Source organism: Sus scrofa, chromosome 2, assembly GCF_000003025.6.
Source record: "Sus scrofa isolate TJ Tabasco breed Duroc chromosome 2, Sscrofa11.1, whole genome shotgun sequence".
Classification (NCBI taxonomy): Eukaryota; Metazoa; Chordata; class Mammalia; order Artiodactyla; family Suidae; genus Sus; species Sus scrofa.
The window spans coordinates 13,437,543-13,575,644 of NC_010444.4; the positions used below are offsets into that span (position 1 = coordinate 13,437,543).

Genomic DNA, 138,102 nt, shown 5'->3' on the forward strand with positions numbered 1-138,102 from the left:
CCCCCTGCTCAGCTGTGGCCTGGGACCCGTTGGGAGATGCTAGCAGAGATCTCGGACTCCTGGGGGAGGGATGTCTCCCCTCTCCCCGTTCTGGGATGGGGAATTGGGGAGGGGGGCTGGGCAGGGGAGGAAGCGAGCTGGAGCCGTGTTTGTCGCGGCGCTGCCGAGTGGAACAGATGGCTGGGGAGGGGAGAGGGTACGTGGCGGGGAGGAGGAGGGGTGCGGGGGCCGGAGGAAGAGGAACGTGGAATTTCGACGCCCCGAGTCTCCCAGGAGAAGCCCCCCTCCCGGTCTCTTCCCAGAAAGAGGGGCGGGCTAGCGCCTGCCTTTTACGGGGAGAACCCTGGCCTCGGGCCCGCAGCAGACCCCGCCGTCCCCCGCAGGCGCGCCCCTCACCCCTTAAACTCACCCCAGCCGGTGGGGTCAAGGCCGCAGGGAGCGGCCTGGGTCGTAAGGGTTAATGGGGCCACGCTCCGGGGGAGGGGCGAGGGGGCGGCGGGAAGTGGGCTCCGGAGCTGGGAGCGAGTTCAGGGATCGAGTTCAGGGATTGTAAATAGCTGAGGGAAAACGTGTTAATTGGAACGTTATGCAGATGAGCTGGGACGGGGGGTTGGGGAGGGCAGAGGGAGGGAGAAGGTCAGACGGTGCCGACCTGAGGCAGGCCTGAAGGTCTCCTGCCAGAGGAGTGAGGGGGAGCTGTCCACCGGTTTACCTGCGCTTTGAACCTCGGGGGAGGACCGCTGGTCTCTGGAGGTGAGGCCTCCTCCCTGACCCTAGGGCTCCAGATGCGGGACTTCTAGTCTCCACATCTGGGGACCAGAGGGTCACGATCTCAGATCGACCGGGAAGGTGGGGCAACATGCAAGTGACTGTGGCTGCTTACCTTGGGTCACATTTACTGCTCCCCCCGCCTCCCGCATTTGTCTCCATCCTCCTCTCACTCTGTCCTTTTTTCCCCATCCCTGCCATCATTCTCTCCATGCAAGGGTGTAGTCTGTAACTCCCACCAGGCGTGTGTGTGTGTGTGTGTGTGTGTGTGTGTGTTGGTGGGGAATCTAACTTTGCTCCTATTGCTTTCTCCTGTCTGTCCCCCCAGGACCACCCCACCTTTGAGGAGCTGCTTCTTGGTCTTTAGAGAGCTTCATAACCCACCCCCATGTGCTAAAATGCAGGTTCCAGGGCTCCCTTCGGGATCTGGTTCAGTAGGTCTGAAGCACTCAGGCAGGAATTTGCATCTTAGCATTTTCTCACCTACATCAGATAGAAAAGACCTTCCTTTTGGAAACGCTCTGCAGGGAATTGTGGGCTGGAAAGACTGGACAAGCCTCCGTCAACAGCTCCCCACTCCCTCCTCCATGCTCCTGACCTCACCTCTGCTCAGTATGGCCATTTCTGCTTCCGGTGTGAGAGTACCAGGGCATGGAGAAGGTGCCAGGAAGGGGGAAAGGGAGGGAGGAAGGAGGGAGAAAGAAAGATAGAGTCTGCACCTGACTTTTCCAGCTGAGCGGGATTTACCCTTCTCCCTCCACTGCCTGCTTCCCTCCTCTCTCAACCACCAGCCTTGCCTCATCTTCTTGCTTCACTCCCCCCCCCATCTGAAGAAGGCCAAAGAATCTTGGGGTAGGCAGTTTGGATCTTAGGGGGTAATGGCAGAGCCAAAACCCCCACCTCTAAAGAAAGAGGCAAAGGCACCCCGAGGGTTGGAAGACAGCAGGAGGAGGGAGGCAGGGCTTGAGGAAAGATAATAATAACTACAAAGATGTAGGTCACCTTTCCATGGGCTATTGCACTTACTCCCTACAAGGACTCAATTTAGGCAGACGCTAGTGCCCCCAGGTTATAAATGCAAACCAAAACACAACAAAACAAGGGGTGTTCAGAGAAGTTAAGTGACTTGATCAAGGTCACACAGTAAGTGGGAAAATAACTAGGTCAGGCACCCTTCTGCTTCCCCCAAATCATTGCTCAAGAGGCAACTGGGTAGCTGACCCAGGCCTACCCTCCTTGCGCCACCCCCAGGGGGACTGGCACCATGAACACGGATGAAAGGACATGCTCAGGTTTCGGAACATCTGACAAGTCTGGAAGCATTAAAAATTCATGTAGAAACCTGACCCCCGCTGGACCTTGGGCCTGCCACCTGGCCTGTCCCTGGCCCGGGGGGCAAATTTCCCTTCAGCAGGGTCCTGGGAGCCCCCAGTCTTTGTCTTTACAGGAGAGGGGTTCTCGCACGGATCAGGAAGTTAAAGGCAGGAGCCAGCAGCTCAGAAAGCAGGGTTGAGGCCGTCCCCCCACCTAGAGGGTAAGAACCTTAGAGGTTTAAGGGCTTATAAACCTTGTCATCTGGCGTCCTTCTATCCCTCTCCCCAAGCAGATAGCTGCTCACTCTCAGTTGAGGGTGACTGAGCTTGGCTATGATACCCAAGGTGGCCAGCGGGGGGCTGCCATCTGCTAGGAGGGAACCCTAGCCTGAGCCTCTAGAGGCAGCTTTGAAGGACAAGAACTTGGCCTCCCCCCCACCCCCACTGACAACGTCAGCAAGACACAGTTTTGGCCTTGGGGAAGGGCCCAGGAGTCTGTCATCTGAGGACAGGGGAGAGGGTCCTCATTTGGGGGAGAGACTGAGGAATTTTAGAGAGGGTTCAAAATAGGTTTGTGGGTTTCAAGTGCATGCTAACCGATGGCCAGCATGATATAGTCATTCTAGCTGGAGGGAAGGTTTTTGGGACAAGGCCACAGAGAGAAAAAGCTGGAGAGGCAGTTGGGACCAGCCTCTGAAGGAATCTTTGAAGCTTTGCTGAGGTGTTTTCTCTTTAACCTGTAGGCAATAGGGAGCCGGTGTAGGTTCCTGAGTAAAAACAAAATGACATAATGCAAATTTGGATGAATCTGGCCAACATGGGCCAGCTGAGTAGGAGGGAGAGAGAGATTGAATGGAGGAAAACCAGCGAGGAGGTTATTGCTATTTTCTCCTACATTCTAGGCATGAGGTAATGAGGAGATGCAGCAGGGAGGTAGCAGGAGGATGGAAAGGAAGGGCTGGATTGGGGCTAGAGGGAGACGGGGTAAACCGGGAGAGAGATTAGAGAAAAGGCAGGCTTAATTCGGCTAGGTGTCAGGCAGAGGAAAAGAACACAGATACGGAGAGGTGAATGAGTTTTGTTTCCTTCAGGGCTGAGGCATCATGGACAAATCCTTTCCCCTCTCTGGGCCTCCACTGCTCCCTCAGAGCATCCTTGGAGGTTGGCCTGGATGCCTTTGAAAATCCCCCTCATGTCAGGGTGTGTGGCTCAGGCTTGTAAACTTGCATGGTTTGGGGAGGCTGGGGTTGTGTGTGAGCTTTCTGGGGGTGGTCTCTGTGGGGGGACCCTTGTGAGCCACTGCACATGCCCGTCAGTATTTGGGGTGCATCTGCCCGCCTGTGGGACCCGTGGGTGTTGGCATGCCTGCACGTGCTCCCCGGCTCCGCTCTGTGTGAGTGTGTGAGAGAGCGTGGGTGGGCACGTGATGGGCGTCCGTGGGTCTGTCTGGGCGGGTGGGGGTGGGGTGGGGGAAAGTGCCATTGCTGTAGGCTTCTTCCTGAGACTCGCACACTCCTCCTGCTTTCACTCTTCTGAAATAGCATCTGGACCAAAGGCCCATGAATATTTCACAATGATAATTCTGTGACCTGGACAGCCTGCTTCTGATTTACCAGCATCCTTCCTTCTCCCCCCGCCCAGGCCTCTCCTCCTTCAGAGCTCTTGCCTGCCTGGCCCCCCAAGTCCCACCTCCTAGCCTCCTCAAAACCAGCCGATGCAGGCCCCCAGGAACCCCAGATTTGGCGCTCTCCCCCTCACCTCCAACCCCACAGCTTTATCCAAAGTCCACCTGCCTCAGGCTTTGGGTGTTTACTCTCCTGTTCAACCACCTCGTCCCACCTTCTTCCTACTTGTCTGGCTGGGGCCACAGAATCTCAGCATCCTCGAGCTCTAGCACCCAGGTCCCCTCTCTTGCATTCCAAACTCACAAGTTAGATCCCCCCCGCTTTTTTTTTCCTCTTTGGAAGTTCCTGGGCTAGGGGTCAAATTGGAGTTACAGCTTCCAGTCTATGCCACAGCCACGGTGGTGCAGGATCCCAGCTGCACCTGCAAACTATGCCACAGCTCACAGCAATGCTGGATCCTTAACCCACTGATCAAGCCCAGGGTTCAAACCTGCATCCTCATGGAGACTAGTCGGGTTCTTAACCTGCTGAGCCACAATGAGAACTCCCCAAGTTAGATCTTTAACCCTAAATTTAAACCATCAAACCTTTCCCCAATTGCTTCTATCAGATGAGACTCATTCAAGTCCTTCTTAGCCAGGGCTCTTTCCTGTCCCCATCCTCTCCTCCACACACAAGATGAAACTTCTGATCATACCTCAAGCCAACAAAACATTCCAGCGTGGATTTCCTGTCCCTCTGATCACCCTGGCCCCTTGGTTTCTCTTCTAACCTGCCTAGAGAACTGCTTCTCTGACCTGACTCCTCCCTGCTGCCTTCTACCTCATAGGAGCCAAAGGAAAGAGATCATTTGTCTACAGGATTGCTGTGTACAGCTATGTAGGCTGTACACTGCACAAGGGTAGTCAGCTGAGGGGGGCAGTTGTGAGCTGAAATGCAGCCTTAGGCTCTGTTTGCTAAAGTGTTTGCTCTAGTATGGGGCTGGCTTCCCCTGGGGAAAAGGTAGCTTTTTCAGATTTACCCAAAGCCATGTTTGGGCTGGCTGTGACCATGCCTGTCCATGCTACTCCTCCTTGTAGGGAAAAGTGGTCACTGCTCTTCTTTCCTAAAGGAACAGGGCCTGGAAGAGAACCATTAGCCAGGATGGAGACTGTCTCCAGGCTTAGCTCCTCTGGCACAGACAACTCAGGGTCGGCTGTAGCTGCTGCTTCTGGACAAATGGGGAGGGGAGGTGCCATCAGCATCCACTCCTGGCTGTCAGATTTCACCCCGCCTGCCTGAGATTCCAGAGTCACACCCCCCCTTCCTCCGGCTTCAGCTCCTCATCACGGGGTGAAGAGCAAGAAGCACTGTGATGGTGCAGAATGGCTCCCCTTTTTCTAACCCTCCTGGTCCTGAAAGCCTGATGGTTCTAACCCCACCCCCTGCCACGTTGGAGGTCCTGAGCCAACAAATCTTAACAGAACATAAAATAATAGAATTTTTTAATAAATTTTTTTTTTTCCCCAAACAACTTCTGTTGATCTTCACCACACAGGGGCCGTGGTGGAGACGAAAGTTCTCTCCAGGCACCCTAAAAAGTGTCCAGGGTAGACTTAGGAGAAAAGTATTTCTCCAGTGTCGGGAGGCTGAGATGGCTAGGATAAGCGGGGGCCTAGTGTTGGCCTGGCCCCGGCTGAAGCATCCCTTCAAAGGGCTCCTGGGGGTGGGGGTGGGGGGCTCCCGCCCCGGGAGCTTCCAAAGGCTCTGCTGGTGGAAGATGCTCTGCAGACAAAGCCCCTCCCGAGTCCACGGTGGGCGCTGGGAAAAGGGGTCAGCGGCTGCCTGGGGCGCCCACCCCAGCCTTGGGATGGGATCGGTTAATGGCCAGAGATGGGCCGAACAGGGCTGAGCCGCCAGACAGGTCCTCCTGGGGCTGCCGTAAGCCAGCAGCCCAGGAGGCGGGGAGCGGTGGCCTGGTCCTGGGGAAGAGAGGACCTGGGCGAGGAAAGAAGGCAGCAAGGCCACAAGGCCGGGGCGGGGATTGGGCCAGAGCCGCATGGGGGATGAGGGAAGGGGGCAGGAGGGGAACACACTGGCCTCTTCAGTCACAGCACCGCAGTCAGAGGTGGTGGGGCGCCAGCAGCAAGAGGCAAAGCAGAGGGGTGGGGAGCCGCGCCGAGAGCGCGGGGCCGCGGGAGTCCGGGGGCGCCTGGCAGGCAGCGCCGGGGCACGTCTGCTCGCCCCGCTGGTCCTCGCCCCCGTAGCCCCCCCAGTAGTCGTCCTCGGTGGGAGCGTCCCCGCCCTGGCGCCCCCGCGGGTCTTCGGCCGGCAGGTCTCGGTAGAGGGTGGAGGGGTCGGCGGGGGGCGCCCCGGCCTCGGCCACCCCGTACAGGTGGTTGGACGAGCTGTTGCCGCGGGCGCGACTGCCCGGCCGCGTGGGCGCGGCGGGCGGGCAGGCCTGGAAGTCGGCCTCGCGGAGGGTGCGCAGGTCGCGGCCCTGGCGCTCCGGAGGGGTGGCGCAGGTCACGTCGGAGCTGGACACGCGCGCGCGCTGGAACCAGGCCCAGAGCGGCCGCGCGCGGCAGTCGCACGCCCAGGGGTTGGCGTTGAGCCGTAGGAACTCGAGCGCCGGCAGGTCGGCGAGCGCCTCGCCGGGCAGCGAGGCCAGGCTGTTGTTGAACAGGTAGAGGATGGTGAGGCGGCTGAGGCCGCGGAAGGCCGCGCGGTGCACGCCCTGCAGCCGGTTCCCGTGCAGCAGCAGCCGGTCTAGGCTGCCCAGGCCGCGGAACACGTGCTCCGTGAGCAGCCGCAGGCGGTTCCCGTGGAGGAAGAGGTGGCTCAGGTTGGCCAGGTCCGCGAACAGGTCATCCTTTGGGGGTTAGGGAGGCGAGAAGAATAGAGTGGTCTTGAGACAGGGAAAGAAGAAATCCAGGAAAGAAGGGGAGCGTTATGATAGATGATAGACTACAAAGAGTTTGACCTGATTCTTAGAGTCCTGGGTTCGAATCCTGCCTCCTCTAAACTATTTTTTAGGAGGGCCGACCCTGCAGCACACGGGAGTTCCCCGGGCCAGCGTTCGAACCTGCGCCATAGCAGCGACCTGAGCCGCCGCAGTAACAGCACCAGGTCCTTAACCCACTGAGCCACAGGGGAGCTCCTCCTCTAACCTGTTTATTTATTTATATATTTTTGCCTTTTTTTTTTTTTTTTTTAAGGGCCGTGTCCGTGGCATATGAAGGTTCCCAGGCTAGGGGTCTTATCGGAGCTGTAGCTGCTGGCCTATGCCACAGCCACAGCAACTTGGGATCCAAGCCACATCTGCGACCTACACCACAGCTCATGGCAATGCCGGATCACTAACCCCCGGAGCAAGGCCAGGGATCGAACCTGCAACCTCATGGTTCCTAGTCGGGTTTGTTAACCACGGAGCCACAACAGGAACTCCCTCTAACCTGCTTAGAAGTTAATGTTGAGACAGGCAATATAGTTCTTAAAACTCGGGGGTGCGTCAGAGTCCCCTGCTGTTCCCTGAGCCCTGCCCCTGGAGTTTGATTCAGCAGGTCTGGGGAGGTGGGGAAAGATTCTGTTTGTCTCTACAAGATCCCAGGTGCTGCTGCTACTACTGGTGGGAGGACCACACCTGGAGAATAAGAACCCCTGGTTTGCCTAAGCCTGCAGACTTCCTGACTTCAAATCCTGGCCCTATCATTAGCTGTCACTTGAGCGAGTCACTCCACATCCCCGTGACTCAGTTTCTTCATCTGTAAGGTGTGGCGATTAAATGAAGCAACATGTTTTCTTTTTTTTTGTCTGTTTTTAGGGCTGCATCCACCGCACATGGAAGTTCCCAGGCTAGGGATCGAATCAGAGCTGAAGCTGCTGGCCTATACCACAGCCATGGCAACGCCAGATCTTAACCCATTGAATGAGGCCAGGGATCGAACCTGCATCCTTATGGATACTAGTCGGGTTCGTTACTGCTGAGCCACCACGGGAACTCTGAAGCAACATATATCAATATGTTGGGCATTCTATGAGTTAGCCATTACTGTGAACTTGGCCAAGCCAGCAATCTCTTTCTTCATCTATAAAATGCGGGTAAGTGTATCTCTTCCTGGGTTTGTTCTGAGGATTAAAGAAGACAATCCACATAGAGATCAGATAGGTGAGATGCTGGGCACAGGGCCTGGCACATTGGGATTTGGTCCAAAGGTGAAGCCCATAGGCTTGCGAGTCAGCAAAGTCTGGGTTCAAATCTAGCTTGCCTTCTTCCCAGCCATGTTACTTTGGGCAAGTTATTTAGCCTCACTGAGCCTAAGTTTCCCCATTATGTATACTTCAGAAAACAACCCTCTCAGCAGGCTGAGGGAGGGTTATATGAGATCATGAAAGGATTCAGAACCTGGTGGGCATGTAGACACCCATCAATAAATGGTGGTTACTATGACAATAGGGACTCAGTTAGAATTAGGTCCTGTCCCTTTCTTCTAACAAAGGAGCTTCCTGGGGCCCCAAAATTTGGCTACTGGGCTGAGATATTAAGGGGACCAATTGTCAGCTCCACCACCACCACCACCACCCTGCCCAGAGGCAACTGGAGAAGGGGAGGAAGCCCGCTATTCCAGGCTCTGCATCACTGTCCCCCTGAGAGGGGCTATGCACCTGCCCAAGGCTGGGGAGTTTGAGTCAGACCATGTTAGTGCTGGAAGGACCCTGAACCATGGTTCAGCAAGTAGAGGAGCGCGTATGCTCCATGGGGGGGGGCGGTGGGGGTGGCGCTGGGCTATGCATTTTAACCAGTTCACCAAAGTATTGGTGATGGTCAACCAGATTTGGGAGTTAGCACTTCTGGGTATACCAGCCTTGTCTTTTTTTTTTTTTTTTAAGAGGAGAGCACTAAGATCCAGGGAGATGAAGGGCTTGTCAGAGAGGGGACCAGATTCTAGCACTGAGGTCCTCCCCTCTTGTGGAGGACATCACTGTGGCCGATGGGCAGACCCATGAGGTCTGGTTCTGGAGGACAGAAGCATCCTCTGTGCTCAAGCCAGCTCACCCTGGGGTCCTGTCCCCCGGCTGTGGCTCTCCCACCCTTCCCTGCCTGGGGAGATGATCCTCCCACCCCACCCAGGAGCCTGGTCGCAGGCGCTCAGGTTGGGGGAGGGCGTTGACTCCCGGCCCACACCCACAGCCTCCACCTTCCTGTGCTCCTGCGTTTTCTCGCCCCCTCCCATCTGGCTTCCGCCCTCTCCGCTACAGGAACTGAGCCTGCCAAGATCCCTCCTCTTGGCCACATTAAGATCCGTCCCCCTCCACCTTCTCGGCTCCCTCTGACACCAGCGTTCTTTACCCCCTGCTGCCACCACCCCTTGCCCAGCTCAGGTCTCCAGTGGGCTCCCGGCACCTCCGTAGCCTTAGCCTGGCCCAACTTGGCCTGGTGCCCTTGTCCTTTTCATCCTGGCCCATCCAGAGACACCTAATTAGGGCTTCACTTTTTTTTATGAGTATCAGCAAGAGTAGGATGCACCCAGGATACCTGGTCCAAGGATCAATAAGGCGGGGAGGGGGGCAGTCGGAGGAGCAGAGATAGTGGGCACTATGGGGACTCGGGGCCATCAGGAAGGGGAGACCAAAAGTCCAGAGATCCTAGGGAATGTAGGCACCTTGAACCCACAGCCCCAACTGGGGGCTACAGAATTCCTTGTGTCCAATCTCCTCTCATTCCCTTTTGTCCCTCTGCAAAAGTCCTGACTCTCCCTTCTCAGAGCCTCAGTCTGGGGGTCCACTCCCCACTCCCCCCCGTCCAAGCTGCTGCCAAATCCTACTGCAGCTTTCAAATCCGGTCCTTCCTCTCTCCACCCCATTAAAACTGTTCTCTGTGCATTAATAAGCTCTTGACTTTCACAGCCCTCACCCTCCCCACCCCACCCTCCCTATCACCCCCTCCCTCTGGGCAGAGAGCGTCTGCTAAAGTCATCCTCTTCCATTTTGAAAACCACATTTCCCTCACCTCCCTGGCCGGTTCACAGCTCTCCGCATCCATTTGGAATCTCAATGCAGCATCTCTGCCCCCTTCCCTGGACAGCATCCTGTTCTTAACCTTGCCTCCCTCCAACTTCCTAGCTCCAGTCTCCTGCACTAATCAAATCAGCGGCTGGGCTGCGTGACCTTGAGCAGCTCCAGGCACCTCTCTGAGCCTCAGTTTTTTTTTTTGTTTTTTTTTCATCTGCGAAACAAAGGAAGTGAGGTCGTTGATCATTAAGATCCATCCTCATCTGATATTAATGAGCAAGTGAGCTCTGGAATGTACCTCATTCATTCAACAAAGCTGTATCGAGTGTCTACTCTGTGCCAGGCACCCCCACTCAGTGTTCACCGATCTACGCTGGGTATCATCGCCATCAATTGCGTCAGCAGCTGACTAACTAAGCGCTCACCATGTGCCAAGCCCTGTGCTCCACAGATCCCATGTAGTAACTGAATCATCACAGCCCTAGGAAGCCGATAATACTACTCTTTTTTTGTTGTTGTTGTTTTTAGGGCCGCATCCACAGCATATGGAGGTTTGCAGGCTAGGGGTCCAATCAGAGCTATAGCGGCTGGCCTACACCACAGCCACAGCAATATTAGATCCGAGCCACGTCTGCGACCTACACCTCAGCTCATGGCAATGCCGGATCCTTAACCCACTGAGAGAGGCCAGGGATCGAACCTGTGTCCTCAGGGATACTAGTTGGGTTCACTTCCAATAAGCCACAAAAGGAACTCCCCAATGATACTATTCTTCCCTTTCAGAGTTTAGGAGAGGGAGGCTCAGAGAAGGCAAGTGACCGGCCTAGGTTCAACAGCTACTATATAGTGGAATGCAGATGTGAACTCTGGAGACAGGGCTCTGAACAGCTGTGCTCTGGAGTGAGACAGACCTGGGCTAATTCTCAGCTGTGCTCCTTTTGAGGTGGGTGACCTTGACCTTAACTTCTCTGAGCCTCAGTGTCCTCAGCTGTTGAGTGGGGGACATGATGCTTACTCTGGATTGCATATGTTTTCAAGCAGCATCTCCTTTAATCCTCACAACAAACCCTCGAGGTACAGGTCATTTTCTCCATTTCACAGATCGGGGGTCCACTGAGGCTCAGAGTGGTGAAGTAAACTGCCCAAAGCCACAGAGCAAATCAAATCTGCCTGAATGTAAAGACTATTCTTTACCGCCAGGCAGGCTGCTCTAATGATTAAAAGAGGGATGGATGTCTCTCTCTTCTGGTTCCATTCCAGTAAGAAATGTGCTCCAGAAGAGCAAGGATACTGGTTTTCCTTCACTCCTGAATCCCTGGCACCCAAAACACTGCCTGGCATGCAGTGGGTGCTCCATAGGGACCTGTGATGAATGCATGTGGCACGGTGCCTGGCATCTAGCGGACAGTCCGTGAGAACCTCTGCCGCACCCCATTTCCACCATCCTCATCCTGAAAAGCCATGGTCCTCTTCCCTCCTCCAGAGCTCCCTTCTCAGGGCAGGCCCGGCTCCATCTTGGGTCACACCTGCTCTCTGTGGATCGCACCCCAGCCCGCATGCTTCCTCACCTGCCTGTGGCATCTCCCAGCCTAGTTTCTCCCGGCAGTTCACAGGCAGGGGCTGTCTTTTTCTTTCTCTTCTATAAAGGGCCAGGTGTGAAGATGCTTCCTTCCCATGATGCTCCGTACCATTCATGCCAGGGGTGTGCAGAGCCAACACTTCCCATTTCAGAAGTCCCCAGCGTCCACTCAAGGTCCCCCTTGCCCAGGTCTTTCCTGTCCCCAACCCCTGGCTGCCATTTGTGATGAAGAATCAGATCATGATGACAAAATTTATTCAGCACTGAACTATGTGCTTCATGTATACGAACTCATTTACTCTTTACTGCTGTTCTGTATGGAAGGCATTATTTGTACTATTCCCATCTTAAGGATGAAAAAACTGAGGTTCGGAGGGGTCCTGCGACACAACTTGCCTACAGCTAAATAAGTGAGAAAATAGCACCCATATATTGACATTGCCCTGTACTAAATTTTAATTACTATAAAACTCCTTAGATGAGTATTATTTAGTAGTATTATGATTGCTTTTTTACAGATAAAGAAAAGGAGGTGTCATGACAGCTATTTTGGGAAAAGAAAAAAGAAATGGAGATGAGATGGAGAGAAATTCAGTAATTATTCCAAAGTCACATGGGAGGCGGACTTTGAACTTGGGCTTGGCAGACACTAACCGTGTGCTTTTCAAAAATCAGCCTGCACTGCTGTACTTCTGAGTGCCATTGCCCCTGCACCTGATCAGACGCCAGTGGAACGTTCTGAGTGAGGAAAATGGCCTGCAAGGTCGTCAGACCACAAAGGCTCAAGTGCCACCAGCTCTTCTTGGTTGGGTGGCCTCAGAAACTTCATTCTGTGCCCCTACTGCCCCTAACCGATCCCACGGCCGGCTGGTTGTGAGGTTTGACATGATGCTGAGAACCCATAAGCCCCCAGTCACACGGACAATGGTTTAAGAGACAAAAGCTTTGGGGGGCGTTCCCATTGTGGCTCAGGGGTAATGAACCTGACTAGTATCCATGAGGATGCGGGTTTGATCCCTGGCCCTGCTCAGTGGGTTTAAGGACCCCGTACTGCCATGAGCTGTGGTGGAGGTAGCAGACTCGGCTCCGATCTGGCGTTGCTGTGGCTGTGGTGCAGGCCATAGGCCAGCAGCTGCAGCTGCAATTCGACCCCTAGCCTGGGAACTTCTGTATGCTCTGGGTGCGGCCCTAAAAAGCAAAGGAAAAAAAAAAAAAAGAGGGAAAGAGACAAAGGCTTTGGGATCCTTGGTCTCAGTTCCCCATCTGTAAAGAGGTGTAAACAGTGTCCCACCTGGGCTGTAGAAATGAGATGAAGTGGCTTAGCACACTTTGGAAACCATGGGGTACAAAGTTAGGAAGCTGAGGAATCTAATATCCAGCACAAATGAACATGTCCACAGAAAGGAAAATCATGGACTTGGAGAATAGACTTGTGGTTCCTGGGGGGGCGGGGGGGTAGTGGGAGGGATCGGGAGTGTGGGGTTAATGGATGCAAACTATTGTTCTTGGAATGGATTTACAATGAGATCCTGCTGTGTAGCACTGAGAACTATGTCTAGATACTTATATCGCAACACAACAATGGGAGGAAAAAACATGTATACATGTATGTGTAACATGGTCCCCAGGCTGTACAGCGGAAAATATAAATAAACAAAACAAAACAAAGGAAGCTGGCCCACATCTCCAAGACAGGGTCCAACACGGGCCATTTCACTGAGACTTCATGTTAAATGAGGCGTGTTTCTCTTTTTAAAATAGCATTTTAACAAGCATGTATAGAGTTCTGCCTATACGCCAAGCAGTATTCCAAGTGCTCTACAAATTACTCGTGCACTTAATGCTTATAAAATCCCTAGAAGATGGTGCTATGGCTACCCCCATTTTATTTTATTTTTATTTATTTTTTATTTATTTTTGTCTTTTTAGCTATTTCTTGGGCCGCTCCCGCGGCATATGGAGATTCCCAGGCTAGGGGTCCAATCGGAGCTGTAGCCACCGGCCTACGCCAGAGCCACAGCAACGCGGGATCCGAGCAGTGTCTGCAACCTACACCACAGCTCACAGCAACGCCGGATCCTTAACCCACTGAGCGAGGCCAGGGACCGAACCCGCAACCTCATGGTTCCTAGTCGGATTCGTTAACCACTGCGCCACCACGGGAACTCCTACCCCCATTTTAGAGATGGAAAAACTGAGGCTTGGGGAGGTTAAAAATGTCACACACTTGTAAATGGTAGAGTTGTCACCTGTAAAGTCCTTACCCAAGCGTGCCTGCTAGGCACTAGTGGGCTATTATTATTATTATTTATGTAATAATGATAACACAAATAATACTTATGTAATAATGATAACATCCAACATATCTTCCCAACATACTATATATTTTACTTCTCGTTTCTCTCCACCACTAGACCATACTCTGTGAAGGCAGGAGTTTTGTCCGTTTTGTTCACTGCCCTTTTCTCAGCACCAAGCTCATACTGGGTGCTCAGTGAATGTTAAATTATTATTGCTATTGTTATTATTATCAGCATCAACTCCACACATTGGTGACCAGTTAGGCTGCAACCCAGGAGGGGGAGGAGGAAGCGCCTTCCAGGCTGAGTGTGGGGAGAGGGGAGACTTTGGTTGCCCAGAGCCTGCATTGCTGAGAGGGAATTTTCTCCCAGAGTGGTTTGGAGGGTGTGTTACTGCTTCCTGGGGAAACAGAACTGGACGATCTGACTGTCAAACACTGTAACAACAACAATAAACAATATTTAGATCAATAATAATAATAAATAGCAATGACTGTTATTCCTTCCGTTTTCAGAGAATCCATTTTCCAGCCACTTAACGGCTGTTTACTCTTTTTTCTTTCTGTTGCACTGAGGCAGTAATAGATTTGGGGGATGGAATCTAGAAAGGGTAGGTTTCTCCCTCTCCCACCACCCAGCAAGGTGGAGCGAGGAGGAACCTTCTATGGGATACCCATTGCAGCAGCTCTGCCCTCTGGCTCCACCTCCCCATGACGTGGGAGGGTGTGTGGGGGGTGGGTGAGAAAAGCCACCATGGGGCCTTCGGGCTGCGGCGCCTGGGGAAAGGCAGAGTCCCCCGAAGGCAAACCAGGGGGAAAGGAGAGATCCCAGAAAGAGACATACACACACACACACACCCAGACAGACATGGGGGTGTGTGTGGAGTGGGCGAGTGAAGGGAGACAGACAGAAGAGGCAGAAGGAGACAGATGGGGGAGGCAAGTTGGTGAGTGAGACAGGGAGGGACAGAAAGAGAGAGACAGACAGACAGGCAGAGGGAGTCAGATGGGGGGTTGGGGAGTTAGTGACAGAGAGAGGTGGTCGGAAGAGGCAAAAGGAAGGAGAAAGTGGGAGGGACAGAAACTTAGAAAAGGGACAGAGAAATAGAGGTGCTGAGACCCTAAGGCAGGAAGGGTGACCCCGCCTTGTACCCAGAGACAGTGGAGCCAAGAGGCCCAGGGAGAGAGGAAAGCAGAAGAGGACTCGTGTGTGTGTGTGTGTGTGTGTGTGTGTGTGTGTGTGTGTGTGTGTCCGTCGGTCCAGTGGGACTGGCTCACCTGGAGGTGGAGCAGGCTGTTCTCCTGGAGGTAGAGATACTGCAGGCTGACCAGGCCGCGGAAGATGTTGCCAGGCAGGCTGCTGAGCTGACAGCGGTACAGGTGCAGCGACTGCAGCCGCTCCAGGCCCTGGAAGGTGTCGGGCTCCAGAGAGCGCAGGTGCCGGTTGTCGCCCAGGTCCAGCTCCTCCAGCGCCTGCAGGTGGCGGAAGGTGCCCGGGTAGATGGTGGAGAGGTTGTTGGAGAAGAGCCACAGGGTGAGCAGGTTGGGCCCGAATGTGCCCGGTCGCAGTGTGCGGATGAGGTTGTTTTGCAAGAAGAGGCGCTGCGTGCTGGGCGGCAGGGACAGCGGCACCGATGAGAAGTTGTTGGCCTGGCAGCTCACGGTGGGCGGGGATGCGTAGCAGGTACAGAGCATGGGGCAGCTGGGGGCTGCTGGGGGCAGGGCCAGGAGCATCAGCAGGAGGCAGGCTGAGGCGGGACCTGTGGGGAGACAGAGGGGAAGCCTCTCTGGGCGGGCTGTGGGGGTGGGAGCGCCAGCCCCGGGAGCCCAACCACCCCCAACCCTTGTGGGGAGCCCCAAGTGGGGTGGGGGGGGGAGGTGGTTCTGGGTGCCACCTCAGACTTGCAAGATGCCCTGGCCACCTTGGCTTTTTTAGGCTCCTGGTATGTTAAAAAAAATGGAGAGATGCCAAGAGGACATTGTAGGAAGCACCGTGATAGGTTGAAAGTTATTTGGGGAAAGTTGTTCACTCCTGTTTTCACGATGGTAGGTTGGGTCATGTTGACTGGCAGGGCTTCTCAGCTTTGGTCTGGAGAGCTGGGTGGGGAGTGCTTGGTGTGGGGGGCAGTCTGAGAGTCTCCTATGGAGGATGTTCAGCAGCATCCCTGTCCTTTACCCACTGGATGTGTCGCACAGCTCCCCCACCTCCATAACAATGACCAAAATGTCTCTAGGCGTTGCAAGATAGTGCCTGGGGACCAAAATCGAGTCCATTTGAGAACTGGTGGAACTAACTTGAGACCCTCTGTGAAGCTAAGGCCCACGTAAAACGGCCCTCTGTCTGGCCCCCTGGTGACCACAGAGCCTCCTCCCTCGAGGGTCCAGACTGAAAGGGATCTTAGGGACCGGTGGGAGTTCGTCTCTAATTGGGGACACCAGCCACCTGCAACAGAATCAGCCGGGGGTCCTGGAAAGAATACCACTCCCTTGGCGGTGCAGAATCAGCATTCCTGGGGGATGGCCCAGGAATCTGCATTTTATGCCCCAGGCTCTTCTCATTCAAAGTCACTTAAGCGTTTTTTTCAAAGTAACTTTTAAAACAATAATTTTTTTTTTGGCTGCACCCGTGGCACGTGGAAGCCACAGAAGAACTCCTCAAAGTAACTTTTGAAGGGTGGCTATGATCCAATCTTCTTATGATACAGATGGAGGGACAGGCCCAGAGAGGCCCAAGGGCCTAGGGGTTAAAGAGTGCTGTCCAGGCCCCAGCATCCCCGAGCTACAGCAGGACTGTGGGGCCCTCCATCCCTCCTGGTTCCTGGATTTCTGACTCTCACTGCAGCTGATAAAGTTCTGGGCTGGGACCAGCTTGACCTTCACCCTTTATCATGACTTCCATGTGAATCTGGAGATATTCTTCTGGCAGGTTTGCCAGGGGGAAGGGAAGCCTGCGCCCCAAAGCCAGACCGTCATTCCCTGGGCCCACGTGCAATGAGCACTTCCTGCTCTGAGCAAGGTGCTAGGCCTGTAAAAGGCAGAGGAAGTTCATGCCCTTGGACCCAGGGACCCGAGATCCTGGGCTCTCAGGGGTTCAGAGACCCAGGGGGAGAGACTGAGGAGTCTGTGACTTTCAGAGACACCCATGTCAAAGGCTGCCGTGTGTAAATGTGTACGTGAGCCTGGTGCTCTCGACATGAAGCGCTGCTGAGTGCATGGTGGGCACAGGGTGCCGACAGGCCCCGCGTGTGGTGTGGGCATCACGGATGCTCGGCTGTGCCTCCTGCTGTGGGGGAACACGAAAGTGCAGGGTGGGGGACCCCATTCCCACGCCGACCTGGCCCACCCCATCACCAGCGTCCCTGGCTCCTCCCCGCGCTGCGCCGGTGCGTGCAAGTGTGTGTCGGGGTCCTCCGCGTGTGTGTGAGTGCTGGGCCCCGTGCGTGTGTAGGCTGGGTGTGATGTAATACTCAGTGACACAGCGGCTGCTGTTCCATTCGTTCACACCACCTCCGCCTTTCTCGGCCCTTCTCACCCCTCCCCCGTGCGGTGTTTCACGATTACTTTCTCCTCCCGAGTTTTTCAGAGCCACGTGGGGTGGAGGAGCATGTCTCTCACCCCTCAACCAAACCAGGCAGGGGTGGGGTGCAGCAGCCTGGTAGGGAGCCCTGGGTGGGTTTCTGGAGGGCTGAGGCTTAGGGCTCAGAATGCGAGATCTCAGAGCTGAAAAATCCTCCAGGTTTATCTGCCTGGTTCAAACTCTGGTTCCTTCCAGGTGACAGCTGGGGCTCAGAGAGGGCAAGTGACTTGCCCAAGGTCACACAGCAAAGTGGTTGGCAGAGCGAAGACCAGAAAGCAGTCTCTTGATGATTGGCCAAAGCACTTCCCTTCCTGGTGGAGTCACCCTCTGAGCTCCCTTCCCCAAGGACTTGACACCAGAGAAAGCCAAATCCCTCTCTGATCCCTTAATCCCACCCCTTATCCACAAGCTCACAGAGTGTGCATTCAGAAGGCCGCCAGCCCTCGGGAGGATTATGGAGCTCTTTCCCCAGGCTCTAGGGCTGAGTGTTCCCCCCCCACCGGGGAGGCACGGGGAAGGATGTGCAATCCCAGAGTGCTCGGGGGTCAGGAGCCAGTGCCCTGACACCAGGGTCTCTTTCAGCCTTGAGGCCGAGCTCAGCAGGGGCTGGCACGAGCCCCTCGCATCCCTCTGACATACAACTCCCGGGCCCCCTGCTTGCCTACCTTAGGAGGCTCCTCTCTTCTTTCCCCATGCCCCCTCCCCATGGCCAAGACAGTGCTTCCTGCCGGCTCTCTGAGGAGGGGCCCTGAGTAGGGGGCCCCAACATGACAGCTGCTGCGTAACAGTGACTCTGTTGCCATTTCTGGCCCTCGCGGCCGTGCAAAGCAGCTGTAACCCAAGGAGCCTCATCCATAATTCAGGCTGCGGCTCTCACTGGAAGCAAGGAGGAGGGGAAGGTGGGGGGCTCTGGATCGCTCTGCCCCCAGGCCTGGCTGGAGAGCTCCTGGGCAGAGGCGGCAGGGCCTGGTGAGCTGTGCCTTTCTCTCCTTCCTCCGCCCTCCGCCCCTGCCCAGTGTGTGCCCTTTTCCTTCTCGCCACCATCCGCTCCCCACCCCCTGCTCCTCTAGGCTTTTCACCATCACTCCTTCCCTCCAGGCCCGTGTCTTCTCTTTCTCCCCCAGGACCTCAGCTCCTCTCCCGGCCCCTTTTTTTTGTGAATCCCTGGCAAAAACTGGGGCCAGATGCTCCCTGTCAGAGCGGGAACAGGGTGTGGTGGGGAGGAGGGGGGACACCTCATTGGCCATCAGGAGCAAACCCCTTATTTCACAGGCAACACCATGGAGGGCTGGGGAAGGGGAGGGTCCATTTCTGAGCGAGCAGCCCAGGCCTCCTGACTCGAATCTCTGTCCATCTGCCTTCGACATCTTTCTCGAAGGCTTCATTTCATCCCTACTACTATCTGGGCCAAGGAAAGCCCCTGTCACAGCCTCCCCCACCCTCTCCGCTCATCCCCTCCTATCTCTTTCCTCTTCCTTTTTTTTTTTTTTTCTTTCTCTAAAGTCAGCAGGTGATGGCTAGAGTGGCAGGGGAGCATAGCGCAGGGATGGGCAGAAACCATCTGTTATTAAGCACCTACTGTGTGCCAGCCACTGTATTCACGCATGTCTTTATGCACAGAATACAACACAGTGATCCCTGTGAGATCAATACTGTGGCCTCCAGGTTGCAGAGAAGGGGAGGGAGGCTCACGAACATGAAAGGAGTTGCCTCAGGCCATGTAGCTAGGACCGGGCGGAACCCACACTGGACAAATTCAGGTCCAAAGGGACGCTCTGTCTTTGGGAGAACCTCATCATCCACAGAAACCACCCCCGAGTGTGAGCGTTGCTGCGCTCAAAGTAAAGGGAGGATGGAAATTACACCCAGGTGCACAGGGCTGGGCCAGCAATGACACCAGGCTTGTTGTGCTGTTCAGAGTCAAGGCTACGAAGGGACCCAGGCTCTCTGCAGCTTTCCCCTCTTGGGCTCCACACCGTAGAGGTTCTAAGAGACAGCCCATCTGGGAGTCAGAAAGAGATGACCAGTGTCCAGAAGAGGCGGCCAGAACTGACCCAAAGAGGGGACGGAGAGAGGCCAGAACAAGGTATTGATCCCGGAAGGCTGAGGTGCCCAGAGCCAAAAAAGATCCATTCATGCAGGGACCATTGTCGAGGACTCTGGGCTATCACCCTGGAGCACCGAGGCTCCCAAACGAAGTTCTCAGCCCTGGAACTACCCTTTTGTTCAGAGACCCCCATGAAAGAAAGAACTTGAGGAGGAAGCAGATGGACGTGGCATAGAGGCAAGAGCCAGGGTACCAACTCACAGGGCAGAACGGCCTCAGGAAAGTGTTCCCTGGAAAGGGAGTCAAGGCCTTTGGCTCTGAAGGAGGGACACAGGGTCCCAGACCAAAAGCAACAGCTCCACATCCTAAAAGCCAGGAAGGGCTGGGCCCTGCCAGGCAGATGCTGAGGGGGCAGGGGCTGAGGAGGTGGGAGCCGAGGAGCAGCACGGAGGTGGTGGCGATGCCAGTGACGCAGGGGCCTGGGGAGGCACTGACGCGGGTGACGGGGGTTTAGAGCTGCTGCAAACAGCTTCTCACTCTGCCAGAATGTAACACCCCAAAATAAGCAAGCCACCGTGGCGGTGGTGGCGGCAGGATCCGACGACAGGGCCCAGAGATATAAATGGCAGCATGGAGCCAGCCAGGGTGCCCACCCTCGGAGGCTGGCACCCCACTTGAGTGTCCTCCCCCTTTCCACTCACAGCTGCCCCCAAGGTCCTATGCTCAGAGCCCAGGGGCAGGCCCACTGGCCACTCCCTGGGAGAAGGGATGTGACAGGCAGGTGCTTTGGAAATGGAGGGCTCCCTTCCCACGTGGAAGTGGTTACCAGAAGTCTCTTTGTCTCATCCCTGGGCAGCCCCCCCGCTGGTCTCTCTTTCCCATCCCTTTCTCTTCTTTCCTTCCTTTCCAGCCCCCATCCCCAGCCTGCTCAACCCCAGCCCCTCTTCCCATCTCTGGTTTTCCCACCCCCAACCCTAGCGCTCAGCCTGATCCTCCTCCCCTGTTCCTGACACCCCAAGTCTAGCCACCATGCCCATCCTCCTCTGGCTTCTGGGTTTTGGATCGTCCCACTCCATTTTCCTTCCAACCCTAGAATCCCAGCCCTCATTCTCTTCCCCATTCTTCCCACCCCTCAGATTCTGGGTCCACGTCCCCAGTCTTCTCTCCATCCCTCCCCTAAGCTGGTCTCCCTTCTCCTTCCTTCTTCCTCCGCCCTTCCAGGGTCTCAATTTCCTCCAAGCTTTTCCCGTCTAACCTTTATTCCCCCCACCCCATCTTCCTCTCCTCACCACTCTCTCCATCTTTGACTGGCCCCTTCCTAGCCCCCTCCCTCTGACCCCTTCCCCACCCCCAATCCGTGGCCCACACCCTTGTCTGTCCGTCACTCAATCGGTCACTCAATCCGTAGAACTATCCCCCTTCTAGCGTCCTCCATCCGTTCTACCAGGGAAGGCCACTAGGCTTTCCCTCGGAGCCCCCTATGCTCCCAGCCAGCCCCCTACCCTCACCCCCATCTTCCCAGGTGACTGGAAAGTGCTGAGGCACGGGGCAGAAGTTGCTGAGTCGGCGCTTCCTCAGCCGGCCCGAGTCCTCAGCGTCCCCCGTAGCAGGTGGAGCTGGGACAGCGGAACCTGAGCTTCCCTCCCCACCCCCACCCCTACTCCTGGGCCGGTCCGCCTGCCCCTTGCTTCCCCCCTCGGTCACGAGCTCCCGGCACAGCCCGGCAGGCGAGAACGCTGGTCCAGCCGGAAGCTCCGGGGCGGGAGCGGGGCCGGGGCTAAGCTTTTCTCGCTCCAAAGCTACCCCCACCCCCACTACTGCCCCACCCTCGCGCCCTGGGGGAGGGGGCGCCCAGCTCCCCTCCCCAGGATGCTCTCCGCCCTCCCGCAGGCTGGGGTCCCTACCTTGCAGCAGGCTCCTGAGCCCGGGCAGCATCTTGTCTCGACGCTCGGGGGAGGGGGCGGCGGGGGGAGGGCGCTCCCACTCGCTCCCTGAGCCCGCCAGACGGACGGCGGGGACTCCGCGGGGCTCCGGGAGGGCCCGGGAGTCCCCGGGCTGTGTGGCCGGGCCGCGGCGCTCTACCCTGCGCCCCCTGGGTGGCGAACCTCGGGGGGAGCCATCGGCCCCGACGGGACGGGGCGGGGCGCGACGGGGCGGGGAGGGCTGGAGCTGGCCGTCGACGCCGGGTGCCCGCGCCCCCCAGCAGCGCAGGCAGCGCGCGGGTCCGTCAGTCCGTCGGTCCGTGCGCCCCGGCTGCTCGCCGAGGGAGAGTGGGGACAGCGAGGAAGCTCTTCCTAACCACCCCCCTCCTTCCCGCACTCGCTGGCTCCTCCCTCGCTTCCTAGCTTCCCGACTTAACCCTTTCCTGACCACTAGGCGGAGGGAGCGGCTTTCTAGCCCCCTCCATACCGGCCCCCTCCCTTTCTTGGGGGACCCGGAGGACTCTACGCTGCCGCCCTCGCGGAGCCACGCTTCTAGAGAAATCCCTTCCTGAGGGGGTGCGGTAGCGTAAGGGAACCCCGTGGACTTGCCCAGTTCCCTCCTCCCAACTTTCCCTGAGGAGATGGGCTCCCAGGTCCCAGGTCTCCGGCACCGAAGCCTAGGCTTCCACCCTTTCTCTCCTCTGGGAGGGCTCTAAGACTTCACTTTGCCTTCCGTTCCCAGACCCCAAAGCCGGTGTGTGCGACTATAAGAATAGTATGTGCAAGAGTTTGTGGATGCAGGATCGAGGGCATGTGAGCGTGCACGCGCGCGCAAGGACGCTTGTGCAGGTGTGACTGGGTGCTTGCACGTTATCTTTTATACAGGCCGGAGGAAGCAGGGGCACGTGAGTGTGCGAACGGATGATCCGCTGGAGTGCCCGCCAGCATGTGTGTCTGTGCTGGTGGGAAACATGCGGCTGTGACTTTGGTGCGAGTGCGCTTGGGGACGGGTGGCCAGGGTACGTGTGCTTCGGCGTGTGTATGCCCCTTAATGCACTGGCAAGCGGGTGCAAGTTGGGTACGCGTGTGTCTCATCGCCCGCGAAGAGGACAGAAGACTCAAAGGTGGGAGGAGAGCGATGGCTTCACGGGAGCTTCTACTTCCTTTTAAAGAGGGATGCATTCTGATCTTTTCGGGGCCCCTTGCGCCCCTGGTGGCCTCATTCGGGGCGATACCGGCGACCTAAGCGTTTCCTATCAAAGGTGGCGATGCAGATCACCCTGGCCTTGACCTGGTCCAGAGCTTCGGGCATCCAGACCTTGGGAACCGCCCCGGCGCGGGACAGGCGCGGGCCCCTCAGTGTAGCCGCTTCGGGAACCATGGCCAAACGGCGCAGGCCAGGTTCGGGTTGCTAGAGCGGCGCGTACGGCCGGTGCCAGGGCCATCTGCGCGAAACCCGGCCCGGCCCGAGGAAGAGCTGGAGTCCCGGGCGGCCGCTCCTGCGAGCGAAGAAAGGAAACCCTTCGCCCCTCTGCCTGCCTCTCTAGCTCCTCCTCTCCCGTCTGCGCAGAGCCCAACGCAGCGCCTGGCACACAGTCGGCGCTTTATAAATGCTAATCTCATTGTCCCATTCATTCTCTGTTCCATCCATAATGTCATTCTTCCCTCGTTCTCATTCGATTTCTCTCCTTTTCTCCCCCCCACTCTTATTCATATTTTATGGTTTCCGACTCTCTTTTCCCTCCCGTCTTTACCCTCTCCCTGCCATTTCCTTCCTTTATACATCTGCCTTTTTCTATCATTGTCTTTTCTCTCTCACTTTCTGTCCGTGTCTCTGTCGCTTCCATTCTGTCCTTATGCCTCCCTGTCTCTCCATTTCTGCGTCTCTTGTCTCTATCTCCCTTTCTACCTTGTCTCGGGAGTCGGCTCCCAGCCCTCTTGCACTTGGACGCTCGGGCGCCCCCTGCTGGTTCCAGCCTCTGCCCTTCCTGGACTCCCGGGCCCTCGCAACCCTTAAATTTCCTTTCCCTGCCCGTCTTTTGCTCAGGCAAGGCAGGAGTGGAAAGCGGGCGTCTCTGGGGCTCCTGTCCTCGTCCCCCTCCCATCTCTAGAAGGCAGCGTTTCCCGGGACCCACCCTACCGAGCGCGCCCGCTCCGGAGAGGAGTGCCTGGAGGGGGCGGTGGGGAGGGAGTGTTGGGGGTAGCAGGGTGGGATTTGGCGTGCTTCCCCGGAATGAGCCGCGGCACAATCTGTCGCTGGGTTTGTTTGCCGAGCTGCCTCCGGAGCGCAGTGGGGCTGGCTCCCGGGGAGCGAAATATCACAAGATGCGGAGACAGACGCTGAGGGGCGGGTGGGCGGCGGGCTGACTCAGGTGTGTGCTGTCATCGGCTCCCTGGGCTGGCGCTCTTCTGAGAAGGGTGCGGGGGGTGTGGGACCCCTGGGCCCCCCAACACAGGCAAGGACCCGAAGCTGGGAGGGAGCCCCCATCCTGGGGTGAGGTGCGGGAAAGGGGGTAACCCTGACAATAATTCTGAAGAACAGGCCTGGAAGCCCCAAGAGACACCCCGAACTTGAGTGTGCCCTAGACGGTCAAAAATCTCTCTGCCGGTACCCCACTCTACGGGCGTTCATTCCCTATAATCATCTGCTGATTCACCACTTTCCTCTACTAGACTGTCAGCTTTTTGAGGCCAGGAAATTCCTCTCATCCGTCTTTGTCCCCAGCAGGTGCTCAATGAACACTGCTGGATGGGTGAATGGCGCGTGGATGGCTGGTCTCAGTTTACAGGAAATACCACAATGCATTTGGTCTTCCCAGTAGAGCATCCTGACCCTCTCCCTATCCACATTTGCAGTCCTTCCACCCCACAAGCCCCCTCCAGACAGGCAGAGAATTGAAGAGTGCTCCCTGAAGACCAGAGTCCTTCTAGGTGACCCTAAGCCCATTACTCCCTTTCCTGGTGCCTGTTTCCTCATCTGTACAATGGAATGATACCACTTACTCATAAGCTTCAGCTAACACAGCAAATCTCCAGCCAGTCGAGGTATGAGAAAGTGCTTAGTAAAATGAGGTTCTCACCAGTGTCTGTGGTGGTAGCTGTTGTCATTACTGTTTTGGTGGTGATTCTTAAGGTCTTTATCTCAGTAGAATCAGACACCATGTCTGATCGAGCTCAACTTCTGCAGTTAGCCTTTTTGAGATCTAAGGGAGTACACTGATGTAACCAAGGCAGAAGTAGCAGGGTTGTGCCTTAGGGCATTTAGGTCCCTTCCTGGCTGGACACTTGGCCAGGTACAGGCGGGTACTGTGTACTCAGGACTTGCCACGGAGCTAGCCCGCCCTCTGGTGGCTACGGGTGGATCTACAGCCCCAAGGGAAGCCAGGGATCTTAGGAAAATGGGTTGAGGATGGATTTTCCCTGAGAAGGAGGATTCATTGAGTGGAGAGCTGCAAGCTTCGGTAAGGAGGTTATGTAGATGAAGCAGAACATTGACTCAAACTAGATGAATTTTAACTTCATCTATGAGTTCCCACTTATTCCCAACACCCCTACTCTCAGTGTGACACCCAGGACCCCTCTTCCTTCTGGGGGACACCGTCTACTAAGGCCACAGAACTTCCCTGGTTCTTTTCTCCACCTGTTTGGCACTTTCACTGTAGGACACTTGACAGTCAGCATATGAGGTGACTAGGTGGTCAAAGAGCAGAGACTTTGCTGGGTTCATGCCCTGGCTCTGCTGCTCACTTGGCTACACAACCTTGGGCAAGGCATTTCAGTTTTTTCTTTTCTTTTTCTTTCTTTCTTTCTTTCTTTCTTTCTTTCTTTCTTTCTTTCTTTCTTCTTTCTTTCTTTCTTTCTTTCTTTCTTTCTTTTCTTTCTTTCTTTCTTTCTTTTCTTTCTTTCTTTCTTTCTTTCTTTCTTTCTTTCTTTCTTTCTTTCTTTCTTTCTTTTCTTCCTTCCTTCCTTCTTTCTTTCTTTCTCTTTCTTTCTTTCTCTCTCTCTCTCTCTTTCTTTCTTTCTTTCTTTCAGGCTGCACCACCCAAAACATATGGATGTTCCCAGGCTAGGGGTCTAATCAGAGCTGTAGCTGCTGGCCTACACCACAGCCACAGCAAAGTGGGATCCAAGCTGCATCTGCAATCTACGCCACAGCTCAAGGCAACGCTGGATCCTTTATCCACTGAGTGAGGCCAGGAATTGAACCCGCATCCTCATGGATACTAGTCGAGTTCGTTAACCTCTGAGCCATGACAGGAACTCTAGGTGTTTCCGTTTGTTAAGTTTTAGTTTTCTCATCCAGAAAATTGGAAGGAGGGGGCAATAGTAGTTCTCAGCTCATTGGGCTATTCAAGGATTAAATGAGATAAAGCATGAAAGAACCTAACCAAGAGGATGACCCTGTGCTCAATAAATGCTGATAATATTAGTATAAATTGTCTTGTTTAGCCTAACAGCAACCTGAAGAAATAGATGTTGCCATTTAGAGGCAGAAAGGAAAGTTATGACCTGAGGTCTCAGAAGTCGTGAGGGGCGGAGTTGGGTCTGGGAGTCAGTTCTTTTTTTTTTTTTTTTTTTAAAAGCCACACCTGCAGCATTTGGAAGTTCCCAGGCTGGGAGTTGAATCAACTGGAGCTGCAGCTGCTGGCCTATGCCACAGCCATGGCCATGCCAGATCCTTGACCCACTGAGTGAGGCCGGGGATCAAACCCACATCCACATGGGTACTAGTCGTGTTCTTAACTGCTGAGCCACAATGGGAGTTCCCTGGGAGTTGGTTCTTAGAACCTACCACTGTGTGTGTATGTGTGTGGGGGGGGTCCACATCTCCCCCTCCCCCTGTCTGCTCAGTGTGACAATAGCAATCCAGACCTGAATTAGATGTCTTGAGTTCTAGCTTAGACTCTTTCCTCCGAAAGACTGGGTAACAGACCTCTTTCCTCTCTGGGCTTCGGGCTCCCCATTATCGAAAGGTACATCTTGGACTCAATACTCTTAAAAAGTCTTCCAAAGCCGTGACTTGGTGACATCCTCCTTTCTCTGAGACTCTGGAATCAGAAGCCACTGAAAATGAAACCCCTCAGCTAGATTCCATGCTGCCCCCACCTTCCCAGCTCTGGGCTGGTGATGTGGACTCCAGAGGGAGATCAGAAGTTTTAGGGCATCCTGCAGGCCCTGCTCTGGGCCCCTCCGCACTCCCACTGACCACCAGGCCTGCCCTTGACCTGTCAGTGATCGAATACTCTGGAGGGAGGGGAAAGAGCTGGACCTGGACTTGCCCTCTAGAACCTTGCCTGTGTTCCAGCTCTTACTCTGCCTGGCCTGATGGGGAAGGGCTCTTCTCCAGGTTTGTTCATTCGCTCTTTCTTTCTTTCTTCTTTTTTTCTTCATGTATTTATTTAAGGCTGCACCGGTGGCATTTGGAAGTTCCCAGGACACAGATCCAATCAGGGCTGCAGCTGCATCCTATGCCACAGCCATGGTAACACCATATCCAAGCCACATCTGCCCTATCTATATGCCACAGCCTGTGGTAATGCCAGATCCTTAACCCACTGAGCGAGGCCAGAGATTGAACACGTATCATCACAGAGACAATGTTGGGTCCTTAACCCGCTGAGCCATGAGGAAACTCCTCTTCCCTGTTTTAGAAAGGACCCAGAGGAGTTCCCATTGTGGCTCAGCAGTTTGAGGATCCAGTACTGTCACTCCTGTGGCTCTGGTTATAGCTCTGGCAGGGGTTTGATCCCTGGCCCTGGAACTTCTGCATGACTTCTGAGGGCCAAAATAAGTAAATAAATGAATAAATAAAAACAGGGAAGAAAAACGAAACTAAATTCACTTAAAAGGCAAGGGTGTCCAAGCACGCTTTTTCCTTCCCTGCTTGGTTTCTAGGGTCTCTGTCCATCTCTATTATAATAACTGGCCGTTATTAACTGCCTGCTTCATATTATAAATTTATGTGTATCGGCTCATTTAACATTCAGAGCAGCTCTCTGAGGGGAGATGTCTATTAATATCCCCCCTTTTTTTTTTACAGATGGAGCTACAAACTCAGAGAGGTAGTACTAATTTTAGATCTGGGCAAGAAGGGTCTTGTCCTCAGTGCCACACTTTCTTCTTTTTAATTTTTGCCTTTTAGGGCTGCACTTGAGGCATATGACAGTTCCCAAGCTATGGGTCAAATTGCAGCTACAGTTGTCAGCCTATGCCACAGTCACAGCAATGAGGGATCTGAGCTGTGTCTGCGATCTACACCACAGCTCACGACAATGCCAGATCCTCCCCTGAGCGAGGTCGGGGATTGAATCTGCATCCTTATGGATACTAGTTGGATTCATTTCTGCTGTGCCACAATGGGAACTCCAGTGGGTGCCACACTTTAGAGGGTTTGGCTTTGTCCTTCTCCATCCAGCATCCCTCCAGGAGGCAAAAAGTCCATGAGACCAAGGGGATGTGTCCTCTGGGAGCCTCCATTCCTCTTTTAAGACCACACTTTGGGTATCCAGGACCCTGGAATCACTTGCTCAAATGGCCCAAGTCCACTGCTAGGGCCAGTGTGGGCATGTTCTCCATCTATCTTTCTGCCAGTGTGTGTACTCCTAGGGCAGCTGAGGGGCAGCGGGGGTGTGGGCAGAGCTCGGAGGTGTGGGTGGGACATTCCCAAGCATGTTTGGTGAGGCCCCTCATTTGGGACGGAGCTCTGTTTTGGAAGAAAAGAGGAGATGGCTATATTTCTGCGTAGAACCCCAAGGAGTCAGATTTTTCTGGATTTGAACCTAGCCTTCCAACGTCAGATTCCTTTGAAGAACACAAAAGAGAACTGTTGGTATGGTAGGAGGCTAGGGGTACCTCGTGGGCGGGGCTTGCCCAGCATCCACCAGTGCGGGTGCAGAGGTACTGCTCAGTCTTTGGTACCAGAACCTCTATTTGTACTCTGCCCTGATCCTGCAAATATGAAGGGCAGCGGGACCAAGAGGTCATGTGGCTTCATCTAAGGTGACATAACTAGGGGCATTCCCTTATGGCGCAGCCGGTTAAGGATCCGGTGTTGTCACTGCTGTGTCCTGCTCCCTGCCCTGGCTTGAGTTCAATGGATTCCCTGGCCCCACAACGTTCACATGCTGCAAGTGTGTCCCACCCCACCTCTCCCCAAAGATGACATGCCTAGGAAGCCATGGAGCTAGGCTCTGAATCCAGGTCTGTCTGGGTCTTTCCTTCTTTCATGAAGCTCCATGCCTGTCATGACCAAAAGTCAGCATTTTGGCTCCCTGGAGGTCTATTGGTTGGGTCCTGTTGTGTCTGCTTCAGTGCTCTTTCCAGTAAAGAGAGCCTCTGTGAATTCGCTGAGTGCAGGGTCCATGTCTTCTCTGAACCTGCCTCATGGGGAAGTTCCCAGAGGAGGGAATTGAACCAGCGTCTCCACAGAGACCAGCCAGATCATTAACCCACTGCGCCACAGTGGAAACTCCCTATCTTCTTTGACTTTGTTTATTTCATGCACCTGGCACAGCCCACCCCAGAGAAGGCACTCAGCACATGTGGCTGACCTTTGGGACCTGCAGTCTAGTGGGAAGATGCTGATCAAACGATCATGGTGCAAGGTGCTGCTGGTCCTGCTGATACCCAACAATGGCCCGAAAGTCTGGGATGGACGGTGGGTGTGGGGCGGTATGGGGAAGCCTTGCCTGGGGGTGGCTATTGGATGAGTTGCCTTAGACTCCATTAGTCTGGGAACCCATACTATAGGGTGAAAGACTGATGACTCCCCTACCCTGCTGTGCTAATTTCCACCCCACTCTCACCTACTTTGGAGACACTGGATAAGGAAGTTGCTTATGGCATCCCCTCACTGTGGGATCCTCCGTGGGTAACACTTTTCTTTCCTGCATAATGAGTGAACAGGACACAGCAATCCCTTTCCCCTCCAGTTCCATGGGCTGAAGCCACTGAATTTGCAAGGGGGAGTGAAGGTACTGTTGGAAGAAATGCCAAGAGCCACAGGCTCTAGTGTGGGGGCAGGGACCCTCTTGCTCATTCCCTCTGCTTCAGGATGGAGTCCAGTAGCCTACTGACAGATTCTCTGTCTCTGGGCCCACTTTCCTCAATTCATCTCAAAATTAATCTTCCCAAGCCGTAGTTCTGATATGTGCCCACCCCCCTGCTCAGAAGCCTCCGATGGCCAAGTCGGGCTGGCAGGTGATTAATATTTATCAACTCTTAAATTCCTCATTTACATTGATAAGAAAGGCCTCAAGACTCCAACAGATAAACAGGTAAAGGATGCGGACCACTACCTCACCCAAGAGGACAAGCAGAGAGTAAACAAATACTTGGAAAATAGTTCAGCTGGTTAGTGATCAAAGAGATGCAAATGAAAGCAGTATGGAGAAACCCTTTCATACTTATTAAATTAGTGGAATTTACAAACACCATCGCCCGGTGCTGGCAAGGTTGGACGAAATCTGTGCTCCTCCGTCTTTGGAAGCAGTGTGCAAAACTCTGAAAACAATCTAGTACCATGTAACGAGAGCCTTGAAAATATTATTACCTTTGGACCCACTGATCTCACTTTTGGGAATTGATCTTAACATAATTCAACAGAAGAAAAAAAGCTCCAGGCATGCCACTGGCATTTTCCTCCTGTATTTCTCTAGGCAGTGAGATGGTTAAGAAAACCATGCCTAATCTAGTCAGTGCAATATGATGCTGCCACAAAAAAGATAATTATAAAGAATATGCAGAAGTATGGAAACTGTTTATAACATGTTTGTTGAGAAAAAGCAGGATACACAATTTGCATGAACACTGTGATTGCAACCATGGATAGTTAAGTATTCATGTTGACAAAGTCTGGGGGAAAATATGCAAAAGTGAAAATTATTTAAGGTTGGGAAAATGATGAGTGGTTTTCCTTTTCATTTAAGAGACTTCTTTGTAAAAAAAAAAAAAAGAATCTATTTTTTTGTTAATGTTGAAATAGTATTTTCAAAACAGAATGAACAGTATAAAACAAAACCCCAGAGTTCCCTGGTGGCCTATCCAGTTAAGGGGTTAAGGATCCAGAGGTGTCACTAATATGGTGCGGGTTCGATCCCTGGCCCTGGAAATTCCACATGTCTCAGGCTGCGACAAAAAAAAAAAAAGAACTTCTTTTATTGCTATAGAATAAAATCAAAGCCCTTTAGCCTATGCTCACTATAAAGACTAATAAAATATTAATAATCAATGTAGGGATTTTTCACTGTGGCTCAGTGGATTAAGAACCCTAGTAGTATCCATGAGGATGTGGGTTCGTTCCCTGGCCTTGCTCAGCAGGTTAAGGATCTGGCATTGCCACAAGCTGTGGTGTAGGTCATGGGTGTGGCTCAGATCTGGCATTGCTGTAGCTGTGACACAGGCTGGCAGCTACCGCTCTGATTTCACCCTGGCCTGGGAACTCCCATATGCTACAAAAAAAAAAAAAAAAAAAAAAAGTAAAAATTTAAGTTAATTAATTTTAAGAGTAATGATCACATTTATTAGCTTTTTACTACGATTCAGGCAGTGAGGTGGGGAGTCACTCATGTGATTTCATTGGATCTTCATGACAACCCCTTGAATAAACACTAGTATCATCAGTATTTTAAAGATTAGAAACCTTGGAGTTCCCTTTGTGGCACAGTGGTTGATGAATCCAACTAGGAACCATGAGTTTGTGGGTTCGATCCCTGGCCTTGCTCAGTGGGTTAAGAATCCAGTGTTGCAGAGTTGTGGTGTAGGCCAGCGGCTACGGCTCCAATTTGACCCCTAGCCTGGGAACCTCCATATGCCGTGGGAAGCGGCCCTAGAAAAGGAAAAAAAAAAAAAAAAATAGAAACCTGAGATCCTGCCAGGTTAGCCCACCTGCCTCACTTTACACTCAGCCTGTCTGATTCCACAGTGCATGCTGAATTCCACTCATTGGCTCTGTACGTCGGTGTTTAAGGAACTTCAGTCATTAGTATCACCTTCATGATGTGGGGAATGACACGTCATGTACCGTGACTTTCTTAATTTTAAAAACTCAACTCAAATTTTCATTTTTAATTTAATTTATTTATTGGCCACCCCCACGGCATGTAGAAGTCCTGGGCCAGGGATCGAACCCACACCACAGCTGTAACCTGAGCCACAGGAGTGACAAGGCTAGATCCTTAACCCACTGAGTCACAAGGGAACTCCTCAACTCAATTTTTATTTTTTAAAATTTCAAAAATTATTTATTTAAGAGTTCCTGCTATGGCTCAGCTGTAGTGAACCCGACTGGTGTCCATGAGGACTTGGGTTCAATCCACACACTTGCTCAGTGTGTTAAGGATCCAGCAATGGTGAGAGCTGTGGTATAGGTTGCAGATGCTGCTCGGATCTGGCATTGTTGTGGCTATGGTGTAGACCAGCAGCTGCAGCTCTGATTGGACTCCTTGCCTGGGAACTTCCGTAGGCTGCAGGTGCAGCTGTTAAGAAAGCAAAAAAAAAAAAAACAAAAACAAAAACCCACATACTTTTGGGGGCTCCCTGATGGCCTAGAGGTTAAGGCATTGTCACTGCTGTGGCACAGGTTTGATCCCCGGCCCAGGAACTTCCACATGCTGTAGGCATAGCCAAAAAAAAAAAAAAAAAAAAAAAGATTATTTGCATAGTATTATGGTAAGGACATTTAACATGAGGCTACTTCCTTAACAGATTTTTAAGGGTACAGTGCAGCATTATTATCTATAGGCACAATGTTACACAGCAGATCTCTAGAACTTATTCATCTTAACTAAAATTTACTATCAGCTCCTTATAATGACCCTGTGCAATTGATATAATTTTTTTCTTTTTGGCCATGCCTGTGGCATGTGGAAATTCTTGGGCTAGGGACTGAAACAACACCACAGCAATGACCAGAGCCACAGCATCGACAGCCCTGGGTCTCTAACCACTAGGCTACCAGGGAACTCCAGGATATAATTCTTATTTATTTATTTTTATTTTTTATTTTTATTTTTTGTCTTTTTTGCCATTTCTTGGGCTGCTCCCATGGTATATGGAGGTTCCCAGGCTAGGGATCGAATCGGAGCTGTAGCCACCGGCCTACGCCAGAGCCACAGCAACGCAGGATCCGAGCTGCATCTGCAACCTACACCACAGCTCACGGCAACGCTGGATCCTTAACCCACTGAGCAAGGCCAGGGATCAAACCCGCAACCTCATGGTTCCTAGTCGGATTCGTTAACCACTGAGCTACGAAGGGAAGTCCACCAGGATATAATTCTCAATTCCTACTTTACATGTCAGGAAACTGAGGCCCACAGGAGTTAAGGCATTTGTCAAGTCACACAGTGAGTGAGCTAGCAGAGCTCATATTCAAATCTAATACTGCTTTTTAAAATTTTTTTAGGGAGTTCCCATCATGGCTCAGCAGAGATGAATCTGACCAGCATCCATGAGAACGCAGGTTAGATTCCTGGCCTCGCTTGGTGGGTTAAGGATCAGGCATTGCTGTGGCTATGGTGTAGGCCAACAGCTGCAGCTCCAGTTCGACCCCTAACCTGGGGAACCTCCATATGCCTTGGGTGTGGCCCTAAAAAAAAAAAACAAATAAAAAATAAAATTGCTTTTAAATTTTTAAATAATTTTTTTTTTGGGGCCCTCCAACAGCGTATGGAGCTCTTGGGCTAGGAATCCAATTCCACGATTGTGACCTCAGCTGCATCCATGGTAACACCCAAATCTTAACCCACTGTGCTAGACTGGGGATTGAACCTGCATCACAGTGCTCCAGAGACACGACACCACAGATCCCATTGGGCCACAGTGGGAATTCCTAATACCGCTTTTTTTTTTTTTTTTTGGCCGTGGCTTGCAGACCAGAGATTGAACCGCTGGCTGTGACAACTGCCGAGTCTTAGCCGCTAGACCACCAGGGAACTCCCAAGTGTAATACTGTTTGACCCCAAAGTCCTCCTTACCACTCTGGTCCTGGGCCTTATTAATGATGAGGGTTATATCATAAGCCAACGGCTCTCTCCTCTGTGCTCTCCAACGTGAGCGTCTGAACTTCTTGCCTCTTCAGAGTGTGGGGAAAAGTGGTTCTTCTTCTTCATTACGTGTGGGGGCTCTTAATGGGTACCACCACTTTGGAAGAGAATTTGACAACCGCTATTAAATTTAAAAGGCACATGCTCATGGACCCTAAAATTCATGGTTGAGAAACCATCCTATGGCTATTCTTGAAATATACACAAAGACATCTGTAGCTTGATAGCGATATAACCTTGTTTGCAGTAGGGCAGGATGTAGGGAACACAACCTGAGTATCATCAAGAGGGGATTCATTACCTACATTTTAGTACATCCATATAGCCATCAAAAGGAATGAAGAGGAGTTCCCATTGTGGCTCAGGGGATTAAGAACCTGACATAGTGTCCATGAGGATGTGGGTTCAATCCCTGGCCTCAATCAGTAGAGTAAGGATCTGGCATTGCAGTGAGCTGTGGAATAGGCTGGCAGCTGCAGCTCTGATTCACTGCTAGCCCAGGAACTTCCATATGCGGCAGGTGCAGCCATAAAAAGAAAATTAAAGAAAAAAAAAAAAAAAGGAGTTCCCTCGTGGCACAGCAGGTTAAGGATCTGATGTTGTCACTGCAGTGGCTTGGGTGGCTGCAGTGGTGCAGGTTCAGTCCCTGGCCTGGAAACTTCCACATGCTTTGGGCAGGTCAAAATAAATAAATAAATACGTAAAATAAAACGGAAGAAAGAAAAAACATAGAAAAAGAAGGAATGAAGAAAGTCTATAAGTTCTTACGGGAGATAATCTTAAAGACACTAAGTTAAAGCAAAGTGATTTACCAAAGTATCTACCATTTGTACCAAAACCATGTGGGAAAAAATATATATATAAAATTATACACACATATAGTGATAAATGCATAGACTACCTCTGGAAAATCATAAATAAAACAGGTGAGAGTAGCTGCCCAGAATTTCGTATTGGGATGACTCTAGTTGAGATGGGGGAAGGCTGGTTTTGCAGCAGTGTTTGTCCAGCCAGCAGTCTGTATTGAGCTCCAGGGTATTCCGAGGGGCTTGTGGATTCGAGTAGCGGAGATCTCCCCACCTACATGCCCACCTCAGCCGCCCGCCCCAGGCACAGCCCCTCCATCATGGGAGCCTTATGTTTTACTCTGTAACCTTTTGTGCTGTTTGGTTTTTTAAAAATCCTGTGCATGGATTACCTCTTTAATAATTTACAACTTAAAATTAAAAAAAGAAGAATCTCCTGCCCGAGGGGAGACCCACCTAATACACAGGGACTCTCAGACTGCAGGCGGAGCTCCTCCAGAGCCCACGCGGGGCGGGGGCACCCTCTGTCCTTCTTCAGTTGAAGATTTTATCCTCTCCCTTCTCTGACCAGTGATTGATGTCTTCTGAGGCAGGTTCTCCTCCAGACTCATTTCAGTATCTTCTCTGAGTCCAGGGGTTGTTTCTTTGTTTCTAAGATGGAGGTGATGTATATTTCATGGGGTGATTTGAGTAGACAGGAGCTTATTGGGTGGTACCCAGATATGGGACAGGACAATGGGGACACCTCTCTGTGTATGACCTGGGCAGAAGGGTAATGGTGGGAATAGAAGGGATACCTCTCATCTGGGAGGGCAAGCTACAGAAAACCCAACCCCAACGGGCTGAACCAGCCCTCTTTGCCCATCTTCAGGGGGAGAAGCAGGCTTTTTCTTGTCGTGGGATAAAAAGCTTTCCTTTCTCTCTGGGCTGTCTTAGGGCAGAACCCGCTTGAGACAGATAATTTTCACCTGGAAGGTGATCTACATATAAACTTATTTACAAAACAGAAATAGGTTTACAGACATAGAAAACAAATTTATGGTTACAAAGTTGCAGCGGGGAGGGATAAATTAGGAGTTTGGGATGAACAGATACACACTACTGTGTACAAAATAGATAAACAATTGATTTCCCTTTGTGGCTCAGCAGCTTTACCAACCTGACTAGTATCCAGAATGATGCCGGTTCGATCCCTGGCCTTGCTCAGCGGGTAAAGGATCTGGTGTTGCCAGTGAGCCGTGATGTAGGTTGCAGACGTGGCTCAGATCCAGCATTGCTGTGGCTGTGGCATAGGCTGGCAACTGCAGCTCCAACTGGATCCCTAGCCTGGGAACTTCCATTTGCCACACTTGCAGCCATTAAAAAAAAAAAAAAAAAAGAAAAAAAAAAAGATAAACAACAAGGACCTCCATATAGCAGAGGGAGCTATATTCAATATCTTGTAAGAACGTATAATGGAAAAGAATCTGAAAAAGAATATGTGTGTGTGTAGGTCGTGTCTTGGCTGGACATTAAGCCAAAGAAAGACCGTCTATCCATCCAGCCACACATCCATCCATTTAACAATGTATTAAATAGGTACTGGGTGACCATCAGGGGCTGGAAATTAGCAGTGAGCAGCCGTTCTCTGCCAAGTCCTTTGCTTCCTTCAAGGCTTTGCTTCCACCTCCCTGAACCCCTGCTTAATTGTGCACCTCTGGCTCCCCACTGGCATGCAGGTCTTTCCACACCCCATGACAGCAAGGTTTTTGTTTGTTTGTTTGTTTTTTTCTTTTGTCTTTTTAGGGCTGTACCGCGGCATATGGAGGTCCAATTGGAGCTGTAGCCGCCAGCCTACACCACAGCTACAGCTACGTGGGATCCGAGCTGAGTCTGCGACCTACACCACAGCTCATGGCAATGCCAGATCCTTAACCCACTGAGCGAGGCCAGGGATTGAACCCACAAACTCATGGTTCCTAGTCCAATTCGTTTCCGCTGCACCATGATGGGAACTCCTGTTTTTTGCTTTTTATTCAACTGAGGTACCTGCCACCCCTTGGCACAGTCCCTGGCATCTGCAGTCACTTAATAAATAAATTGTTGAGGAGTTCCTGTCGTGGCTCAGTGGTTAGGTTGCGGGTTCCATCCCTGGCCTTGCTCAGTGGGTTAAGGATCCGACGTTGCCGTGAGCTGTGGTGTAGGTTGCAGACTCAGCTCGGATCCCACGTTGCTGTGGCTCTGGCGTAGGCTGGCGGCTACAGCTCCGATTCGATCCCTAGCCTAGGAACCTCCATATGCCGTGGGAGCGGCCCAAGAAAATGGCAAAAAGACAAAATAAATAAATAAATAAAGTTGTTGAATAAGTGACCGAAGGTCCCTGCCCTCATTGTGTGCCTTTGAGTGTTTACCTGCGTGTGTGGTGGTGGTGGGGACTCAGAACTCAGATAATCCCACTCACAAATATGTAATTACAAGCAAGGATATATTCTGTGATGAAAGAGTACAGGCCACAGTGAGAGCACTTGTGCCAGTCCTGGGGTTGGGGGATGGTATCTTCCAGGAAGTGGTATTTGAGCCGGGCTCTGAAGGATGAATAGGAGTTGGTTGGGGGGAGGTGAGGGACGGAGTAGGAGGCTTTTCTCAAGAGTTGGGCTGGGCAGAGGGCCTGGTAGATTCTCCCACAGAGTGGTGAGAGAAGTGAGGCCCAGGAGACTGCAGCCTGTCCAAAGTTTCAGGTGACTTTAATAAAGGAGAGTAGGAGTTCCTGTTGCGGCTCAGTGGGTTAAGAGCCCAACTAATATCCATGAGGATGTGGGTTCAATCCCTGGCCTTGCTCAGTGGGTTAAGGAGCAAGTGTTGCTGCAAGCTGTGGTGTAGTTCGCAGATGTGGCTGGATCTAGGGTTGCTGTGGCTGTGATATAGGCTGGTAGCTTTAGCTCCAATTTGACCCCTAGCTCAGGAACTTCCATATGCAGCAGGTGTAACCAGTAAAAAGCAAGACATGAACAAAATTAAAAATATAAAGGGAGAGTAACAGCTTTTCCCAGGCTGATGCACAGGTGCCATGAGGTGCTGGGCCCAGAGGGTGACAAGTGCCTCTACCTCTACCTTGGCTGTTTCCAGGCCTCTTGTGTGCCCCAGAGTCTCAGCACCCAAGCTGCTCTCAGCCAGAGGTCTTCTCTCGGTGCCAGAGTTCTCTGGCCTGCATCTGACAAGGCTGATGGTGGAGGGCACGGAGGATGGCGCAGGGTGGATTCAGAATAAGGGTGTCTAAAGCTCACGTGATGCTCACCGAGCCCCAGGAGGGAGCCCAGTGCTATTTCATGTCTCTTTTCAGGTTTAAGAAGAGGCTCAAGGGAGGAGACATTCATGGGCACACAGGGAGAGTGTTTCAGAGCTGGAGAGAGGCTGTGGATGGATGAAGCCATTGCGGGCTTGGAAAAGGATCATAATGCCTTCCAATCCTCAATTCTGCGGACTCATCAGTGGCAAAGTCCTCCCAAACCACCCCTGCCAGGGTGTCCCAAGCATCTTGCAGCTGTGCTTCCTCCTCTCCTGCTGCTGCTGGCAGCCCCTTCCTGGCCGAGAGGGGAAGGGTTACCTTCTTCCTAATACTGAAACTTTTTTTTTGTGGCTTCACCTGCAGCCTATGGAAGTCCCAGGCTAGGGGTTGAATCGGAGCTGTAGCTGCTGGCCTATGCCATGGCACAGCAATGCCAGATCTGAGCCATGTCTGCAACCTATACTATAGCACATGGCAACACCAGATCCTTAACCCACATACCCTAAGCCACAATGGGAACTCCCTGAAATTCTTCAGTATAGTCCCAAGGCAGTTTTTGTTCCGTTTTCTTGGAATCTCCTGCCTTGGGGGATCTGGACAAGTGACTAGGGGCTAGGTCAAAAAACAGCCCAGATTGCATCTTTCTCAAGGGTGTTGTCAAGCCGGGGCTCCCAGGTGTGGCCCCAGACCTCCTGATCTTGCCTCAGGGTTAGATTCTAGCCTCCCTGGAACTCCTCTCAGGTGGGAACAGCCTTAGTCCCACCTGTTTATTTATTTATTTTTTTAATGGCCCCACCCACAGCATCGGAATGTTCGAGGGCCAAGGATTGAATCTGAGCCTCAGCTGCAACCTCCCCTGCAGCTGAGGCAAGGCCATAACCTTTAACCCACTGCTTCGGGCCAGGGATTGAACCCATGCATCTGTAGGGACACAAGCTGCTTAACCCACTTCACCATGGCAGGATCTCCAGTCCTAGCTGGTGTTGATCATCTGAAGTCCAAAGTTTTCAGATGCAGCTCTGATCCAACATTGCTGTAGGCCTACAGCAATCAGGATCCCTCACAGCACTGGACCCTCCTGGTCCCCAATCCCAGGGATCCTCCTTAAATCCAATCAATCAGCACCACCATGTATAGGCAGAGCCCTGCTCTGAGCTCAGAAGGAATCAGCTCACTCCCATCACCCTTCTGAGTCTATCCGCCAGGAGCCCTGTGTCAGGGATCCTCCGATCCCATTACTTGCTTTGGACCTGTTTATTTCCAGATCTGGCTGCAGGTCTCTGCTTTGCACCTTCCTGTGGCTTAGAGGCTGATCCTCTGGAGGGGAGTTGGGGTGGCAGATACTCTGATGAGTGCTGATATTGAGGTGCTCAGGTGATAGGATGAGGCAGATGAGCTACAATCTGCACAAACTTCAGTGCCCAGGGGGCAGTGTGAGTTTGAAGACTGAGGCAGAGTGCAGGAAGGTACTCTTCCTCCTCAGCCCGGCTCTCTGGCTGCACTGGCCACCTGGCTCCCCCACCTCCCCTCACCTTCCCCCACCTTCCCCCATGCCCCTGGTATGTGGAAGTTCCCATGCTGGATCCTTTTTTAGCCACACCTGCAGCATATGGAGGTTCCTGGGCTAAGGGTTGAATGGAGGCTGCAGCTGCAGGCCTAGAGCAATGTTGGATCAGAGCTGCATCTGAAAACTACACTGCGGCTTGTGGCAACACTGGATCCTTAACCCACTGACTAAGACCAGGGATTGAACCTGCATTCTCAAGAAGACTATGTCAGGTTCTTAACCCACTGAGCCACCAGGGAACTCCTGGCTTTGTTAGACAGAAGGGGGTTCTGAGGCTGACTTATCACCTGGTGGCAGGGTGAGATTACAAAGAAAGTACACTCAGCCACGTCTGCTCTTCCAGAAGCCGAGGGCTGATTAGAAAAATGGAATCTCAGTATCTCCGTTCCACCCCTGCCTCTCTCACCTTACTGCTGGGTCAGAGCCTAATGGCTACATTTGTTAGCGGCACCTACATTTGTTAGCGGCACCTCTTTGTGTCACTTCCCCTGAGCCCAGATACCTATTAGGTGTGGGCTGATGAACAGCTGATAGCATCTCTGTGTTACCTTTGGGAGGTGTGTCTGCTTCTCAGTGAGGACTTTGATACCAAACCATCCACAAAACTTCTGCCTGCATCCCATCTGATGGGGGGCAGGGGTCAGAGGCTCAGGGAGGGCCTTGGGAAGAGCTCTGTTTGACAAATTGTAAAGAACTGTGTACCTCTGAGCAACTGTCCCCTTTCCTCCATCAGGAAGCAGCATCCCAAGCCTACACTCAGCTCTGAGGACTGGAAACTCAGGCTCCGGGAGGAGACAGAGGTAGGGACAGCCGGGGACTTGAGTGCATATTGGCGCATCTCCTCCACAGGTGGACCTAAGTCCAAATGGGAGGGGAGGGGGTTATGCTCAACTTGAACTGTGGGAAACTTGGATCACTTGCCTCCAGGGCTCTTAGGACGTTCAAGAACTTTCCCCAGGGAGGCTCCTCCTCCCCTCAGGGAGGAAGAATTTCAGTCCCTGAAAAAACTCAGCCTCCAATGATGGAGGCAGCTCCACTGGGCCTGTTCACACCAGGAGAGGGCAGTTGAGTTTTGGACATGGAAGATTGTTATGAAAACAGAGATGTTCCAATTCCTGAGCTCCAGTTCCCAAAGGGATGGTCCGTGAAAGTGGGAAACTATTAAGAGACTTGGCATCTTGAAATCAAGAGTGATTCAGCTGCATAGCTTGTTAACACACCTTCTGAGGCTGTTACTCGGAAGCTTTGTCTGATTAAGTCCCACGCTCGGGGTGACTGAACAGAAATTTGCCTTGTCAAATCCCAGAGAAGTAGGATTAAAATCGGATGTTCTCACTCCTTGAAAAAGTTGGCTCTAGGATGAATTCGAGGATGAGTGACTATCCAAAACGGGGAGCACATTCAAAAGAAATGAGGCACAGGGCAGAGTCGTCTCCAGAGGGGTCCTTAAACTGCATCAGAAACCTCTGGGGCTGGGACCTAGGAATCTGCTTTTCAACTAAGCGACAGTCTATCATAACACAGAGAACACAAACCTTAAGTGAGTAGCCCAAAGACATTTTACCAATAAATAGAGCTATGCAATTACAAGACATTGAACCCTTCCAGGCACCCCAAGGTTTTATCACCCCTCTTCCCCCAGAGGCAATCAACCCACCTTTCTCCTTCCAACAGTAATCAACCACCGTTCTGATTTTCATCACCATCAGCTCATTGTGCCTGCGGAACTTCGCACAGATAGAATTGTACGCCGTGTACTCTTTTCTGCCCGGTTTCTTCTGTTCCCATCATGTCTGTGAAATTAATCTATGTCGTGTGTACCAATGGTTTGTTATTTCTATTGAAAAGCAGTATTCCACTGTGTGAATGTAGGACAATTGCTTATCTATATTCTCATTGATGGGCATTTAAGCTGTTTCCGAGCTTTGGCTATTATGAAAAAAGCTGCCATGAACATACTTCCCCCCCCCTCCCCTTTATATGGCTGCACCTGCACCATAGGAAAGTTCACAGGTTAAGAGTCAAATCTGAGCTGCAGCTGCCAGCCCCGGCCACGGCAATACCGGATCCAAGTTACATCTGCGACCTACACCACAGCTTGCAGCAACGCTGGATCTTTAACCCACTGAGTGAGACCAGGGATGGGTCCCATATCCTCACAGACGCTATGTCAGGTTCTTAACCCACTGAGTCACAATGGGAACTCCCAAAGCTGCTATGAACATTCTTGTACATGCCTTGTGGTGAACACAGGCACTCATTTCTGCCGGGTCAATATCTAGCCATGGCTTTGGGATGTACCGACTTAGCAAGGCTGAATTCTCTTTCTTATATGTTTCTGGTTTGAGTGGGCCATGGGGGAGGTTCTTAAGGGGATCTGGAGGGTAAAAGGGAAGCAGCTCTTGTGCAGCTCATACCTTGTGGCAGCTCTGCTGACACACTCCGCTGTCAGGGAGCAGCAGCTGGCTCCTCTTTTGGCTTTTCCTCCTGAGCCAGGCACACATGTGCATGTGTGGTGCATGCGTGTGTGTGTGTCGTGTGTGTGTGTGTGTGTGTGTGTGTGTGTGTTTAGCTCTGTGCTGAGAGAATGCTGGCTTCTGCAAAATACCCACATCATCAATGACAGAGGCAACAAAAACTGACATGCGTTTCAGGGATTCAGTCCATCCTTGTGTGGTTGTGGTTAGGGCTTTGGGGTCCAGCCTGTTTTTGATCTCCCCCACTTCACATTCACCTTCCGTTCCCAACTGCCTGAACTATGGAATTCCAGCTCTAAATGAGATGCAAAGGAATAGCTTTGCAAGACTGCTTAACCAGTTCCCACACTGAATGAGGCTGAATCCATGTGACAAATGCATGTATGTAGCAGTTCTGCTCCTCTGGTTGAACCTGGCTGATAATGTAGGTGTTGGTTTAACTCAATTAGAAACTGCCTGGAAATTCCTGCTGTGGCTCAGTGGTAACGAACCCAACTAGTATCCATGAGGACCCGGGTTTGATACCTAGCTTCACTCAGTAGGTTAAGGGTCCGGCGTTGCCCTGAGTTGTGGTGTAGACTGCAGACTCGGCTCAGATCCCCCATTGCTGTAGCTGTCGTGTAGACCAGCCATTACAGCTCCGATTCCACCCCTTGCCTGGGAACTTCCATAAGCCACAGGTGCAGCCCTAAAAAGCAAAAAGAGAAACTTCCAACACTTTTCCAAAGTGGCTGTTCTTACTCCTTCCCTCCAGCTGGGCTGCATCTTCACCAGGCTTTGATCTTTTTTTTTTTTTTTTTTTTTTTGCTGCACTTGCAGCATGCAGAAGTTCCTGGGCCAGGGATTGAACCTGAGCCACAGCAGCAACAACACTAGATTCTTTTTTTTTCTTTGCTTTTTAGGGCCGCACCTGCGGCATATGGAAGTTCCAAGGCTAGGGGACGAATCGGAGCTACAGCTGCTGGCCTACTCCACAGCCACAGCAATGCCAGATCCGAGCAGGGTCTATGACCTATACACAGCTCAGAGCAACGCCGGATCCTTAAGGGCGAGGCCAGGGATCGAACCTGCAACCTCACGGTTCCTAGTTGGATTTGTTTCCACTGCACCATGATGGAAACTCCAACGACACTAGATTCTTAACCTGCTGTGCCACAAGGGAACTCTTTTTTTTTTTTTTTTTAAATGGCTACACCCGCTGCATACAGAAGTTCCCAGGATAGGAATAGAATCCAAGCCACAGCTGTACACAGCTGTAGCAATGCTGGATCCTTTGACCCAGTTTGGGATCGAACCCACACCTCTGCAGCAACTGGAGCTGCTAAGGTTGGATTCTTAACCCACTGCGCCACGGTGGGAACGCCCATGAGGGAATTCCTGGATCTCCTCACCCTCTCAAACTTGACCTATTCTGGTGGGTGGGTATCTGCATTTCTTAAAACCGATTCTCCTTGGAATTCTTGTGAAGGATAAAGGATAAGAAACTGGTTTGGGGAAAGACTTGGGCACTTGAAGGAAGCCAGTTTGATTTGGAATTATTTCTTCCCTGCTTACTGGCTGTATGATATGAGTTGACTTCTAATCGCTCTGGGCTTCAGTTTTTTCATCTATAAAATGAATTATTAATCATTGCTAACAAGTATTGAGTGCTTATCAGATGCCAGACACTGTTCGAAGCACTCTATGTGTATTAACTCATTAGTTCTCAACAAATGATGAGGTGGGTGTCTCCTTTCCAACGGAGAGGCTGACTTGGAGGGATTCAAACCCAGGCAGGCTGGCTTCACGTTTTGTATCATTTGCCATCCCTCCATGCCAGGCAATGTGGAGCTGAAATGATAACGTGGATGTGAAGGTTCTGCAAAGGGCAGCAGCACGGCTGGTATGTACTGATAATTCTTCTTCTTTTTTTTTTTTTTTGGTTTATTTAGAGCCGCACCCACAGCATATGGAGGTTCCCAGGCTAGGGGTCCAATCGGATCTGTAGCCTCCGGCCTATGCCATGGCCACAGCAATACCAGATCCAAGTCACGTCTGTGACCTACACTGCTGCAGCTCATGGTCATGCTGTGTCCTTAACCCACTGAGCGAGGCCAGGGATCGAACCTGCGACCTCATGGATACTAGTTAGATTCATTTCCACTGAGCCATGTCGGGAACTCCCACGTACTGATAATTCTTTAGCAGGTCTCAGTGGGAAGTTGCCTTTGAGTTCTGTCAAATATGCAGAATTTAATCTAAACAAACAAGTGAACAAAAAAGCCAGCCAGGATCCTGATAAATGCAGCCAGAAAGTTAGGATCTTCATGGAAAAATCCAGCACTGTCCGGAGAAGAGGGCACTCACACGGCTTCCTGCCTTGGATATTTTGGTCCCTTGGCAGGTAGGAGGCTTTAGAGGAATGTGTCAGACTTCACCTTAGTGTCGATCCATAAATTCCCTTCATTCCGACTTTGTACTGAACAAAGAACCTTTCTGGTATTGATTTCCTTTCCCAAAAGTCTATCCTTCCTGAAAGAGATTGTGCTGACCAGTCAACCTCAGGATTCCCGTCTCCTAGGTGGTTTCATTTCTCAGTGTAAATTAATAAATTACATTTCAGGTTTAACAATCAGTCTCTTGTGAGTTTGTTTAGTGGAGGTCATTTCCCCCACACCTAATCACAGCCATTAAGCTCCTAGGGAGAGGCTGCAGAAGAAACACCATCAGGGACGTATAAGAGAGATTTCCAAAGAATGGTTTGAAAATGTACCCTGTGAGACAGTAGAGGACTTTGTGTGGGGAAGGGAACATCAGGGAAGGCTTCCTGGAGGAGAACGACTTTGGCACAGGAAGAGGGACAATACACATAGTGGTGGACACACAGGCTCTGGAGGCTGCCTACTTGGGTTAGAAGCCTATGTCTTTCCCCTTATTGGCTGTATGATTTAGCCAAGTTACTTTTTCTCCTTAGGCCTCAGGTTCCTCTTTTATTTTTTCCCCTTCTGCTGCAACCTCAGCATGCAGAAGTTCCTGGGCCAGGGATCGAAGCTGAGCTACTGCAGTGACAACGCTAGATCCTTTAACCTCTAGGTCACCAGAGAACTCCTGGTTCCTCATCTTTAAAGCAGGCATAACAAGAGTAGTCACATTATGGGGTGGCTGTAAGGATGAAAGGGTTATATATAATATGTACAGCTTTTAGCTCTATACTGAGCCCACAAGCCACACTCAGAATGGGTGTCATTACTGTTGTCATTGTTAGTACCTCAAGTGATGTTTTCATTGAGGAGAATTCTAGCAGGAGATACACAGAGCCTTACTGGATCCCCAGAGGCAATTTTGCCTCAAAAGGAGTGAGTTGAGTCTGTATTTGCTTTATGACCCAGAGGGCAGAAAACTCTTTGCAGTATCCAGCTCCTTCCTTGAGAGTGGTCACAGCCTGTCCTGTGGTTTTGCAGCCCACAAGGAGATTTGTCTGTACAATCTATAAGAACCCATCAGCCTCGAGAACTTCCGTGGTTTCTGAGTCACTGTCAGGCCATTTCAGCTTCCAAGCAGAAACTCCCAGGGCGAACTCACCGTATCTGCCTTTTCTGCCCTCCTCTGTGTGTGTCGGAGGTGCAGAGGGGCACCGCACAGTATCAGCAGCAGGGAGTCCCAGCATCACAGGGAGTCAGGGATGAGCGAAGCTCAGCACTGGCTTCACAGCTTTCCCCAAAGAAAAGATGCTTCAGATCACCGAGGGAGGGTTCTCCAGGCTGGGCCCAGACCTCAGGTCTCTTGCTTCTTTGTCCAATGCTCTGTCCTCAGATCCTGGTGGGGCCTTCCCTAGTTCCACCACGAATTTGATTCGGGTCGATGCAAGAAGAAAGGGTAGACAGGGATGGGTAGGCGCACTGGGGAAGCGCCAGGGTTTCCATCATATGTGCGCTCTTCCGGCAAATGGAGATTCCCCCTCCTCCTGGTTAATTTCTGACACCCCCCCCACCCCCACCCCTCCAGCACCATGGAAACTGGTTTCTTCCCACTTCCCTTTGCCTTTCCACAAAACAGAAGTGTTTCATTCATTCAAAACAGCTCTTTCCTGCTCTTTTTATCTTGGGGGAGTTGGGCAGCTGAAAAAGTCTGCTGTTTTGATTCAGGCCTGGTCCATTTCTTCTCTTCATGAACATGCACGTGGGTGGGTATGGGTGGTTGGGTGGGTAGGGTTGGGAGACACAGACCCCCTGGGTGTCTCTCTGGTTTTAATCAATGAGGCCTCCTGAAAGGGGTACCCATCCCCATTCCTATTACTAATAACTGATATCTGTCAACGTAATTCCAGCTCATGTTCTGTCCAGCACTTTCAGGAGCCCCCAGAGAGGGGACAGGTGAGGTACTGGTTAAGAACATCTGCTGTTGTTAGAGCCTCAGGGTTTACAGCCCAGTCCTGGCACTTACTGCAGGTGTGATCTGGGGGGAGTTGCTTAATCCCTCTGGGCCTCCGTTGGCCCAAATAATGGATGCTAATGACAACACCTATGCCCCCAGGAAGGATTGTTGTGCGATTCAGAGAGAGAATAAGCTCAAAGCACTTAGAAGGGTGCCTGACAGTTGGTCAGGGCTCGGTGAAGACTAGGTACTACTCTTTTGTTTTTGGCTGCACCCACAGCATGCAGAAGTTCCCAGGCCAGGGGTCAAACCAGTGCCACAGCAGTGACCTGAGCCATGGCAGTGACCACAGCAGATCCTTAACTACTAGGCCACTGGGGAACTCCAAGTCTAGGTACTACTGATACACATTCTTCTTCTTTTTTTTTTCCTTTTTAGAGCCGCAGGTGCAGCATATGGAAGTTCCCAGGCTAGGAGCTGAATTGGAACTACAGCTGCTGGCCTATGCCACAGCCACAGCAATGCCAGATCTGAGCCTTGTCTGTGACCTATGTTGCAGTAAGCAGCAATGCCAGATCCCGAACTAGTCAGGTTCGTTTCCCCTGAGCCACAACGGGAGCTTCTGATACATGTTATTCTTTTTCTCAGGGGTGAGGATGCCTCAGTGCTGGCAGTGTCCCCCAGCCTGGTCCTTAGCATTGGAGATTCAGAAGTCATCAGTACACCCAAAGCACAATGTTCTTTTTCTTCTTCTTCTTCTTCTTCTTTTTTTTTTTTTTTTTTTGTCTTTTAGGGCCACACCTGTGGGATATGGAAGTTCCCAGGCTAGCGGCTGAATGGGAGCTGCAGCTGCCAGCCTATGCCACAGCCACAGCAACGTGGCATCTGAGCTGCCTCTCTGTGTGACCTACACCACAGCTCACAGCAGTGCTGGATCCTTAACCCACTAATCGAGGCTAGGTTTCAAACCTGCATTTTCATGGATGCTAGTTGGGTTTGTTACTGCTGAACCATGAAGGAACTCCCCTGCCTTTTTTTTTTCTTGTGATGAGAACTTTTTTGGGGGGGGGGGTGCTATGACATGCAGAAGTTGCTGAGCCAGGTATTGCACTCATGCCATAGCCGTGACCAGAACCACAGCAGTGACAACACTTAACCCACTGAGCCACCAGGGAACTCTGTTCTAGCAGACTCTACATGGGAGGGGAAGTTACCAACAAAGGGTTGCTTGATGGACATGGATTTAGAGCTGGGTGAAGGGGGGCGGGCAGCAGGAGGATCACAAGGCTGAGTGTGGTGAGGTCTGTGACTCCTTTTCCGTTACGGCACTGGCCCCAAAGTTCCCGGTGGCTGGTAAGGGAGCCCTGTTCTCTGCACCGTGGTAGGCAGGCTGATCTGGTTGCAACATCTGCAGACTCCAGCATCCACCAGGGCTGAGCTGGCTGACCCCATGGGCCAGAGCAACCGCCTCTCCTCAATGCCTCTTCAGGGGTCCATCTAGATTCAGACTAGGTTAAAAAGAAAAGGTCTTCCCAGAGCAGGGGGCCTCATCTTCACTCAGGGCTCTGTAGTGGCTCCCCACCCTCACTGACTGCTTTGAACACACCAGGAGTCAAGCTGAGGGGCCCAGCTGAGAGACTCCGCCCCTTCCTGTCTGTCTACTCCTGTTCCTGAACAGAGTTCCTTCCCCAGCTCACAGTACAGTCAACTGCGCCCCTGCTTTGAACCAGTCCAGTTAGGAGGTGGGGGCCGGGGGAATCACCTTGGGTTACACAGACGTGCATTTCAAGTTTCCTAGAGATCTGTTCTTGGGGCGGGGGCGGGGGGCGGCTTCTGGAACAGAGAACTGAGATCATCCATTAAACAGCTTTTTTTCCCCTCATTTCTTTCTTTCTTTTTTTTTTTTTTTTTTTTTTTTTTTTTTGTCTTTTTGCTATTTCTAGGGTCGCTCCCACGGCATGTGGAGGTTCCCAGGCTAGGGGTCGAATCAGAGCTGTAGCTGCCGGCCTACACCACAGCCACAGCAACAACAGATCTGAGCTGCATCTGTGACCCACACCACAGCTCACGGCAACGCCAGATCCTTAACACACTGAGTGAGGCCAGGGGTCGAACCCGCCACCTCATGGTTCCTAGTCAGATTCGTTAACCACTGAGCCACAACGGGAACTCTCATTTCTTTCTTTTTAGGGTAGGAGCATTTTACCATCCTCTACAAATGTAACTCCACGATTTCCAGGTGGGAGGGAGGGAGGGTGGCCTGGAGGTTTGGGATGAAAATGTTCTACAATTACATTGTGATGATTGTAGTTGTACAAATACAAATGCAAAATTTATTGCATTAAAAAAACCCCTCCATGATGTCCTCTCTGTTTTTCAGTAACTGAATAATGTTTGTTAATGACAGCAGCTGCTATTTATTTATTTATTTGCTTTTTTAGGGCCACACCCGCGGCACATGGAAGTTCCCAGGCTACGGGTTGAATCGGAGCTGCAGCTGCCGGCCGGAGCCACAGCCACAGACACAGCAATACTGGATCCGAGCCTCATCTGTGACCTATATCACATCATCATCATTAACCCACTGATTGAGGCCAGGAATCAAACCCACAACGTCATGGGTACTAACGGGGTTCTTAACCCACAGAGCCACGAGGGAAACTCCTGCTATTTATTTATTTATTTATTTATTTTCAACGCTTTTTTTTTTTTAATCTTCTTTTTTGGCCGCCCTGGGTCCAGGGATCAGAGCTGAGCTTCGGTTGTGATGTATGCCACAGCTGAGGCCAAGCCTTAACCTACTGTGAGGGGCCAGGGATCAAACGTGTGTCCTAGCACTGCAGAGACACAGCCAATCCCGTTGGGTCACAACAGGAACTACTATATCTGCCATTTATTAATTAGCTAGTGTACTAATCGGGCAATTTTCTCACATCTTTGTGTTTTGGAGGGGGTCCAGTCTGCAGCATTCGGAAATTCCCAAGCCAGGTATTGAACCTCAGCCACAGCAGCAACCCAAGCTGCAGCAGTTATACCATGCCTGACCTTTAACTCACTGAGCCACCAGGGAACTGCTTCTTACGCCTTTAAGCCGTAGGACAATCTGAAAGCTGATTCCAGTTTTACAGGAGAGGAGACTGAAGCCCAGAGGGATCAGTAAAATCAGTAATTGGCCCAATAACTGTGTCTTTTTTATTTTTTTTATTTTTTATTTTTTGCTATCTCTTGGGCCGCTCCCGAGGCATATGGAGGTTCCCAGGCTAGGGGTTGAATCAGAGCTGCAGCCACCGGCCTAGGCCAGAGCCACAGCAACGCTGGATCCGAGCCGCGTCTGCAACCTACACCACAGCTCATGGCCACGCCGGATCCTTAACCGCTGAGCAAGGCCAGGGTTCGAACCCTCAACTTCACGGTTCCTAGTCGGATTCATTAACCACTGCACCACGATGGGAACTCCCCTTTTTATTTTTTATTTTTGGCATTGCCTCAAGATGCTTAGTATTTTTCTCTTTAGTTGAAATGAAATAGAAAATGTGTGCATTTACCTTTTTTTCTTCTGAAGGGGAGCCTTGAAACTTCATTCAGAAGTATAGCTGAGAACACCAAACATTTGCTTTGCACTGAACCCAGATTTTGAAAGGACAAGAAGTTTCTGTTTTGTTTTATTTGTTTGTTTGCTTGGCATATCAGAATCAAAGCCCTTTAGAGGAATGGCTCACAGTTTATCCACATATAAAAATCTGGAAGGGAATGAGGGGCAAGAAAAAGTATGTAGACCCTTCCCAAAGAGTGGCCATCAGGTTGGTGGTGGGGGTCGGTTCAGGCTGAGGTTATCTGGAGGAGACTAGAGGCAGGAGGTCGGTGCCGGAGTTCCCATTGTGGTTCAGTGGAAACGAGTCTGACTAGTATCCACTGAGTACACGGGTTTGATCCCTGGCCTTGCTCAGTGGGTTAAGGATCCGGCATTGCTGTGGCTGTGGTGCAGGTTGACAACTACGACTCCTTTTCTTCCTTTTTTTTTTTTTTGCTTTTTAGGGCCACACCCATGACATATGGAGGTTTCCAGGTTAGGGGCTGAATCAGAGCGATTGCTGCTGGCCTACGCCACAGCCATAGCAATGCAGGATCCAAGCCATGTCTGCAACCTACACCACAGCTCACAGCAACGCCGAATCCTTCATCCACTGAGTGAAGCCAGGGATCGAAACTGCAACCTCATGGTTCCTAGTCAGATTCGTTTACGCCGTGCCACAATGGGAACTCCCATAGCTCCTTTCAACCCAGAGCCTGGGAACTTCCATATGCCTCAGGTGTGGCCCTGAAAAGCATAACAAACAAAAAGAGGTCAATGCAGAGGCAGGGGCTGCAGTGGAAGGTGGTCTTGCTGAGGACCAGCCACTGCTTGTGCCAAGGGGATGACTTGGTGCAGCTCATTCCTCCTGCCCTGTTTGGCAAACCCTTGTTCCCTAACCCAAATAAATACACCCACCTCTCCAACCCCTCGTCATAGAAACATCCATACGCTGGAGATTGGGTATCCTGACATGTGATGGGAAGGGACCCCCCACCCCAAAGCACCAGGCCTTGGGGACAAGAGACCCAGTACTATGTTCCCTCTCCTCCTACTAAGGGAGATAACATTCCATGGCTGGTATCCCCAGAGCCTGGACTGGCCTTCCCTCACCAGTTGTCTGGTTCTCTGCCTGGGAGGGGTTTTGAACAGATAAATACTGTCATCAAATGGGAACCATGGAAATCAACTCTGGCAGCAGAATGACAATAGCTTGGAAACAGGTAATATCCAGGTGAGAGATAAAGATGGTGAGTGCTCGAATAGGGCAGTGACCGGAGATGGAAAGGGGGGAGATTAAGGGGTAGAATCAATAGTACCTGATTGATTGATAGAGGCGGAAGTCCAAAGGTCATCACTTAGGCAGCCTCTCCCTCCAGCCTCCAGCGCAGCTACTCCTCTCACTCTAGCCGGTTCCTGAAGGTTCTCACTCTGCCCAGGCTCTGAATGCATTGTGCTGGCTTCTGCCTGGACGACCACCCCCTCTCTCCAGAAATCTGGGGTTCCTTTATCTCCCCAACTAGAGAAGGAGCTCCTTGAGGGAAGGTGCTGAACCTTTTCTCTCTGAATTCGGGCACCGGGCCCAAAGCCTAGAGTGCCAAGTATGGATGTTGAGAGAATCAATCAACAAAAAAGAAGCAAGGTGAAGGCGAAGGAATGAAGATATCGGGCGCATCGTCAGATCTTATTATAATCACCCCTCTCTCTGATGTTTCCCACTAATCCTCATCGGAGTGAGGCCTGAGAGTGATCTGAATAGCATCTGCCTCTGCTAGCTGCTGGAACTCGAACCAAATAAAACCGGAGCGGTTCAAAGAATATTTTGTTATGCCATCTGACTGGTCAGTAGGACAGTCACATTACCAGAGGCAGGGCCTTCTGCAGACATTGATGTGGGGGTGGCAGAAGGCCACGAAGGGCCCAGAGAAAGAACGTGAAAGGTGGACAGACCCCCAGCGACCTGTCCGGGTCCTGAGCTCCAGTCCTGGATGCACAGACAGCCCTGGAGCTGGGCCTTTCTGGCAGCTCCTGCAAATTTACATTCTTAAATCTCTCTCTCTTTGCTTTGACTTTGTGTGTTCCTCCCTTGCTACTTTCACACTCACTGATCCTGCAAGTCCTCAGGAGACCTAAATGTAAACCAGAGCAAGAGATAGGGCTTGAATTCATGTCAGTGTTTTTGTATCTTGCAGTAAAAGAAAAAAATCTTGCATCTTAAGTCCTGTTTGTCTAGGGCTGCTGTATCCCCCCCGCCTTAAATTACTTTTTATATTTATTTATTTATTTTTATTTTTTTGTCTTTTTTTTTTTTTTTTTTTTTTTAGGGCAGCACCAGTGGCATGTGGAAGGTTCCCAGGCTAGGGGTCTAACCAGCGCTGTTGCTATACCAGAGCCACAGCAAGGCCAGATCCATGCTGCATCTGCAACTATACCACAGTTCACGGCACCACTGGCTCCTTAGCCCACTATGCAAGGACAGGGATGGAACCCTCAACCTCACGGTTCCTAGTCGGATTAGTTTCTACTGCACCACGACGGGAACTCCCTATTTATTTATTTATTTTGCTTTTTAGGGCCGTACCCAAGGCATATGGAGGTTCTTCAGGCTAGGGGTCAAATTGGAGCTACAGCCGCCTATGCCACAGCCACAGCAATGTGGGATCTGAGCTGTGTCTGTGACCTACACCACAGCTCACGACAACACCAGATCCTTAACCCACGGAGCGAGGCCAGGGATTGAACTCACATCCTCATGGATCCTAGTCGGGTTGGTTAACCACTGAGCCATGAAGGGAACTCATTGATTAATTTTTAAAGAAAGGATTTGTTTTCTTAATGTCCCATTAGTCCATGTGAAGTCTGGGAGTATTTTTTTTTGGCTGTGCCTGTGGCATGCAGAAGTTCCCTGGGCCAGGAATCGAACCTGCGATACAGCAGTGACCCAAGCCTCAGCAGTGACAACAATGGATCCTTAACCAGTTAGAAGTTCGTGGGCATGTTAAGAGCACATGTAGAGTGAAGTTGCTCTGAAATCCCCTCCCAAGGCTGCTTCTCTGACTCTGTATCTGGACCCTGGAGAACCTAGTGCTATTCTTAAGCAGTCTGGCTACTGACTAACATACTTGCAGGGACTTCATCAACCCAGCTCATATTTCTAATTATAATTAAGATAATTAAGGTACCGCAGGCCTCATCTTACAAGTGGGGCAGTCAAAGGGCTTGCTTGGGGCTATGTAACTAGTGAGCACCTGGGTATAGAACCAGAACCGAGCAACCTGTCTTTGGGTGGTTATCCTTCTTTATCCTCCGTGTTTTAGTAGAGATCTGGAAAATACTCCCTGGTTCTGGCTTTCCACTGCCCTAATCTTTTATTTCTTTCTCATTAAAAAGAAGGGTGGGCTTAGAATCTTTTGAGTCCCTGGGGAAACCAGGAGGCTAGGCTTGGGAGTTTGTAGACTACTCTAAATATGCAAGAAGCTCTCCCTCCAATTCAGCTTTCTAAGCGGGGCTGGGAGGAAATGGCCACTGAACTAACTTGCACTGGGCTCGGAATGATAGCAGCGCAGCTGGTTCAGCTGGCTATCTCATGCTGATCACAAGCTCCGACGGCAATTATATATGTCTTTGATTAATAAAAAATGGAGCCATGAATGAATACTTAATCAACAAAGTCTGGCGGGTAGACTCTTTCAGAACCTGGGCTGGGGTGAGGCAGGGAGCAATCAAAGAGGTCCTTGGTGGTGAAAAAGCAGGATACTGCTTCAGGGGGATGGTTTCTGGAAAGATGCTGTCAGTGGGGAAAAAAAAAAAAATCCTGCGTGGCCTCCAAGTTGCCAGGTATGTTTTATCCGGGGAACTTACTGAGGACTATAGCTTGGGACACAGCCTCTTAGATACTCTGGGGAATACTCCCAAGAGGTAAAGGGAGGAGCCAGGATATCTAGGAGTTTTTGCTGGAAAAAAATAAAAATAAAAATCCATGCAGTCGAGCAGGAAAAGATTCCTGCTAATCGCAAAAGCAGACAAGTTCATGACTGTAGTTTTCTAAGTATGAGAAAAGGCAAGAATCTGAGGTCTTTGAAAAGTTATTCCTAGATAGGCATCTTAACTATCCAGGGCGGGGGCGTTTCCTGTTTTTCTCCATCCTGAATTTCCCTCGGGGCACACTGTCTGGTAGGCTGCAGGTACAGAAGTGGCTGGCAACATTCTTTGTTTCCTGAAATGCCAGGCAACGTCTTCTGTCTGCACAAATAGGGGAAAACGTGTTCTGTGCCCACCCACGTGGTCAACGCAGAGCACAAGGAATACGGCGTCCGCGTGTGTGTCCCCGTGTCCGCAGGTAAGCCGTCCGTGTGTGCTGTGAGTGCGTGACCTTTCCCGTTGCCAGTGTGAGCAACGGGATTGAAACGATCTCGGTCAGGGGAGGGAGAAGGCGCAGAGAAGAAGAGAAGCGGAAAGGGGATCAGGAGGTGCACGCCGGCGAGGTCCACCCGAGTGGAAGGAGGGGGGATTCCAGGGCGTGGTCAAAAAGAGCGTAGGACTGTGAGGCTCGGAGAAGAAGGAAATGATGGCGAGCGGGAGGTGGAGGACCTGCCAGGCGCCGCCCCGCTCACCCCGGCCCTTCCGGGACTGCTGGGGGCGTGGAGGGACTGGGAGGGGCGGCGGGAGGCGCGAATCCAAATCTTCAAAGGCGCCGAAACCCGCGTCCCGGAGAGCTCGGAGCCAGGCAGGCGAGTAGCTTGCGGCGCAGGGCTGGAGGCGGCGAGGTCCCGGGGCCGGGGAGTGATGAGGCCCTGAGGACAGGCGACCGGGGGTGGAGGGTGGGGGGGGGACGGAACGGGGTGGGGGAGCTTCTGCCCCAGGACCTCAGAGCACGTGCCGGAGGGAGAGCGGGGTGGGGGTGAGCGGCTTCTGGGCGCTTTCCCGGCAGATGGTGGTGTGAGGGGGGCGGCGGGGAAATGGGAGACTGGGGGAGTGCCAGCCGAGGGTCAGGCAGGATCGTGTTGAGGTAGGGATGTTTTTAGCATTAGACTGGCCTGCAACGTGACTGACTGGCCCATGTGACCTGGGGAAGTTGAGCCTTTTGTCGGTCAACTGAACATAAGAAAACACCCACTTTGCCAGGATATTGTGAGGACATGTGTCAAGTCTCCCATCCCCTGTTCCTGGTTCAGAATTGCTGCTATTATTTTAGCGGATGTCTCCTGAATTGGGGCTCTGTCTCTGCTTTCCCACCTGTTGCCAGTTGTGGGATAGAGAGGCCTTTGCAGCTGTTTCTGGCTGTTTCTAACCGCTGGCCTCTTTATCGTACAGAGAACGCTTTGTACACCTCTGCCTTTCCCTCAAGCCTCCTGTACCCAGCAGCCTCTGCCTTATTTTATAGGATCCAGAGAATCGCCCATTGATGGGTTTTGCCCAAGCCTGGAACAGCCAGAACAGCCAGAGAGCTTCCTGAACAGAGGGCCTGCCAAAGGGATTTTCCAAGTGCTGGAACGCCAGGCTTCGCAGCGCCTGTGGTCAGCCCAGGAGACCGCCCTTGGGATTTGAGGATCAGCTCCACCTGGAACCATGCAGGGAGCGAGCCTGCCCCTTCGGATGGCCACTCTGCTGACGGGGCTGCTGGAATGCATCGGCTTTGCGGGTGTCCTCTTCGGCTGGGCATCCCTGGTGTTCATCTTCAAAACAGAACGTTACTTTGAGAGCCTGTGTGAACCGAATGCCACGCTCATGGGCAACGCCACAGGGCCAGCTGGTAAGGGAGCAAGGACGTCTCTGGGAAGTTGAGTCTGGTTCCCAGGTCGGGGAGTGAGAAGGGGTAGGAAGAACTTCCCCCCTCTGCCCTCCCTGCCAGCCTTTCTATGGTGAGAGGAAAGCCTCTCCCACCTTCCGCCGTGGCCTTGGAGGGGGCCTGGGGAGGGAAGTACCAGCCCCCCGACCAGAGGTAATGGGGGGCAGTCACGTGTCACCTCACCTAAGGGAGAACTTTCCACCTGGCAAGCTGTCCAAGGAAGAAGAGGCGGCCCTAGACCTGGCAGGAGGGTGGGGGATGGAGGGGGATCAGCCTGCCCATCCCGGGCTCTTGAGACCTGCACTTCTCTCTTCCAGACCCTAACCCTAACCCTAACCCTAACCCTAACCTGGCAGGAGGGCGGGGGATGGAGGGGATCCTGGCTCTTGAGACCTGCACTTCTCTCTTCCAGACCCTAACCCTAACCCTAACCCTAACCTGGCAGGAGGGCGGGGGATGGAGGGGGGATCCCTGGGCTCTTGAGACCTGCGCTTCTCTCTTCCAGACTGCAGGGCCCAGGACGAACAGTTCTCACTCATCTTCACTGTGGCCTCTTTCATGAACAACTTCATGACGTTCCCCACCGGCTTCATCTTTGACCGTTTCAAGACCACCGTGACCCGCCTCCTAGCCATGTAGGTCCCAAGGGGATCTGAGCAGGGCTGGCCAAGAGGAAGTCTCACAGCTTTGTTGGGAGGGAGACCCAGGCCAGGCAGCTGGGCAGCTTTGTTTTAAGCTGCCCCATGTGTAGACTCTGTCTTGACCTGCCCTCTTCCCACATGCCTACTTCCCCTTTCCTCGCCTCCTTCCTCTGTTCTGTGTATGATGTGTTGCACTGAGCCCAGGCCTACTTCCTGGGAGGGCTGGATGGGGCCAGGATTATGAAATGAGCAAAGCCTAGAGTTGCCACTTTCTTCCTTCCCCTGGAGACCCTTGACCTTGTCAGGTGATACCCAAATGACTCAGGCTTCATCGTTACCCTTGTCACCCCCCCTTCCCACCCTCCCCCCATCACTGCCGAGATTCTTAGGGTCCTGGGTGTCTCCAGTGGTGGGATTTCAGGTTCCCTCGGATGGCAGGGAGGCCATGGGGGTATAGGACTTGCTGGCTCACACAGGGTGCCACTGCAGCTGGCCAGGCTGGGCATCAAGCGGTGGCCTGCTAGGGACTGATAGGACTCAGAGCAGGCGCTGTGGGATGGCATGCGGGAAGTTAGTTGTCAGGGGATTTGGAAGGTGGCTGGCCCAGGAAGTGGCCTGGCAGGAAAGCATGTCCTTTGCTCTGTAAGCCTTTGGGTGCATGATGACTGTCTCTGTCTCTCTTGGATTTTGGTTTCCTGTCTCTTCCTCTTCTTCGCTGTGTCCCCTCCCTCTTCTCCAGCCTTTAGTGCATAAAAACTCAGTCTGAGCATTCCCTTGTGGTGCAGCAGGCTAAGGATCTGGCAGTGTAACTGCGTCAGCTCAGGTCACTGAGGTGGTGTGGTGTGGGTTGGACCCGTGGCTCGGGAACTTGTGCATGCTGTGGGCGCAGCAAAAAAAAAAAGAAAAAAAAAAAAGGCTATGATAAAGGATACAAATGAAGAGCCACATAGGGCCAGGTCAGGAAGGGTCCTAAGCTCAGGAGCTTCGATTGTGCAGAGTTAGGGTGCAGCACCCTCCTGGTCCGTGGCTGTGTTTATCAAGCTGGAAGCTCTCCAATCTCCACACTATTGGGATTTTATAGAGGCTTCCTTATGTAGGCATGATCAATTATTAACTCCATTTCCAGTTCCTCTCCCCTCTCCAGAGAAGTGGGGTGGGAGTGGGCTGAAAATTCCAAGTGTCTAATTATGACCAGTGTTGCTGGTGAGCAGCCCCCATCTGGGACCCATCCAGAGTCACCACATTAGAAGAAAAGATGCTCCTGGTGCTCTTATGGCATAGAAATTGGCAAGGTTTTTAGGAGCCCTGTGTGCGGGACTGGGGACAAGGACTAAGTATATATTTCTTATTATAAATGAGAAAATCATACTTAAGCATTGCTTTTATTACCCCATGCCTTATAAGACCCCCAAACTTCTGCAGCTGCCGGCTACACCACAGTCACAGCAACTTGGGATCCGAGCTGCATCTGCGACCTGTACCATAGCTCATGGCAATGCCAGATCCTTAACCCACTGAGCAATGCCAGGGATTGAACCCACAGCCTCGTGGATACGAGTCGGGTTCGTTACTGCTGAGTCACACTGGGAACTCCAGCACCCCCAATCTTCTAAGAGAAGTTTGCCTCACAAGACCCCCAAACTTCTAAGAGGTCCCTATAACTTTGGCATCGTGGTCCTGAAATCATAGCATCCTAGAACTTTAAGGTTGGGGTTGAAATCAGTCCAATCATCTCTTTTTATAGAAAAGGCTGCTGAGGCTCAGAGAAGGGCAGTACCTTGCCCGAGGTCACACAGCAATGAGGAGTTAGAACTCAGGGTTATAATTTGTAGACCAGGTACTAACTGCTTTCTTCTTAACCTGTTGGAACTCTTAGGTGGAAGGGCATTGGCTCCACGATCCCTGCCCCTCCAGGTTTCTCTCTTCTTAGCAACATTCTCCATCTCCCGTTTTGTGTTTCAGATTTCTCTACACCAGTGCCACACTCATCATAGCTTTCACCTCTGCAGGTGAGTGCTCTTGGGAGGGGCCAGGCTCGGGGGCACCTGGTGGGTAGGACAGGTGCAGAAAGTGATGGGCAGAACACCCTGACCCTTGCAACAATTCAGAGAGCCCCAGACTTTGAGAGCTGGAAAGCATCCTTGAGAGAGTTATTATTGCTGGTCTATAAAAAGTTTAGTCTAGTGAAAAATACAAGGAGTAAGGACATTGGTGACACTGCTTCAGAGAGAATTTATTCAAAAGAATTATGTCCTTCCTCTCGTATGTATTAAACTGTCATTTTTTTAAATTTTTTTTGACTTTTTTCCTTTTCTAGGGCCACGTCCCGAGGCATGTGGAGGTTCCCGGGCTAGGGGTCTAATCGGAGCTGTAGCCGCTGGCCTACACCAGAGCCACAGCAACACGGGATCCAAGCCGAGTCTGCAACCTACACCACAGCTCACAGCAACGCCAGATCCTTAACCCACTGAGCAAGGGCAGGGATCGAACCCACAACCTCATGGTTCCTAGTCAGATTCGTTAACCACTGCACCACGACGGGAACTCCTCAACTGTCCTCTTTCTTTAACATGAAATGAATGATAGTTTTTGAAAATATCCCGACTTAGCAATATAAAAATTGACAGCATGTTGTAGTCATGTTTTTTTTTTTTTATTTTTGGCCGTCCTGTGACATTTGGAGTTCCCAGCCAGGGATCAGATCCGAGCTGCAGTTGAGACTCTTGCTGCACTGCGGCAGCACCCGGTCCTTAAGGATCCTTAACTTGCGATGCCAGGCAGGGAGATCACCTTGTATCCCAGTGCTCCAGAGATGCTGCCAATCCTTTTATGCCACAGCGAGAACTCATGTAGTCACCATTTTTTTTTTTTTCTTTTCAAACTTTACTGGTCTATAAGTGTATAAAATTCCCAAATCTGGGATTCTAGTTTGGTTTATTCCCTACCTCCTCCATTAGGTAGGGGTCAAAACTTAGGTCAGAGAGAGACCCCCTTGCAAAGACTTGCCCAGGTTCATGGAGCAAGTTAGTGGCAAGTGGTCCAGGGCCCCTGGCTGTGCCCTTTGCTAGCCTCTTGGTTATAAAGGCCAAGAGATGCCTTCCATTATCCCTCCCTGGAATCAGATCACGACTCAGTTTGGCAGTTAGGAAGTAAAAGTACCTAATTTTCCTGTGTGTCTTCTTTGTGCTAAAGCTGGTTATCTCCATTTGTGCTCAGTGAACAGAGGCTGACTGAGGGTCTTTGTTCAAGCAGAACTTGTGAGATAGCCTGGTGCCTTGGGCCAGTGCTTGCAAACCACCGTCCTCATCAAACCAGCTTCTTTTTACTTAATAGGCTAAGCAAGATTTTCAAGCGGCTGAATGTGGAGGTGATGGCTGGGAATGTTTGACTCACATTCATGAATCATTGGAGCACTAATTTTCCCTTCCCGCATAAATAAAACAGGGCTTTTTGGTTTTGGAAAACGTGTTGAGACCACAGTGGTGCTATTGTCAAAAGAATCTCAACCAACCTTTAGTACATGCAGGGAGGTGCCTTTTACAGAGACAGAAATTGAATGGTAACGAGCGTGGAGACTCTTGGAGTTCCCATCATGGCACAATGGAAACAAATCCAACTAGGAACCATGAAGTTGTGGGTTCGATCCCTGGTCTTGCTCAGTGGGTTGAGGATCCAGCATTGCCGTGAGCTGTGGTGTAGGTCGCAGACGCTGCTTGGATCCTGTGTTGCTGTGGCTGTGGCGGAGGCCAGCAGCTATAGCTCCAATCAGACCCCTAGCCTGGGAACCTCCATATGCCAGGGTTGTAGCCCTAAAAAGCAAAAAAATAATAGCAATAATGTGGAGACTCTAAAATGTGAAAGTTTACTGTGCTTCTCGAGGTACAGGACAGTAATTACTAGAACAAGAATTTCTTCGGAGAATATTTGGAAGTATACACGTGGCTTTATTAACATCAAATCACCTAGTGGAGAAGTTATTCCCTTTTTATTTCTATTTCAGTTCTCTGATTTTGTGCCCCAAAGTCTTGATGTGGGGCTGGGATATTTTAACACTGTGGCAAGAGTGGGTTTGGGGATTTGACCGGTAACTGCATCTAGATACCATTTAATGACACTGTGTTCATCGTATTTATTTTTACAGTTACTTCTTATTCACAACAAGCAACAGAAGTTGCTTTTCATTTATGCTAGTGCTATAAAGTTCCCTTTAAAAATGATAGATTTCTTTTGGGTAAAAGTGAGTCAACTTAGAAATATTTTGGCAAAGGGCTAAGTTATGAAGGGCTCCCCCAGCCCTTGACACTTGAGTTGTTTTTAGTTTTTCAGCTCTTACGCAACACTTTCCAGACCCTTTGGAATGCTTTTTTTTTTTTTTCTGTCCTTTTAGGGCCGCACCCATGGCATATGGAAGTTCTCAGGCAACGGGTTGAATTGGAGCTGCAGCTGCTGGCCTGCAAGCAACACAGCCCTAGCAACAGGGGATCTGAGCCACATCTGTGACCTACGCTACAGCTCACAGCAACACCCGATCCTTAACCCACTGAGCGAAGCCATGGATCGAACCCACGTCCCTCATGGATACCAATTGGGTTTGTTACTGCTGAGCCACAACAGGAACTCCTGGAATGATTTTTGCATGTCAGTCTTTTCTAGAGCAGGAAGTATCCTTTTTTCATCCTGCTTTTCCAGTGCCACAAAGGAGATACTCAAAGTCTAATGAACAAAGGAAACGAACGATGGTCCACTGCCGTTTTCTCACTCAGATCTCACAGCATCTAGTGAAGCAGGAAGAGTAGGATGCTTATTCCCATTTATCAGATGGATGACTGAGTCACAGATTCAGAATCCAGCTCAGTGCAGTGAGTTATAGGCTGGGCTTGGGGGCTGAATCCAGCCCTCTGTCCCCCACGGTGTCAAAGATAAATGGAGGGACTGTTTGTGGTTTGGTGAGGGAAGGGGGTGGTGGCTTGGCTGGAGTCCTGCCTCTCTCTGTCAACCTCCAGACCAAGGATCATCTTTGGTGGGAAAGAGGGTGACTCCGCAGGGGCTTGTGAGGGACCAGTACCCTAAGATCCTTGAAGGATGATGGGAGGCTGCCAGGAACAGGGGCCCAGGATTGTGGGGGAATTGAAGCAGGTGGGGGCCAGAGTTTGGGGCTCCATGTTTGGGCTGCACCGTGTACCACCCCACCTCTGACTTTGATTGTTCCAGACTCAGCCATGCTGCTCTTCCTGGCCATGCCCATGCTCACCGTTGGAGGAATCCTGTTTCTCATCACCAACCTGCAGGTGTGAGCAGGAGGCTGGGGGTGGGGGGTGAGGGGAAGGAGAAGCACTTTTCAGCATTGGTTGCTTCAAATGGGATTGGCCCAAGCCAGGGTGGTGGCTTCTGGGTTGGAGGGTGGGTCTGGGTATGAGGGCCTGGGTACATGGGGAGATGCTTATTTCACGAATAAGTACATGATCTGGTCGTGTGTTCTCCAGGTTGGGAACCTCTTTGGCAGACACCGCTCCACCATCATCACCCTCTATAACGGAGCCTTCGACTCTTCCTCAGCTGTCTTCCTTATCATTAAGGTGAAAAATAGCAATAGCCAACATTTATGGAACACTTATATGTATAGGCCAGACGCTTGTCTTGTGAACTTTGTGTGATTTCTCTCCATCCATCCTCCTGTAGTAAACATGACTTTAACCTTAACCCAGGCCTGTCCAGTTCTAGAGGCTAAACTTGTAATGATTAAGCTCCTTTATATTGACCTTGGAGTTTGGGGCAGAGGCTAAGGGAAGACACAGCTATGATGTGCTTGGGGCTGGTGGGCAGAGGCTGGGAGTCTTTGGAGTGGGGTAGTATGCACCCGTGAGCTTCTGGTTTGGACAAGGGAGTAGGAGGTGGCCGGGGGTGACAATAGGGGCAGACACAGAGTCCACTCCAGCTCTCCTAAAGGGGATTGGGGTGATGGGCTGTTGCCAGTGCTAAGAGTGGCCCACGCAATGGGCATTCCACCCTCATTGCTAACAGTTTCATCTGGGCAGTGATGTGCTCAGTCGAGGGGATGAATCCTGCTTGATGGGTAGAGGTGGTCATCGTGGGCAGTCCTTCTTAATGAGATACTGGAAGACTTCAGGGGACATTGCCTTTCCCTGATGGAAGGTGAGAGCAGAGCAAAAGGAAAGCCTTCCTCCTTGATCCTTCTTCCCACCCTTCCTCTTTGAATGTTGTGGTGGGAGGGTGTGATACTGGGGTTGTGGCAGCCATTCTGTGATCATGCGGCAACAAGCTGGAGAACAAAAGCCAGCACTCTAAGGATAACTGAGCAAAAGGAGTGGAACATTATGGGTCCTTGGTGCCCCTAGATGTCCAGCCTGTGACTTCCCTCCGGGCTTTGTGCTGGGCCAGAGGCAGCTGGCACAGTCTGTGGCCCTGGGGGAAGAGAAGAGGCTCTCTGGGAGTCACTACCCAGATATGAGACTAGCTTAGTCCCACAAGCACCTTGGCTTGGAGAGTCACCCAGTGGTTAGACCCTGGGGCACTTAGTCAAGCCTTTGTACCCTTGATGCAAGAGCTGTTTTTCATGCTCTCCCCTCTCCCCCAGAAATGTCTTCCTTTATCTCTCAGAGTTGAGAGGAGAGTGAGGACCAGAGCAGGAGTAGGAGTTCTTAGTTGTTGTTGTTTTTTTTTTAATTTTATCTTTTTAGGGCCACACCTGCAGCGAATGTTCAGTGGCATTAAGCTTTCGTTTTGTAGCCATTATCACATCCATCTCCAGAACTTTTCTCAAACCTGTAAAGCTGAAGCTCTGTGCCCATTAAAAGATAACTCCCCAGTCCTCCACCCCCACCCCCCGCCTCCTCCAGACCCTGGCACCCACCCATTTTACTTTCTATTTCTGTGAATCCGGCTACTGCAGGTCCCTCATGTAAGTGGGATCATATAGCATTTGTCTTTCTGTGACCAGGTTGTTTCATTTAGTATAATGTCCTCAAAGTTCATTGATGTTGGAGCAGGTGTCGGAATTTCTTTTTTTTTCTTTCTTTCTTTTTTTTTAAGGATGCCCCTATGGCATATGGAAGTTCTTGGGCCAGGGGTCAAACAGGAGCTGCAGTGTGGCCTACTCCACAGCCATGGCAACGCCTGATCCTTAACCCACTGAGCGTGGTCAGGGATGGAACCCAGATCCTTACAGAGATAACATTGGGTTCTTAACCCTCTGAGCCATAACAGGAACTCCCAGAATATTTTTCCTTTTTTTTTTTTTTTTTTTTTTTTTTTGTCTTTTTGCTATTTCTTGGGCCGCTCTCGCAGCATATGGAGGTTCCCAGGCTAGGGGTCTAATTGGAGCTGTAGCCACCGGCCTACACCACAGCCACAGCAACGCGGGATCCGAGCCGAGTCTGCGACCTACACCACAGCTCACGGCTTTTTTTCTCTTTTTATGGCTTCATCTGTGACACATGGAAGTTTCCAGCCTAGGGGTTGGATTGGAGCTGTACATGCCGGTCTACACCACAGCCACAGCAATACCCAGATCTGAGCCACATCAGTGACCTATGCCGAAGATTGCGGCAACACTGCATCCTTAACCCACTGAGTGAGGCCAGGGATTGAACCCGCATCCTCATGGATACTAGTTGAGTTCTTAACCTGCTGAGCCACAATGGGAACTCCAGAATTTCTTTCTTTTTTAAGGCTGAATGATGTCCCATTGTATGTAGGTACCACATTTCCTTGGTCCATTCATCTATGGATGGATACATGGTCTGCTTCCAATTTTGGTTTTTTTTTTTTTAATAGAGATCAATTTTTTTTCATTTTTTATTTTTCATTTTAAGTGAGAATTGAAACGATTTTTAATTTTTATTTATTTACTTATTTATTTTGCTTTTTAGGGCCACACCTGTGGCATATGGAGGCTTCCAGGCTAGGGGTCCAATCAGAGCTACAGTGGCCGGCCTACACCACAGCTACTGCAATGCAGGATCTGAGCCGCGTCTGTGACCTACACCACAGCTCATGGCAATGCTGGATCCTTAACCCACTGAGCAAGGCCAGGGATCAATTCTCAACCTCATGGTTCCTAGTCGGATTCGTTTCCACTGCGCCACGACAGGCACTCCATGCTTCTACCTTTTGGATGTTGTGAATGATGCTGCCACCAACGTGGCTGTTACACTGACCTCTTCTCTCCTTTCTCTGCAGCTCCTTTATGAATGGGGCGTTGACCTCAGGTCCTCCTTCATCTTCATCTCGGTCTGCAGTGCCTGGCATGTTGGGCGTACTTTCCTCCTGATGCCCCGGGGTCACATCCCCTACCCACTGCCCCCCAACTACAGCTATGGGTAAGGCCTGTGGACCGGTGATGGTGTGGCCAGAGCCCCTCATCTGAGCTGGAGTAGGAAGCTGGGGATGGAACAGTCATGGTTTTCGTAGGGCTGGAAAAACCTGTCTCAGGAGAGGAGGACCAGACGAGGGGTGTATCAGTTAGCAATTGCTGTGTAACAAATCACCCCAAAATTCCATGGCTTAAAACATCAAGCATTTATTATTTACAGGAACACCAGAATCTCTTTCTTTTTTTAGGCTGAATAATGTTCCATTGTATGTAGGTACCACATTTCCTTGGACTCTTCATGTACGGTTGGATACTTGGTCTGCTTCCACCTTTTGGATATTGTGAATAATGCTGCCATCAGTGTGGCTGTTACACTGACTTTATCCTTCCTTTCTCTTCATCTCCTTGTGAGCTTTCTGAACCTACAGATCTGTGGGTAGCTGGCTCGTTCTATTGACTGGGGACCTACTTGGATGATCTTGACTGGGCTTCTTGTGCCTCTGGTCATCTGGTGGGCTAGGTGGGGGCTGGCTGGTCTAGGATGGCCTCACTCACAGGGGATTTGTCTGGTCCTCTGGAGTGGCAGGGGTATCTGGGTCACGTGGTTCTCATCCTCCAGTAGGCTAGCTCGGGCGGCTTCACCTGGTGATGCCAGGATTCTAAGAGAATGCAGAAATGCACAAGGATTCTTCAGGTTTAGTCTTCTCTTCTCTTTTTTTTCTTTTGGCTGCCCCATGGCATATGGAGTTCCCAGGCCGGGGATCAGATCTGAACTGCAGTTGCGACCTAGACTGCAGCTGTGGCCATGCTGGATCCTTAACCCACTGTGCCGGGCCATGGATCAAACCTGTGTCCCAGCACTCCCAAGAAGCCTCCAATCCTGTTGTGCCACAGCGGGAACTCCAGCACAACACTTCTGCTGGATTATCTTGGCTGAAGCAGCTCACGAGGCCAGCCCAGATTCAGAGGGTGGGGAAATAGAGCCGCAGGGTTCTGTTGCAAAGGGTAGAACACAGAGGAGGTGAAGAAATGGGACTATTTTTGCAGCTAGTCATCACAAGCAGTAGAGGTCGGGCCTTTGTTTGCCACTCACTCAAAATTTGCCAGCCCTGTGTGCTGATTCATTTCACAGTAATCCTCAGACACATGTCCTTATTTCCATTTTCCAAGTGAGAAAAATGAGGCTCAGAAGAGTTAGATCAGGAGTTCCCTGATGGCTCAGTGGGTTAAGGATACGGCGTTGTCACTGCTCTGGCGCAGGTTTGATCCCTGGCTCAGGAACTTCTGCATTCCTTTGGTGCAGCCACAAAAGGAGTTCCCAGTATGGCTCAGTGGGTTAAGGACCCAGTGTTGTCTCTCTGAGGATGTGGGTTCGATCCCTGGCCTTGTTCAGTGGGTTAGGTATCTGGAGGTGTTGCGAACTGTGGTGTAGCTCGCAGATGTGGCTGGGATCCCACGTTGCTGTGGCTGTGGTATATACCAGCAGCTGCAACCCTGATTTGACCCCTAGCCTGGGAACTAAAAAGAAAAAGACAAAAAAAGAAAAAAAAAAAAAAAGGAGAAGAGTTGGGTCTGAGCCATGTTGTCGCAGCCAGAAAGAGGCAGAGCTGGGATTTGAACCCAGGCCTGCCATATTCTTCCACACTTCAGCGGTTCTGCCTATTAGAATTGCTAGGATTACTTGGAAATCTTTTTTTTTTTGTCTTTTTGCCATTTTCTTGGGTCAATCCTGCGGCATATGGAGGTTCCCAGGCTAGGGGTCGAATCGGAGCTGTAGCCGCTGGTCTATGCCAGAGCCACAGCAACGTGGGATCCGAGCCGCATCTGCAACTCACACCACAGCTCACGGCAACACCGGATCCTTAACCCACTGAGCAAGGGCAGGGATCGAACCCTCAACCTCATGGTTCCTAGTCGGATTCGTTAACCACTGTGCCACTACGGGAACTCCGGAAATCTTTTTAAAAATAAATATGGGAGCCTCTTTCCCACACCCAGATATTCTTTTTTTTTTCAGGACCAAACTCACGGCACATGGAGGTTCCCAGGCTAGGGGTCTGATTGGAGCTACAGCTGCAGGCCTGCACCACAGCCACAGCAATGCCAGATAGATCCAAGCCGCGTCTGCGACCTACACCACAGCTCACAGAAACACCGGATCCTAACCCACTGAGCGGGGCCAGGGATTGAACCCACAACCTCGTGGTTACTAGTCGGATTCGTTTCCCCTGAGCCACAACGGGAACTCCACACCCAGATATTCTTGATTCAAGGGGTCTGTACTGATACCAGGTGCTGGGGTTGTGCAAAGGTGACTGCTGCTTACAGTGAAATGTACTGTTCCCCCAGGACTGAATGCCAGGCCCAGCTCATGGCCCTTGGGTTCGGCTGACATGGCTTCTGTTTCCACAGCCTCTGCTCTAGAGATGGCCCCAGAGAGGAAGGGAAGACAGCAACTGAGTCCCAAAAGCTGGAGCCCCAGTCCAAGGCGTCCCTTTCACCAAAGGAAGGTGAGCCCTGCTGCTTAGTCTGTTTCCCCTCCAGAACCTGTGGCTGACCTGGTCCCTCATCTCCAGAACTTTCCCAGGACTCAAAATCAGGAAAGGCCAGGTAGAGAAGGAACTTGGAGGATCTTCTCAACCCCCTCAGTTTATAAGGGGTCCAAAGAGGGGCAACGGGTTTGCCTCGCGTCTCCTCTTTGTCCCCCTTTTCTTTCTCATTACACGCCTTTCCCCCAGCGTCAGTCTTCCATCATTTTGTCTTTCCTCTCTCCCCCTCCTTGGCCCTAAGTCTGGTTTATTTGTTCCCATTTCTGCAGGTCCCCTGCATCTGTCCTCTCATTGTCCCATCTCCATCGCTGCCTCCTTTCTCTCCTCTGTCTGTTTTGGGTCTTTGGTTATAAACAGCACAAACCACTGCTGGCTAAGGTAGAAAGAATAAGATTCTGGGAAGCTGACAAAATTGAGAGAAAAATGAACGTGCCAGCCTCCATCCAGGAGGAGTAGAACCAGGCTACCTCTGGGGGGGCCCGGTCTAAAGTCACAGCCAGTCTGTGTCTCCAGGAGAACCATCAAATTGGTCAGCCTGGGGTGAGGAACAGAATACTTTTTTTGTGTGTGTCTTTTTAGGGCCACACCTGTGGTGTATGGAAGTTTCCAGGCTAGGGGTCCAATTGGAGCTGTAGCTGTTGTCCTACGCCACAGCCACGGCAACGCCAAAGCCGAGCTGGGTCTGTGACCTACAAGACAGCTCATGGCAACGCCAGATCCTTAACCCACTGAGTGAGGCCAGGGATTGAACCTGTGTCTTCATGGATACTAGTCGGGTTTGTTACCACTGAGCCACCACAGGAACTCCATGGAATAGAATACTTAATTCACAGTCCCATCTGGACCATGAGGACGGGGCAGGGAAAGAGCCTCAGGATCCTGGTACCTAAAGTAAGGGAGGGGAGGAGTTCCCTGGTAGCTCAGCAGGTTAAGGACCTGGTGTTGTCGCTGCTGTGACTCGGGTTCAATCCCTGGCCCAGGACTTTCTGTATGCCTTGGGTGTAGCAAAAAAAAAGAAAAGAAAGAAGGAAAGGGAGGGGATGTAGAGCAGCTGAAATAATATTAGTTCTGCCATGAACCCTCATTTCATCTCTCATTTTCTCCTCTGCTTTGTCCTTTCTCTTCTTTCTTTGTCCTTTCTCCTGACTGAGAAAGGTCGGAGAATTGTTAGTACTAGAAGTGGCACTGAGTCCGAGCTGTGACAGATCAGATTTCAGCAGGCAAAGAACATGGGGTGGGGGGTCATTCAAGGGCAAAGGGCCAGGGTGATGCACTAGAGGCAGGGCCATGCCCGTTGGAGGGCATGCCGGGTGAGTTTGGCGAGATGAGAAGAGCAGGTGACTTGGACCTCAGGCTGTCTCATTAAGACCTCTCCACTCTTGCCCAGCCCATTGCCCCTCCCCCCCAATTTAATTATAATTGCTCGTCTCTCCCTCTTGACATCAGAGATCTCAGGACCGGGGCAGCCGCAGGAACCCCGCTCTTTCTGGAGCTGTGTTTTCTCTCGGCGCTATTGTTGGCACCTTGTGTGGCTGTCTGTGATACAGCTGTGGCACTACCTCTTCATCGGCACCTTCAACTCCCTGCTGACCATCTTGGCCCGTGGGGACCAGGCACTTGGTATGTGGTGAGGCTGGGAGGCAGCTCCTCTCTGGGGACTTGGAACCTCGTGTGGTGAGGTGCTAAGCCCAGGAGGGCTGTGTGCTCCGGAGGAAGATCTGAGCAGGGGTGTGGGGAGGAGGGTCAGGCAGGGGAAGGGCAGGTTGGGGCAGTGCTTTCCTGTAAGGCTGTCTTGGAAAGTACCTACCACTCAACCCCTCTCCGCCCTCTGCAGTCAGCACCTACACAAATGCCTTTGCCATCACTCAGTTCTTTGGAGTTCTGTGTGCCCCCTGGAATGGGCTCCTCATGGATCGGCTTAAACAGAAGTACCAGGAGGAAGCAAGAAGGAAAGGTGAGACCAGGAGAGGAGCAATCTTTGTACACTTCCCTGCCCATCGTCTCTTTCTTCTTAATCCCTGTCTACTTGCATTTGTTCATTCATGAATTCGTCATCCATCACCTGGCCATCATCCATCCATCCATCACCCATTCATCCATCCACCAGCCAGCCAGCCAGTCAGCCACTTGTCACTAAGTGCCAAGGTTGTGCCAACCGTTGTTTCAGATTCAATAGTGGATAAGACAGAAATATCCTTGTTCTCGAGCTGTTCTCTGTCTAGAGAATGGGAAACACAAGTCGTCATTTTACAGTCCATGAAGTAAACCTGCAAGGAGCTATGGGAACACAAAGAGGGGCACATAACCTGTTCTGGGTGAGGATGGGAAGGCTTCCTGGAGGAAGTGGCATCTAAGCCGAGACCTAAAGGATGAGTAAGAAGTGGGAAGATGAAGAGGAGGGCTCTGGGTGAGTGGCCCAGGAATATAAGTGGGGTCCAGGTGGTGAAGGGGAGAGTGAAATTCTGAGGAATTGGAGGAATCCCAGAAAGTGGTGCAGGCTGGCCAGGGCACAGAGCAGTGGTAGGAAGGGGGTTGGAGAGATAGACAGAAGGGAAGGGGCAGGCAGTGTCATTCATGCCAAGGAACTTGGACATGATCCTTGGACAAGAATGGAGGAATGGGGGTGCCAAGGTGTTTTATTTACCCTGCAGGGCTCAGCGGTGGGGAGGTAAAAAAAAGTAACATTTCTCCTTTACCTCTGTCATTTCATCTCTCCCAGTCCCCATCTCCCTGAGCTGCTGCTTCTACCCCTGCTGGAATTTTTTTTTTTATACTTAATTTACAATGTTTTGTCAATTTCTGCTGTACAGCAAAGCGACCCAGTTACACATATATGTACATTCTTTTTCTCACATTATCTTCCATCCTGTTCCATCACAAATGATTAGCTATAGTTCCCTGTGCCACACGGTAGGATCTCATCGCTTATCCACTCCAAATGCAATAGTTTGCATCTACCAACCCCTGACTCCCAGTCCATCCCACTCCCTCCCTTCCTTGGAAACCACAAGTCTCCATGTCCCTGAGTTTGTTACTTTTCTATAGATAGGTTCGTTTGTGCCATATATTAATTTCCTGCTAGATATATTTTAAAATAAATCTCAGACATCAAGTCATTTCATCTGTAAATACTTCAGTTTGTAGCTCCAACAAATAAGACCTCTTTTATTGAAACATCACCCTAATATGGGATTTCCTGTTGTGGCGCAGCGGAAGCAATCCAACTAGGAACCATGAAGTTCTGGGTTCGATCCCTGGCCTCGCTCAGTGGGTTAAGGATCCGGCATTGCCCTGAGCAGTGGTGTAGGTCACAGACGCTGGTCGGATCTGGTGTTGCTGTGGCTGCGGTGTAGGCTGGCAGCTACAGCTCTGATTAGACCCTTAGTCTGGGAACCTCCACATGCCACGGGTGCAGTCCTCAAAAAGACAAAAGACAGGAGTTCCCGTCGTGGTGCAGTGGTTAACGAATCCAACTAGGAACCATGAGGTTGCGGGTTCGGTCCCTGCCCTTGCTCAGTGGGTTAATGATCCGGCGTTGCCGTGAGCTGTGGTGTAGGTCGCAGACGCGGCTCAGATCCCGCGTTGCTGTGGCTCTGGCGTAGGCCGGTGGCTGCAGCTCCGATTTGACCTCTAGCCTGGGAACCTCCATATGCCCAAGAAATAGCAAAAAGACAAAAAAAAAACAAAAACAAAAACAAACAAAAAAACATGGTCTCATTTCAAAAAAAAAAAAAAAAGACAAAAGACAAAAAAAAGAAACATTCCCCTCATAGTGTTACCACACCTAAAACCACCCCCAGTAATTTCTTAGTGTCATCTCGCTGTGTAGTCGTTTTCAGATTTCCTTCATTGTCTCCACTCTGTCCTTTTATAATTGGTTTGTTCAAGTGAGGATCTGTACAGGGTCCATGCAATGTATGGATGTGGCTTTTCTGTATTTTTAATTCTCTGACTCTCCCCCCTCCCCCCCTTTTTTCTTTTTGTTGTTTATTTATTGAAGGAACTGAGTTATTTGTCCTGTCAGATTCCCACATTTTGGACTTGGCATCCTTTTCATGTCATTTAAAAATGTTTCTTGGATTAGGTCTTTCCTGTAAGCAGGCAGATTGGAGGCTTGCGGAGACTCGGTTTAATATTTTTTGGCAGGGATAATTCAGAGGTGGAACCGTGGGCTTCCTGTGAGCTCTCATCAGCAGGCCCTTGGTATCGGCTGTCTTGTTCTTACGATGCTAAGATTGATCAATGGGTTCAGACATTGTCAGTCTGATCCACCCATTATAGTTTCCCATCAGCTGTGATGTTAGCAGCTATTGGTGATTGATGCCCAGACCCATTATTTTACTAGGGTTGCAAAAGGGTGATTTTTCTATCTTTCCTTCTGCTTTTAATAGCCAAACTTCCTCTAGAAAGCAACACTTTCCTTATTAACTATTTTGATACTCTGAAATAAATGCATGGTTTTGTCTCTATTTACGAATTTCAGAAAAGTAAGCTGGTACTCATAGTTTCTTTTATTTTTTCTTTCTTTCCTTTCTTTTTTAAATTTTATGGCCGTACCCATGGCATTTAGAAATTCTTGGGCCAGAGATTGAATCTGAGCTGCAGCTACAACCTATGCCACAGCTGCAGCAATGCCGGATCCTTAACCCACTGTACCTCTGCAGCGACCTGAGCAGCCAGATTCTTAACCCACTGTGCCACAGCAGGACCTCCCTTAGTTTCTCTTTTAAAATATATTTCATGTGTTTCAGGAGTTCCCGTTGTGGCTCAATGATAACGGAACCAACTAGTGTCCGTGAAGACGAAGGTTCCATCCCTGTCCCTGCTCCGTGGGTTAAGGATTCAGTGTTGCCCTGAGCTGTGGTGTATGTAGGGTGTAGACACAGCTCAGATCTGGCATGTTGCCATGGCTGTGGTGTAGGCTGGCAGCTGCAGCTCCCATTCAACGTGGGAATTTCTGCAAGCTGCAGGTGCGGCCCTTAAAAACAAACCAAAAAAATATATTTGATGAGTTTCAATCCATTTCTGATTCTTCTCGATGCTCAGATTGTCCCATCTTTGGACACTGGGAACTTTCCCGATCCAGTATCTGTGTCCTTTACAAATAATCTCGTGAATTTTAGAGTGTCTTCCTTTCTGGCACAACATGTCCGGGTCCATTTCCTTGGGTACATTTCCTGACCCAGACCTGAAATGAGCCATTTCTCCAAAGAGTCCTGGGTCCCTTTAAATGGGAAATGGTATTTAAAGATTGCAAGATGCTAGGCTTTCTTGTTTTTCTTTTCTTTTCTTTCCTTTTCTTTTGATTTTTAGGGCTGCACCCGCAGCATATGGAGATCCCAGGCTAGGGGCTGAATTGGAGCTACAGCTTCTGGCCTGCACCACAGCCACAGCAACACAGGATCCTGAGCTGCATCTGTGATCTACACCACAGCTCACGGCAACACCAGATCTTTAACCCGCTGAGCGAGGCCAGGGATCGAACCTGCATCCATCATGGATCCTAGTCACTTTGTTTCTGCTGAGCCTCGATGGGAACTCTGCAAGATGCCAGGCTTTCTAATACTCCTAGGTTGTCATTGCTTTTAGTCCTTAGATGGAGGTAAGATGTACATAACTTTGGGGATAAAAGAATATATTAAAATACTGAAATTTTAATTCAAATTTTACTTTCTTGATTTCCACCTTTGCATCACTTCTGAAAATCATGGTTCCTAAAATATTATATATATATACACTATATTAATATATGTGCTATATATACATACAGTGTATCCTATATACACATGTATGTGTGCATGTGTGAATATATATATATATATATATATAGTGGGGTTTTTTTTAATTTTTGTTTTTTGCTTTTTAGGGCTGCACCTGCAGCATATGGAGGTTCCCAGGCTAGGGGGTCTAATTGGGCTACAGTTGCCGGCCTACACCGCAGCCACAGCCACACAGGGTCCAAGCTGCCTCTGCCACCTACACCACAGCTCATGGCAATGCCGGATCCTTAACCCACTGAGCTAGGCTAGGGATCAAACTCGCAACGTTGTGATTCCTAGTTGGATTCATTTCCGCTGTGCCACAACGGAAACTCCTATAAGTAGTGTTTTAAAAATATATTTTATGTGTAATTACTGTTTCAACAACATTAATACTCTTACTAACAATATGACTGCTCTTGCTCCCTCCTTCCCTCCCCCTGCTTCCTTCCTTCCATTCTCCTGAGAATCCAGCTCAGTCAGATTCCTGTATTTTAAGAGTCACCAACGTGATATAAAGTTTTGTTCATTGTTTTCATCTTGTTGGATTTTTTCTGGGAATTGCTTTGCTTGTTTTCTTCCTGTTATTTTAATTTTATTTGGAAAACGTTTATGTAGCAAACACGGATGTTTTTCCGAAGGCAAAACCGTGAAACAAGATACAGTCAAAGAAGTTTAGTTTCCTTCTGTGTCCTGTCCGCCTTTTTCCTCCTCTTTCCTTAGGTAATATTTGTATTTTTCTTTTGTCCTTAAAGACAGGCTCTGTCTGTAGCTCCAGTTTTCTCTTCTTTGGATAGAAGACAGTCCCGCACACCCCGTCCTGCGGTTTTCTTTCTGTGTAACTGCCTGAGCTTGCACAGCTGGCTTTTCAGGCCTTGGGCCCCTGCCCAGTTCTCTGCTAATGTGGCTGCAGCGTAGTTGATGCCACGTTCCTCTGCCGATGCTGCTGTGGGTCTTTGCAGCCCTTTACCTGGGTTGTCTGGCTGAGGGTTGAGGGGCCTCCACGGTAACCTCTGAGTGACAGATGGTGGCCTACAGTTAGGATGAGCCCATGGGGATGGCGAGGACCGGGGACATTTGAATGATATTCAGGAGGTGCATCATCAGCATTTGTGGATGGACTGGAGTTGGGACATGTGGAGAAGGGGTTTCAGATGACCTCCCTGCGGGCCTGTCAGCAGCCTCTCCTCTTTTCTTTGGACTAGGTTCCCCGGCCTCCGCCTCGGTGGTGGCCTTGTCCTCGGCGGTGCCTTCGCTGGCTCTGACGTCCCTGCTGTGCCTGGGCTTCGCCCTCTGTGCCTCAGTCCCCGTCCTCCCCCTGCAGTACGTCACCTTCATCCTGCAGGTGGTCAGCCGCTCCTTCCTCTACGGGGGCAACGCTGCCTTCCTCACCCTCGCGTAAGTGGGCTTGGTGTGCGTAACCAGACAGGAGGCACCCTTGGGGCAAACGGAGGTGTGCTGGGGGCAAAGGAGCAGGAGGTGAGGACGAGCTGGAGGTGGTCAGAGGAGGCGAAGGGTCTGGGAGCAGCTGTGGAGGAGGAGGAGGCTGGTGGGAGGGACAGGGTGTTCACCTGAGCTTTCGTGTCTCGTCCCCTCTGTTATCTACTGGTAAACTCCTATTCAACCTCCAAGGCCCATTTCTGGTCCATCTCTCCCAGGAAAGAGTAGAAAGAAAGCATCTTTCTTTCTTTCTTTTTTTTTTTTTTTTTTACTATTTCTTTTTTGGCCGCCCTGTGGCATGTGGAATTCCTGGGCTAGGGTTCAGATCCAAGCTTCAGTTGCATCCGATGCTATACTACAAGCAACACCAGATCTTTTAACCCACTGAGCCCCCTGGGGATCGAGCCTGTGTCCTGGTGCTGCAGAGATGCCACTGATCCCTCTGTGCCACAGCAGGAACTCCTCTTTCTTTCTTTGTGCCCTTGGCACTCTGTTCTTGCTTCCTCTGATCATGCATGTATCATTTGGCATGTAGCGATTTATTTGTGTGTCTTCCTCAAAGCCTCCTGGGACACACCTGTGTCTGGGTCCTTGCTGTTTTCCCAGGGTGGAGCCCAGTGCCCTCTCTGTGCTCTGTGGTTTAAAAGCCTAAGCAGAGGGGAAGGAGGGCTGTGTGGGAGGGTGAAGGAAGGTTTAGTCAGGGGAATGGGGGGCGCTGATCAAGGCCCACCAAAGCCAGGTCCCTGCATGAAGGGACCCCAAAGCTCACTGGGACCTCATGTGCTTCTCTCTCCAGGTTCCCTTCCGAGCACTTTGGGAAGCTTTTTGGGCTGGTGATGGCCTTGTCGGCTGTCGTGTCTCTGCTCCAGTTCCCCATCTTCACCCTCAGCAAAGGGCCCCTCAAGAATGACCCATTCTATGTGAGTAATTGTGGGGAGGGGTGACCTCGCCTTAGACCAGCAGGGTCGTGCAGACTGGGGTAACTGTCATCCCCAGGAGGGGCGCCCCCAAACTGGGTGTGGTCCCTGCAGGAGCATTTCTTCTGCACATGGGCACATCCTTGTTCTTCTCAAACTGGGGTCAGTGGGAGTCCCCTGCCTTGTGCTGGGCGTCCCTGACGCCAAAGGGTTCATGTGGCACAGCTTCCCGGAGGGCCATGTTATTCAGAGATTTGGGAAGAAAATAGGTTATGTGTGTGGAAACAGGTAGACATACTCTGGAGGAGAATGCAAAATTATCACATTTCAAATAAAACCTAAGACTTCAAAGATTTCCTGCCTGCGGTGAGCATGGGCCGGCCTTGGCCCTGGCCTTAGGGCTACAACCTGTGTTGGTTTCCACAGTTGGTCCAGATGGTGGGAGCCCCGTACTCTCAGTCCTAGATCCCCACACAAGGGGGTGGGGTGGGGTGGGGTCGAGGGGATGCTCACTGGCCCAGCCCTGGGAGGTGGGCATGAGTCTCCTTTTTTTTGGTCTCTTTAGGGCCACACTCGCGGCATATGGAGGTTCCCAGGCTAGAGGTCGAATCGGAGCTGTAGCCGCTGGCCTACACCACAGCCACAGCAATGCCAGATCCAAGCCAGGTCTGTGATCTACATCACAGCTCATGGCAATGCCGGATCCTTAACCCACTGAGTGACGTCAAGGATCGAACCTGTGTCCTCAGGGATACTAGTCAGATTTGTTTCCACTGAGCCGCAACGGGAACTCTAGTCTCCAGCTTTTTGCAGATTGAAGAGACTGAGGCTTCAAGATTTGGGTTTCGTGTCTTAGGAATTCAGAAGCTGAACTAAAAACCTGAGGAGAATGACTTGTTTGTGATACCAGATAACCCTAAATCATGCGTTCTAGGAGTTTCCTGGTGGCCTGGTAGTTAAGGGATCCAGCATTGTGCAGCAGGTTGCATTCCCCGGCCTGAGAACTTCCATGTGCTACAGGCACAGCCAAAAAAAAAAAAAAAAAAGATGTGTTCTAGCTGGTGCCTCCACCAACTTCCCCTGTGTTCTGAGCAGATCACTGAATGCTCTCTGGGCCTCCTTTTCTTCATCTGTGAAATTGGCATAATATTTCTCCCCACTCTGCTCTATGGGGCAGGAGGAAGGATAACCAGAAGGCCATCCTAAAGGGCACAGTCCGGGCTAAGTGGACAGAGGATAAACCAGGCAGAATTCTGGTCCCTCGGTTGGGGTGGACTTCGCCTCACCTCGTCCTCTCTCTCCAGGTCAATGTGATGCTGGTGCTTCTCACTCTTCTGACGTTCGTCCACCCCTTCCTGGTATACCGGGAGTGCCGGCGGCAAGACAGGCCCCAGGAGGTCGCCTAGTTCAGAAGCTCTCCCTTTTTAGCCCCAAGGATGTGTAGTCTTCCTCCAGCCTTGAGGAGCCTGTATCCAGGAAGACTTCGCTCACCCAGGTTACTTGTATTCAGGAGCCATTTTTCTAACTATCCGCCAAGGCTTTCTACCAGCTCGACAAGAAGCAAAGGCAGGGAGTTCCCTGGTGGCTCAGCAGGTTAAGGATCCGGCATTGCCACTGCTGTGGCGCACATCAGCCCCTGGCCAGGAACTTCCTCATGCTGTGGAAAAATCCAAAAAACAAAAAAGCCATGGCAAGCAGAAGTTCTTGGTTTCAGAATAACAACACAAGGTGGTGGCAGATGCTTGGCCCGAGGCGCGCCGATGTCCTGGGAAGGAGGTGTGTCCCCTGCGTCTCCAGGCCTCTTTGTCCCCAAAGCCTGTACGTGCCTGGGCCCTGTGCTGCCAGTTAAGTCTCCAGTAAAGAGTGAGGTCTTCATGGCCTCAGCTTTGCCACCCGGCCTTCAGCAGAGGCACCCAGCTCTCCCACAGGTAGAGCATGGAGCTGAGCCCGGGGAAGAAGAGGAGCCGGTGGGGTGCAGTGGGGGTCCCTGGGCCCCCAGGGTCCCAGCTCCACCAGAGGCGCTGGATGACCTTGAGCCGACCCGTCTCCTCGCCGAGCATTGGTTTTCCCATCTGTCAAAGGAGAGGGGTTTGGAGTTGTAGCTTCTTTCTGGAGCTCATGTTCTAGGTTTTGAAAACAGTGACAAAGAGGCCACAGGAGGGGCCTTGGAACCAGCTGACCTGCTTGAGGAAGTGTTTTGGCGATGTTTTCCTCTTTAAGAAGGGGGATGATTATTTACTTGGGCTTTATGTAAAAATGTCCTTTGGGGAATAATTTTATAATACATTGAATTATATATTAAATGATTTTATTAGAAAAATAAAGCCTTTCTGCCTAAGGCAACTGCTGCTCTGCCTCTCTAGGTTTGGGGCTGTTGTGTGCTTGCCTGTGTGCCCCTCCCCCGTCTCGTCTCAGCCTGGGGACCCAGACAGGGGTGGGGTGGAGGAGTGGCTGTAGCATCCTGCCGCGTGTGGTAGCTGGACCTGGGGACAGGGTAGGAGCCAAGCCCTCAGACCAGGATCCAGCCCCCCGGTCCCAGGATGTGGCTCTCAACAGTCCCTCCCTGGGTCTCCTCTTTTTCCTCTCTACCCCACCCCCACCGCCACCCTCTGCCCCCTCAGCTGGAAGCACTGGATGGTGTCAGAAAGTCCGGTGTGGGTCTGGGGACAGACCCCTAACCGCTTTGAATCACGTCCTCAACTGCAAAGAGCAGTTCGTCGTGTCCATCCCTGAGGGAAGTTGTGACATTTGGAAGTCATTTCTGCTGTCTAGCACATGGTGGAAGTCAGTGGGGGGGGGACTTTGTTCCTTTATTGGCTCATGACTGGAGAAGAAATTGGTACCTAAGGGGAGAAGGTGAGAGATGGGGGGGCTGTTGGACCAGGTGTCTCGTTTCCTCTGAGCCAGGAGAGGACTGAGGGAGAGGGGCTGGCAGGCAGATTCGTTCATTCAAGAAATGTTTATTGAGCCACGACAATGCATCAGGCACTGTTCTAGGATTCAGAGATGCACAAGGGTCTGAAGCTAGCTCTTCTGTGAGCTGCTGAGGGGTAAGTTCCAGGAGCCTAGGCCTGGGTCTGAAGACAGATGCTGGAGCACTAATGGTTATCTTTTTTTTTTTATTTTTAGGGCTGTACCACAGCATATGGAGGTTCCCAGGCTAGGGGTCAAATCAGAGCTACAGCTCCCAGCCTAGGCCACAGCCACAGCAATATCAGATCTGAGCTGTGTCTGCGACCTATACCACAGCTCATGGCAACGCTGGATCCTTAACCCACTGAACAAGACCAGGGATTGAACCCGCAACCTCGTGGTTACGAGTTGGATTCGTTTCCACTGTGGGAACTCCACTAATGATTATCTTGCTTAAAAGCTTTCAGTGGCTCCCTGTTGTTCATACGACAGAACCTAGATTCCACCCCAGCAGTCCAGGCTGTGAGCCAGGGGATCCCACCCTCTCCCCCACCCTCTTCACCTCCCACCTCTGAGGACACAGAGTTCATCCCTGTGGACCCACGTTTCTTATCTGGCATCCGGGAGCACACCGATTCCTCTGCACTGGGCCCCCCACCCTCACCCGCCACCATCTCTGCAGGGAAATGTGCCTGGTCCTCTGGGCTCATCTCTGACAACCTTTCACTGGGCTCTCCAGCAGCTGAGTTCCTGGGCCTTGGTCACCCTGGCACCTGTGTCCTCTCATGACCACCTCCTCACTTGGACAGTCAGCTCCAAGAGGAAGCATCTGGGTCTCACCCGGCCCAGGGACCAGTGCTTGCTTGGATCCTGGCTCGGATCCTGCCTTGCTGTCGCTGTGGTGTAGGCTGGCAGCTGTAGCTCCGTTTAGACCCCTAGCCTGGCAACTTCCACATGCCTCAGGCGTGGCCCTGAAAAGAAACAAAGGAAAAAAATAGTTGTTGCAAAACAGATCAGAAAATAAAGAACTACATGAAAAACAAATATTACTGTTCATTGCAGCACTCAGAAATACCTGAAGTTAGGAGTTCCCTGGTGGTGCAGCAGGTTATGGATCCTGTGTTATCACTGCAGCGGCTTGGGATGCTGCTGTGGTGCAGCTTTGATCCCTGGTCTGGGAACTTCCATATGCTGCAGGCACTGCCAAAAAAAGGGAAGAAATACCTGAGGTTAACATTGGCACGTGTCTTCATAGCGGTACGACTGCGTATGATGTTGGAAACCATCTCAGAAGCTTCTCTTTCTTTCATCAAAGAGCTGTCAAAAGCCTGACTGTAAACAGCTGCTTATAACCCCGTCTCAAGGCTCTGTCACCCTTCACCCCTCCACTCCATCCTGGGTCTCCCCTCATACACACATCTTGGGACTTTGTGGCCCCACTCCCTTTCTGTCCCTTCTCTGCTGCCTGAGCAGAGGGTCCCAGATGAAGCATGAGAGCAGCCGAAGGCAGCAGAACTGAGTGTGCAAATAAAATGGAGCTAAAAGAGCCACCTTGGAAGTTTCTGGGGGACATTGCCACTTCCATGAACCATCTTCCTTTAACCCAGTGCTAACTGTTCTTTAGTCTGAGGTGTTGGCTTCTCGGGGGCTGTTGACCCTCTTCCCCAGATTCAAAGCGTGGGTCCTAGCGGCTATGTCCTGGAGCTTCTCTTCTGCCAGCTCCTCGGGGGTAGATGCTTCCCAGATGCATTGGGGATGACTTCCCAAAGCAGCGAGTCCATCCTTTAATACTTTGCGGAAAGAACCCTTCCATCCAGCCTCCAAGGCACAGGCTCCAGGCCAGGTTCCCATCCTTTGCTGGCGATGAGGAATTTGCAGATGGGCCTGTCTGACCGCTCCTGGGCCCGCTGGGGCCTGCATGGCTGCCCACAGTGGTGCTGACTCACCGGCAGGGTGATTAGACCCAGGCCCTCGCTCAGGCCCCTCAGCGTCCCATTTCCTGAGTTCAGTGTTAGCTCCCAGGCCGGAAGGTGGACTCAAGCAGTGGGTGCCTGGTAAAGGCTCCGGGCTTTGAGACCCTGACCAGCTGTGTGAAGCAACCCTTAATCACTCAGAGCCTCCGTGCGCCCCCCCGCCCCGCCCCCGCCCCTGCCCCCGCTAGGGGATGTTAAATACCGTGGAGGCTGGTTCGGAAGACTGGAGAGAACTTTTCAGGAATAAAAGGTAGAGGCAGCTTGGGCTCAGCAGTTGGACTATCCAAGACCAACTTGCAGCTCCTTCCCCAACGATGCTGGAATTTAGATTCATGGTGCCTCTGTTTCCTCATCTGGAAAGTGGGGATAACGATATAACTATATCACAGAATGGTAAGGATTCAGAGAAGGAATGAGAGTTCCCGTTGTGGCACAGTGGAAATGAATCCGACTAGGAACCATGAGGTTTCGGGTTCGATCCCTGGCCTCACTCAGTGGGTCTTGGATACAGCATTGCTGTGAGCTGTGGTGTAGGTCACAGATGCGGCTCGGATCTGGTGTTGCTGTGGCTCTGGCATAGGCCGGCAGCTGTAGCTCCCATTCAACCCCTAGCCTGGGAACCTCCATATGCCACGGGGGCGGCCCTGAAAAGACGACAAAAGAAAAAAAAAAGGAATGAATGTAAAGCACTTCAAACATGTCCTAAACCGCCTGGCATGCAGCAGCTGTGCCAGCACGTGTTACCACTAACCTCTCTGACTCCCGGGTGTGTGTGTGTGTGTAGACCGAGGTGCTGCACTCCTGGTGGAGCTGGAATGTCTCTGCATTTGTTCTGGACAGAAACCGCCCTGCAAGCATTTGCTCAAACTTGTTTCCAACAAAGCCACAGATACTCTTGCATTTAGAAAGAGAAAATTTCAAGGCCAAAAACAAAAAAAAAAGATTTTCTTTTCTGGGCTGCACCTGTGGCATATAGGAGTTCCTAGGCTAGGGGTCAAATCAGAGCTGTAGGTGCTGGTCTATGTCACAGCCATGCTGGATCCAAGCCACATCTGCAACCTGAACTACAGCTCATGGTGATGCCGGATCCTTAATCTGCTGAGTGGGACCAGGGATCGAACCCCAATCCTCACGGATACTAGTTGGGCTCTTAACCCACTGAGTCACAACGGGAACTCCTAGAAAGAAACTTCCTTTTTTTTTCTTTTTCTTTCTTTCTTTTTTTTTTTTTTTTAAGGGCTGCACCTGTGGCATATGGAAGTTCCCAGGCTAGGGGTCAAATCGGAGCTACACCTGCCAGCCTACACCACAATCACAGCAATGCCGGATCTGAGCTGCATCTGTGCCTATACCACAGCTCACAGAAACACCAGATCGAGGCCAGGGATCGAACCCAAGTACTCATTGATATGAGTCGGGCTTGTTACCGCTGAGCCAGAACAGGAAGTCCAAAAACCTTTCTAATTATCCCAAATCTTAAACCAAAGTCAGTAAAAAAAAAATGTCAATCTCCATATTCAATTATTGCACTACTCTTTGATGCTTCCACAGTCAAGGCAGAAAGTCTTCAAGCGTGCAATTGTCAATCACCAGGGACAGAGCTGTATACTCCTTTAGGGGCTGGGGCCAGAGATGGGTGGGGCCGAGGAAGGGGTATCGACAGGTGCTCAGGCAGCCCTGCATCTCTTTCTCACGTCCTCAGGCTGAACACGTGGTAGCCATCACCGTTGGTGAGGATTAAATGAGACTCCACATGAAAAGCGCTTGGCCCTGACGCACAGTATGTTCTGAATTAACGGAAGCTATTAATTTTTATGATAGACACAGTATCATGAGTAAAGGTCAAGTGGACTCTTTAAAAGCGAAATGGTTATATTCTCCTGCCTTGGAATGAGTCCCACCCCAGCCATAGTTAATTCCTACATTTCCTCCAGCTCTCCGCTCAGATCTCCCTTCTTTCCAGCCTGCTGCCTTGTACAGGTTTTCATGGCACCAGGCCCTTCTCCAGCACAGAGCTTGTCATGATTGCCATTTAATATACAGTTAAAAAAAAAATCTTGGAGTTCCCATTGTGGCTCAGTGGTTCATGAACCCGACTAGGATCCATGAGGACTTGGGTTTGGCCCCTGGCCTCGATCAGTGGGTTATAGATCCGGTGTTGCCATGAGCTGTGGTGTAGGTCGCAGATGCGACTTGGATCCCGAGTTGCTGTGGCTGTGGTGTAGGCCGATTGGACCCCTAGCCTGGGAACCTCCATATGCCGCAGCTGTGGCCCTAAAAAGACAAAAGATGAAAAAAAAAATCTCAGCTTCCATGAGGTTGGGAACTCCATGTGGGCACTAAGTGTATCTTTTATTACCTTCTGTATCCTCAGGAGTTTGCACCTTATCTGCCTAACACAGATTGGAGGTTCAAGAAATACTGTATCTGGAGTTCCTGTCGTGGTGGAGTTCCTGTCGTGGCGCAGTGGTTAACGAATCTGACTAGGAACCATGAGGTCGCGGGTTCGGTCCCTGCCCTTGCTCAGTGGGTTAACGATCCGGCGTTGCCGTGAGCTGTGGTGTAGGTTGCAGACGCGGCTCGGATCCTGCATTGCTGTGGCTCTGGCGTAGGCCAGTGGCTACAGCTCCGATTCCACCCCTAGCCTGGGAACCTCCATATGCTGCGGGAGCAGCCCAAAGAAATAGCAAAAAATAAAAAAAATAAATAAAAAATAAAAAAATACTGTATCTATAAGACAGAGACAGAGAGGGCCCGTTGTGTCTCAGTGGGTTAAGAACCTGACTCATACCCATGAGGATGCAGGTTCGATCCCTGGCCTCACTCATTGGGTTAAGGATCTGGCTTTGCTGCCAGCTGTGGCTTAGGTCTCCGATGTGGCTCAGATTTGGCATTGCTGTGGCTGTGCTGTGGCTGTAGCTCCAATTCAACCTCTAGCCTGGGAACTTCCATGTGCTGTGAGTGTGGCCCTAAAAAAGACGCCCCCCCCCAAAAAAAAAGAGAGATGGGAGGAAGGGAGGAAGGAAGGAGGAAAGAAAGGGAGAGAAGAGAAGAAGGGGAGGAAAGAGAAGGAATGAATGAATGATGGAAGGAAGGAGCCTTTTTAACTTTCCGCCACTCTGAGATTTCCATCTCCAACTTGCAGGGACTTGCTTGAGGAAACTACCAGGTGACTTGAGTCAAGAGGCTTTAAAGACATTTGGCGTATTTCTAACAGTGTCATGTTGGAGAAGGTAATGAAATATTGTATTTTTTTAATTTTATTTTTTTATTTTCTGAAATATTGTATTTTATGACAAGACATATGAATATCTGGAGACTTTTTTTTCTGGCCACGCCTATGGCACACAGAAATTCCTGAGCCAGGGTAGAACCCATAGCAGTGACCTGAGCTACAGCTGTGATAAAACACCAGATCTTTAACTCACTGAGCCACCAGGGAACTCCTCTGGAGCCATTTTTGATTGCCATATCTTGGGGGGGAAGGTACTACTGGGATCTAGAGGGCGAGGTCATTGCTGCTAAACACTCAACATTGCCCAGGACAGCCCCCCACAACAAAGAACCATCCAACCAAAATATCAATAATGCTGAGCCTGAGGTTAGGAGGGGCCGGATCATGAAGAAAGTATTTATCTCAGAGAAAAAGGAGTAATTGAAGAGTGTTTGTGTGTGGGCTCCAGATTTAGGAGTTCATTTGGCAGCATACAGACAACGTATCAGAGATGGGGGGAGGTCATGGTAAGAGGAAGAAGGGAAAATGATTTGAGATAATGATTTGAAATAATCCAGGTGAAAGATGGTTAGTGGATGGTTAGCACAGCAGCAGAATAAATGGGGATGGATATGTAGATGAGATGGAGATAGGATGGCCCCAGAATCCTGGCTTGGGCATCTAGGGGCAAGGTAATGGTTTATTTTGAAAAAGTGACCACAAACAGAGGAGCAGGTTTGTGTAAGAGGGTGTGTGTATGTGTGTGTGCGAATATGATGAGTTCAGTCTGATATATGCTTAATTCATTATGCTCGTGGGACCTCAAAATTGGGAAGCTTCTGAGTCACATACTCAGGACTACGTATGTGAGTCCTCAGTTGTGGACCAGACCTGGTGAGGAGCAGATCTGGAGCTGGAGATGAAGATGTGGAAGCGATCAGTATATATTTCATAGCTTGAGACATGTGGGGTAGATGAGAGAACCCATGGAATGTGTGTAGCGTTAAGAAAGAAAGGCACCAAGAAACCAGGTGATGGCGAATATTTGACTTTCCAGAAGAGGAAGAGGACTCTGCCAGGAGCAAGTGGGAAGAATGGCTAGAAAGGTTGTTGAGAAAAAAGGCGGTTTTTAGGAGGGGAGGAGGTAAAGAGAGATCAAGCACTACAAAGGTCAAGTAGAACGAGAACTGATGAGTGTCTGCTGGGTGTGGCAATTATGTGGTCAGAGGGAACCTTGGCAATCGTGTGTCCATGAAGCTAGGGGGTGGGCAGAAACCAGATGACTATGGTGCAAAGAGTCGGAGGGGGTTGAAGAGCTGACCAGCAAGTCTACACTGCTCATTGAGGAGGTTGGCTTTGGTGCAAAGAAGAGGAGCCACCTCATTCTTTGACTTAACCTCCAGGAAACCCCAAATCATCAAGGTGTTCATTGCTTTTCTGAGGGCAGGACTTAGAGCTAGAAGGGACTAACCAGTCTCTTAAGGTCTGAGGGGAAGGGTGGTGGGACCTCTGGCTTGAGTCAAACCTCTCTTCCCCACTGTCTATATTTTCTGACATTCTGTCCCTAGGTTCTTTAGAAGGTTCTCCAGCCCATTTGGGAAACTCCACGTAGCCCATCAACCTCCCGCCATCAATCGCACCAACTATAAATTTCATCCTGGGAAGGAAATGTGCCTTGAGGGTTTCATTCATCTTCTATGCCAGGTAACAAATTGCTACAAAAGTAGTGACTTCAAACAACACACGTTTATTAGCTCACAGTGCTTCAGGTCAGAAGTGTGGGCATAGCATGGCTGGACTTTCTGCTCAAGGTCTCCCAAGGCTAAACTCAAGGTATTGGTTGATCTGTGTTCTCCTCTGGAGTTTGGGGTCCTCTTCCAAACTTGTGTGGTTGTGGCAGAATTCTGTTCCTTGTGCTGTTCCTGGCTGGCTGTCAGATTTGGGCTGCTTCACACTCCTTGCCATATAGTGCCCCGCTCCATCTTCAAAGCCAGCAGTGGATAACCTCCCTTAGGTTGAGTTCTGCTCATGTTTGTAATCTCTGACTTCAGAAAGAATCCAGTCCCTTTAAAGAGCTCACCATACTGAGTCAGACTCATCTTGGATATTCTCCCTTTCATAAGATTGACTGTGCCATATAATAAAACACAAGCACAGGAGTCAAATCCATCATATGCACAGTTCCAGGGACTATGCAGTATGTGTGCACAGGGATGGGAGAAAGTTGTGGAGGAGGCATCTGAGAATTCTGTATATCACAAGCACAAAACAAGACTCTTTCTAAAAAAAATTGTTGGCTATGGCATCTAGCTGTTTGATGTGGGATCTCATTCACCTCCCAGACCAGGGATTGAACCCAGGCTGTAGCAGTGAAAGTGCCAAATCCTAACCTCTTGACCACCATGGAACTCCCAAGCAGGATATTTTTGGTGGAGAAGATTGGAGGTCATTCCTGGCAATTTGAGAACAAATCACCTAGTAAAGTTAGAAGTCTTTTTGCCTTTTGGGAAGACCTCATGGATGGTTTGGACCCTCACCCTAGGAACATCAACCAGTGGTATGTTGTCTATGATTGCAGAGTTCACAGCACCTTGAACCCATTCATTGTTTCAAGGCAGACAAATGCTGGGCCAGGGCATTGGGGAGGGTACAAGGGGAGATGAGGGCTCCACAGGTGAACTGGGTCTCTGGAGCTGCAAAGCTTCCTACCTTTGAGCTACTGTGTGTTGGTCATGGGAAAGATTTAAAGCAAGCTTCTTTGATATTGGCCATCATTGCCAAGGTGACTTCTGCTTGGTGCCCTGTACTCACATATGCTCATTGTGCAGCAGTCCATACTTGGGGCAGGGCGGATCCCTCAGTGCCAGGTCTACCTCTGGACAGGATGTGCTGCAGTTACGGCAAGCTCTCACATGAGCCTAAGGTGGGGATGAGCCCCTGATGATGAGGTTAGGGAAGATGAAATGGGAGATAGGGCAGGGGAAGTCTATTGGGATCCCGTGCAGGAGTGCTGATTTGAAAGAAGATGATTGAGTCTCTTTAGGGTCATCCAGGCTCTATAGGAAATTTGCAGATGGAAAGGGGAACTCCTAAGACTTGGGATCTTGTCATGTTGGGCCAACACTTTTTAGGAGAAAAGAAGAGGCTTGAGGCTCCAAGGCACTAGGCCCCAAGACCTCGAGGTCTCTGCCTAGATTCAACATCAAGGTATGGAGTTCCCATGACTAGTATCCATGAGGATGCAGGTGTGATCCCTGGTCTTGCTCAGTGGGTTAAGGATCACTCATGTCGCGAGCTGCGGTGTAGGTCACAGATGCGGCTCGGATCTTGCATTGGGTAGCTGTGGGTGTAGTGGGGGGACCTCCATATGCCACAAGCGCGGCCCTAAAACGACCAAAAAAAAAAATCCAGATATGCAGAGCGGACTGTAGCTTGGGGTTCAAGAAGAAAAGTTGCTGAGGAGAGGGCCTAAGTGAGTCCGGTGTGGGTAGAGGTCAATGTAACCCTCCCCACTTCTCTAACTAGAGAGATCTCCCGCTTGAAATCCACAGAACAGTTTGGGGCCCTGGAATTGCCAATCCCCACCACCCCCACAACCCCCGCCACCCCCAAGTCAGGTAGATAAGCCGAAATTCAGGTCCGTTGGGCTGGGGAGATAACGGCCAAGACCGTTACTCTGCAATCAGGCCAGAAGTGACCTCTCAGATACTTACTTCTCCATTTGCAGGTGCACGGGGAGAGCAGAGGAAGGGAAGGAATCCAGGCCTTTTCACCCTCTGGGCTGCTGGTCCCTGGTGCCCTGAGCCCTGGAGGGCCGGGCTGGAAGCCAAGGAACAAATTGGTGCTGCCCAGCTAGGGTACCACTGAGTTGAGTCACCCTGACCAGCAGGTCCACCGGCTCTTGGCATGCAAGTCCAGCAAAACCGGACTCAGCACTTGCTGGGATCTCCCTGAAGTGCAATGAGTTTGGCTGGAACATGAGTGGTTCAAGTTCTGACATTTTGTTCATCATGGTATTTTTGCAATTGATTCTGATTTGGGGAGAAAGATTGCATTAAATGTTTGTTTGTTTATTTCATCTACTGAATTCTTAATTGTCCCCTTACATTGTGCAGCTGAGGCGAGCGAGTGCCTCACTGGCTTCCCCTTAGTCCTCACCCTGCTGGTGATGGAGGGCTGGTGGGAGATGGGGAGTCTGGGAGCGGGGAGGGTGGCCCACAGAGCACCTGAGTGCCTCTGCATGGGAATGCTTCCATTCCAGCTGCTGCCTCTTGGCCAGAGATATGCCTCCAGGTTGGACAAAATGGCATGTTCCAGGTCAGTGACCCTCCCGGGGGCAAGTTGCTTCCCAGAGGCCGTTTGGAAATGTGTGGACACATTTCTGATTGACACGCCTGGGGAAAGGATGATGGGCACCTAGTGGGTAGAGGCCCAGAGATGCTGCTCAACTTTCTGCAAGACGCTGAACGGCTCCCCCTCAGCAAAGAACTCTTTGGTTCCAAATGGGAAGCGCCTAAAGGTTGAGAACCTTGGTGGAGAGGCACCTTCTCAAGAGCCTAAGCTCTGCACAGGCTAAAGGTGAGAAAAAGGAGAGGGAGAAGGAGAGGGACAGAGAGGAAGAGAGTGAAGGAGGGAGGCAGGGAGGGATGGAGGGAGAGTGAGAGGGAGAGCGAGAGAGCGAGAGAGAGGTGGTTTTGGAGCCCCAAAGACTAGAGATCTCAGTGCCCCCCCTTCCTGCATAACCTTGGCAAGCCACTTTCCCTCTCTGAGACTCATTTTTCACCTCTCTGAGGCAGGGCTGATGACCCACTCTCGAGGGACAGGGGTCAGGAAGGTGAGGATGCAGGGATGTGATGTAGGTTAAGCGCCTGGTCTAGACAAGAGCTCAGCAGGGCTGTGGCTCCCTTTCACCTCCTGGCTCCTCTCCTGAGCTCCCTGGGAGCCTCCACTTCACTTGCTGGCATGCCGACCGGAGGAAGGCTGTTCTGATGTTAAAGAGTGCTGTTCAGGGCCTCTTCCAGCAGACTCATGCCTGGATCGTAGTCATCTGGAGCTGTCTTGCGCCCACTAGGGGGTTGGGGCAGCTACATGTGGCAGGAGGCAGGTCCCTGGAGTTCCAGCAGAGAGCAGGGCCCACCGGTGAGAGGATTAAGCAAACCTCTTATCAGCTGCACTGCCCACTCCCCAAGCCTGGGGCAATCATCCTGGCCCCTTCTCACTTCCCCAAAAGCCCAGTATAAGGGCTGCCTCTGGGGTCCAGCGGCCAGAGGCACTGAGTGTGAGGGCTTCAGACTCTGGAGAGGTAAGTGCTCCCTCTGCTGCCCAGGGAGGACAGGTCCAGGGCTGGGAGGATGCCACACCCTATAGAGAAAACACCTAGGAAGCTTGTCCTTAGGACCCGAATGGTCACTGCCCTTCCCCTTCTTCCCCTGTGTCAGTGAAACTGGCCTTGGTGGTGCGCAGCCCTGTTCCCGCAGGGGCAACTGCTCTGCGGCCATCTTTCCTGCGCGCAGTGATGGAGCTCTCGGGAAAAAGGGACTTTAGTTCTTGAGCTGATAACCCGCCTGGTCTGTTCACTGGGGGAGAAGGAAGCGCTCCAGCTTGCCCTTTAACCAAGCTGTTAAGCAAAAAGTGCCTCTCTGCCGTGTGCCAGGGACTGTGCAAACACACAGGACATCGCCAAGGAGGGCAGGTGAAGCTGTCTTCCCTGTCCCAAGACTCTGTGGATATGAAAGGCCTCCTGCTCCTGCCCCTTCTGCTGCTGGGGACAGTTTCGGCTCTTCATCTGGGTAAGTCCTTCCCTCCCTTTCTCATCCATCTTTCTCGTTTCTCTCCTTTCCCCCTGCGAGTTCTTTTGCTCTTGGGGCCAGGGCCACAGCCTCCCCTCTTCAGGGGACCCAGCCCGTCTCTAGTGAGATTTCTCCTGGACCCAGAAGTGTGACCTGAGCTTTCCTTCGGGGCTCCTTTGCGAGGAGAAATGCCCATGTGTGAAGAGGAAGGACTTCCCACAGGCGCTTCCTGCCCCTCCCCCACCCCAAACACACACACACACACACTCAGGTGGTGTCAGGCAGCATCAGCTTCGCACGCATGCAGTTGTCCATGTACTGCAAGAGTTCTGGTGTCACCCAAGCCCAGGGCGATTCCTCCAGGCTTGGTTCTAGGTGGCATTCTAGGAAGGCTGAGTGGGGCCACTGGAGCTGTCCGTGGTCCTGGAAGAAGGGGGACCCGGGCCTGAGGGCAGCTTACCTCTTCTTCCCAGAGAATGATGCTCCCCAAGCAGACCTGAGGCAGGATCTGGAAGGCTCAGGAGACCAGGAGCGAGAGCTGGCCCTGAATGATGAAGTGCCTGAGTCAGAGGGAGAGGCCAGGGCTCCCAGCTCTCAAGATGCCTTTGTGGATGAGGAGGCCATGGAGTCAGACCAAGCTGCCCTAGATGAGAATGTGGAGTGTCCCAGGGAAGAAGACAGAGTTCAAATGCAGGGAAGTAATGGGTGTCAGAGCTGCTACTATGTGTTGGTGAGGAGACCAAGGTCATTTAACCACGCTCAGGTAAGTGGCATGGAGGCTACTATTTGGGGGGCAGAGGGAGAAGAGAGTGGATTCAGTACTCTGTTCCCTATCATTTAGATGAAGGACATTTAGGCAAGCTCAGGTGAGTGGCAGGGGAACCTGGGGGAGAAGAGAGTGGATTCAACCTTCAGTTCTCTATCATATAGACCAGTGGTTCTCCAAGCCTAGTATGTATGCATCAGCCTCTCCTAGAAGTCTTATTCAAACACAGATCTCTGGGGAGTTCCTTGGTAGCCTAGAAGTTAGGGATTTGCCTTGTTACTCATATGGCTCAGGTTACTGCTGTGGCTCAGGCTTGATCCTTGGCCAAAAACTTCCACATGCCACAGGTATGGCCAATGCCCCAACCCCCAAGAAGCCCTTCACAGATTCCTGGCCTGTGAACTCTCAGTTTCTGGTTGAGCAAGTCCGAGGCTTAAGAAGTTGCATTTTTACCCAATTCCCAGGTATCGATAATTCTGGCTTGGCAACTGCACTTTGAGAAGCACTGGTTTAGTTCGATATAGGGTTTTGGTGTAAGATATACTTGTAGCAAGTCCTGGCTCCACCTGCCATTGGCTATTTTACCTGAGCAGGTGACTTCGCTCCTCAGGGCTGTTGTGTTTTCATGTCAATGGAAATGTATGATACCACCTCTCAGAGATGTGGTGAGGATTAAATGATACTTGGCATGTATTGTTGAGAACAAAAAAACCAGTCAATTCTCCACCCCATCTCCTCTTTCTGCAGTATGTTTGCAGAAGGTGCTACCGAGGGAACCTGATCTCCATCCACAATTATCGGACAAACCATCACATGCAGCGCTTTTCCACTTTTTTCAACCAAGCACAGGTCTGGATTGGAGGCTACATCACATCCTGGGTAAGTGAGGTGCTGACTCCCAGGTACAAGGTGGTCTTTCTGACTGCCCCCAATGGAACACTGGCTGGCATCAAGTCTCATTCTGGCGCCTGAAGTGGCCTTCGAGTGGCGCACAGTGCTGTGCTCTAGCTGGCTAGCCCTGGCTTAGGAGAACTGACAACTGAGGGCTTCTCTTCCCAACTCCATGTTCAGGGATGACATGCTTGTAGCCTGAAATCGGCCCCGCTGGATGTACGTGCACAAAGGAAATGGGCAGTTGTTACAAATCAGGTTTCTTCCCTCCCGGTGCCTCTCTCCCTCCCCCAGGGCTGGTTGTTAAATGCTTACCAGCACATCCCTGGAGTCAGGAGATAAATTCCATCTCCAGCTTGGTCTCTTACTAGCCGAAGGACTTCCTCCAAGTTTCCGTTTCCTCATCTCTAAAGTGGGGTCCTTCTCTCAGAGTGGCCCTGGGACTGTGGATGAGTAAGTGCCATCATATTGGCCACTCAAGTGTGTTGCGTGGGCCAGCAATGTGGACATCGCCTGGGAGCTTCTTGGGAATGCACAATGCTGGGTCCTTTGGAATCAGAATCTGCACTGGAACGAGATCCCTAGGAGATCTGTTTGTGCAGTTTAACCTGTGGGAAGGCTGCAAGTGATGCTTTGTCTGCCATTGTCATTGCCTACAAGCCCTCAGGGGTGCATCTCTAAGGTACCTGGCTCCTGGCCGGGTGGGCAGTGAGAGGAGCTTACTGTGCCCAGAAAGGGAAACTGAGAGTGCTTTCCCTGGAGCCCCAGAATCTGCCTGTCTTCCCACACACCACCCTCTGACCCAGCCTATCTCTAATCCAGAACCGGTGTAGGAGATTTCGGTGGACTGATGGGAGTTGCTGGAATTTTCAATATTGGGACCGAGGGCAGCCTAGGAATGGGAGTGGTCACTGCGTGTCCATGACTGCCAGAGGTGAGTGGGGCTGGGCACTAGTCCAGGGGAAGGGGTGGCAAGGTGGACTCCCACACATATGAGCCTTTGAGCTGCCTGAACACACCTCCACAAACCCATGCCCTTCTTTCACCTGGAGAAACAACGTCCTGTTTGTGAGAAGGGCTGAGATGTCAGGATGCCTCAGAGCAAAATCAGGTGATGGGGTGCCCTGGGCAGGGGCTAGTTGGGGCACAGAGCTAGGCCTGGGGCCTGGGGACTCCTTTCCCTCCTTGGAGATGATGGTGACAAAGGAGTGAGTCTGGGAGAGATGGGCGAAAGAGAGGTGAGTGTAAGGTAGGGCTGCGGGAGGAGGAAACGTTGTGGGAATTAGGGATGGCGGACAGATGACTGGACCATCACGGCTGCCAGTTGTAAGGGAGCGGACTTGGTACAGTGGCTAAAACCATATGGGCTGGAGTCAGAATGCGGCCATTGACTTCCTGTCTCTGCCACTTGCTGGCTGAGATACAGGCAAGGTATCACACCCACCAAGCCTCAGCTTCCTCATCTGTGAAATGGGAGTGATGAGAGCACCGACCTCCGGGAGGCATGGGGAGGATGAAGCCATCGTCCATGGAAAGCTCTTAGTGCACTGCCTCTGCCAGGGAAGAGATGGATAGACATTGGCTGAGGGGTGTGGGAGTCAGGCTGTCAGATCCGGAGGACCACAGGCAGAGCCGACTTAGGAGGTGCCTGTGGAGGGAAGGTGGGGGCACAGGCCACTCCCAAGTAGCTGACATTCCTGACAGCACTGTGCTCTCCACCACTAGGAGGTCGCTGGCGACTATCATCATGCGCATGGCGCCTGCCCTTCATCTGCTCTATCTAAGCCAGAGGCAAGGATCCCCTGCCTTGGAGCCGCTCGCTCCCTGGAAGCCCTCCTGGATGCCCCCACCCACTCTTGTCCCCCAGCCAAGCCGATTAATAAAGCCAGACTTCCCACAGCATTCCCCGACCCTTGTTTCTTCTTCGTGCGATTTGGAGGACTCCTCTGGAAGTGTGAACGCATGTCAGTGTGTGTCTGAGCACACGTGTGTGCAGGTCTTCATTTGCGTGTGTACATGGATGTGTATCCGAACAGCCTCGTGACGAGAGGTGGAGATTCAAGGTTTGCCAGATGCACTTTGTTACTAAAGGTGCTGGAATTGCTGGAACAGGACAGGTTTGGAGAAGCCCAGGGGGTATGGCTGGTGATGAAGCAGGACGGATGTACACCAAAAGGCCTCTGGCAATGGGAGCAAGGGCCTTGGCACAGCCCTGAACCTTACCAGCGCTGGGCCCCAGGGCCTGCCTCTAGGTGAAGAGGCTTGTCCTCAGTAGAGGGGTCTGTGCCTCTGCCTTGGATGGAGGCTGGTCCAGAAAGCTCCCCATCACTGCTGTCAGTCTCCCAAGGGCACGGAAGGGGTGCTGGTTGGGGTCAGGCCTCCCCCCAGGTCCCTGCATCCTGTACTGCATCAGGCTAATTCTTGATGCTGCATCTCTTAAAGCAGCAGGAGCAGTGGGTGTGGGGGTAGGGAGGATGCGCTCCGCATAGGTGGCTCTGAGACTGGCACTTTGACTGGATGGCAAGCCTCCTCTTATCAGCCTCTACTTATCTCCTTCCTGGGGAGTGGGCTCTGGCCACTGCTAACCAGTAGTTTTATGCTTTTAATTTCTTACTTTTTCCCTTATAGCTGGTTTACAGTGTTCTGTCAGTTTTCTACTGTACAGCAAGATGACCCAGTCACACATGCATATATCCATTCTTTTTCTCACGGTATCATGCTCCATCATAAGTGACTAGATAGAGTTCCCAGCGCTATACAGCAGGATCTCATTGCTTACCCATTCCAAAGGCAATAGTTTGCTTCTATTAACCCCCAATTCCCAGTCCATCTCACTCCCTGCCTGCTTGGCAAGCACAAGTCTGTTCTCCAAGACCAAGGTCTTCTTTTCTGTGGAAAGGTTCATTTGTGCCTCATATTAGAGTCCAGATATAAGCGACACCATATGGTGTTTGTCTTTCTTTCCCTGACTTCCTTCACTTAGTGTGAGAGTCTCTGGTCCCCTCCATGCTGCTGCAAATAGCATTAGCTTTTCTTTTTGTGGCTGAGTAGTATTCCATGGCGTAAATACACCACATCTTCTTGAACCAATCACCTGTGGATGGACATTTAGGTTGTCTCCCAGTCTTCACTGTTGTGAACAGGGCTGCGATGAACACGATGAACACGTGGGTGCATGTGTCTTTTTCCAGGAAAGTTTTGTCTGGATATATGCCCAAGAGTGGGGTTGCCGGGCCATATGGTGGTTCTCTGTACAGTTTTCTGAGGGAGGTCCGGACGGTTTTCCATAGTGGTTGCGCCAATTGACATTCCCACCAACAGTGTAGAGGGGTTCCCTTTTCTCCACACCCTCTTCAGCCTTTGTTACTTGTGGACTTACTGAGGATGGCCATTCTGACTGGTGTGAGGTGGTACCTCATAGTCATTTTGGTTTGCCTTTCTCTGATAATCAGGGCTGTTGAGTATTTTGCCATGTGCTTGTTGGCCCTCTGCATATCTCTTTTAGAGGAATGTCTCTTCAGGTCTTTTGCCCATTTTTCCATTGGGTTGTTGGTTTTTTTGCTGTTGAGTTGTGTAGGTTGTTTGTGTATTTTGGAGATTAAGCCCTTGTCAGTTACATCATTCAAAACTATTTTCTCCCGTTCTGTCAGTTGTGTTTTTGGGTTTTTTTGTTTGTTTGTTTTGTGGTTTCATTTGCTGTGCAAGATCTTGTCAGGTTGATTAGGTCCCACTGGTTTATTTTTGCTTTTATTTCTGTTGTTTTGGGAGACTGAGCTGAGAAAACCTTTGTAAGGTTGATGTCAGAGAATGTTTTGCCTATGTTCTCTTCTAGGAGTTTGATGGTGTCTTGGCGTATGCTTAAGTCATTAAGCCATTGTGGGTTTAATTTTGTGGACGGTGTGAGGGTGTGTTCCAGTTTCATTGATTTGCATGTGTCTGTCAAGTTTTCCCAGCACTCCTCTCATGAGGGTCAGTTCCTGCCATTGGCCTCAGTTTATGGATGGGGAACTGAGACCCAGACAGGTGGACTCTGAACTGGTGATTCTGTTGGACACCACACTAGCTTGCCTTCCACAGAATGTGGGGCAGGTGGGAAATCGGAGACAAGGGGCTTAGTTTGAGATCCCTGCGGATATAAATCCCTCTTAGGAAGCCAGAGAGCTGGAGTTTTGTGGATGCTGAAAAGGGCGGGCCCCGTTGGCTAGACTGGAGGTCACGCCTCTGGGCAAATCGAAGAAAGCCAGGACGCGAGAGTCAGGCAGCCTCGGGTCCGACATGCCACTTCTTGCTAGGTGTGTGAACGTGGACCAGTTATTTAACCTCCCTGAGCTTTTGTAGCAGATATGGAGCCCAGAATGGCAGTGACTAGTTTGTGGGATGATTGTAAAGATGAGGAGGAATAATGGATGTAGAAGCCTTACTGACGCATACTGTTTGGTCCGTGGTTGGCCTTCAAGAATGCTACTCCCAGGAGTTCCCATCATGGCTCAGCAATTAAGGAACCGACTATGATCTTTGAGGGTGCGTGCTCGATCCCTGGCTTGCTCCGTGTGGCAAGGAGCTGGCATTGTCATGAGCTGCGGTGTAGGTCACAGATGTACTGAGATCCCAAGGTGCCGTGGCTGTGGCATAGGCCGGCAGCTGCAGCTCTGATTCCACCCCTAGCCTGGGAACTTCCCTGTGTGGTGCGTTTGGCCCTAAAAAGACACACACACTCACACACACACACACACACACACACACACACACACACACAAGGTCTTCCAGTTTTCAATCAGACACACAACACCAAGGTCACCAAGGATGTCCCTGAAGTCCATGGGAATTCTTTGCCCAGGGTCAACATGGGGACGGAGAGAGTGGAGGGAAGGGGAGTCAGTGAGAGGAGGCAGAGGGAAGGCAGCTGTGGATGGATAAGGAGCTGGGGGATCTCGTTTGGGCCTGTCTCTGACTGGCTGTGTGACCTTGGGCAACTCAGTTAAGCTCTCTGAGATGCCATGGCCTAATGTGTACAACAGGGGCATTTTACCAAATAAGGCTGGCAAAACTGTTATTTTTGTTTTTATTTTTGGAAGGCTTGTAAAGCTTCTCCTGAGAGTGGCTGACCTTACTGGGCATCCCAAGCACTGGGTGAAATGATGCCCCTGACCTGGGTCTCGGCCTGGCGAGAACAATGGGGAGGGGCAAAACCCTCCCTCCCTGCCCGACCCCCACCCCACTGGGGACATCTCCCGCTTGAAATCCAGACACCAGTTTGGGGCCCTGGAACTAGCCAATCCCCACCACCCCCACAACCCCCGCCACCCCCAAGTCAGGTAGATAAGCCGAAATTCAGGTCCGTTGGGCTGGGGAGATAACGGCCAAGACCGTTACTCTGCAATCAGGCCAGAAGTGACCTCTCAGACACTTACTTCTCCATTTGCAGGTGCACGGGGAGAGCAGAGGAAGGGAAGGAATCCAGGCCTTTTCACCCTCTGGGCTGCTTGTCCCTGGTGCCCTGAGCCCTGGAGGGCCGGGCTGGAAGCCAAGGAACAAATTGGTGCTGCCCAGCTAGGGTACCACTGAGTTGAGTCACCCTGACCAGCAGGTCCACCGGCTCTTGGCATGCAAGTCCAGCAAAACAGGACTCAGCACTTGCTGGGTTCTCCCTGAAGTACAGTGAGTTAGGCTGAAACATGAGTGGTTCAAGTTCTGACATTTTGTTCATCATGCTATTTTTGCAATTGATTCTGATTTGGGGAGAAAGATTGTATTAAATGTTTGTGGTTTATTTTTGCAGTTGATTCTGACTTGGGGAGAAAGATTGCATTAAATGTTTGTTTGTTTATTTCGTCTACTGAATTCTTAATTGTCCCCTTACATTGTGCAGCTGAGGCGAGCGAGTGCCCCACTGGCTTCCCCTTAGTCCTCACCCTGCTGGTGATGGAGGGCTGGTGGGAGATGGGGAGTCTGGGAGCGGGGAGGGTGGCCCACAGAGCACCTGAGTGCCTCTGCATGGGCATGCTTCCATTCCAGCTGCTGCCTCTTGGCCAGAGATATGCCTCCAGGTTGGACAAAATGGCATGTTCCAGGTCAGTGACCCTCCCCGGGGGCAAGTTTGCTTCCCAGAGGCCGTTTGGAAATGTGTGGACACATTTCTGATGGACACGCCTGGGGAAAGGATGATGGGCACCTAGTGGGTAGAGGCCCAGAGATGCTGCTCAACTTTCTGCAAGACGCAGAACGGCTCCCCCTCAGCAAAGAACTCTTTGGTTCCAAATGGGAAGCGCCTAAAGGTTGAGAACCTTGGTGGAGAGGCACCGTCTCAAGAGCCTAAGCTCTGCACAGGCTAAAGGTGAGAAAAAGGAGAGGGAGAAGGAGAGGGACAGAGAGGAAGAGAGTGAAGGAGGGAGGCAGGGAGGGATGGAGGGAGAGTGAGAGGGAGAGCGAGAGAGCGAGAGAGAGGTGGTTTTGGAGCCCCAAAGACTAGAGATCTCAGTGCCCCCGCTTCCTGCATAACCTTGGCAAGCCACTTTCCCTCTCTGAGACTCATTTTTCACCTCTCTGAGGCAGGGCTGATGACCCACTCTCGAGGGACAGGGGTCAGGAAGGTGAGGCGGCAGGGATGTGATGTAGGTTAAGCGCCTGGTCTAGACAAGAGCTCAGCAGGGCTGTGGCTCCCTTTCACCTCCTGGCTCCTCTCCTGAGCTCCCTGGGAGCCTCCACTTCACTTGCTGGCATGCCGACCGGAGGAAGGCTGTTCTGATGTTAAAGAGTGCTGTTCAGGGCCTCTTCCAGCAGACTCATGCCTGGATCGTAGTCATCTGGAGCTGTCTTGCGCCCACTAGGGGGTTGGGGCAGCTACATGTGGCGGGAGGCAGGTCCCTGGAGTTCCAGCAGAGAGCAGGGCCCACCGGTGAGAGGATTAAGCAAACCTCTTATCAGCTGCACTGCCCACTCCCCAAGCCTGGGGCAATCATCCTGGCCCCTTCTCACTTCCCCAAAAGCCCAGTATAAGGGCTGCCTCTGGGGTCCAGCGGCCAGAGGCACTGAGTGTGAGGGCTTCAGACTCTGGAGAGGTAAGTGCTCCCTCTGCTGCCCAGGGAGGACAGGTCCAGGGCTGGGAGGATGCCACACCCTATAGAGAAAACTCCTAGGAAGCTTGTCCTTAGGACCCGAATGGCCACTGCCCTTCCCCTTCTTCCCCTGTGTCAGTGAAACTGGCCTTGGTGGTGCGCAGCCCTGTTCCCGCAGGGGCAACTGCTCTGCGGCCATCTTTCCTGCGCGCAGTGATGGAGCTCTCGGGAAAAAGGGACTTTAGTTCTTGAGCTGATAACCCGCCTGGTCTGTTCACTGGGGGAGAAGGAAGCGCTCCAGCTTGCCCTTTAACCAAGCTGTTAAGCAAAAAGTGCCTCTCTGCCGTGTGCCAGGGACTGTGCAAACACACAGGACATCGCCAAGGAGGGCAGGTGAAGCTGTCTTCCCTGTCCCAAGACTCTGTGGATATGAAAGGCCTCCTGCTCCTGCCCCTTCTGCTGCTGGGGACAGTTTCGGCTCTTCATCTGGGTAAGTCCTTCCCTCCCTTTCTCATCCATCTTTCTCGTTTCTCTCCTTTCCCCCTGCGAGTTCTTTTGCTCTTGGGGCCAGGGCCACAGCCTCCCCTCTTCAGGGGACCCAGCCCGTCTCTAGTGAGATTTCTCCTGGACCCAGAAGTGTGACCTGAGCTTTCCTTCGGGGCTCCTTTGCGAGGAGAAATGCCCATGTGTGAAGAGGAAGGACTTCCCACAGGCGCTTCCTGCCCCTCCCCACCCCAACACCACACACACACACTCAGGTGGTGTCAGGCAGCATCAGCTTCGCACGCATGCAGTTGTCCGTGTACTGCAAGAGTTCTGGTGTCACCCAAGCCCAGGGCGATTCCTCCAGGCTTGGTTCTAGATGGCATTCTAGGAAGGCTGAGTGGGGCCACTGGAGCTGTCCGTGGTCCTGGAAGAAGGGGGACCCGGGCCTGAGGGCAGCTTACCTCTTCTTCCCAGAGAATGATGCTCCCTATCAGGGCAGAGGAGAGACACAAGCAGACCTGAGGCAGGATCTGGAAGGCTCAGGAGACCAGGAGCGAGAGCTGGCCCTGAATGATGAAGTGCCTGAGTCAGAGGGAGAGGCCAGGGCTCCCAGCTCTCAAGATGCCTTTGTGGATGAGGAGGCCATGGAGTCAGACCAAGCTGCCCTAGATGAGAATGTGGAGTGTCCCAGGGAAGAGGACAGAGTTCTAATGCAGGCCAGTACTGGGGTTCATTCCCCCTTCTACGTGATGGTGTGGACCCCAAGGACATTTAACGAAGCTCAGGTAAGTGGCATGTAGGCTACTATGTGGGGGGTAGAGGGTGAAGAGAGTGGATTCAGCCTTCTGTTCCCTATCATTTAGACGAAGGACATTTAGGCAAGCTCAGGTGAGTGGCAGGGGAGCCCAGGGGAGGAGAAGAGAGTGGATTCAACCTTCAGTTCTCTATCATATAGACCAGTGGTTCTCCAAGCCTAGTATGTATGCATCAGCCTCTCTTAGAAGTCTTATTAAAACACAGGTTTCTGGGGAGCTCCTTGGTAACCTAGCGTTTAGGGATTTGCATTGACTGTGGTATGGCTTAAGTTACTGCTTTCGGTCAGGTTTCATCCTTGGCCAAAAAACTTCTATATGCCACAGGCATGGCCAAATCTCCCCCACCCCTCAAAAAAACCCCTCACATTTTCCTGGGCTGTAAACCATCAATTTCTGGTTCAGTGCGCCTAGGGCTTAAGAAGTTGCACTTTTAACCATTTCCCAGGTAATAATTTCGATGTGGCAACTGCACTTTGAGAAGCAGTGGTTTAGCACTATAAAGGTTTTGGTATACAAATACCTGTACTTGATATAAGATATACTTTTACCAAGTCATGGCTCCACCTGCCATTGTCTATTTTACCTGGACAGGTCACTTCACCCTTCAGGGTTCCTGTGTCTTCATGTAAATGGAAATGTATGGTACTACTTCTTAGAGTTCTGAGAAAACACAGTCAATTCTCCACCCAACTTCTCTCTCTGCAGAAAATTTGTGGCAGGTGCTACCCAGGTAACCTGATCTCCATCCACAGTTACAGGACAAACCGTTTCTTCCAGCGCTGGACCAGTAGGCACAACCAACGACTGTTGTGGATTGGAGGCTACATCACATACTGGGTAAGTGAGGGGCTGACTCCCAGGTACAGGGTGGTCTTTCTGACTGCCCCCAATGGAACACTGGCTGGCATCAAGTCTCATTCTGGCGCCTGAAGTGGCCTTTGAGTGGCGCACAGTGCCGTGCTCTAGCTGGCTAGCCCTGGCTTAGGAGAACTGACAACTGAGGGCTTCTCTTCCCAACTCCATGTTCAGGGATGACATGCTTGTAGCCTGAAATTGGCCCCGCTGGATGTACGTGCACAAAGGAAATGGGCAGTTGTTACAAATCAGGTTTCTTCCCTCCCGGTGCCTCTCTCCCTCCCCCAGGGCTGGTTGTTAAATGCTTACCAGCACATCCTGGAGTCAGGAGATAAATTCCATCTCCAGCTTGGTCTCTTACTAGCCGAAGGACTTCCTCCAAGTTTCTGTTTCCTCATCTCTAAAGTGGGGGTCCTTCTCTCAGAGTGGCCCTGGGACTGTGGATGAGTAAGTGCCATCATATTGGCCACTCAAGTGTGTTGCGTGGGCCAGCAATGTGGACATCGCCTGGGAGCTTCTTGGGAATGCACAATGCTGGGTCCTTTGGAATCAGAATCTGCACTGGAACGAGATCCCTAGGAGATCTGTTTGTGCAGTTTAACCTGTGGGAAGGCTGCAAGTGATGCTATGTCTGCCATTGTCATTGCCTACAAGCCCTGAGGGGTGCATCTCTAAGGTACCTGGCTCCTGGCCGGGTGGGCAGTGAGAGGAGATTACAGTGCCAGAAAGGGAAACTGAGAGTGCTTTCCCTGGAGCCCCAGAATCTGCCTGTCTTCCCACACACCACCCTCTGACCCAGCCTATCTCTAATCCAGCACGGGTATAGGAGATTTTGGTGGACTGATGGGAGTCGTTGGAATTTTCAATACTGGGCCCGAGGGCATCCTAGAAATGGGAGCGGTCGCTGTGTGTCCTTTTCTTCCAGAGGTGAGTGGGTCTGGGCACTAGTCCAGGGGAAGGGGTGGCAAGGTGGACTCCCACACATTAGAGCTTTTGAGCTGCCTGAACAGATATCTGTATCTCATGACCTTTTTTCACCTGGAGAAACAATGTCCTGTTTGTGAGAAGGGCTGAGATGTCAGGATGCCTCAGAGCAAAATCAGGTGATGGGGTGCCCTGGGCAGGGGCTAGTTGGGGCACAGAGCTAGGCCTGGGGCCTGGGGACTCCTTTCCCTCCTTGGAGATGATGGTGACAAAGGAGTGAGTCTGGAGAGATGGGCGAAACAGAGGTGAGTGTAAGGTAGGGCTGAGGGAGGAGGAAACGTTGTGGGAATTAGGGATGGCGGACAGATGACTGGACCATCACGGCTGCCAGTTGTAAGGGAGCGGACTTGGTACAGTGGCTAAGACCATATGGGCTGGAGTCAGAATGCGGCCATTGACTTCCCGGCTCTGCCACTTGCTGGCTGAGATACAGGCAAGGTATCACACCCACCAAGCCTCAGCTTCCTCATCTGTGAAATGGGAGTGATGAGAGCACCGACCTCCGGGAGGCATGGGGAGGATGAAGCCATCGTCCATGGAAAGCTCTTAGTGCACTGCCTCTGCCAGGGAAGAGATGGATAGACGTTGGCTGAGGGGTGTGGGAGTCAGGCTGTCAGATCCGGAGGACCACAGGCAGAGCCGACTAAGGAGGTGCCTGTGGAGGGAAGGTGGGGGCACAGGCCACTCCCAAGTAGCTGACATCCCTGACAGCACTGTGCTCTCCACCTAGGGGGTCACTGGCATGGAACTTCATGTGCATGGCGCCTGCCCTTCATCTGCTCTATCTAAGCCAGAGGCAAGGATCCCCTGCCTTGGAGCCGCTCGCTCCCTGGACGCCCTCCTGGATGCCCCCACCCACTCTTGTCCCCCAGCCAAGCCGATTAATAAAGCCAGATTTCCCACAGCATTCCCCGACCCTTGATTCTTCTTCGTGCGCTTTGCAGGACTCCTCTGCGTTGGAAAACCCTCGAAGCACGCCCTCCTGCTTCGTGGGGGTGGGGGGTGGGGGTGGGCTGTGAGGAAAGTAAAAGACCTCTGAGGCCGGCGCCAGCGGGATTGAGGGGGGACGGGGTGGCGCGTTGGGATGGTTTCCTGCAGCGCCACCCCGGGGCGGAGCGTGGACTAGGCGGCGGTTTTAGGCTAAAGGTGCTGGAATTGCTGGAACAGGACAGGTTTGGAGAAGCCCAGGGGGTATGGCTGGTGATGAAGCAGGACGGATGTACACCAAAAGGCCTCTGGCAATGGGAGCAAGGGCCTTGGCACAGCCCTGAACCTTACCAGCGCTGGGCCCCAGGGCCTGCCTCTAGGTGAAGAGGCTTGTCCTCAGTAGAGGGGTCTGTGCCTCTGCCTTGGATGGAGACTGGTCCAGAAAGCTCCCCATCACTGCTGTCAGTCTCCCAAGGGCATGGAAGGGGTGCTGGTTGGGGTCAGGCCTCCCCCCAGGTCCCTGCATCCTGTACTGCATCAGGCTAATTCTTGATGCTGTAGTTCTTCTCTTTTGTGTGTGTTTTTATGGCCGCACTAGTGGCACATGGAGGTTCCTAGGCTCGGGGTCTAATTGGTGCTGTTGCTGACAGCCTACACTCTGCCAGAGTCACAGCAATGGCAGATCCGAGCCGTGTCTGCAACCTACACCACAGCTCACGGCAATGCTGGATTCTTAACCCACTGAGAGAGGCCAGGGGTCCAACCTGCAACCTCATGGTTCCTAGTCGGATTTGTTCCCCCTGTACCATGACGGGAACTCCTTGACACTGTAATTCTTAAAGCAGCAGGAGCAGTGGGAGTGGGGGTAGGGAGGATGCGCTCCGCATAGGTGGCTCTGAGACTGGCACTTTGACTGGATGGCAAGCCTCCTCTTATCAGCCTCTACTTATCTCCTTCCTGGGGAGTGGGCTCTGGCCACTGCTAACCAGTAGTTTTATGCTTTTAATTTCTTACTTTTTCCCTTATAGCTGGTTTACAGTGTTCTGTCAGTTTTCTACCGTACAGCAAGATGACCCAGTCACACATGCATATATCCATTCTTTTTCTCACGGTATCATGCTCCATCATATGTGACTAGATAGAGTTCCCAGCGCTATACAGCAGGATCTCATTGCTTACCCATTCCAAAGGCAATAGTTTGCTTCTATTAACCCCCAATTCCCAGTCCATCCCACTCCCTGCCTGCTTGGCAAGCACAAGTCTGTTCTCCAAGACCAAGATCTTCTTTTCTGTGGAAAGGTTCATTTGTGCCTCATATTAGAGTCCAGATATAAGCGACACCATATGGTGTTTGTCTTTCTTTCCCTGACTTCCTTCACTTAGTGTGAGAGTCTCTGGTCCCCTCCATGCTGCTGCAAATGGCATTAGCTTTTCCTTTTGTGGCTGAGTAGTATTCCATGTGGTGTAGTATACACCACATCTTCTTGAACCAATCACCTGTGGATGGACATTTAGGTTGTCTCCCAGTCTTCACTGTTGTGAACAGGGCTGCGATGCACACGCGGGTGCATGTGTCTTTTTCCAGGAAAGTTTTGTCTGGATATATGCCCAAGAGTGGGGTTGCCGGGCCATATGGTGGTTCTCTGTACAGTTTTCTGAGGGAGGTCCGGACGGTTTTCCATAGTGGTTGCGCCAATTTACATTCCCACCAACAGTGTAGAGGGGTTCCCTTTTCTCCACACCCTCTTCAGCATTTGTTACTTGTGGACTTACTGAGGATGGCCATTCTGACTGGTGTGAGGTGGTACCTCATAGTCGTTTTGGTTTGCCTTTCTCTGATAATCAGGGCTGTTGAGTATTTTGCCATGTGCTTGTTGGCCCTCTGCATATCTCTTTTAGAGGAATGTCTCTTCAGGTCTTTTGCCCATTTTTCCATTGGGTTGTTGGTTTTTTTGCTGTTGAGTTGTGTAGGTTGTTTGTGTATTTTGGAGATTAAGCCCTTGTCAGTTACATCATTCAAAACTATTTTCTCCCGTTCTGTCAGTTGTGTTTTTGGGTTTTTTTGTTTGTTTGTTTTGTGGTTTCATTTGCTGTGCAAGATCTTGTCAGGTTGATTAGGTCCCACTGGTTTATTTTTGCTTTTATTTCTGTTGTTTTGGGAGACTGAGCTGAGAAAACCTTTGTAAGGTTGATGTCAGAGAATGTTTTGCCTATGTTCTCTTCTAGGAGTTTGATGGTGTCTTGGCGTATGCTTAAGTCATTAAGCCATTGTGGGTTTAATTTTGTGGACGGTGTGAGGGTGTGTTCCAGTTTCATTGATTTGCATGTGGCTGTCCAGTTTTCCCAGCACTCCTCTCATGAGGGTCAGTTCCTGCCATTGGCCTCAGTTTATGGATGGGGAACTGAGACCCAGGCGGGTGGACTCTGAACTGGTGATTCTGTTGGACACCACACTAGCTTGCCTTCCACAGAATGTGGGGCAGGTGGGAAATCGGAGACAAGGGGCTTAGTTTGAGATCCCTGCGGATATAAATCCCTCTTAGGAAGCCAGAGAGCTGGAGTTTTGTGGATGCTGAAAAGGGCGGGCCCCGTTGGCTAGACTGGAGGTCACGCCTCTGGGCAAATCGAAGAAAGCCAGGACCGAGAGTCAGGCAGCCTCGGGTCCGACATGCCACTTCTTGCTAGGTGTGTGAACGTGGACCAGTTATTTAACCTCCCTGAGCTTTTGTAGCAGATATGGAGCCCAGAATGGCAGTGACTAGTTTGTGGGATGATTGTAAAGATGAGGAGGAATAATGGATGTAGAAGCCTTACTGACGCATACTGTTTGGTCCGTGGTTGGCCTTCAAGAATGCTACTCCCAGGAGTTCCCATCATGGCTCAGCAATTAAGGAACCGACTATGATCTTTGAGGGTGCGTGCTCGATCCCTGGCTTGCTCCGTGTGGCAAGGAGCTGGCATTGTCATGAGCTGCGGTGTAGGTCACAGATGTACTGAGATCCCAAGGTGCCGTGGCTGTGGCATAGGCCGGCAGCTGCAGCTCTGATTCCACCCCTAGCCTGGGAACTTCCCTGTGTGGTGCGTTTGGCCCTAAAAAGACACACACACACACACACACACACACACACACAAGGTCTTCCAGTTTTCAATCAGACACACAACACCAAGGTCACCAAGGATGTCCCTGAAGTCCATGGGAATTTTTTGACCAGGGTCAACATGGGGACGGAGAGAGTGGAGGGAAGGGGAGTCAGTGAGAGGAGGCAGAGGGAAGGCAGCCGTGGATGGATAAGGAGCTGGGGGACCTAGTTTGGGCCTGTCTCTGACTGGCTGTGTGACCTTGGGCAACTCAGTTAAGCTCTCTGAGATGCCATGGCCTAATGTGTACAACAGGGGCATTTTACCAAATAATGCTGGCAAAACTGTTATTTTTTTTTATTTTTGGAAGGCTTGTAAAGCTTCTCCTGAGAGTGGCTGACCTTACTGGCATCCCAAGCACTGGGTGAAATGATGCCCCTGACCTGGGTCTAGGCCTGGCGAGAACAATGGGGAGGGGCAAAACCCTCCCTCCCTGCCCGACCCCACCCCACTGGGGACATCTCCCGCTTGAAATCCAGACACCAGTTTGGGGCCCTGGAACTAGCCAATCCCCACCACCCCCACAACCCCCGCCACCCCCAAGTCAGGTAGATAAGCCGAAATTCAGGTCCGTTGGGCTGGGGAGATAACGGCCAAGACGTTACTCTGCAATCAGGCCAGAAGTGACCTCTCAGACACTTACTTCTCCATTTGCAGGTGCACGGGGAGAGCAGAGGAAGGGAAGGAATCCAGGCCTTTTCACCCTCTGGGCTGCTGGTCCCTGGTGCCCTGAGCCCTGGAGGGCCGGGCTGGAAGCCAAGGAACAAATTGGTGCTGCCCAGCTAGGGTACCACTGAGTTGAGTCACCCTGACCAGCAGGTCCACCGGCTCTTGGCATGCAAGTCCAGCAAAACAGGACTCAGCACTTGCTGGCTCCCCCAAGTGCAATGAGTTTGGCTGGAACATGAGTGGTTCAAGTTCTGACTTTTGTTCATCATGGTATTTTTGCAATTGATTCTGATTGGGGAGAAAGATTGCATTAAATGTTTGTTTGTTTATTTCGTCTACTGAATTCTTAATTGTCCCCTTACATTGTGCAGCTGAGGCGAGCGAGTGCCTCACTGGCTTCCCCTTAGTCCTCACCCTGCTGGTGATGGAGGGCTGGTGGGAGATGGGGAGTCTGGGAGCGGGGAGGGTGGCCCACAGAGCACCTGAGTGCTCTGCATGGGCATGCTTCCATTCCAGCTGCTGCCTCTTGGCCAGAGATATGCCTCCAGGTTGGACAAAATGGCATGTTCCAGGTCAGTGACCCTCCCCGGGGGCAAGTTTGCTTCCCAGAGGCCGTTTGGAAATGTGTGGACACATTTCTGATTGACACACCTGGGGAAAGGATGATGGGCACCTAGTGGGTAGAGGCCCAGAGATGCTGCTCAACTTTCTGCAAGACGCAGAACGGCTCCCCCTCAGCAAAGAACTCTTTGGTTCCAAATGGGAAGCGCCTAAAGGTTGAGAACCTTGGTGGAGAGGCACCTTCTCAAGAGCCTAAGCTCTGCACAGGCTAAAGGTGAGAAAAAGGAGAGGGAGAAGGAGAGGGACAGAGAGGAAGAGAGTGAAGGAGGGAGGCAGGGAGGGATGGAGGGAGAGTGAGAGGGAGAGCGAGAGAGAGGTGGTTTTGGAGCCCCAAAGACTAGAGATCTCAGTGCCCCCGCTTCCTGCATAACCTTGGCAAGCCACTTTCCCTCTCTGAGACTCATTTTTCACCTCTCTGAGGCAGGGCTGATGACCCACTCTCGAGGGACAGGGGTCAGGAAGGTGAGGCGGCAGGGATGTGATGTAGGTAAAGCGCCTGGTCTAGACAAGAGCTCAGCAGGGCTGTGGCTCCCTTTCACCTCCTGGCTCCTCTCCTGAGCTCCCTGGGAGCCTCCACTTCACTTGCTGGCATGCCGACCAGAGGAAGGCTGCTCTGATGTTAAAGAGTGCTGTTCAGGGCCTCTTCCAGCAGAATCATGCCTAGTCATCTGGAGCTGTCTTGCGCCCACTAGGGGGTTGGGGCAGCCACATGTGGCGGGAGGCAGGTCCCTGGAGTTCCAACAGAGAGCAGAGCCCAACGGTGAGAGGATTAAGCAAACCTCTTATCAGCTGCACTGCCCACTCCCCAAGCCTGGGGCAATCATCCTGGCCCCTTCTCACTTCCCCAAAAGCCCAGTATAAGGGCTGCCTCTGGGGTCCAGCGGCCAGAGGCACTGAGTGTGAGGGCTTCAGACTCTGGAGAGGTAAGTGCTCCCTCTGCTGCCCAGGGAGGACGGGCCCAGGGCTGGGAGGATGCCACACCCTATAGAGAAAACTCCTAGGAAGCTTGTCCTTAGGACCCGAATGGCCACTGCCCTTCCCCTTCTTCCCCTGTGTCAGTGAAACTGGCCTTGTGGTGCGCAGCCCTGTTCCCGCAGGGGCAACTGCTCTGCGGCCATCTTTCCTGCGCGCAGTGATGGAGCTCTCGGGAAAAAGGGACATTAGTTCTTGAGCTGATAACCCGCCTGGTCTGTTCACTGGGGGAGAAGGAAGCGCTCCAGCTTGCCCTTTAACCAAGCTGTTAAGCAAAAAGTGCCTCTCTGCCGTGTGCCAGGGACTGTGCAAACACACAGGACATCGCCAAGGAGGGCAGGTGAAGCTGTCTTCCCTGTCCCAAGACTCTGTGGATATGAAAGGCCTCCTGCTCCTGCCCCTTCTGCTGCTGGGGACAGTTTCGGCTCTTCATCTGGGTAAGTCCTTCCCTCCCTTTCTCATCCATCTTTCTCGTTTCTCTTCTTTGCCCCTGCGAGTTCTTTTGCTCTTGGGGCCAGGGCCACAGCCTCCCCTCTTCAGGGGACCCAGCCCGTCTCTAGTGAGATTTCTCCTGGACCCAGAAGTGTGACCTGAGCTTTCCTTCGGGGCTCCTTTGCGAGGAGAAATGCCCATGTGTGAAGAGGAAGGACTTCCCACAGGCGCTTCCTGCCCCTCCCCCACCCCAAACACACACACACACTCAGGTGGTGTCAGGCAGCATCAGCTTCGCACGCATGCAGTTGTCCATGTACTGCAAGAGTTCTGGTGTCACCCAAGCCCAGGGCGATTCCTCCAGCTTGGTTCTAGGTGGCATTCTAGGAAGGCTGAGTGGGGCCACTGGAGCTGTCCGTGGTCCTGGAAGAAGGGGGACCCGGGCCTGAGGGCAGCTTACCTCTTCTTCCCAGAGAATGATGCTCCCCATCAGGGCAGAGGAGAGACACAAGCAGACCTGAGGCAGGATCTGGAAGGCTCAGGAGACCAGGAGCGAGAGCTGGCCCTGAATGATGAAGTGCCTGAGTCAGAGGGAGAGGCCAGGCTCCCAGCTCTCAGATGCCTTTGTGGATGAGGAGGCCATGGAGTCAGACCAAGCTGCCCTAGATGAGAATGTGGAGTGTCCCAGGGAAGAAGACAGTGTTCAAATGCAGGCGAGCACTGGGGGCCAGACCTGTACCTATGTGTTGGTGAGGAAACGAAGGACATTTAACGAAGCTCAGGTAAGTGACATGGAGGCTACTATGTGGGGGGCAGAGGGCGAAGAGAGTGGATTCAGCCTTCTGTTCCCTATCATTTAGACGAAGGACATTTAGGCAAGCTCAGGTGAGTGGCAGGGGAGCCAGGGAGAGGAGAAGAGAGTGGATTCAACCTTCAGTTCTCTATCATATAGACCAGTGGTTCTCCAAGCCTAGTATGTATGCATCAGCCTCTCCTAGAAGTCTTATTCAAACACAGATCTCTGGGGAGTTCCTTGGTAGCCTAGAAGTTAGGGATTTGCCTTGTTACTCATATGGCTCAGGTTACTGCTCTGGCTCAGGCTTGATCCTTGGCCAAAAACTTCCACATGCCACAGGTATGGCCAATGCCCCAACCCCCCAAAAGCCCTTCACAGATTCCTGGCCTGTGAACTCTCAGTTTCTGGTTGAGCAAGTCCGAGGCTTAAGAAGTTGCATTTTTACCCAATTCCCAGGTATTGATAATTCTGGCTGGCAACTGCACTTTGAGAAGCACTGGTTTAGTTCGATAAAGGGTTTTGGTGTAAGATATACTTGTAGCAAGTCCTGGCTCCACCTGCCATTGGCTATTTTACCTGGCAGTTCACTTCGCCCCTCAGGGCTGTTTTGTCTTCATGTCAATGGAAATGTATGGTACCACCTCTCAGAGATGTGGTGAGGATTAAATAATACTTGGCATGTATTGTTGAGAAAAAAAAAGTCAATTCTCCAACCCATCTGCACTCTCTGTAGACAATTTGCAGCACCTGCTACCGAGGGAACCTGATCTCCATCCACAGTTACAGGACAAACCGTTTCATCCAGCACTGGACCAGTTCACGCAACCAAGCACGTTTCTGGATTGGAGGCTTCATCAGGCACTGGGTAAGTGAGGGGCTGACTCCCAGGTACAGGGTGGTCTTTCTGACTGCCCCCAATGGAACACTGGCTGGCATCAAGTCTCATTCTGGCGCCTGAAGTGGCCTTCGAGTGGCGCACAGTGCCGTGCTCTAGCTGGCTAGCCCTGGCTTAGGAGACCTGACAACTGAGGGCTTCTCTTCCCAACTCCATGTTCAGGGATGACATGCTTGTAGCCTGAAATCGGCCCCGCTGGATGTACGTGCACAAAGGAAATGGGCAGTTGTTACAAATCAGGTTTCTTCCCTCCCGGTGCCTCTCTCCCTCCTCCAGGGCTGGTTGTTAAATGCTTACCAGCACATCCCTGGAGTCAGGAGATAAATTCCATCTCCAGCTTGGTCTCTTACTAGCCGAAGGACTTCCTCCAAGTTTCCGTTTCCTCATCTCTAAAGTGGGGTCCTTCTCTCAGAGTGGCCCTGGGACTGTGGATGAGTAAGTGCCATCATATTGGCCACTCAAGTGTGTTGCATGGGCCAGCAATGTGGACATCGCCTGGGAGCTTCTTGGGAATGCACAATGCTGGGTCCTTTGGAATCAGAATCTGCACTGGAACGAGATCCCTAGGAGATCTGTTTGTGCAGTTTAACCTGTGGGAAGGCTGCAAGTGATGCTATGTCTGCCATTGTCATTGCCTACAAGCCCTCAGGGGTGCATCTCTAAGGTACCTGGCTCCTAGGTGGGTGGAGGAGCTTACTGTGCCCAGAAAGGGAAACTGAGTGTGCTTTCCCTGGAGCCCCAGAATCTGCCTGTCTTCCCACATACCACCCTCTGAACCACCCATCTCTTCTCAAGATCCTTTTCAAGACATTTCACTGGATTGATGGGACTCGTTGGGATTTTCGATACTGGGCCCCAGGGCATCCTGCGAATGGAAGTGGTCGGTGTGTGTATATGACCTCCAGAGGTGAGTGGGGCTGGGCACCAGGCCAGGGGAAGGGGTGGCAAGGTGGATTCCCACACATATGAGCCTTTGAGCTGCCTGAACACACCTCCACAAACCCATGCCCTTCTTTCACCTGGAGAAACAACGTCCTGTTTGTGAGAAGGGCTGAGATGTCAGGATGCCTCAGAGCAAAATCAGGTGATGGGGTGCCCTGGGCAGGGGCTAGTTGGGGCACAGAGCTAGGCCTGGGGCCTGGGGACTCCTTTCCCTCCTTGGAGATGATGGTGACAAAGGAGTGAGTCTGGAGAGATGGGCGAAACAGAGGTGAGTGTAAGGTAGGGCTGAGGGAGGAGGAAAAGTTGTGGGAATTAGGGATGGCGGACAGATGACTGGACCAGCACGGCTGCCAGTTGTAAGGGAGCGGACTTGGTACAGTGGCTAAGACCATATGGGCTGGAGTCAGAATGCGGCCATTGACTTCCGGCTCTGCCACTTGCTGGCTGAGATACAGGCAAGGTATCACACCCACCAAGCCCCAGCTTCCTCATCTGTGAAATGGGAGTGATGAGAGCACCGACCTCTGGGAGGCATGGGGAGGATGAAGCCATCGTCCATGGAAAGCTCTTAGTGCGTTGCCTCTGCCAGGGAAGAGATGGATAGACGTTGGCTGAGGGGTGTGGGAGTCAGGCTGTCAGATCCGGAGGACCACAGGCAGAGCCGACTTAGGAGGTGCCTGTGGAGGGAATTGGGGGGCACAGGCCACTCCCAAGTAGCTGACATCCCTGACAGCACTGTGCTCTCCACCTAGGGGGTCACTGGCGTCGAACTTCCTGCCAAAGTCATCTGGCCTTCATCTGCGCTGTCTAAGCCAGAGGCAAGGAGCCCCTGCCTTGGAGCCGCTCGATCCTGGACGCCCTCCTGGATGCCCCCACCCACTCTTGTCCCCCAGCCAAGCCGATTAATAAAGCCAGACTTCCCACAGCATTCCCCGACCCTTGTTTCTTCTTCGTGCGCTTTGCAGGACTCCTCTGCGTTGGAAAACCCTCGAAGCACGCCCTCCTGCTTCGTGGGGGGTGGGCGGTTTGGGGTAGGGGGTGGGTTGTGAGGAAAGTAAAAGACCTCTGAGGCCGGCGCCAGCAGGATTGAGGGGGGACGGGGTGGCGCGTTGGGATGGTGTCCTGCAGCGCCACCCTGGGGCGGAGCGTGGACTAGGCGGCGGTCTCCCTGCGGAAGGCCCTCCCTCATCCCTCCAGGGGAGCAGCGCCTTTGGTGAGGGCATGGGGCACTGGCCCTCCAGTTTCCAATCGGTCTCAGGAAGGGATGCTGGGTGGGGTGGGAGGTGGGTGGTTTTACCAAAAGGCGGCAATATTGCTGATTCAAGAGTTGGGTGGCGCAGGGAGGTCCCGCCTGCGGGAATGGCTGGGAGGGAGGAGAAAGGAGCCTCCAGGGGCAACTGGCTTCTCTGGCCCTGGGTCTTCTTCCCCTCTGATGGTGGCCCCTAGGTCCCATCCTCCTCCCAGCCACCTGTGGGTGAGTGGAAAGGCCCCAACGTCCTCTGAGCTGGGCTCCCTAGTCCATTCCCAGGAGGGTGGCTGCCCCAGCCCCAGCCCCAGCCCCAGCCCAACCCCCCCGCCTCCCTCCCTAGAGGGACCACATTCTCAGGAGGGAGCTGCCCGCCCCCTTACCCCCCCCCTCGCTCGTGCTCCCTGTCCCCCACCCCTGTACCTTGAGGCCAAATCCAGGGCCTCTGGTAGCCATGGGGCTGCAGTCCTGGTGCTACAGCCCCAGGCTTCTCCCACCTTCTCCGACCCCAGGGACGTGGAGAGAGAGCTGTTGCTGCTCTTGACTTTGTCCCAGCCTGGGCTCTATCTGGTCAGGGTCTGAGCTGGATGAAGTGGGAGGCTCAGACTTGAAACTGGGTATTCAGCGGGCAGAGAGGCCTGGGTGGTGGGGGAGAGAGACTTCTTGGGAAATGGGACATGTATTTCTGGGTGGACGTGTATCTTGGTGTGTACCTGAGTCATCTTTGTAAGCCTGTGCATCCCGCATGCAGGTGAGTCTGTATTTGTACATATGCAAACATCTGTGTGTGAGTCAGCATGTATTTGCGTTGTTTGTGTGAACACTTTTGTTTTAATAGCAGTTATCTGTGGCATATGGAAGTTCCCAGGCCAGGAGTCTAACAGGAGTTGCAGCTACCAGCCTGCAGCACAGCCACAGCAATGTCAGCTCTGAGCCGAGTCTGCAACCTACACTGCAGCTCAAGGCAACACCACATCCTTTAACCCGCTGAGCAAGGCCAGGGACTGAGCCACAACAGGAACCTCATATTTTGTATTTTTCTTTTCCTTTTTTGCCACACCGTGGCATAGGGAGTTCAGGCCAGGTGTCAGATCTGATCCTCAGTTGGAACCTAAGCTGCAGCTGTAGCAACGCTGGATCCTTAAGCCTTGGTGCCAGGCTGGGGATCAAAGCTACGTTATAGCACTCCCAAGGCCCCATCGTTCCTGTTGCAAAACAGTGAAAACTCCCCGAATTTTTTCTTTTTTGGTCTTTTTATGGTCACACATGTGACATAAGGAAGTTCCCAGGTGGGGTTGAATAGGAGCTGTGCTGAGGCTTACTCCACAGTCACAGCAATGCCAGGTCTGAGCCACATCCAGGACCCATGCTGCAGCTTGCAGCAACACCAGATCCTTAACCCACTGAGCGAGGCCAGGGATGGAGCCTGCATCCTCGTGGATACTACTTGGGTTCTTAACCTGCTGAGCCACAACAGGAAGTTGTACATTTTCTCCATCTCTGCGCATGGATGTGCCTGTATGTGTGTCCTTTTTTGAGGGTGTGTATCTGGGTAGCTTTGTTCCTGATACACCCGAATCTGTGTCCACATGCATATGTGCATGCCTCTGTGTCTTTGGCCACACTCCCGAACGGAGTGTGAACGCATGTCAGTGTGTGTCTGAGCACACGCGTGTGCAGGTCTTCGTTTGCATGTGTACATGGATGTGTATCCGAACAGCCATGTGACGAGAGGTGGAGATTCAAGGTTTGCCAGATGTGCTTTGTTGCTAAAGGTGCTGGAATTGCTGGAACGGGACAGGTTTGGAGAAGCCCAGGGGAAATGGCTGGTGATGAAGCAGGAGGGATGAACACGAGCGGGCCTCTGGCAACGGGAGCATGGGCCTTGACACGGCCCTGAACCTCACCAGCGCTGGGCCCCAGGGCCTGCCTCTAGGTGAAGAGGCTTGTCCTCAGTAGAGGGGTCTGTGCCTCTGCCTTGGATGGAGACTGGTCCAGAAAGCTCCCCATCACTGCTGTCAGTCTCCCAAGGGCATGGAAGGGGTGCTGGTTGGGGTCAGGCCTCCCCCCAGGTCCCTGCATCCTGTACTGCATCAGGCTAATTCTTGATGCTGTATTTCCTTCTTTCTTTTTTTTTTTTTGGTCTTTTTATGGCCGCACTAGTGGCACATGGAGGTTCCTAGGCTCGGGGTCTAATTGGTGCTGTTGCTGACAGCCTACACTCTGCCAGAGTCACAGCAATGGCAGATCCGAGCCGTGTCTGCAACCTACACCACAGTTCATGGCAATGCCGGATTCTTAACCCAGTGAGAGAGGCCAGGGGTCCAACCCGCAACCTCATGGTTCCTAGTCGGATTCGTTCCCCCTGTACCATGACGGGAACTCCTTGACACTGTAATTCTTAAAGCAGCAGGAGCAGTGGGAGTGGGGGTAGGGAGGATGCGCTCCGCATAGGTGGCTCTGAGACTGGCACTTTGACTGGATGGCAAGCCTCCTCTTATCAGCCTCTACTTATCTCCTTCCTGGGGAGTGGGCTCTGGCCACTGCTAACCAGTAGTTTTTTTTTGTTTTTTTTTTTTTTTTCTTTTTTCCCTTATAGCTGGTTTACAGAGTTCTGTCAGTTTTCTACTGTACAGCAAGATGACCCAGTCACACATGCATATATCCATTCTTTTTCTCACGGTATCATGCTCCATCATATGTGACTAGATAGAGTTCCCAGCGCTATACAGCAGGATCTCATTGCTTACCCATTCCAAAGGCAATAGTTTGCTTCTATTAACCCCCAATTCCCAGTCCATCCCACACCCTGCCTGCTTGGCAAGCACAAGTCTGTTCTCCAAGACCAAGGTCTTCTTTTCTGTGGAAAGGTTCATCTGTGCCTCATATTAGAGTCCAGATATAAGCGACACCATATGGTGTTTGTCTTTCTTTCCCTGACTTCCTTCACTTAGTGTGAGAGTCTCTGGTCCCCTCCATGTTGCTGCAAATGGCATTAGCTTTTCTTTTTGTGGCTGAGTAGTATTCCATGTGGTGTAGTATACACCACATCTTCTTGAACCAATCACCTGTCGATGGACATTTAGGTTGTCTCCCAGTCTTCACTGTTGTGAACAGGGCTGCGATGCACACGCGGGTGCATGTGTCTTTTTCCAGGAAAGTTTTGTCTGGATATATGCCCAAGAGTGGGGTTGCCGGGCCATATGGTGGTTCTCTGTACAGTTTTCTGAGGGAGGTCCGGACGGTTTTCCATAGTGGTTGCGCCAATTTACATTCCCACCAACAGTGTAGAGGGGTTCCCTTTTCTCCACACCCTCTTCAGCCTTTGTTACTTGTGGACTTACTGAGGATGGCCATTCTGACTGGTGTGAGGTGGTACCTCATAGTCGTTTTGGTTTGCCTTTCTCTGATAATCAGGACTGTTGAGTATTTTGCCATGTGCTTGTTGGCCCTCTGCACATCTTTCTTTCTTTTTTTTTTTTTTTTTGCTTTTTATTTATTTGTTTTTATTTTTTTCCATTTTTTAATTACTCCAATGAATGTATCACATCTGTAGTTGTATAATGATCATAACAATCTGACTTCACAGGATTTCCATCCCACAGCCAGGCACATCCCTCCACCCCCCAAACTGTCTCCGCTGGAGACCATAAGTTTTTCAATGTCTGTGAGTCAGCATCTGTCTGCAAAGAAGTTCCGTCTGTCCTTTTTTCAGATTCCACATCTCAGTGAAAGCATTTTTTGTTGGTGTCTCATTGTATGGCTGACTTTACTTAGCATGATAGTTTCTAGGTCCATCCATGTTGCAAAAAATGCCGATATTTCGTTCCTTTTAATGGCTGAGTAGTATTCCATTGTGTATATGTACCACATCTTCTTGATCCACTCCTCTGTCGATGAACATTTAGGTTGTTTTCATGTCTTGGCTATTGTAAATAGTGCTGCAATGAACATTGGCGTACAAGTGTCTTTGCGAGTCGTAGTTTTCTCTGGATAGATGCCCAGGAGTGGGATGGCTGGGTAAATGGTGGTTCTATGTTTAGTTTTCTGAGGAATCTCCATACTGCTTTCCACAGTGGTTGCACCCATTTACAATCCCCCCAACAGTGTACTAGTGTTCCTTTTTCTCCACACCCTCTCCAGCACTTATTGTTTGTAGACTTTTGGATGATGACCATTCTGGCTGGTGTAAGGTGGTACCCAGAGTGGTTTTGATTTGCATTTCTCTAATAATGAGTGACGTTGAACATCTTTTCATGTGTTTCTTGGCCATGTGTATGTCTTCTTTGGAGAATTGTCTGTTTAGATCTTCTGCCCATTTTTTGATGGGGCTGTTTGTTTTTTTGGTATGTAGCTGCAGAAGTTGTTTATAAATTTTGGAGATGAATCCCTTGTCAGTCGATTCACTTGCAAAGATTTTCTCCCATTCTGTGGGTTGTCTTTTTGTGTCGTTTAGGGTTTCCTTTGTTGTGCAGAAACTTTGAAGTGTGATTAGATCCCATTTGTTTATTTTTCTTTTTATTGTCAATACTCTGATAGGTGGATCTGAGAAGATGTTGCTGTCGTTTATGTCAGAGAGTGTTTGGCCTATGTTTTCCTCTAGGAGTTGAATAGCGTCTGGTCTTATATCTAGGTCTTTAATCCATTTGGAGTTTATTTTTGTGTATGGTGTTAGGGAGTGTTCTAATTTCATTCTTTTCCATGTGGCTGTCCAGTTTTCCCAGCACCACTTATTGAACAAGCTCTCCTTTCTCCATTGTGTACTCTTGCCTCCTTTGTCATAGAAGAGTTGGCTGTAGGTGCGTGGGTTTAATTCTGGGCTTTCTATCCTGTTCCACTGATCTATATTTCTGTCTTTGTGCCAGTACCATGCAGTTTTGACGACTGTTGCTTTGTAGTATAGTCTGAAGCCCGGGAGCCTGATTCCTCCCGCTCCATTTTTATTTTTCAGGATGTGTTTAGCTATTCTGGGTCTTTTGTGCTTCCAAATAAACTTTAAAATATTTTGTTCAAGTTCTGTGAAAAATGTCCTTGGTAATTTGATAGGGATTGAGTTGAATCTGTAGATTGCCTTAGGTAGTATAGTCATTTTGATAATATTAACTCTTCCAATCCATGAGCATGGTATATCTTTCCATCTATTTGTGTCATCTTTGATTTCTTTCATCAGTGGCTTGTAGTTTTCAGAGTATAGGTCTTTTGTTTCTTTAGGTAGGTTTACTCCTAGGTATTTTATTTCTGCATATCTCTTTTAGAGGAATGTCTCTTCAGGTCTTTTCCCCATTTTTCCATTGGGTTGTTGGTTTTTTTTTGCTGTTGAGTTGTGTAGGTTGTTTGTATATTTTGGAGATTAAGCCCTTGTCAGTTGCATCATTCAAAACTCTTTTCTCCTGTTCTGTCAGTTGTCTTTTTTTTGTTTGTTTTGTTTTGTTTTTTTTTTGCGGTTTCATTTGCTGTGCAAGAGCTTGTCAGGTTGATTAGGTCCCACTGGTTTATTTTTGCTTTTATTTCTGTTGTTTTGGGAGACTGAGCTGAGAAAACCTTTGTAAGGTTGATGTCAGAGAATGTTTTGCCTATGTTCTCTTCTAGGAGTTTGATGGTGTCTTGGCGTATGTTTAAGTCATTAAGCCATTGTGGGTTTAATTTTGTGGACGGTGTGAGGGTGTGTTCCAGTTTCATTGATTTGCATGTGGCTGTCCAGTTTTCCCAGCACCCCTTGCCGAAAAGGCTGTCTTTTTTCCCATTTTATATTCTTGCCTCCTTTGTCAAAGATTAGTTGACTGTAGGTGTCTGGGTTTTTTCCTGGGTCCTCTCTTCTGTTCCATTGGTCTGTATGTCTGTTTGGGTACCAGTACGACACGTGTCTTGATGACTGTGGCTTTGTGGTTTTGCCTGAAGTCTGGGAGGGTGATGGCTCCTGCTTGGTTTTTGTTCCTCAGGATTGCTTTGGCATTCTGGGTCTTTTGTGGTTCCCTATAAATGTTTGGATTGTTTGTTCTAGTTCTGTGGAAAACGTCATGGGTAGTGTGACAGGGATTGCCCTGCATCTGTAGATTGCTTTGGGTAGGAGGGCCACTTTTACAGTGTTAATTTTTCTAGCCCAGGAGCATGGAATATCTTTCCATTTCTTTGAATCCTCTGGAATTTCCTTGACTAATGTTTTATAGTTCTCAGCACATAAGTCTTTCACCTCCTTGGTCAGGTGCACTTTTAATTTTAATAGATGGTGACAGATTTGTTTCCAGCATGTCTGTGGCAGTCCTATCCACACCAGTAAAGCGGGAGAGCTTTGTATTTTCGAATAGTGACTTAGGAGTTCCCTGGTGGTCTAATGGGTTAACGATCCAATGTTGGGGAGTTCCCGTCGTGGCGCAGTGGTTAATGAATCCGACTAGGAACCATGAATTTGCGGGTTTGGTCCCTGTCCTTGCTCAGTGGGTTGACGATCCGGCGTTGCCGTGAGCTGTGGTGTAGGTTGCAGACACGGCTCGGATCCTGCGTTGCTGTGGCTCCGGCATAGGCTAGAGGCTACAGGTCCAAAATGACCCCTAGCCTGGGAACCTCCATATGCCACGGGAGCGGCTCAAGAAATAGTAATAAGAGAAAAAAAAAAAAAAGATCCAGTGTTGTCATTGCTATGTCATCCCTGGCCCAGGGCACTCCCCTATGCTGCAGATGCTGAAAAGAAAAAAGAAAGTACCTAGGAGATTGTGACGCGCTGCCCAGGGGTCAGAACCTGTGGCCCAAGAATAGCCTCTAGGTTCCTAAATGGGGTGTCAGGAGAGAATGAGTAGGCTTCCCAGGGAAGTGATGAAATGGTTATTATCAAGGCAAACACCTCTCCCTCCAGAGCTCCTGTATAGAGCATCATTGTGAGATGGAGTGAAGGAGGACCAAGCTTGGAGCGTGCCTCAGGACCCAGGAAGACCTCTGGGCTGGTGAGTGTTTTCCCAGTGGCAGTGGAGCTGGTCCCAAGCGCAATGTCCTGCGAGGTCCCCGGCTCAGGGTGAGTTGTTCTGGGGGACGTGCGTGGCTCTCAAGGTCAGCAGGGGCAGGACTTCTCATTCTCAGCCTTTCACATTCCTTCTGAGGTATGTGAACTCTCTCCTCAGCTGGAGAAAGCATCGGGGAGGATGTGTGTGTGTGTGTGTGTGTGTGCGCGCACGTGTGTGCATGTGTGTCTTTTTAAGCTTTGAAGAGGGGACCCACTTTCTCAGGGCTGCGTGTTTCTAGGAAGGTCAACAATCACTGTTTCTTGATCTTCTCTTATTTCCTAGATGCTGAGAAGCCCATTAAGCACAAAGAAAGAAAGATGATACTCCTTTCTTTATGTCCAAGCCCACAGGAAAGTCAGCCTTGGCTGCCCTTGTGGTCTGCATCATTCTAATCAGAAAAAGATCCCCTTATCCAGGAGCACCCGAGGCTGGGCTCAGCATTAGCTTTTATGTCCCATCTTGACTTCTATTCATGCTTTCTCTTCCTCCACCTCATTCTCAAGGTCCCCTAATGGGCTTGCTTGCGTGTGTGTGTGTGTGTGTGTGTGTGTGTGTGCATGCCCATCCAACCATGTTCTCTATTGCAGGATAAAGCCAAGACAAAACTTCCCCTACTTCTGGCTCTTCTATTTGGGACAGTCTCAGCTTTTCATCTAAGTCTGCTTGGCCTTCAGCCTTTCCTTTGCTACTTGACTCTTTTCAACAATTTATGGGACCAGAGTCACACAGCCTCCTTCCTCTCGGCCATGCCCCTACCTCAGGATCACTGCACTCAAAGGAGCAGAGACTCTAGAGCTGGGAGTTGAAGGGACACCTCAGGGCCCCTGCAGTCTTGGTTTCTGTGACTTTTCAATCTCGTCCTTACTGTAAGATGCAGGTGATAATCACTTCTTTCACTCTGAGCTCACGGGGTGTACTATGCTAAGTGTTTTCTAGGCATTATCTCCTTTCATCTTCATAGCGCCCCCATGAGGTATGTGGTGTGGTATACCCATATCCTGGGTGAAGAAATAAAGCTAGGAGAAGATGGAGCCCGTACCAAACCCACAACCTGTCTCAGAGTTCATGCCCTTAACCACCAGGAGGTTGGGTTCTCCTCTGAGGAGGGGAAAGGGGGTGGGGTGGGGGGGGGGACTCTATTCCAGGTTGGCCTCATTTTTCTGTAGGCAGAACAGGCAGATGCATAGGGCAAGGTGGGAGCTGTCCGTGGTGCTGGGGAGCAAGAGGGGATGGGGCGAAGGAGAGGGCTTGCCCTTTTTCCCTGCCAGGGACTGAGATGTCTAACATGGAGAGCCCTTTGGGAGATGACGCCCTGCCTCAAGTTGGGGAGATGCCAGAAAGAGAGGCCAAGGAGGAGCTGATGCTGCTGGAGAAAGAGGAGGAGCAGGGCTCTGGAAGGGAAGATGCTCCTAGGGAAGAGGGGTCTGTTGAGTCTCTCTCAGCTTTGGATGAAGTGGCCGAGGACCTTAAGTGCCCTGGGGAAGAGGACACGGTAAAACTGCAGGGCACCCCCGGAGGCAAGATCTGCCTCTGTCTCCTGGTGAGGAGCACCCTGAATTTTAATCTTGCCCAGGTGGGTGGCCAGTGGCCATGGCTGAAATCCAGGGTGAGGACGGGAAGGGGTGCCTCCAGCTTCTGTGTCGCTGGTCATTTTCCTCATTGAGGACCCTGTGGGTGTCAGCAGAGGCTGAGGACCATAGACGTGTTGGGGATAAGAGGGGAGGCCATGTGGAAAGAGAAGTGGGATCTTCATCTCCAGCCTTCAGATGGCTGTGGGGGTGGAGGGTCCAGCAGCAGGGCGGGGGGTGGTGGTTGGTGGGCAGTGGTGGCTTTTGGAGACAGATGCACAGGACAAAGGTCATGTGAAGTCTTGTGGAGAGGCACCCCATTCTTCCTCTTTTATCCTGCCCAGCAGTTTACTTGCCGGTCATGCTACTGGGCAGACTCATCTCCATCCATGACTTCTGACTTAATTGCCAGGTTCAGTGCTTAGTCAGAGGGATGAACCAGGGCCCACTCTGGATTGGAGTCCAGATTGTCAGCTGGGCAAGAGGGCCCCTTACTCTGACTGAGGAGCACCTCCTGACCCCAGTCAGCGCTCAGCTTGCTGCAAGTCTGTCTGTGCTTCTCCTCTACAATCCTCTGAAAAGTTGGGGAGTAGGTGGACACCTGGGTGAGCCACCAAGGGGGCTTCTTAGGCATCAGGAGGAGCCAAGCCTTTTGAATCAGGAGGTTTGGGTGCAAGTTCTGCTCAGTCTCTGACTGTCTCTACGACTTGGGCAAGACTGTGAGCCTGGTCCTCCTCTCTAGGATGGGGTTGCAATGCCTGTCCTACCTCGTGTTAGGGCCAGAAGGATGAGTGTGTCACTGGGATGCAGGAACAGATGATGACGATCACTGTGGATCTCCCTTTCTGCTGATCAGGACCGTGTCCATCATGGTCCTGCAGTCTTTATGGAACACTGCCTGGCAAGCAGCAAGAGTGTCAGTCAGGGAGAGTCCCAGCTCTGCCTACTTGCCTTACCTTTGCCCTACCTCCCAGCCTACCTTTCACTCCTGCCTCCTTCAGGGTCACCACATACAATTTCACTGGGTTGATGACAGTGCCTGGAGTTTTGTGTACTGGGCTGCTGACCCGCCCTGGAGCGATACAGGTGGATGTTGGTCTCTGTTCACCCCAGTGAGGTGGGAGTGGGGATGAGTGATGGAAAGTCCTGGGAGGTGGGAGGGAGGCACAGGGAAGCTGCTAGGAAGAGGCACACCCTCCAAAGGCGAAGCCTCCTGATCTTTGGCCTCCATATCCACTGAGGTGTGGAGACAGGCCCTCCTTGGGGCCGAATCAGGTGGGACAAGAGGCTGAAGCCCACTTCCTGTTGTGCCTTCCCAGGAGGCCACTGGAGTTGAGCTCACTGTGGTGTGAGCCTCCCAGTCCTCTGTTCCTACTGAGCTGGTTCCAGCGAGGGGTTCAGAGCTGGCCCCTCCTGGGCAGCCTCCTGCCCCCCCACCCCGGCCCTTCAGCCCCCAGCAATAAAATTGTTTTCCTAAAACTGGTATCTTTTTCCTCCAATCATTGATCCCCTTTGCTTAGCCCCGCTCATAAGCTTTCTGCCCTACAATGACCACCCTCCCCACCCTACTGTCTTCATAAAAGGGGCCAGAAGTTATCACTCTTAAGGAGGGGTGGAGCATGCGGCGGGGTCTGTGGGGACTTCTTGGAGACAGAGGAATGGGCTCGAGTAGCTCTCTTCATAGGACCCCAATTACTGGGCACATGGGTTCCTGGCATGGAGCCCCCACCCCCACTGTGCATGCTCCATCATCTGTCTCAACATTTCAAGATGCAGTGTCCTGTAATTTGCATCTCCATGACTGAGGACACTTTTTTTCCCCTCCCACAAACTGGGGTTGTGTTAATGTGCCAGGATATTGACAAGTCCCTGGGAACAGTGCACAACTCTCATGAGTGGGTGTATGAGTAACTCAGCCCCTTGTGCCTCAAGTGGGGAATAATTATGAGGCAAGTATTGGGTAGTGTTTTTCAATGGCTTTAACTTCCAGTTAACCACCGAGGTACCTGACTTTATAACACACGTCATATTAGCTGCCTTCTCTTCCCCATGGGAATGCTCCTCTTCCATATCAGCACCTTCCAAATAAACTCCTTGCACTCAAATCCTTGTCTCAGGGTCTGTTTCTGGGGAATCTCAATATAAGACAAACAGCTCTACCGCAACTCTCTAGAAGGCCTGGGATTACGACAAGACACAGCCCCCTGCTGTTCAGGGATACAGATATAACAGAAGCACATCAGCATCTAGTAACTGTGCACTCTCCAAGTATTCCCCTCACCCACACCTGTACTGTGGCAGGTACCTTACAAAGATGTCCTTGTATGATCAGTAAATATTGTCTCATTGTACAGAGCCAGGCTCAGAGGAATTATGACCTGTTTTTTTTGTGTGTGTGTGCCCAACATCTAACTGTGACCCATGTTGTGACTCAGCTATCTCATTCCAAAGCGTGTTCTTTCAACCACAAGGATTCCCTGGCTGGAGGTGGAGGCTGCTTCCAGCACATGATCATGGGGACAGAGCACAGAGGGGAGGCAGGAGGGACTCCTCTCCCTTTGGGTATACCTTGGGGCACAGGACTCGAACCCTGTTGGACATGAGGATGTCCCAGCAGAAAGGAAGATGTCAAGTTTCTGAAGACCTTTCCTCCAGGACCCTTCAAATTGATAGACGTTCAGATGGTCCCAAGGTCTTAGAGGTAAATCAAGAACTTCACATTTGTTTTGAATGGCCACAGCCATGGCATATGGAAGTTCCCACGGCCAGGGATCAAATCTGAGCTGCAGCTGTGATCGTTCTGCAGGTGCAGCAAAACGAGAACCTTTAATGCACAGTGGGCCAGGGATTAAACCCATGCACTGGTGGTGACTAGAGCCACTGTGGTTGTTTTCTTAATACACTGCACCACAGGGGGAACTCCAAGAACTTGAATTTTTTTAAAGACTACTTGCTCAAGGTTGCACGGTAGGTTGAAAAAGATAGAAATCAAACTGAAGGCCATTGTAACTGCTGTGCTGTTGATTTCATTGACTGAGGATTTATGAACACTCTTATGGGTTCAGCCCTGTGCCGGATGCCCTGGAGGACACAGCTAGAGCAGAACTTTCCCCCTTGCCCTTGTGGACTTTGTACTCTGGTGTGGGGAGGCATTGCTTCTCTTCATTCTAGTGTTAATAATAAGGAGTAACAGGGAGTTCCCTTGTGGTGCGGCGGGTTAAGGGTACAGTGTTGTCACCGCCGTGGCTTGGGTTGCTGCTACGGTGCAGGTTCCATCCCTGGTCTGGGAACTTGTGCATGGCATGGGTGCAGCCAAATAAAATAACAAAGACTAATAAAACCTTCCATTTATTGAGCATTTCATAAGTGCCAAGCTCTGTGCCAGGGATTTTGTGCTAGGTGGACTTTGTCTTCTTTTTGTGTGAAGGAGAGCTTGTGTGTTTAAGCCTCTTCTGTGTGTTTGTGGCAGAAGTGTACTTCCGGTCCAAGGAGGTTCCCTTTTGGGGGGTTAACGTGAAGAAGGGGGCACGAAGGAAGTGTGTGGACTCCCAGGAACATCCTTATCTCCAGCTGGGCACAGGTCCTGGGTGCATTCCCTCTGCGACAGTCCCCCCGAGCTCTCCACGTTACAAGAGGCACGCTAACCATCCTCAAGAAAAGGTTTCAAAAGGTGAAAGAAATGAAATGAGAGGACTGGCCTTCCATCCCCAAAATGGGTTTGTGTTGTCTTCTTCTTTTTTTTTTTTTTTGCTTTTTTGCTTTTTAGGGCCATATTGTGGCATATGGAAGTTCCCAGACAAGGAGTCGTACTGGGACTACGGTTGCCAGCCACAGCCATAGCAACTGGGGATCCCAGGCGCGTCTGCGTCCTACACAACAGCTGATGACAATGCCAGACCCTTAACCCCCCTGGGTCAGGCAGGGGTTGAGCCCACAACTTCATGGGTACTCGTCAGGTTCATCTCACTGAGCTATGTCTAGAAGTCCCTGTGTGTTATTATTCTCATCCACAAAGATGCTAAGTGAGCTCTGGGAAACTCAGCTGGTGTCTTCACAATGAATCCCTGGAATTCCTGACATCGCACAACACACAGAGCAGGAGCTCAACCAATTCTTGGTGTTTACTTGTTGATTAAGGTGACAGTTCAGTCCCAGTTTCCTGGCAAGGGCTTCCCCCAACCCCACGTGCCAGGCCCTGTTATGAGAGTTTACTGGAGCTGATCTCATGAGGGGCAGGTCCTGTCATTAGCCTCAGTTTATGGATGGAGAACTGAGACCCAAACGGGTGGACTCTGAACTGGTGATTCCATTGGACACCACACTAGCTTGCCTTCCACAGAATGTGGGGCAGGTGGGAAATCGGAGACAAGGGGCTTAGTTTGAGATCCCTGCGGATATAAATCCCTCTTAGGAAGCCAGAGAGCTGGAGTTTTGTGGATGCTGAAAAGGGCGGGCCCGTTGGCTAGACTGGAGGTCACGCCTCTGGGCAAATCGAAGAAAGCCAGGACGCGAGAGTCAGGCAGCCTCGGGTCCGACATGCCACTTCTTGCTAGGTGTGTGAACGTGGACCAGTTATTTAACCCCCCTGAGCTTTTGTAGCAGATATGGAGCCCAGAATGGCAGTGACTAGTTTGTGGGATGATTGTAAAGATGAGGAGGAATAATGGATGTAGAAGCCTTACTGACGCATACTGTTTGGTCCGTGGTTGGCCTTCAAGAATGCTACTCCCAGGAGTTCCCATCATGGCTCAGCAGTTAAGGAACCGACTATGATCTTTGAGGGTGGTGCTCGATCCCTGGCTTGCTCCGTGTGGCAAGGAGCTGGCATTGTCATGAGCTGCGGTGTAGGTCACAGATGTACTGAGATCCCAAGGTGCCGTGGCTGTGGCATAGGCCGGCAGCTGCAGCTCTGATTCCACCCCTAGCCTGGGAACTTCCCTGTGTGGTGCGTTTGGCCCTAAAAAGACACACACACACACACACAAGGTCTTCCAGTTTTCAATCAGACACACAACACCAAGGTCACCAAGGATGTCCCTGAAGTCCATGGGAATTCTTTGCCCAGGGTCAACATGGGGACGGGGAGAGTGGAGGGAAGGGGAGTCAGTGAGAGGAGGCAGAGGGAACGCAGCCGTGGATGGATAAGGAGCTGGGGGACCTAGTTTGGGCCTGTCTCTGACTGGCTGTGTGACCTTGGGCAACTCAGTTAAGCTCTCTGAGATGCCATGGCCTAATGTGTACAACAGGGGCATTTTACCAAATAAGGCTGGCAAAACTGTTATTTTTGTTTTTATTTTTGGAAGGCTTGTAAAGCTTCTCCTGAGAGTGGCTGACCTTACTGGGCATCCCAAGCACTGGGTGAAATGATGCCCCTGACCTGGGTCTCGGCCTGGCGAGAACAATGGGGAGGGGCAAAACCCTCCCTCCCTGCCCGACCCCCACCCCACTGGGGACATCTCCCGCTTGAAATCCAGACACCAGTTTGGGGCCCTGGAACTAGCCAATCCCCACCACCCCCACAACCCCCGCCACCCCCAAGTCAGGTAGATAAGCCGAAATTCAGGTCCGTTGGGCTGGGGAGATAACGGCCAAGACCGTTACTCTGCAATCAGGCCAGAAGTGACCTCTCAGATACTTACTTCTCCATTTGCAGGTGCACGGGGAGAGCAGAGGAAGGGAAGGAATCCAGGCCTTTTCACCCTCTGGGCTGCTTGTCCCTGGTGCCCTGAGCCCTGGAGGGCTGGGCTGGAAGCCAAGGAACAAATTGGTGCTGCCCAGCTAGGGTACCACTGAGTTGAGTCACCCTGACCAGCAGGTCCACTGGCTCTTGGCATGCAAGTCCAGCAAAACAGGACTCAGCACTTGCTGGGTTCTCCCTGAAGTGCAGTGAGTTTGGCTGGAACATGAGTGGTTCAAGTTCTGACATTTTGTTCATCATGGTATTTTTGCAATTGATTCTGATTTGGGGAGGAAGATTGTATTAAATGTTTGTGGTTTATTTTTGCAGTTGATTCTGACTTGGGGAGAAAGATTGCATTAAATGTTTGTTTGTTTATTTCGTCTACTGAATTCTTAATTGTCCCCTTACATTGTGCAGCTGAGGCGAGCGAGTGCCTCACTGCCTTCCCCTTAGTCCTCACCCTGCTGGTGATGGAGGGCTGGTGGGAGATGGGGAGTCTGGGAGCGGGGAGGGTGGCCCACAGAGCACCTGAGTGCCTCTGCATGGGAATGCTTCCATTCCAGCTGCTGCCTCTTGGCCAGAGATATGCCTCCAGGTTGGACAAAATGGCATGTTCTAGGTCAGTGACCCTCCCCGGGGGCAAGTTTGCTTCCCAGAGGCCGTTTGGAAATGTGTGGACACATTTCTGATGGACACGCCTGGGGAAAGGATGATGGGCACCTAGTGGGTAGAGACCCAGAGATGCTGCTCAACTTTCTGCAAGACGCAGAACGGCTCCCCCTCAGCAAAGAACTCTTTGGTTCCAAATGGGAAGCGCCTAAAGGTTGAGAACCTTGGTGGAGAGGCACCGTCTCAAGAGCCTAAGCTCTGCACAGGCTAAAGGTGAGAAAAGGAGAGGGAGAAGGAGAGGGACAGAGAGGAAGAGAGTGAAGGAGGGAGGCAGGGAGGGATGGAGGGAGAGTGAGAGGGAGAGCGAGAGAGCGAGAGAGAGGTGGTTTTGGAGCCCCAAAGACTAGAGATCTCAGTGCCCCCGCTTCCTGCATAACCTTGGCAAGCCACTTTCCCTCTCTGAGACTCATTTTTCACCTCTCTGAGGCAGGGCTGATGACCCACTCTCGAGGGACAGGGGTCAGGAAGGTGAGGCGGCAGGGATGTGATGTAGGTAAAGCGCCTGGTCTAGACAAGAGCTCAGCAGGGCTGTGGCTCCCTTTCACCTCCTGGCTCCTCTCCTGAGCTCCCTGGGAGCCTCCACTTCACTTGCTGGCATGCCGACCAGAGGAAGGCTGTTCTGATGTTAAAGAGTGCTGTTCAGGGCCTCTTCCAGCAGACTCATGCCTGGATCGTAGTCATCTGGAGCTGTCTTGCGCCCACTAGGGGGTTGGGGCAGCTACATGTGGCGGGAGGCAGGTCCCTGGAGTTCCAGCAGAGAGCAGGGCCCACCGGTGAGAGGATTAAGCAAACCTCTTATCAGCTGCACTGCCCACTCCCCAAGCCTGGGGCAATCATCCTGGCCCCTTCTCACTTCCCCAAAAGCCCAGTATAAGGGCTGCCTCTGGGGTCCAGCGGCCAGAGGCACTGAGTGTGAGGGCTTCAGACTCTGGAGAGGTAAGTGCTCCCTCTGCTGCCCAGGGAGGACGGTCCAGGGCTGGGAGGATGCCACACCCTATAGAGAAAACCTAGGAAGCTTGTCCTTAGGACCCGAATGGCCACTGCCCTTCCCCTTCTTCCCCTGTGTCAGTGAAACTGCCTTGGTGGTGCGCAGCCCTGTTCCCGCAGGGGCAACTGCTCTGCGGCCATCTTTCCTGCGCGCAGTGATGGAGCTCTCGGGAAAAAGGGACTTTGTTCTTGAGCTGATAACCCGCCTGGTCTGTTCACTGGGGGAGAAGGAAGCGCTCCAGCTTGCCCTTTAACCAAGCTGTTAAGCAAAAAGTGCCTCTCTGCCATGTGCCAGGGACTGTGCAAACACACAGGACATCGCCAAGGAGGGCAGGTGAAGCTGTCTTCCCTGTCCCAAGACTCTGTGGATATGAAAGGCCTCCTGCTCCTGCCCCTTCTGCTGCTGGGGACAGTTTCGGCTCTTCATCTGGGTAAGTCCTTCCCTCCCTTTCTCATCCATCTTTCTCGTTTCTCTCTTTCCCCTGCGAGTTCTTTTGCTCTTGGGGCCAGGGCCACAGCCTCCCCTCTTCAGGGGACCCAGCCCGTCTCTAGTGAGATTTCTCCTGGACCCAGAAGTGTGACCTGAGCTTTCCTTCGGGGCTCCTTTGCGAGGAGAAATGCCCATGTGTGAAGAGGAAGGACTTCCCACAGGCGCTTCCTGCCCCTCCCCCACCCCAAACACACACACACTCAGGTGGTGTCAGGCAGCATCAGCTTCGCACGCATGCAGTTGTCCATGTACTGCAAGAGTTCTGGTGTCACCCAAGCCCAGGGCGATTCCTCCAGGCTTGGTTCTAGATGGCATTCTAGGAAGGCTGAGTGGGGCCACTGGAGCTGTCCGTGGTCCTGGAAAAAGGGGGACCCGGGCCTGAGGGCAGCTTACCTCTTCTTCCCAGAGAATGATGCTCCCCATCAGGGCAGAGGAGAGACACAAGCAGACCTGAGGCAGGATCTGGAAGGCTCAGGAGACCAGGAGCGAGAGCTGGCCCTGAATGATGAAGTGCCTGAGTCAGAGGGAGAGGCCAGGGCTCCCAGCTCTCAAGATGCCTTTGTGGATGAGGAGGCCATGGAGTCAGACCAAGCTGCCCTAGATGAGAATGTGGAGTGTCCCAGGGAAGAAGACAGAGTTCTAATGCAGGCGAGCACTGGGGGCCAGACCTGTTCCTACGTGTTGGTGAAGAGACGAAGGACATTTAAGAAAGCTCAGGTAAGTGGCATGTAGGCTACTATGTGGGGGGCAGAGGGCGAAGAGAGTGGATTCAGCCTTCTGTTCCCTATCATTTAGACGAAGGACATTTAGGCAAGCTCAGGTGGGTGGCAGGGGAGCCCGGGGGAGGAGAAGAGAGTGGATTCAACCTTCAGTTCTCTATCATATAGACCAGTGGTTCTCCAAGCCTAGTATGTATGCATCAGCCTCTCCTAGAAGTCTTATTCAAACACAGATCTCTGGGGAGTTCCTTGGTAGCCTAGAAGTTAGGGATTTGCCTTGTTACTCATATGGCTCAGGTTACTGCTCTGGCTCAGGCTTGATCCTTGGCCAAAAACTTCCACATGCCACAGGTATGGCCAATGCCCCAACCCCCCAAAAGCCCTTCACAGATTCCTGGCCTGTGAACTCTCAGTTTCTGGTTGAGCAAGTCCGAGGCTTAAGAAGTTGCATTTTTACCCAATTCCCAGGTATTGATAATTCCGGCCTGGCAACTGCACTTTGAGAAGCACTGGTTTAGTTCGATAAAGGGTTTTGGCGTAAGGTATACTTGTACCAAGTCCTTGTACCAATAGCCATTGGCTATTTTACCTGGGCAGTTCACTTCGCCCCTCAGGGCTGTTGTGTCTTCACGTCAATGGAAATGTATGGTACCACCTCTCAGAGATGTGGTGAGGATTAAATGATACTTGGCATGTATTGTTGAGAACAACAACAAAAAAAAAAAACCAGTCAATTCTCCACCCCATCTCCTCTTTCTGCAGTATGTTTGCAGAAGGTGCTACCGAGGGAACCTGATCTCCATCCACAATTATCGGACAAACCGTTTCATCCAGCGCTGGACCAGTTCACGTAACCAAGCACGTTTCTGGATTGGAGGCTTCATCAGGCACTGGGTAAGTGAGGGCTGACTCCCAGGTACAAGAAGGTCTTTCTGACTGCCCCCAATGGAACACTGGCTGGCATCAGGCCTCATTCTGGCGCCTGAAGTGGCCTTCGAGTGGCGCACAGTGCCGTGCTCTAGCTGGCTAGCCCTGGCTTAGGAGACCTGACAACTGAGGGCTTCTCTTCCCAACTCCATGTTCAGGGATGACATGCTTGTAGCCTGAAATTGGCCCCACTGGATGTACATGCACAAAGGAAATGGGCAGTTGTTACAAATCAGGTTTCTTCCCTCCCGGTGCCTCTCTCCCTCCCCCAGGGCTGGTTGTTAAATGCTTACCAGCACATCCTGGAGTCAGGAGATAAATTCCATCTCCAGCTTGGTCTCTTACTAGCCGAAGGACTTCCTCCAAGTTTCCGTTTCCTCATCTCTAAAGTGGGGTCCTTCTCTCAGAGTGGCCCTGGGACTGTGGATGAGTAAGTGCCATCATATTGGCCACTCAAGTGTGTTGCGTGGGCCAGCAATGTGGACATCGCCTGGGAGCTTCTTGGGAATGCACAATGCTGGGTCCTTTGGAATCAGAATCTGCACTGGAACGAGATCCCTAGGAGATCTGTTTGTGCAGTTTAACCTGTGGGAAGGCTGCAAGTGATGCTTTGTCTGCCATTGTCATTGCCTACAAGCCCTGAGGGGTGCATCTCTAAGGTACCTGGCTCCTGGCCGGGTGGGCAGTGAGAGGAGCTTACTGTGCCCAGAAAGGGAAACTGAGAGTGCTTTCCCTGGAGCCCCAGAATCTGCCTGTCTTCCCACACACCACCCTCTGACCCAGCCTATCTCTAATCCAGAACCGGTGCAGAAGATTTCAGTGGAGTGATGGGAGTTGCTGGAATTTTCAATACTGGGCCCCAGGGCATCCTAGGAATGGGAGAGGTCGCTGCGTGTCCATGACCTCCAGAGGTGAGTGGGGCAGGGCACCAGGCCAGGGGAAGGGGTGGCAAGGTGGATTCCCACACATATGAGCCTTTGAGCTGCCTGAACACACCTCCACAAACCCATGCCCTTCTTTCACCTGGAGAAACAACGTCCTGTTTGTGAGAAGGGCTGAGATGTCAGGATGCCTCAGAGCAAAATCAGGTGATGGGGTGCCCTGGGCAGGGGCTAGTTGGGGCACAGAGCTAGGCCTGGGGCCTGGGGACTCCTTTCCCTCCTTGGAGATGATGGTGACAAAGGAGTGAGTCTGGGAGAGATGGGAGAAACAGAGGTGAGTGTAAGGTAGGGCTGCGGGAGGAGGAAACGTTGTGGGAATTAGGGATGGCGGACAGATAACTGGACCAGCACGGCTGCCAGTTGTAAGGGAGCGGACTTGGTACAGTGGCTAAGACCATATGGGCTGGAGTCAGAATGCGGCCATTGACGTCCCGGCTCTGCCACTTGCCGGCTGAGATACAGGCAAGGTATCACACCCACCAAGCCTCAGCTTCCTCATCTGTGAAATGGGAGTGATGAGAGCACCGACCTCTGGGAGGCATGGGGAGGATGAAGCCATCCTCCATGGAAAGCTCTTAGTGCACTGCCTCTGCCAGGGAAGAGATGGATAGACGTTGGCTGAGGGGTGTGGGAGTCAGGCTGTCAGATCCGGAGGACCACAGGCAGAGCCGACTTAGGAGGTGCCTGTGGAGGGAAGTGGGGGGCACAGGCCACTCCCAAGTAGCTGACATCCCTGACAGCACTGTGCTCTCCACCTAGGTGGTCACTGGCGTCGAACTTCCTGCAAAAGGCGCCTGCCCTTCGTCTGCTCTATCTAAGCCAGAGGCAAGGAGCCCCTGCCTTGGAGCCGCTCGCTCCCTGGATGCCCTCCTGGATGCCCCCACCCACTCTTGTTCCCCAGCCAAGCCAATTAATAAAGCCAGACTTCCCACAGCATTCCCCGACCCTTGTTTCTTCGTGCTCTTTGCAGGACTCCTCTGCGTTGGAAAACCCTCGAAGCACGCCCTCCTGCTTCGTGGGGGTGGGGGGTTTGGGGTAGGGGGTGGGCTGTGAGGAAAGGAAAAGACCTCTGAGGCCAGCGCCAGCGGGATTGAGGGGGGACGGGGTGGCGCGTTGGGATGGTTTCCTGCAGCGCCCCCCCCGGGGCGGAGCGTGGACTAGGCGGCGGTCTCCCTGCGGAAGGCCCTCCCTCATCCCTCCAGGGGAGCAGCGCCTTTGGTGAGGGCATGGGGCACTGGCCCTCCAGTTTCCAATCGGTCTCAGGAAGGGATGCTGGGTGGGGTGGGAGGTGGGTGGTTTTACCAAAAGGCGGCGATATTGCTGATTCAAGAGTTGGGTGGCGCAGGGAGGTCCCGCCTGCGGGAATGGCTGGGAGGGAGGAGAAAGGAGCCTCCAGGGGCAACTGGCTTCTCTGGCCCTGGGTCTTCTTCCCCTCTGATGGTGGCCCCTAGGTCCCATCCTTCTCCCAGCCACCTGTGGGTGAGTGGAAAGGCCCCAACGTCCTCTGAGCTGGGCTCCCTAGTCCATTCCCAGGAGGGTGGCTGCCCCAGCCCCAGCCCCAGCCCCAGCCCAACCCCCGCCTCCCTCCCTAGAGGGACCACATTCTCAGGAGGGAGCTGCCCGCCCCCCTACCACCCCCCCGCGCGTGCTCCCTGTCCCCCACCCCTGTACCTTGAGGCCAAATCCAGGGCCTCTGGTAGCCCTGGGGCTGCAGTCCTGGTGCTACAGCCCCAGGCTTCTCCCACCTTCTCCGACCCCAGGGACGTGGAGAGAGAGCTGTTGCTGCTCTTGACTTTGTCCCAGCCTGGGCTCTATCTGGTCAGGGTCTGAGCTGGATGAAGTGGGAGGCTCAGACTTGAAACTGGGTATTCAGCGGGCAGAGAAGCCTGGGTGGTGGGGGAGAGAGACTTCTTGGGAAATGGGACATGTATTTCTGGGTGGACGTGTATCTTGGTGTGTACCTGAGTCCGTCTTTGTAAGCCTGTGCATCCCGCATGCAGGTGAGTCTGTGTTTGTACATATGCATGCATCTGTGTGTGAGTCAGCATGTATTTGTGTTGTTTGTGTGAACACTTTTTGTTTTAATAGCAGTATCTGTGGCATATGGAAGTTCCCAGGCCAGGAGTCTAACAGGAGTTGCAGCTACCAGCCTGCAGCACAGCCACAGCAATGTCAGCTCTGAGCCGAGTCTGCAACCTACACTGTAGCTCAAGGCAACACCACATCCTTTAACCCGCTGAGCAAGACCAGGGATGGAGCCTGCATCCTCGTGGATACTACTTGGGTTCTTAACCTGCTGAGCCACAACAGGAAGTTGTACATTTTCTCCATCTCTGCGCATGGATGTGCCCCTATGTGTGTCCTTTTTTGAGGGTGTGTATCTTGGTAGCTTTGTTGCTGATACACCCGCATCTGTGTCCACATGCATATGTGCATGCCTCTGTGTCTTTGGCCACACTCCCGGAGTGTGAACGCATGTCAGTGTGTGTCTGAGCACACGCGTGTGCAGGTCTTCGTTTGCGTGTGTACATGGATGTGTATCCGAACAGCCATGTGACGAGAGGTGGAGATTCAAGGTTTGCCAGATGCGCTTTGTTGCTAAAGGTGCTGGAATTGCTGGAACGGGACAGGTTTGGAGAAGCCCAGGGGAAATGGCTGGTGATGATGCAGGAGGGATGAACACGAACAGGCCTCTGGCAACGGGAGCATGGGCCTTGGCACGGCCCTGAACCTCACCAGCGCTGGGCCCCAGGGCCTGCCTCTAGGTGAAGAGGCTTGTCCTCAGTAGAGGGGTCTGTGCCTCTGCCTTGGATGGAGACTGGTCCAGAAAGCTCCCCATCACTGCTGTCAGTCTCCCAAGGGCATGGAAGGGGTGCTGGTTGGGGTCAGGCCTCCCCCCAGGTCCCTGCATCCTGTACTGCATCAGGCTAATTCTTGATGCTGTAGTTCTTCTTTTTTGTGTGTGTTTTTATGGCCGCACTAGTGGCACATGGAGGTTCCTAGGCTCGGGGTCTAATTGGTGCTGTTGCTGACAGCCTACACTCTGCCAGAGTCACAGCAATGGCAGATCCGAGCCGTGTCTGCAACCTACACCACAGTTCATGGCAATGCCGGATTCTTAACCCACTGAGAGAGGCCAGGGGTCCAACCCGCAACCTCATGGTTCCTAGTCGGATTCGTTTCCCCAGTACCATGACGGGAACTCCTTGACACTGTAATTCTTAAAGCATCAGGAGCAGTGGGAGTGGGGTAGGGAGGATGCGCTCCGCATAGGTGGCTCTGAGACTGGTACTTTGACTGGATGGCAAGCCTCCTCTTATCAGCCTCTACTTATCTCCTTCCTGGGGAGTGGGCTCTGGCCACTGCTAACCAGTAGTTTTTTTGTTTGTTTTTTTTTTTTTCTTTTTTCCCTTATAGCTGGTTTACAGAGTTCTGTCAGTTTTCTACTGTACAGCAAGATGACCCAGTCACACATGCATATATCCATTCATTTTCTCACGGTATCATGCTCCATCATATGTGACTAGATAGAGTTCCCAGCGCTATACAGCAGGATCTCATTGCTTACCCATTCCAAAGGCAATAGTTTGCTTCTACTAACCCCCAATTCCCAGTCCATCCCACTCCCTGCCTGCTTGGCAAGCACAAGTCTGTTCTCCAAGACCAAGGTCTTCTTTTCTGTGGAAAGGTTCATTTGTGCCTCATATTAGAGTCCAGATATAAGCGACACCATATGGTGTTTGTCTTTCTTTCCCTGACTTCCTTCACTTAGTGTGAGAGTCTCTGGTCCCCTCCATGTTGCTGCAAATGGCATTAGCTTTTCTTTTTGTGGCTGAGTAGTATTCCATGTGGTGTAGTATACACCACATCTTCTTGAACCAATCACCTGTGGATGGACATTTAGGTTGTCTCCCAGTCTTCACTGTTGTGAACAGGGCTGCGATGAACACGATGAACACGTGGGTGCATGTGTCTTTTTCCAGGAAAGTTTTGTCTGGATATATGCCCAAGAGTGGGGTTGCCGGGCCATATGGTGGTTCTCTGTACAGTTTTCTGAGGGAGGTCCGGACGGTTTTCCATAGTGGTTGGGCCAATTTACATTCCCACCAACAGTGTAGAGGGGTTCCCTTTTCTCCACACCCTCTTCAGCCTTTGTTACTTGTGGACTTACTGAGGATGGCCATTCTGACTGGTGTGAGGTGGTACCTCATAGTCGTTTTGGTTTGCCTTTCTCTGATAATCAGGGCTGTTGAGTATTTTGCCATGTGCTTGTTGGCCCTCTGCATATCTCTTTTAGAGGAATGTCTCTTCAGGTCTTTTGCCCATTTTTCCATTGGGTTGTTGGTTTTTTTGCTGTTGAGTTGTGTAGGTTGTTTGTGTATTTTGGAGATTAAGCCCTTGTCAGTTACATCATTCAAAACTATTTTCTCCCGTTCTGTCAGTTGTGTTTTTGGGTTTTTTTGTTTGTTTGTTTTGTGGTTTCATTTGCTGTGCAAGATCTTGTCAGGTTGATTAGGTCCCACTGGTTTATTTTTGCTTTTATTTCTGTTGTTTTGGGAGACTGAGCTGAGAAAACCTTTGTAAGGTTGATGTCAGAGAATGTTTTGCTTATGTTCTCTTCTAGGAGTTTGATGGTGTCTTGGCGTATGCTTAAGTCATTAAGCCATTGTGGGTTTAATTTTGTGCACGGTGTGAGGGTGTGTTCCAGTTTCATTGATTTGCATGTGGCTGTCAAGTTTTCCCAGCACTCCTCTCATGAGGGTCAGTTCCTGCCATTGGCCTCAGTTTATGATGGGGAACTGAGACCCAGACAGGTGGACTCTGAACTGGTGATTCTGTTGGACACCACACTAGCTTGCCTTCCACAGAATGTGGGGCAGGTGGGAAATCGGAGACAAGGGGCTTAGTTTGAGATCCCTGCGGATATAAATCCCTCTTAGGAAGCCAGAGAGCTGGAGTTTTGTGGATGCTGAAAAGGGCGGGCCCCGTTGGCTAGACTGGAGGTCACGCCTCTGGGCAAATCGAAGAAAGCCAGGACGCGAGAGTCAGGCAGCCTCGGGTCCGACATGCCACTTCTTGCTAGGTGTGTGAACGTGGACCAGTTATTTAACCCCCTGAGCTTTTGTAGCAGATATGGAGCCCAGAATGGCAGTGACTAGTTTGTGGGATGATTGTAAAGATGAGGAGGAATAATGGATGTAGAAGCCTTACTGACGCATACTGTTTGGTCCGTGGTTGGCCTTCAAGAATGCTACTCCCAGGAGTTCCCATCATGGCTCAGCAATTAAGGAACCGACTATGATCTTTGAGGGTGGTGCTCGATCCCTGGCTTGCTCCGTGTGGCAAGGAGCTGGCATTGTCATGAGCTGCGGTGTAGGTCACAGATGTACTGAGATCCCAAGGTGCCGTGGCTGTGGCATAGGCCGGCAGCTGCAGCTCTGATTCCACCCCTAGCCTGGGAACTTCCCTGTGTGGTGCGTTTGGCCCTAAAAAGACACACACACACACACACACACACACACACACACACACACACACACACAAGGTCTTCCAGTTTTCAATCAGACACACAACACCAAGGTCACCAAGGATGTCCCTGAAGTCCATGGGAATTCTTTGCCCAGGGTCAACATGGGGACGGAGAGAGTGGAGGGAAGGGGAGTCAGTGAGAGGAGGCAGAGGGAAGGCAGCTGTGGATGGATAAGGAGCTGGGGGATCTGTTTGGGCCTGTCTCTGACTGGCTGTGTGACCTTGGGCAACTCAGTTAAGCTCTCTGAGATGCCATGGCCTAATGTGTACAACAGGGGCATTTTACCAAATAAGGCTGGCAAAACTGTTATTTTTGTTTTTATTTTTGGAAGGCTTGTAAAGCTTCTCCTGAGAGTGGCTGACCTTACTGGGCATCCCAAGCACTGGGTGAAATGATGCCCCTGACCTGGGTCTCGGCCTGGCGAGAACAATGGGGAGGGGCAAAACCCTCCCTCCCTGCCCGACCCCCACCCCACTGGGGACATCTCCCGCTTGAAATCCAGACACCAGTTTGGGGCCCTGGAACTAGCCAATCCCCACCACCCCCACAACCCCCGCCACCCCCAAGTCAGGTAGATAAGCCGAAATTCAGGTCCGTTGGGCTGGGGAGATAACGGCCAAGACCGTTACTCTGCAATCAGGCCAGAAGTGACCTCTCAGACACTTACTTCTCCATTTGCAGGTGCACGGGGAGAGCAGAGGAAGGGAAGGAATCCAGGCCTTTTCACCCTCTGGGCTGCTTGTCCCTGGTGCCCTGAGCCCTGGAGGGCCGGGCTGGAAGCCAAGGAACAAATTGGTGCTGCCCAGCTAGGGTACCACTGAGTTGAGTCACCCTGACCAGCAGGTCCACTGGCTCTTGGCATGCAAGTCCAGCAAAACAGGACTCAGCACTTGCTGGCCTCCCCCCAAGTGCAATGAGTTTGGCTGGAACATGAGTGGTTCAAGTTCTGACATTTTGTTCATCATGGTATTTTTGCAATTGATTCTGATTTGGGGAGAAAGTTTGCATTAAATGTTTGTTTTTTTATTTCGTCTACTGAATTCTTAATTGTCCCCTTACATTGTGCAGCTGAGGCGAGCGAGTGCCTCACTGGCTTCCCCTTAGTCCTCACCCTGCTGGTGATGGAGGGCTGGTGGGAGATGGGGAGTCTGGGAGCGGGGAGGGTGGCCCACAGAGCACCTGAGTGCCTCTGCATGGGAATGCTTCCATTCCAGCTGCTGCCTCTTGGCCAGAGATATGCCTCCAGGTTGGACAAAATGGCATGTTCCAGGTCAGTGACCCTCCCCGGGGGCAAGTTTGCTTCCCAGAGGCCGTTTGGAAATGTGTGGACACATTTCTGATGGACACGCCTGGGGAAAGGATGATGGGCACCTAGTGGGTAGAGACCCAGAGATGCTGCTCAACTTTCTGCAAGACGCAGAACGGCTCCCCCTCAGCAAAGAACTCTTTGGTTCCAAATGGGAAGCGCCTAAAGGTTGAGAACCTTGGTGGAGAGGCACCGTCTCAAGAGCCTAAGCTCTGCACAGGCTAAAGGTGAGAGAAAGGAGAGGGAGAAGGAGAGGGACAGAGAGGAAGAGAGTGAAGGAGGGAGGCAGGGAGGGATGGAGGGAGAGTGAGAGGGAGAGCGAGAGAGCGAGAGAGAGGTGGTTTTGGAGCCCCAAAGACTTAGAGATCTCAGTGCCCCCCCTTCCTGCATAACCTTGGCAAGCCACTTTCCCTCTCTGAGACTCATTTTTCACCTCTCTGAGGCAGGGCTGATGACCCACTCTCGAGGGACAGGGGTCAGGAAGGTGAGGCGGCAGGGATGTGATGTAGGTAAAGCGCCTGGTCTAGACAAGAGCTCAGCAGGGCTGTGGCTCCCTTTCACCTCCTGGCTCCTCTCCTGAGCTCCCTGGGAGCCTCCACTTCACTTGCTGGCATGCCGACCGGAGGAAGGCTGTTCTGATGTTAAAGAGTGCTGTTCAGGGCCTCTTCCAGCAGACTCATGCCTGGATCGTAGTCATCTGGAGCTGTCTTGCGCCCACTAGGGGGTTGGGGCAGCTACATGTGGCGGGAGGCAGGTCCCTGGAGTTCCAACAGAGAGCAGAGCCCAACGGTGAGAGGATTAAGCAAACCTCTTATCAGCTGCACTGCCCACTCCCCAAGCCTGGGGCAATCATCCTGGCCCCTTCTCACTTCCCCAAAAGCCCAGTATAAGGGCTGCCTCTGGGGTCCAGCGGCCAGAGGCACTGAGTGTGAGGGCTTCAGACTCTGGAGAGGTAAGTGCTCCCTCTGCTGCCCAGGGAGGACAGGTCCAGGGCTGGGAGGATGCCACACCCTATAGAGAAAACACCTAGGAAGCTTGTCCTTAGGACCCGAGTGGTCACTGCCCTTCCCCTTCTTCCCCTGTGTCAGTGAAACTGACCTTGGTGGTGCGCAGCCCTGTTCCCGCAGGGGCAACTGCTCTGCGGCCATCTTTCCTGCGCGCAGTGATGGAGCTCTCGGGAAAAAGGGACTTTAGTTCTTGAGCTGATAACCCGCCTGGTCTGTTCACTGGGGGAGAAGGAAGCGCTCCAGCTTGCCCTTTAACCAAGCTGTTAAGCAAAAA

The 138,102-nt window shown here is 51.7% G+C and overlaps 6 protein-coding genes and 1 pseudogene across 9 annotated transcripts in view; 6 read left to right on the forward strand and 1 right to left on the reverse strand.

Moving 5' to 3' along the window:
* RTN4RL2 (reticulon 4 receptor like 2) lies at positions 5,174 to 21,521 on the reverse strand. Its single transcript, XM_021083037.1, has 3 exons — positions 21,104 to 21,521; positions 14,854 to 15,335; positions 5,174 to 6,557 (listed from the first exon to the last, which is right to left on the reverse strand). Exons 1-3 carry the CDS (start codon positions 21,132 to 21,134, stop codon positions 5,808 to 5,810), a joined length of 1,263 nt encoding a protein of 420 aa, XP_020938696.1. The 5' UTR covers positions 21,135 to 21,521; the 3' UTR covers positions 5,174 to 5,807.
* SLC43A3 (solute carrier family 43 member 3) lies at positions 53,371 to 76,976 on the forward strand. Of its 2 annotated transcripts, none has more exons than XM_021083039.1 (13): positions 53,371 to 53,543; positions 54,588 to 54,956; positions 55,498 to 55,627; positions 57,596 to 57,642; positions 60,845 to 60,921; positions 61,117 to 61,209; positions 63,833 to 63,972; positions 66,378 to 66,475; positions 67,961 to 68,134; positions 68,349 to 68,468; positions 73,479 to 73,671; positions 74,510 to 74,633; positions 75,935 to 76,976. In XM_021083039.1, the coding sequence occupies exons 2-13, from the start codon at positions 54,773 to 54,775 to the stop codon at positions 76,034 to 76,036; spliced, it is 1,482 nt and encodes a 493-aa protein (XP_020938698.1). In that variant the 5' UTR covers positions 53,371 to 53,543; positions 54,588 to 54,772; the 3' UTR covers positions 76,037 to 76,976. The 2 variants fall into 2 exon arrangements, with proteins under 2 accessions (XP_020938698.1, XP_020938697.1); XM_021083038.1 differs by lacking the exon at positions 53,371 to 53,543 and adding an exon at positions 53,772 to 53,934 and having other exon boundaries at positions 75,935 to 76,973.
* On the forward strand, positions 87,930 to 92,078 carry LOC100625180 (proteoglycan 3). The gene is made up of 6 exons (XM_003353867.5): positions 87,930 to 88,032; positions 88,384 to 88,519; positions 88,993 to 89,282; positions 90,033 to 90,164; positions 90,999 to 91,110; positions 91,902 to 92,078. Exons 2-6 carry the CDS (start codon positions 88,459 to 88,461, stop codon positions 91,958 to 91,960), a joined length of 654 nt encoding a protein of 217 aa, XP_003353915.2. The 5' UTR covers positions 87,930 to 88,032; positions 88,384 to 88,458; the 3' UTR covers positions 91,961 to 92,078.
* Positions 97,126 to 101,278, forward strand: LOC110259262 (proteoglycan 3-like). The gene is made up of 6 exons (XM_021083040.1): positions 97,126 to 97,234; positions 97,586 to 97,721; positions 98,192 to 98,502; positions 99,238 to 99,369; positions 100,203 to 100,314; positions 101,102 to 101,278. Exons 2-6 carry the CDS (start codon positions 97,661 to 97,663, stop codon positions 101,158 to 101,160), a joined length of 675 nt encoding a protein of 224 aa, XP_020938699.1. The 5' UTR covers positions 97,126 to 97,234; positions 97,586 to 97,660; the 3' UTR covers positions 101,161 to 101,278.
* LOC110259263 lies at positions 106,541 to 110,691 on the forward strand (annotated as a pseudogene). The gene is made up of 6 exons (XR_002341483.1): positions 106,541 to 106,649; positions 107,000 to 107,135; positions 107,604 to 107,912; positions 108,660 to 108,791; positions 109,617 to 109,728; positions 110,516 to 110,691. The product of XR_002341483.1 is annotated as a proteoglycan 3-like (transcript).
* Positions 126,750 to 138,102, forward strand: part of LOC100739611 (proteoglycan 3) — a 15,085-nt gene continuing 3,732 nt past the window's right edge. The window contains exons 1-6 of one of the 2 annotated variants that reach the window (XM_021083043.1): positions 126,750 to 126,857; positions 127,204 to 127,339; positions 127,805 to 128,115; positions 128,880 to 129,011; positions 129,844 to 129,955; positions 130,745 to 130,799. In XM_021083043.1, coding sequence (XP_020938702.1) covers positions 127,279 to 127,339; positions 127,805 to 128,115; positions 128,880 to 129,011; positions 129,844 to 129,955; positions 130,745 to 130,799 — 671 coding nt within the window. In that variant the 5' untranslated portion in view covers positions 126,750 to 126,857; positions 127,204 to 127,278. Of the gene's footprint in view, positions 126,858 to 127,203; positions 127,340 to 127,804; positions 128,116 to 128,879; positions 129,012 to 129,843; positions 129,956 to 130,744; positions 130,922 to 138,102 lie in introns of those variants that run through there. The other variant, XM_021083042.1, reaches the window with a different exon arrangement.
* Positions 137,668 to 138,102, forward strand: part of LOC110255185 (proteoglycan 3-like) — a 4,167-nt gene continuing 3,732 nt past the window's right edge. Inside the window, exon 1 of the mRNA XM_003480700.4 lies at positions 137,668 to 137,773. The gene's annotated coding sequence lies outside the window, so the exon portion shown is untranslated. The remainder of the gene's footprint in view (positions 137,774 to 138,102) is intronic.

What these genes read in the sequence shown, in the direction of transcription:
- LOC110259262 (XM_021083040.1), top strand. Translation starts at nt 97,661, where the DNA reads ATGAAAGGCCTCCTGCTCCTGCCCCTTCTGCTGCTGGGGACAGTTTCG. An exon ending in GGACATTTAACGAAGCTCAG is followed by an intron (nt 98,503 to 99,237) that starts GTAAGTGGCATG and finishes CTCTCTCTGCAG; the next exon opens with AAAATTTGTGGCAGGTGCTA. An exon ending in GAGGCTACATCACATACTGG is followed by an intron (nt 99,370 to 100,202) that starts GTAAGTGAGGGG and finishes TCTCTAATCCAG; the next exon opens with CACGGGTATAGGAGATTTTG.
- RTN4RL2 (XM_021083037.1), bottom strand. Translation starts at nt 21,134, where the DNA reads ATGCTGCCCGGGCTCAGGAGCCTGCTGCAAG. An exon ending in GCTCAGGAGCCTGCTGCAAG is followed by an intron (nt 15,336 to 21,103) that starts GTAGGGACCCCA and finishes GTCTCCCCACAG; the next exon opens with GTCCCGCCTCAGCCTGCCTC. An exon ending in ACAGCCTGCTCCACCTCCAG is followed by an intron (nt 6,558 to 14,853) that starts GTGAGCCAGTCC and finishes TAACCCCCAAAG; the next exon opens with GATGACCTGTTCGCGGACCT.
- SLC43A3 (XM_021083039.1), top strand. Translation starts at nt 54,773, where the DNA reads ATGCAGGGAGCGAGCCTGCCCCTTCGGATGGCCACTCTGCTGACGGGG. An exon ending in CCCCCCAACTACAGCTATGG is followed by an intron (nt 63,973 to 66,377) that starts GTAAGGCCTGTG and finishes CTGTTTCCACAG; the next exon opens with CCTCTGCTCTAGAGATGGCC. An exon ending in CCGTGGGGACCAGGCACTTG is followed by an intron (nt 68,135 to 68,348) that starts GTATGTGGTGAG and finishes CGCCCTCTGCAG; the next exon opens with TCAGCACCTACACAAATGCC.
- LOC100625180 (XM_003353867.5), top strand. Translation starts at nt 88,459, where the DNA reads ATGAAAGGCCTCCTGCTCCTGCCCCTTCTGCTGCTGGGGACAGTTTCG. An exon ending in GGTCATTTAACCACGCTCAG is followed by an intron (nt 89,283 to 90,032) that starts GTAAGTGGCATG and finishes CTCTTTCTGCAG; the next exon opens with TATGTTTGCAGAAGGTGCTA. An exon ending in CGTGTCCATGACTGCCAGAG is followed by an intron (nt 91,111 to 91,901) that starts GTGAGTGGGGCT and finishes CTCCACCACTAG; the next exon opens with GAGGTCGCTGGCGACTATCA.